The sequence below is a fragment of the Oratosquilla oratoria genome, chromosome 22 (assembly GCF_046742065.1).
Source record: "Oratosquilla oratoria isolate Oo_2021 chromosome 22, ASM4674206v1, whole genome shotgun sequence".
NCBI classification, from domain to species: domain Eukaryota; kingdom Metazoa; phylum Arthropoda; class Malacostraca; order Stomatopoda; family Squillidae; genus Oratosquilla; species Oratosquilla oratoria.
The window spans coordinates 49,787,946-49,932,124 of NC_134798.1; the positions used below are offsets into that span (position 1 = coordinate 49,787,946).

The following is a 144,179-nucleotide window of genomic DNA, read 5'->3' on the forward strand; positions in this document are numbered from 1 at the left end:
CTTCCCTTTCGGGAGAGGTGAAATGCCTCCGCATTACACTTAACATTACATAAATATAGTATCATGGCACCACGGAGGGAGAGGGGGGAAAGGGGAAGAACAGATAGAAATGACGGAAGGAAGAGAGAGATAGACAAGTTGCCGGGCTTCCTGCACGCAGGTATTTTCTACGTCATTACTGAGAGGGGTAGAGCCCATGTCGCCCAGACAAAGACGGAAAGGTATGTGTATGTGTGGGTGTGTTTTGGTTGAGGCAGAACTTAAACCTAATAACTTAAACCTATTTTTTCTTAACTCTAAGTTTTGAATATTGATGTCTTGATGTGTGCCTATGCTCGCTTTTTATTATTCATGAAAAAGGGGGGTATAATTACGTCAGAAAAAAGGGGGAGGGTTGTGATTACGTCTGCGATAAAAGGGGAGTGGGGGATACTTCCCTCGGTCGTGATTCTATTCCTACGTATATAGTGTGTATTGTGGGGTAGGTAGATTACCGCCTTGTGTTCTTCGAAGCTCAGCGGTTATCTAGCGTGTTCCACAAGTAGTGGGAGTGTGTTGTCTGCGACTTGCGACTTGCAAGGTAAGACCACCCGCTTGCGCGGGATCGGTTTTTGTGGGAGGGGAAGATTGTCTAAGAAAATGAAAAGGTAGTAGTGTATAAAAGAGGGCTATTGCCACCCGGCGATTAAGAGAGCGAGCAGGGGCTGTTGGTGGTCGTGGCTCGGGAGAAATGGACAAGGAACTCGGACGGCGGCGCCGACGGTCGGGATTAGAATCTCCAAAAGTTCAGAAAATGGTAGGAGGCGTAGTAGTAGAGGTGGAGAAACTGAAAAATCTTTAGTGGGCGGTAAACTGAAATGATAAGATGTAGTATAAGAGAAAGTTAGAAAGGAAGCGAATTTTAGTCGAAGAAAAAGTAAGTGGAGATGTTTGTGCGTAGGTCGTGGCTGTGTTCGTGAGAGGTGTGTGTATGTATCTTACGGGAAGTGAGTAGAATTCACTTCCCGCGTGTAGGAGCTCCATTTGCTTCCTTTTATATGGTCAGGTCACGGAGGAACGCGGGCCACGCGGTGGACCTCAGGCTGCACCTGGGTAGGCGACATATGGCGGTAGACCTCACGCTATAATAGCACCGATTATATCAATGCCGAAATACACATATCTATAATGATAAGTGCACATCTTGATCCTTCCTCAAGTGGGGTGAGCAGTCCAATCGAGTAGACTGTTGCTGAGCTGTTTTGGACCTTTATTTTTCATTACAGTCATCAGTGACCATTTGGGCTTACATTGTCTAGTGTTTGGGTTTAACTAGGAGCCAAGATATCGTCCCCTCCCCCTCCACCACTCACTTGCCGGGATTTGTATCATTAAAATGAAGGGTGGAGCCAATTAAATAGGAGAGAGTTTAACAATAAATATACTGTCAGTCAGTACCTCGCTCTTAGCATCGACATCTCTTGCAGGAGTCAACCCCAAGGATACTGCAAGGGTAGTTAGCTCAAAACAGAGCCTAGTCTCCCCACACTTTTGCCACTGGTGGGAGGAGGGTTTCTGCCACTTAATTCAGCTCTTAGATTATTTCCTTGTTTTGACCTTGCTAGGAATGGTTACTCAGCCAGGTGGAGGTATACTCGTAGTAGGTTATGTTTGTTAAAGGTAACTTTTGTTGCCTTTTCCTCTTGTGGAGTGAATAGAGCGGATCCTAAAAGGAGCTACTCAGACATACAGGCAGCTGCCAAACTGTACTACTACTATTACTACCCTGTCCCAGCAGTGCTCATATTTATGATGTGATTAGAGGCTTCTAGAGATTACCTACTCCAGTTTCTCATCATATGCCATTGCCATGGGACTTTTATCAGGTAAAGAGAACATAAGTTGGTGTAGAACAAGGAAAATTAAGAGGACACAGTTGCTAAAAATGCATTGTTTTATTATACTCCCAAAATTGGTAGGCTAAGTAAACAAACATCTGTAGCAATCATTTCATTCTATACGATAAATACAAAATGGACGAGATCAAAACAATTCAGACTTATTAATGTCTGAATCTCGCTTGAATCACCGTTGTGCAGCATTTTCACACAAAGGAACACTAAAAAAAACCTTGTTGCTACAACTGAATTTTGTTGTACTAAACCTCTAAATCTGTTGCATCAATAGAATTGCAGTTGTAAGTATAATTTTCACTAAAAGACAACTGACATACGGACATACATTATATATCAAGTAATGGAATTTATATTTGCAGTTAAATTCAGTAAGTGCGACAAATCTCGACAGTGACTGCCTTTAACTCAATCAACATAGTGTAACCACAAAACCCAGAAAAATAAATAATCCAATCATTAAAACAATTTAATAAACCTGTAAATAATGTAAACAATATACATGAATTCATTCATTCTTAAACATAAAACAAGAATTTCTGTTTATGAAGACCATCTAAAAACAACAAAGTAATGTTAGCACATTGGTAAAATTACACTAATTACTCACTTTCGGAGAAGAATAGGCGAAAGTAAAAAGATCCATACAGGTATATTTTGATCACAGAAGAGGATCACAGAGAGTGATCAAAATATATCTTTTTATTTTCGCCTATTCTTCTCTGAAAGTGGGTCATTAGTATAACCATCTAAAAAAATATAAAAAAATATAAATCATATACACACTCAAAATTCAGGTTCTCTATATGGCTGAATAATCTAACAATTGTTGAGGACTGATTTTCTATAAAAAAAAAAAAAAATTCAAATTTTATTTGGTCTCATAATTACAGAGACTTATGATTTGTAACTTGTGGTCCTGTGAGACCTGTGTATGGGTGTCCAGAGGAACAGTTGCTCCCCTCGTAGATATCCTGGTTGTGTTTGAAATTTTGCCAATAGTCACATAATTTTGTTAACTTTTTAAGTTGTAGAATACTTGTGTATGACTGATGAAAGTCATAACACAACTTGTGTAGATAATGGAAATGTATACCTATGTGGCCAATTTGAAGTGTAAATCTTGATATAACCTTATACCAACAACCATATTTGTATAATGTCTTTACTTTTGTCCCCCTACAAAAATTCCTGCAATGCCCCTGGACAGATGTACAGTATACACTCTCATCACCCAGCCACCCTTCTTCAAAACCCATCAACACCTTCACATCCATTTGAGGGTGCATGACACTCAGGAATGGGCCAAGATCTCTAACAACTTTGTATTTCCTTCACCTTTTCACATTAGGAAAGTTGCCAATCAGTGATAATGCCCTTCCTCCTCCTATATGTCAAAGACAAACAATCTCACACAAACATAATACAGATGCTAGTTCAAAGTTTCTTTACATAGATTTGTAGGAGCACCCAAGGACTGTGAGGCTGTTGTTTCAAGTCAGTAAAACTTAAGTCAATAATTATTATCATTATCACAATCATAGAATTACATTTCCTGATATACCAATTCAAAAATTTTGTGGGTCTCAGAACAGGTCTTATCATAATGTACAAATAAATAGTTTCCTTCTCTTAAATGGGTACCAAGAGAACCAAATCTCAATCCCTTCAACACAAAATACTTTTAATGATTTTCTTCTGGCTAATGCCTGATAACTTTATTCTGCTTCAGTGTTGTCTTCATAATGAAGTGAAGAAATTAATTTATGCAATCCAGTAAAGTCTGATACATATCTTACACTGCATGCAAAGTAGACCACTTGGAAAAAAGAAACTAACGAAGCAGAGCGCTTTCGTATATTACATCTTCAGTGCAAAAAGTACTTTTTGCACTGAAGATATAATATATGAAAGCGATCTGCTTCGTTAGTTTCTTTTTTCCAAGTGGTCTACTTTGCATAAGTGAACACATATACCCATGTTCTTATTAGCATATCTTACACTGTGCTACATGATTTTAATCCCTTCTTTACAGTAAGATATTTTCAAATTTATTCTGGCAAATGCTAGATGCTGAGAGAAGATCCCATGCACAAGGATATTCCCTCAGTTGAATAAAAATGCCACACTGGAGCTAGCATAAATAATGCATGAAAGTTACAATATACAGCAAAAGGCAACTTATGTTGACGAAGTTATATACATTTTTGTCTTCCATTAACCTTCCTATGTCCCAGGAAAGGTGTGAAAGCACATTATGGAAACATCTGTAACCTTGTCTAACCTTTTCTTGACACATCTTGCCAGTGAGACCATTAATCCCAATTTCTATCCTGTTTAAATCTTTCACCATTTTTGCATTTGACTTCATTAATACTACTGGCAACCTTACTACTTGCAGAATGGATTAATAGGATTTACATTATTTTTTAGGAGGAAATTAAATTAAATTTACAAATAATCAGCTCATGATGTACTTTCTAGAGCATATTAGATCTGTCAACCAAGGTTCCACTCAACTACACTCTCCTTTGCTCACTCTACACATTAATACAAAATCTCTTCACTAGATGATATATGGGTTAAACTATTTTCCTTCTTTAAACCCATCACCATCTTAATCTTATCATACATGGAACAAATAGTAGACTTGATTTACCGAATCTAGGCTAAATTTACATTCATTTTTTTAGCCTGCTTTAAAAATTGTCTTCTAATGACAGACAATCTTAATTTAGAAAAAAAAAAATTGTGCTTTCATGGATCAAATATAAAAACTACATCAATCATAATGAATATCTTTCACTTATTTTACAAACTTCGAGTTTATGTCAGATAATTTCTTTCCAAACTTAAGAGTAATGCATTTTAACTTTACTGAACTAATCTCAACTTATAAGCCCTTCAATTGATACCAAACACTTCTCTTGATATGTATACTTAAATTTAAACATTTCTCTTAATATTATATTATATATATACTAAAGGCACTTTCCCAGGGGGTGGATGAATCAGTGCATACACTCACAACATTGATAAAACCCATAAAACCATCCTTCCCAGCTGAACACCTTTGGTATGAAGGGTAACCCTATCCCATGTCACATTGCTAGAATTAAAAAAAAATGTAGCTATGCACAGCTCTTCCACCAGCCACAGCTGGTTTACCTTCAACTGCTTCTTTGTATGGTGACCTCCCTCCTTATCCATGTAAATATTGATCATGAACATCATGAGAAAAGTATCCCATTAACTGTATTTTTTACTTCTTTTCACATAAGGAGAACTGACAACTGGTGGCTGTTACCCTCCTCCTAGCACTCTCAGTTGGTAACAACACCCCAAAGTGGGGCTGTGGGTTTTCCACTTGGTGAAACTTGAGGCCAAGGCAACAATTATCATTACACACACACACACAATTATATTTTAGCCGGGTAGTATGCTTTCTTGTAGACAAGGTTGAAGGCTAAACAGGATTCATTCTTAATTATTCTACTGCAAGCATTTTCTATATAACATAATTTATCAACTTGCTTGCTGAGTTGTTGTTGTTGTTCCCTAGACTGTCTGTCCGAGCAGTCCCATCTCCCCAAGGAATGCTTGCTGAGTTTATGTAGGTGGTGTTCAATGGTTGCTGACACTTTGGAACTACCTAGTTTCATCTTCAAGGGCAAAATGCTGGGTTTCAGGTGCAGTATGTTTAATCTATATAGGCTGTAGTGTGATGTAATCATCACTGATTGGCTGCAGTGGGAGTGCATGGGATGAGGATAACTCTGATTGGTTAGAGCAGTGGGAGTGCATGGGATGAGGTTAACTCTGATTGGCTGGAGCAATTCCAGTGGAGCTCGCTTGTCTTCTAGTTACCAGTCACTTTATGGGATGGAAGATGGAACAAGTAAGTTTAGAAATGGTGGCAACCACTGGACACCTTCTAAATAAACTCAATCAAGACAAGATAAATTGTGTATTGTACATGGAGCAGAAACATGGAACATAAGAGGAAAAATTTTAATGTGTCTGAGATGAAATGCCTGAGAAGTATGGTAAGGGTTAGGCTGGATAGTGAGGAACAAGGAGGAGAGTGGGGGTGGAAAGGGAGTTGGGAAATAGGGTTGATGAAAGAGCATTGGGATGGTTTGGACACATGGAAAGAATGAGTGAAGAAAAATTGGTAAAAGAGGTGTGGAAGGCAGAGGTGGGGGGAGTGAACATGAGGGGGCAACCAAGGATGAGATGGATGGATGGATGGGGTGAAAGGAGGCTTTGGGAAAGAGAGGAATGCCTGTTGAGAAAGGAAGGGAGAAGACAGAATATAGTGGTGAATGGAGAATGGTTGTGTATGGATGATGCTGATGCATGGAAGGGGGTGGGTTGGGGAGAGGGAACATGTGCAAATGATATTTTGACACAGACCAAAGGGACTTTTCCTGTCTTTTCTTTTTCTGCATGAGGGGACAGAGAGGAGGGTCACATTAAATGAAGCGGTCTGGCTGTGAATGTGCTGTGTCTTGCTACATTGCTTCTGACCCAGGGTAGTGGACAAGATGCAGGGATGACCCATCATCCAGGAGGAGCCAAAAAAAAAGAGGGAGGGAGGGGTGGCGAATGGGAGTGGAGTATGTGGGGATGAAGTGAGTGGGAGTGGATGTATATCTTTGACTTTGGCTACCTCCCTTGTAAGGGAAAAAACTCATTAGTATATGTACGTGTATGTACATAGAATATTTGCATTCAAATAATTAAGATCAAATCCTATTTGGCCTCCAAAACCTTACTTGTCAACAAGAATACACACACAAACTAGGTAAATACACGCAAATGCCCTTTTCCCCCGATAAGAAGGTAATATAATTTCTAATAATGTTACAACTAAATACTGGCCCATTAGCAAGTTTTTCTGAGGGATCTTGTACATTCATTTGACTCCATACATCTACTAACAAATTAACATTTCCTGGCTAATTTAATAAATTCCATAAAACCTCAAACATCTACACATCAAATTTCATACATTTTGTATCACCCACATAACCAGGAACTAATGGTTACCTGCTTGTGGTGGTCCTGCAAAATGGACAATACAGCTGCCAATGTTCAAATCCTATCAACTCCCTCACACACACCAGAAGGTGCAACCCTGAGGGGCTGACACTCTCTCTGGACTAGAACCAGGTTATCAAATGTATTTTCTATACCTTTTTATGTATGGAGAGATGACAACCAGTAACTGCTCCCCACCTCTTAGTGCTTTCAGCCTGTGACAAATCCCACACTCCTGTTACTACTCTATATACCAAGAGGTTTTTTCTCCTTAAGGCATGCACCCTCTCCCACCCTTGTTACCCTCTTATCTTACCTCCTCATGGATGAAGGGTCATCCCTGTCTCCAGCCCACTGCCTGGGTCTGAAGCAATATAACAAGATGCAGAGACCCTCCCTCCTTGTCCACTTGCGTGGAAAAAAAGATGTGGAAAAAGACCTTTGGGCTGCATCAAAATATCATCTATACACAAATATCCTCCACTTAGCCCTATCCTCTGCCTTCTCCCTTCCTTGCCCCTTTCACCCCATCCATCCATCTTGTCCTTGGTTGTCCCCTCAAGTTCACACCATCCATCTAGTCCTTGGTCATCCCCTCAAGTTCACACCATCCATCTTGTCCTTGGTCGTCCCTTCAAGTTCACACCATCCATCTTGTCCTTGGTCGTCCCCTCAAGTTCACACCATCCATCTTGTCCTTGGTCATCCCCTCAAGTTCACACCATCCACCTCTGCTTTCCACACCTCTTTTACTTAACTTTTTTCACTCATTCTTTCCATGTGTCCAAACCATAATCTTTCATCAAATCTATCTGCCAGCTCCCTTTCCACTCCTGCTGTCCTCCTCACTGCCTCATTTCTCTCTATCCTACTAATACTACGAATGTGTTGCAACCCCCACAGTACCTTGGAATAGTCCTCTGGCCCACCCACAGATCTCTCCAAGAAGAAACTTTGGACCACTGTGTTGCATTGGTGTGGGGCTGTCACCAGTTGTCAGCTCTCCATGTGTAAAAAGGCATAAGTAGTACAGGTATTTCTCGATTTATGTGTGTTTAAAATATGCAATTTTGGAATAACACACGGTAAAAAAAGTCATTTTTTCATATTACACAGATTATTTAGAACAACACAATGTAAAAATTCAAGTAAGCAATTACAAAACTTAACTGTTCACCTTAGGCGATTTTTACATTACATGATCCCTTCAGGAACTTATCCTTCACATGAATTGAGAAATCCCTGTACAGTTAAAGCTGATAAATCTAGGGCCCAGTCCGTTGTCCATCTTGCAGGATCACCACATACAGGTACCTGTGGAACACTGCTAGCCACTTAAAGGAAACTTGATGCAACAATTACTATAATTGTCCACATAACAACTAATGACAAACTAATAAGTATTTTCACCTGAACTTATACTCTACATTACCTTTCTTTTTTTTTTTTTTTTTTTTTTAACAATTTGGAAATCTCAAGCACGTGAAGCTATAGTGACAGCTTTGGCGCCAACTAAATGCCTTCTGGGGTAAGCTCCTCAGCACCACCTTTTTAATATCTAATTTGAATTCTGTGATGCAAATACAGCATGGTGTAAAAAAAAAAAAAAGTTCAACAACACAAGTATCTGTGACTAAATTCAACATGACTGTGTGAAACCAATCAGAGTGGCACTCTATGATACTACCCTCAATGATACAACACTAGCAAATTGTTCCTCTATCCATATATCAAAAGGCTTCTCTCTTTATAAAGGAGGTAGCCAGCCAAGAAATGCAGCCACCCTCACCCATCCTACTCCCCATCAGTCATCCATTTGTTTCCCTTTTATCTTAGCTCTTGTGGATACAGGGCCTGTCCCCTACCCACTGGGATAGCAAATTGTTGGCAATGAAATACAACCAGATTGATGCAATACAAAATTAATCAACCTTTAAGGATTAAAAAAAAAAAAAAAAAAAAAAATACAAAAACCTCAATATAGCTGCCAGTGTTACAAAGCACACCATTAAATGGAAATTGAAAAAAAAAAAAAAAAAATAAATAAATAAATATATACATATTTTCACTATAAACCCATTATTGGAGAAATAATAACGGAAGTACAGGGAAACTGTATATTTCGACTACTATCTGTAGTCCTCTTCACCAGACTGCTTACAAGAATTTAAGGTACAAGTATATATGAGAAAGTGAGGGGTACATAAAAGGGGATGGGGAAAGTAGAGGGACTCAGGTTACATGCCCTTGAAATGGTTGGGTCAAGGAAGGACAGTTGGTGGTATTTTGTCTGACCACTCTTGACATTATTTTGTTGACCGCTAACTTTGTAATACAATCTGGGGGCCACTGACTTTTTGAGGTATTAAAGTTAGGATAATGTTTTATTAGAGAAGATTCTACAATTTTCCTTTGATAGCTGCAGTGTGATTTAAAAATAATTGATGCATTATCCCAATCTAATCTATGGTCTTTTTGGCTGGCATGAAGGAAAACAGTGGAGTTAACTTGTCCATATTTTATGGAGTTTTTATGTTCCTTTAATCTCGTAATCTTGTAATCTCTTTAATCTTGTAAAGACTGATGATGTCTACTGGGGCCAAACTGGCAGGGATTTGTCCATGAGATTAAAGGAACATAAAAACTCCATAAAATATGGACAAGTTAACTCCGCTGTGTTCCTTCATGCCAGCCAAAAAGACCATAGATTAGATTGGGATAATGCATCAATTATTTTTAAATCACACTATAGCTATCGAAGGAAAATTGTAGAATCTTCTCTAATAAAACATTATCCTAACTTTAATACCTCAAAAGGTCAGTGGCCCCCAGATTGTATTACGAAGTTAGCGGTCAACAAAATAATGTCAAGAGCGGTAGGACAAAATACCACCAACTGTCCTTCCTTGGCCCAACCATTTCAAGGGCATGTAACCTGAGTCCCCCCACTTTCCTCATCCCCTTTTATGAACCCCTCACTTCCTCATTATACTTGTACTGTACTTCCATTATTATTTCTCCGATAGTGGGTTTATAGTGAAAATTTACAAACGTGTTATAACATACCAATTTCACATATACATATGTATATATACATATATATATATATATATATATATATATATACATATACATGTATATACCAGTATATACATATATATATATATCATAATAATAAGCCCAAACTTTTTAACTTGAAGTTTATTACATCTATTCATATACAAAGGCAAAGCCCTTACATGCCTAAGTGCCACCCCAGGGCAAAGGTCTCAGTGACACCCACCCCCTCCCCCATACTGCTTCCCATCTCCACCATCCCTTACAACTTGTTTTAGCAATTGGCTTGCAAAATAATTTAACGGATTTTAAAAATGTTACTTAATGTTCCTATTGCAGAAAGGATAAGGGAGAAGTATTTCATATTCTGTTGATTCTAACACAAAATTCATACATTGCAGTAAAATATTCAGGGCTCCTTTGACTTTTTTTAATTATAATTATTTAGTCAACCTTGTGGGCAGCATGGACTTGAACTGCCACTCCCTAAATGTGCCGCCCCAGAGCATATGCTCCCCCCCCTCCACCCACCTTCCATGTGAGGGCCCTGTACAAAGGGCTTTTTTCCCCTTTACAAGGGAGGTAGCCAAGTCAAAAGGCAAGTACCCACTCCTACCCATTCCACTTCCATCCACCACCCTTTCTTCCCTTTCATCTTAGCTCCTCATGGATGACATTATCTCCATTAGTTTTATTACTAGTTTATTACATAGGGGATAGATTTAGCACAACCACAGTGACACGGAATAATACTGGGAGTCAGGACCTGTTTCTGTACATTCTAGTTCAATTTTACTAAGTAGAAGGCTCACCTTTCTAAAACATAATACTGTGTGTGTGTGTGTGTGTGTGTGTGTCTGTGCCTGTGTGTGTGTACATTTTTCATTCACAACTACCGGTACAACAATCCTTAAGAGGTAGCAATGAAATAACTTTTTGTACATCTAAATAAAAAATAAGATACAAATATCTTGAATCTCTTATTGTTATTCACAAAGAATATGTAATAGGATTAAATCAAGTATGCTTTATAGAAATGTTCTTATCAGTTACACAAGTAAATTTATATAATTGCTCCCTGTAACAAATCAGGCAATCCTAGAACTGACACTAAAATATAGATACACATAAATACACTAGGCCCTTCCCCCTTTCCAAGGTGGATGGCCAATATAAATATGCATAAATATTATAAAACAAATTTTTTGGTTCCAAATTTTGTTTCCACAACCAAAAATAATCAATATAGCAGATCAAGTTTTGCTACATATCAAACTTTTAATAATAAGGTCGAATAATGCTAAACAAGTATTGTGCAAAATAAAATATTCACCAAATACACTTTCAAATCAAATTCATAATATATATATATACACACACACACACATATACCATGGCAGGATTGATCACAACTGATGAACCCTTGGAAGTATCAAGGCCAATTCTTTCTTAGAGAAGAAGGAAGAGCCTTGAAGCAAGTCAGATCCACTCATTTCAGACTTTCTCAGGATCTGCAACAGAATACAGCAAGGATTAGTATTGGCAGAGACTGAAGAAATTGAATCTGGCCATACTGGAGGAAAGAAGGTTTGGTATCAATGTCAGTCACAATCAATAAAATAATAAAACTTCGATGTTCCTACTACTGTCAAAGTATGAAGAAGACCACTCTCTTTTAGTCACACAAAGATTACAAAAACTAAAATTATTAATTCTGGAGCAAAGAAGAGAAAGAGGTGATTTGATATCCATACACAGAATTATAAAAGGGATGGAAATCCTTGACAGGGCTGATCTACTTAAATGGGACAATAGAAATACAAGGAGACACAAGAAGAAACTTAAGAAGGACAGTTACAGAAGAGATCTGAAAAAGAATAGCTTTCCACATAGAGTGATAGATATATGGAATAAATTAAATGAGAAAACAGTGAGTGCTAAAACTATAAACGACTTTAAGAAAGAATTGGATGCGGAATGATACAACTGCAGGTCCCTACGAGCATAGCTCTTCTCCCGCAAAATACAACTAAGTAAATACACAATAACTGTCCATATATATATATACATATACCAAGGGCTTTTACCCCCTTACAAGTGAGGTGGCTATAGTCAAAAGGCATAATTCCACTCCCATTCACAACCCCTCCCTTTCATCTTGGCACAGCACATCCACAACAAGGCCACTTCATTTAACCAGTGACCCCCCTCTCTGTCCTCTTATGAAGAAACATTGAAGATGGGGAAATATCCCTGAATAACTGAACATACAGAGGGGAAAAATCTGATTCTGCAGCTTCTGGGGCTGAATTTATAAAAGATCCTAACCCTTAAGTCTAGACATAAATCTTCAAAAATAGTAAAGATTTTACCTAAATCCCTATGTTGGCAACCCAAATACTAGACATTCTAGACATATGCATTTGGGTCGCCGACATAGGGATTTAGGTAAAATGTCCATTTTGAAGATTTATGTCTAGACTTAAGGGTTAGGATCTTTTATAAATTCGGCCCTTGGATCTTTCATCCTAAAATGAACCCTACAAATTACCCCTTTCTCTATGGTGACACCATCTACAGCTTTTGCTCTATCTGTTGACACATAATTCTATTTGGCTAAAAGACATACATTTGTAAATACGAGGTTTTACACTTCAATAAACCTTTTTGCTGAAGTGGTCTCATCTACCAAATTCTAGCATCACTTAAACCAGACAACCTTGTTTGTTCATACAAGAACACCACCATACCAAAGGGAATAGTCATCTACAGAAAACAAAAATCTAAACAATGAACATTAACAAAAGTAGTGCAAGAATATGGCCAGTGAAAAGAAAACTGGTAAAACATGAAAAAAGGTGCAATCAAGATATGCATATGTTTTACATACATACATATGCTAGGACTAGTAACAGGCACAGTAAGTCCTTGTTATACGGTACATATGCGTACCTGAAAAACTTACCGCAAATTGAAATTACCGTATACTGAACCCATTATAACTTGTAATAATAGGATATGGCAGACGTACCTTCTCCCTGCTCTTTCCTCTTCAAAACATCTAGCGGATACCGTATCTGTGAATTTTTCTTACCGTAAATAGAATAGGGGTTAGTACATACATACATATACCAAGGCTTTTTCCCCCTTCCAAGGGAGGTAGCCAAAAAGGGAAAGGCATAAAAACACTCCCACCCATTTCATCCCTAAATACACTCCACACCCCTCCCACCCTTCCTCTCATCTGAGCACCTCCTGGATGACGGGTCATCCCTGCACCCTGCCCACCGCCCTGGGTCAGAAGCAGTGTCGCAAGACACAGTACATCCACAGCAAGGCCGCTTCATTTAATCGGCGACCCCCCCTCTCCGTCCCCCTTTGCATATAAGGAGAGGACGGGGAGAAATCCCTTCGGGCTGCGTCAAAATTTACTCACACATACTACCCCACCCCCCCGACCATTCCTCCTCATACAGTCACAACATCATCCATATACAACCATTCTCCACTCACCTCTGTCTTCCGTCCTCTCCCTTCCTTCCTCAACAGACATTCCCCTCTTCCCCAAAGCCCCCTTCACCCCATCCATCCACCTCATCCTAGGACGTCCCCTCATGTTCACTCCCTCCACATCTGCCTTCCATACCTCTTTTACTAGTCTTTCTTCACTCATTCTTAGGGGTTAGTAATTACCAAATACCATAACTGTGAATTTACTGGATAAAGAATTACCGTATAAGGAGGACTCACTGTACCTGAAAGGCAGATGTCTGAGAAAATTAATTCCATTCTGTCAATCACAACCCTGGTATGTGTATTTGTTTTTGTTTGGATTTGCTGTGGAGTATGCTAGGTTGTTTTAACTAAATAAAAAACTGCCAGTGATATTTTCTTGTTGCAAGTGGTGGGCTGTGTTTGTGTGATATGATGTGAGGGGAAGCTGGGTGTTGATGGTTATTGTATAGAAGTGTGCACCTTTAATTTTCATCTGCTGCTAAACGAGGAGGATTTTTTTTCCGAGTGTAAGTGTTCTGTTGGAGTTATTTTTGTGGAACCCATTGTTACTCTTGAGACTATTTTGTATTTGTAGCTTGTCTTTTTTTCTCTAATTGTTGAGTACTATGCTGTGGAATCAATAGTATGATTCTTAAAAAGTTATTTGTATTCAGCCCTTTTGCCCACAGCAGAAACAGTTATGATAATGCTCTTCAGTCCACACATCAAGAACATGACGATACATACATATACTATACATATACCAAGGCTTTTTCCCCCTTACAAGGGAGGTAGCCAAAAAGGAAAAGGCACAAAATCATTTCCACCCATTACATCCCTGAATACATTCCACACCCCTCCATCCTCCCTCTCATCTTAGCACCTCCTGGATGACGGGTCATTCCTGCACCTTGTCCACTGCCCTGGGTCAGAAGCAGTGCCGCAAGACACAGCACATCCACAGCAAGGCCGCTTCAATAAATCGGCAACCCCCCTTCTCCGTCCCCCCATACATAAAAGGAGAAGACAGGGAGAAATCCCTTCAGGATGCGTCAAATTTTGCTCACACATACTACCTCACCGCCCATCCTCTCGCCCATTCCACCTCATGCATCACAACATCATCCATATACAACCATTCTCCATTCGCCTGTCTTCTGTCCTCTCCCGAAATAAACCAAGCATAACAAGACCTGTAGCAATCACTGGTTTTGGTCAGAAGAAACATTAAACACAGTACACAAACAACTCGTATATGAATCAAACTTGACTACATCCCCACATGGTTCCCAATAACCAAGAAAGCAGACATCCTACAAACAACATAAAACAAAAATTTAAGAATAACAACCGATGATTTGGTTTTATGTCACAAACTCCCTTTATCATCAGGAGGCTAGGACTGCGCCCCTTACAGAGAACTGAAGTATGGAATTTAATGAGCCATACCCTTGGTCCAACTCGCTGGCAGCAGTATTTTGAACTGCCGTCACCTCAACCTCCTCCACAAGTAGCAACGATCTAACCTGCTCAGCAAGTGAGCACCCTCACAACATAACATCCACTAAAATCACTATCAGATCATCTATGCTCAGAAACCATATTCTCCACATATGACACCAATAAGAATTATATGCACACAATTCTATACAAGAGCCCTCAAATCCACTCATCCAACCCCACTCAATTTATCCCCCACATACTCCACTCCCATTCACCACCCCTCCCTCCATCCCTCTTTTCTTGGCTCCTCCTGGATGATGGGTCATCCCTGCAGCTTGTCCACTGCCCTGGGTCAGAAGTAATGTAGCAAGACAAAGCACATCCACAGCAAGGCCACTTCATTTAATCGGCAACCCCCATCTGTGTTCCCTCATACAGAAAAAGAGATGGGGAGAAATCCCTTCAGGCTGCGTCAAATATCATTCACGCATCCTCCCTCCCCCCTCCCCCCACCAACTGTTTCATGCATCACAGCATTATCCATACACAACCATTCTCCACTCACCCCTATCTTCTGTCTTCTCCTTTCCTTCCTCACGAGACATTCCCCTCTTTCCCAATGCCCCTTTTACCCCATCCATCAATCTCATCCTTGGTCACCCCCTCATGTTCACCACCTCCACCTCCGTCTTCCACTCTTCTTTTATTAATCTCTCTTCACTCGTTCTTTCCATGTGTCCAAATCATCTTAATACTCTTTTATCAATCCTATTTCCCAACTCCCTTTCCATTCCCACTCTCCTCCTCACCTTCTTGTTTCTCACTATCCTACTTAGTAAACCCTACCATACTTCTCAGGCATTTCATTTCAAACATATTTAAACTCTTCCTCCTTTATGTTCCATGTTTTTACCCCATATGATGCTGTTGGCACAATCTCCTTTTAGCATCTATTCCCAAATGTCTATTTCTCATTACACTTTTTAATCCCCCATCCTACTTCCACTCCTCCCTTTCCTGCTACATTTTTACTCAAGTATCTAAAGCTATCCACTTCCTCCAGTCTCTCTCCCTTAATATTCACTTCCAATTTGCTGCCATATTCTCCCCTTGTACATCTCATCACCTTACTTTTACCCACATTTATCTTCAACTTCCTTCTTTTGCACACCTTCCCAAACTCTGTCTCTAATTTCCTTAATCCCTCCACTGATCCTGCTATAAGCACAGTGGCATCAGCAAACAACAGCTGGCTTATCTCCCAATTTTCTCCATTTTCTTTAACAATTTCCATTTCCTGGCCCATTACCCTTCCATTTACCTCTTGCACAACCCCATCCATGTATAAATTGAAACAGCCAAGGTGACATAACACATCCCTGGCAAAGTCCCACCTTTATTTCAAACCACTCTCTCCATTTCTAATTCTAACACAGGCTCTACTACTCTTGTAAAAACTCTTGACTACTCTATGGCTTTCTTCCTATCCCATATATCTGCAATACCTTCCACAATACCTTCCTGTCTACCCTGTCATAAGCCTTTTCCAAATCCATAAAGGCCCAAAATACATCCTTACCTTTTCCTAAAGCTTTATCATATATCTGCCTTACCACAAAAATTGGATCCATGCAAACCCCACCTGTCCTAAACCCCCTACTCTTTCTCACCAATTACTCCCTCCGTTCCTCTCCAAATCCTCTCAATCAAAACCCTCCCATAAGCCTTCCCAACTACACTCAACAAACTGAGCCCTCTGAAACTACTACACTCACACTTGTCCCTTTTTCCCTTGTAAAGTGGAATTATACAGGCACTGCTCCAGTCCTCTGGCACTCTACCCTCTTTTAGACAAACATTAAACAATTTCACCAGCCAGTCCACCATCAATGTAGCTCACTTTTTTTTAGACACTGCACATGACACCCATCCAACCAAGGTGCCTTACCTGCTCTCATCATTTTACTGTTTTCATCTTATCTTTCCTTATTTCTCCTCTATTTTCCTCATTCATCACTATCATTTTCTTAGTGCTTCCCACTGCAACTACCTTTCCCTCCCTATCCTCCTTCATATTTAGTAACTCCCTAAAATATTCTGCCCATCTTCCTCTTACTGCCATCTCTTCCATTTTCATCTCTCCATCTGCACCTTTTACCTTTTATTCTCTACATAATTCTCCCCCCTTCCTCTCTTAATTTCCTTCCAAAACATTATCTTATTACTTTCCAATTTTGTAATACTCAGCCCATTTCACATCTACTCTCCTCTTTGCTTCCTTTACCTTATGCTTTATTTCTCTTCTCTTTTCTTTGTACCTCTCATATGATTTGCTTGTCCTATTTTGTAACCAATGTGTGAATGCTCATTTCTTCTCTTCTACAACCTTCTTTGCTTCATGATCCCACCACTCCCTACCCTTCCTTCTATTTCCTCCAGTCCTTGTTGTTCCACACTCCACCTTTGCACACCTTGTGACTCCCTCCTTGAAACATCTCCATTCCTCCTCCACTCTAAGTCTATTCTATCCTTCACTCCCTCCCACTCTTTCAGCTTCTTATACGCCTTTTCTTTCTCATTTAAGCAGTTTACTCTAAACACCACCCTACCTTCTGTCCTTTTTCCTTTTTTTCCATCTATCCTCCACTCTCAATTTACCTTCCACCAAAAAATGATCCATTACTCCCTCACTCTCTCTCTCCCCTTAGAACATGTACATCCTTAACTTTTCCTACTCTTCTCCTGGTTACCACTATATAGTCCATTAAAGCCCTATCTACCACCTTTCCATCCACCACCCTCTCCCATGTGTACTTATGCTTGACTTTCTTCCTAAACACTGCATTTGCTATCATCAACTCAAGACACATGACCATCATCTCTCCATTACAATTTTTTCCTGGAACCCCACACTTCCCAACCACTCCATCTATTGATTCATCTTCTTCCTAACATTGAGATCTCCCAATACCACTACAATAACATTTCTCCCTAAACCCTCTATGTACTCATTTAAATCTATCCAAAAAGCCTCCCTTTCCTCTACACTCTTCTCACTACCAGGCCCATATGCACTTACAAAAACCCACATCTCCCTTTCCCGTTTTACCTTCATGGAATAATCCTGGCCAAGGATTCAAATTGACCCGGATGCAATCGCTATACAGACGACATAAAACACCTCACTCTATTGTGACCCATTCTCATCCTACTCAGAAAACAATATAACATTTCTTCCTTTAGTGACATGTGGGCCAATCCAGAGGCTAATGCTGTTTACTTGGGAGTCACAGGTCTCATGCAAGAGAAACCAGGAGCAATAGATTGATTGATCTTTCTGCTGCCCAAAATCTATGCCTAAAACTGTTCCAACTGTTCAATTTTTTATTTACCATTCACAACATTCATAATGGGTATACAAAAATCATGTATTGGTACATACATATACCAATGGCTTTTTCCCCCTTACACAGGAGGTAGCCACAAAAAAGACAAAATCCATTCCCACTCATTCCATCCCCACATACTCCACTCCCATTCACCATCCTTCCTTCCCTTTTATATTGGCTCCTCCTGGATGATAGGTCATTCCTGCATCTCACCCACTGCCCTGGGTCAGAAGCAGTGGCACAAGACACAGCACATCCACAACAAGGCCACGTCATTTAATCAGTGAACCCCATCTCCATCACCTCATGTAAAAACAGTTGAGATGTTGATGTGAGGTACTAGGAATGCCCAAAAGCAAAAGTCCAGTATACAAAGATTTGAAGATATGGAAGAGAAAAAAGTGAGGACAAAATTTCTCTATATAAATGGCATATGCTTTGATGGTACAACAAGAAACATGAAAATATTGTACACAACCAAGTGACCGCAACACCAGTCTCACTTCAACAAACAAATGATCAATATATAAAAGTATCTAAAGGTACATATCCCTTGTGTATTTAGGGGATTTTCTATAATTACTACATGCCCATTACTACAGCCTGAAGGGATTTCTCCCCAACTTAAATGTTTCTGTATGAGGGGATGGAGAGAGGGGGTTGCCAATTAAATGAAGTGGCCTTGCTGTGAATGTGCTGCATCTTGCTAAATTGCTTCTGACCCAGGATGATGGGCAAGATGCAAGGATGACCTATCACCCAGGAGGAGCCAATATGAGAAAGAGGGAGGGAGGGGTGGTGGTGAACGGGAGCGGAATGGGTGGGTATGAATTGTGTGGGAGTGGAATTATGTCTTTTGATTTTGGCTACCTGCCTTGGAAGGGGAAAGAAGCCCTTGGTATTTGTGTGTAATGGCCAAAGTCAAAAGGCATAATTCCACTCCCATTCAACACCCCGCCATCCCCCTCTTGCTCAAAGCACCTTTTACCCCACCCATCCATCTCATTCTTGGTTGTCCGCTCATGTTCATTCCATCCACCTCTGCCTTCCACACTTCTTTTACTAATCTTTCTTCACTCATTCTTTCCATGTGTCCAAACTATCCCAATACTCTTTCACTGACCCTATCTCCCATCTTTTCCATCCCTGTTCTCCTCCTCACCTCCTTGTTTCTAATGCTATCCAATTTTATAATCCGTACATACTTCTCAGAAATTCATCTCAAACACATTTAAACTCTTCCTCTCTTATGTTCCATGTCTCTGCCCCATACAGTGCTGTCAGCACAATCACCCCTTAACCTCCTCAATATGATGATGCCTATGTAGGCGTCATGAGGTCCAAGTGGTATACGAGAATGCCAGTGTCGGTGTCTTGATTATACTTATTTTGTAGTTATAGCTGAGTGACCTCCAAATTCTGTGATCTGGTTTGATTATATTTTGTGAATTTATTATTACTTAGAATGAAAGAGAATGAGTAATACAGCAGGGACTTTATATTTTATAAAGAGTTGTGTGATGCATCATACATTAGGCATCCAATACTGTGCACGAGATTTCGACTCGTACTGAATAGGTTAATACAATCTCCTCATAGCATCCATTTCAATTCATCTAATTACTAATCAAGGTAATACTATTGTAATCACAAACCCCAAAAGCCACAAGTACCTGTGCAAAGAAATCCACACCAAGTTAGTGCTGATGTTCCCAATCAAGCCAACTGGACTTCAAACTTTATCTTTACCCTCGGTTGAAAGTTTAGAAACTTCATGATTTGCCTTCATTTCTTGCTGCTTTACTCTTGTGTAGAACATGGAGCCTGCCAGGACCACCCAGTTGCTGACCCACCACAACAACAGTTTACTCTCCATGTACCACCAGGTTGCAAGCACAGTCTGAGCACAGGCCTTGGCTGTTCCACTTATGTTATGGGTCAGTGGAGAAGTAACCTGGAAAAAGTAAAATAAAATTAAGTAAATAAATAATACATACATAAACATACTAAGGGGTTTCTCCCTCTTTCAAGGAAGGTAGCCAAAGTCAAAAGTCATAATTCCACTCCCATCCATACCATCCCATACCCACTCTCTCCCCTTAGAACATGTACATCCAAAACTCTTCCTACTCTTCTGGTTACCACTATGTAGTCCATTAAAGCCCTATCTACCACCCTTCCATCCACCACCCTCTCCCATGTGTACTTATGCTTGACTTTCTTCCTAAACACTGTGTTAGCTATCATCAACTCTCTAGACACATCACCATCAACTCTCCACTACAATTTTTTCCTGGCACTCCACACTTCCCAACCACTCCATCTATTGATTCATCTCCTACCCTAGCACTGAGATCTCCCAATACCACTACATTGACATTTCTCCCTAAACCCTCTATGCACTCATTTAAATCTATCCAAAAAGCTTCCCTTTCCTCTACACTCTTCTCACTACCAGGCCCATATGCACTTACAAAGACCCACATCTCCCTTCTTAGTTTCACCTTCATCCACATTAACCCTGAAGAAACCTCCTCTTACTCCACCACACTTTTACTTATCTCTTTACTTATTAGTATAGCCACACCTTGTCCTCTTCACTTCTGACACCCAACTACACTCTCAAACTTAAACTCAGCCCTTCCTTTCAAGTTAGTTTCATTGAATGCCAACACATACATCTTTCTTCTCACAAACATACTGCCTATCTCTTCCCTTTTACTCTCATCTGTACCACATCCACACAGATTAGAAGACTCAAACTTTTAGGTTCTGGTTGGAAAACTCCTCCCAGACTTTCTTATGCTTTTTTTTTTTTTTTTTTTTTTTTTTTTTTTTTTTTTTTGTAGGAATGGCCCCTTTAGAGCTACAGAGAGTAGGATGCCTAATCCTATCCCCATTCCCATTTTTGGAAATAAGAAAAAAAAAAAAAAAAAAAAAGTTTATATATATATATATATATATATATACATATATATATACATATACATATAATAAAATAAAAATTAAAATAAAATAAAAATCCACTTAGCAACATACATTACAGATTATTGTTTTATCATAGTTTATTCACTTCATTATACAGGATCATATTATATATATATATATATACATACATATCTATGAATATATATATATATATACACACACACACACTTCAGCGAATGGACGGCTTGGATGACGTTCTGAAGAAAACTGAAGTCTGTGGATCCCAACGCAAAGAGAAGTGCCTAGTGTTTTTACAGGGTGGGGGGGAAAATGCACCTGCAGCAGGGGGAAAGAAGGGAAAGGGGAAAAGGGGAGGGATTACTGAGGGAAATGGAAGGAAATGAGGAGGGAGTAGACTTGGCCCAGCCAGACAAGCGAAAGGTAAACAAAAGACTGAGTGAGGATGAAATGTCTAATAAAAATGTAAAGATTAGAAGTATAGAGAGGAGCAATACAGTAGAAAGTGACGAGAATATGTTCCAGGGATTTAAAGAGGGTGGGGGGACACAACCCCCCCCCCCCCGACTGATAAGACTAGAGGAGAGAGTTGATAAGGTGATCGAGGACTTGGAACGTAAGTTAGGTAATGTTGACTCCATTTTCCAGAGAATTGAAAGGTTGGAACAACTAGAGAAGGCTAACAGAAACTTAACTGAAGAAATAGAGGACCTAAAAAGACAGTTAGGAAATGTAAAGGAGGAGAATGAGAAATTGAAGAAGAATAGTAATGAAAACAGAGAGAAAATAGCTAAAGCTAAAAATTGGAGAACAACCCAAGAAGGGAATAAGGTTTCATTCACTGACATAGTCAAACAGCAATTGAAAGAACATAATGAAGACTCAGTTATTAAAGTGATGAGACAGAAGGAGAATATAGTAAGAGAATTAGCTGACAAAAAGAAATGTATAATTATATTAGGAATGGAAGAGAAACATAACCCAGATAGAACCGCAAGAATCAAGGATTTAAATGAAAGAGTAAGCAGTTTATTAAAATTAGTCCAGGAAGATGAACCAGAAATTATAAAGGAAATTGAGGAAAAATTCAGACTCGGAAAATATAGTACAGATAAGACCAGACCAATTAAGATTAAATTCAGGTCACAAACAACGGCAGAGAAAATTCTATCCAAAACAGGGAAACTAGCAACAAATGATCAATATAAAAAGGTATGGATAAAAAGAGAAATGAATAAGGAGGAAAGAGAGGCAGAAAAGCAGAAAAGACTTGAAGCTAAGGCAAAAAACGAGGAAAGAACGGAGTCAGAGAAAGAGAGATTCTATTGGAGAGTAGTGAACATGAAAATAAAGCAGTTCGACATACTAAAGAAAAACATAAGGGAAACAGAGAACACAATGGAAGTGGCAGAAAACTAAGAGCGTCTTACACAAATATAGATGGATTGATAACAGGATTGAATGAACTGAATGATTATTTGAAAGAAAAAGAACTGGACATAATGGGAATTGTAGAAAACAAAATTAAAAGGCCCACTACCACCCAACAGTGTAAGGACATGATGCATACAATTATTGGATTAGAAACAGAGAGAAAAAACAAGGGGGTGGAGTTATGTTCCTGACTAAGAAGGATATAAACGTGAAAGGTGTCATATATGGAAAGAATACAGTAGAGATGATTATGATAGAAGTGGAAGACAGAGATAAGAAGAGCAGAAAATTTGTGATCAATTATGTGCCTCCGAAAACAGCCTCATGGGAGGAGAGTGAACATAAAAGTATGTTAGAGGACACAAAGATAGCATTAACTAAAATAATGGAAGACGGAGGAAGAATAGTTATGATGGGCGACTTTAATTGCAAAGAAATCTGCTGGGAAGAAATGACAGTAAAGAGTGGTGATGACTCATGGGGAAATGCTCTACTTGAGATGATTACTGACCATTCAATGACACAATGGATACAAGAGAACACTAGGTATAGAAATGAAGAAGAACCATAGAGGCTAGACTTAATAATTACATCTGAACCTAGAATAGTGGAAAAGATTGAATATAAAACACCAATAGGTAAAAGTGACCACATATTGATTGAACTGGAACTTAATGAAGAAAAATATATCAAAAGAAATGAACAATATAGAAAAGGAAGAATGATGTATGAAAAAACAAACTTTGATAAAATAAGAGAATTCTTTCAACAAGAAAACTGGGAAGAAATATACAAAGAAGAAACATCAGTGGAAGAGAAATGGAATATTTTGACAAAAATTTACAAAAAAGGAGTGGAAAAGTATGTCCCAAGACAAAAACAAGAAAAAGAATATGTAAAATGCTGGTACAACAAAAGTTGTAGGGAGTTAAAAGACAAAAGAGACAAAGCCTGGACCAGATGGAAAAAAGACAGAAGACCTGAAAAATGGAAAATATATACCAGTTATAGAAATGAATATGTACAAAAGTGCAGAGAGGAAAAAAGAAAATATGAAAAAGATGTTATAGAAAAGTGTAAAGATCAACCAAAACTATTCTACAGATTTGTAAACAATAAACTGAAAAACAAACAAGACTTGGAGAAATTAAGACAAGGAGGAGTTGAATACACTGAGGAAATGGAAATGGCAGAAATTATGAACAAACATTTTAAATCAGTGATTACAAGGGAAAATATACAACCTGAAGAGATTGAGTGGAAAGAAAAAGTCCCCCCTATGGAAGAAATAGAAGTAACAAAGAATGAAATATTGACACACTTGAGTAATTTTGATGTCAGAAAATCGCATGGGCCAGATGAAATAGCAAACTGGATTCTGAAAGAATGCAGGAATGAACTGGCAGACAAAATACATAGCATAATAAGCAGTTCCTTGAAAGAAGGAAAAGTTCCAGAAGATTGGAAAAAAGCAAATATAGTACCTATATATAAAGGAGGAAATAAAGAAGAACCTACCAACTATAGACCAGTCTCTCTAACAAGTACAATAGCAAAAATTTGTGAAAGAATTATCAAAAGTAGATGGGTAAAATACTTGGAAAAAAACAACGTACTAAATCCAAGGCAATTTGGATTCAGACAAGGACGATCATGCGTCACCAATTTAATATGTTTCTATTCAAGGCTAATAGATATAATACAAGAAAGAGATGGATGGGCCGATTGTGCATTTCTAGACCTAAAAAAAGCTTTTGACAAAGTACCACATAAGAAGTTGCTTAAGAAATTAGAATATGAAGGAGGAATACAAGGTAAATTGCTAAATTGGATGGAAGACTTTTTGCAAGAAAGAAAAATGAGAGTAGTGATAAGAAACCAGCACTCAAAATGGAATGAAGTAATAAGCGGTGTCCCGCAGGGAACAGTTCTGGCCCCAATAATGTTTGCTATATATATCAATGATATGGATGAAGGAATTGAAAGCTATATGAGCTTCTTTGCAGATGATGCAAAACTACTGAAAAGAGTGAAAACTTAAGAAGATTGTGAATCACTACAGAGAGATCTAAATAAAGTACAAGAATGGAGTAGGAAGTGGGAGATGGAGTTCAATACAAAAAAGTGTAGTATAATGGAATTTGGAAAAAGCAAAAACAGAATAACAGGATCATATAATTTGGGAGAAGAAGGAATAAAAAAAGTAGAAAATGAGAAGGACCTGGGAGTCATTGTTATGAATAATATGTCACCTGAAAAACATATAAATAAGATTTTTGGAGAAACTTATAATTTAATAAGAACAATCAAAGTGGCATTTACATACCTGGATGAAGAAATGGTGAGGAAAATCCTAATCACCCTGATAAGACCAAGATTGGAATATGCAGCAACGATAGGGTCACCAAGTACAAAAAAATGTATAAAAAAACTTGAAAGAATACAAAGAGCAATTACAAAATTGGCACCAATACTCTCAAAACTATCATATGAAGAGAGACTACAAAAACTTAAACTACAGACACTAGAGCAAAGAAGAGAGAGAGGAGATTTGATAGCTATTTACAGAATCATGAAAGGCATAGAAATTACTGATAGAGAGAATCTGATAAAATGGGATGACAGAAATACAAGAGGACACGGAAAGAAAATAAAAAAAGACAGCTATAGAAGAGATTTGAAAAAGAACAGCTTTCCTCACAGAGTAATAGACAGTTGGAACAAGTTAGATGAGAAAGTGGTGTGTGCAAAAACAATACATGAATTTAAAAATAGTTTAGATAAAATGAGAAATGAAGACGGGACCCCACGAGCATAGCTCCCCTTCCCGTAAAATACAACTAGGTAAATACAACTAGGTAAATACACACAACACCCTGTAGAGTGAACTGAATTACCTGGAAAAGATATAAAAAAAAAAAATAAAAAAAAATGCTATCACAGTTAAAAAGGTTAACTCCTTCAGTCACATGGGTACCCTTTACTTAAAAGGATCCCCTGGTACTAATTAGTACCAAATCCTGTATGTTACAGATTTTACACCATTAATCAATACAAACAAACAAGTACATCAATAAATATATATTAGTATGACAGCACTTGGTTCAAACACTAACCAATACATAAAAAACTAACCTGGATCTGTAACCCTGTTACATAGCCAATAGCAAAGCCAAAAATGCCTCCAACAACCATCAAAATCCAGAAGTGAACTCCACCCTCAGTAATCATTCTGTACACTGCTGGTGCTTCCCCAAATATAAGTATCAGGGGCAGGAAAAGAACGAATCCAATTACATTGTTGTAATATGCCAGTCTATACACAGATCCATCCACAACAGGTAGTACCTGGTAGAAGAGAAAAATATACAACATATATTACATGGAGCAAAGATAAAAGGGACAATGAATGGGTGTTTGATGGGTGAAGAGCAGATGTATTCGTTGACTAAGCCAATTCCCTTATAAGAGAAAAAGGTCTTTAAGTATATGTATGCATGTATATATATATATATATATATATATATATATATGTATATATATATATATATATATATATATATATATATATATTATATATATATATGTATATTACATAGCTGCCTTGATGCTTTGTGGGAGGAGGAGAAGAAGAAAAAGAAGGAAGAAAAAATCAAAGAAAAAACGAGAGGAAATGGAAAAAAAAAAAAAAAAAAGTGGGTGGGGGTGTTGCTAGTCCTATCACTATATCCCTATTCAGTCACCTTTTATAATGTGTATATACATTCATACCAAAGAGCCTTCTACCCCTAATAAAGGATGTGGTCAAATTAAAGTATACTCCTACCCTTCAACAATCAAATCCCATTCATTAACCACTCTGGTACGAAGATGCCTACGTAGGTGTCATGAGGTGTGAGTGGGTACATGAGGATGCTGGTGTCAGTGTCTTGATTATATATATATATATATATGTACATATATATATATATATATATATACACACTATAGTTGTACATGAGTTACCCCCAGATTCTGTGAACTAGTTTGATCATGTTTTCTGTGTTTATTATCATTCAGTAAAAGAGAACAAGTATTACAGCAGTGACCTGTTTTATAATGCATGTAATGTGATGAATCGTACATATGGCAGCCAATGCTGCATGCGACAATTTGACTTGTACTGAAGTTGTTAACCCTCCACCTTAGCACTTCATAAATGAAAGGGCATCCCTTTCACCTGCCACATTGCTCAGGTCAAATGCAATACAGTGGTAGCTACAGTTGATTCAACCCCTGTTGCTACCACCTTCTCACCCACTCAAAAATTTACAAAGCAGACAGGAAGAGCTTCCCTTCAGGTTACGTCATTCCTTCACCCATTACCAACCTCCCTCCCAATATAAAAAACACCCATCAATTACTGTAACCTAATGCTATCCAACTTGCATCCTGTAAGGTTAGCAGATTCTTTTACCTTTTTCGTATAGATTGCATTGAGTGAAACAAAGGCTGAAGCTGCGAGTCCAAAACATACTCCAATAATTGATAGGGATCCTGAAATTAAAAGGAAAATACAAAAGTAGAGTTCCTTTTTTTCATAACCATACAACAACTGTAATGTCATAGCCTACAAATAGCCACAACCTAAAAATCAGAGCTAAATTTAGAAGCCTTTGTACATCTGTTATTATGGCCATCCAATAAGTCTTACATACATAAATATAGCAAAGGCTTTTCCCTTTACACGGGAGGTAGTAAAAAAAAAAAGGCATAGAAACCACTCCCACCCATTCCATCCTCTACATGCTCCACTCCCCTCTACCCTCCCTCTTATCTTGGCACCTCCTGGATTGCAAAATAAGTCTTGATCACAATTAAGTAGCATAAGAGACCATACATACATGTACCAAGGGCTTTTTCCCCCTTACATGGCAGGTAGCCAAAGTCAAATGGCGTAATTCCACTTGCACCCATTTCATCCCTACTCATTCCACCCCCATTCACTACCCCTCCCTTACTCTCATCTTGGCTCCTCCTGGATGACGGGTCATCCCTGCATCTTGCCCATTGCCCTGGGGTCTGAAGCAGTGCATAAGAGACAATACATACCTGCAATACCAGGTTCCCTCACAAAATAATAAAAAATTATAATGCCAGGCTACTTCACAAAACAATAATAACTTATACATTGAGCTTCAATGGCTGGAAACCCATAGCCCCTCAGTAGTTGGTGACAGTCTTTGGGACCTCCCATAGATCTCTCCAGAGAGACTGTTGTTTGTGTTGTACTCGTATGTGCAAGGCTCTTTCTATGTCACCAACTTATAGTAGTAAGAGGAGGGAACTAGTCACCATTTGTTAGCTCACTCCTTGTGAAAAGATGGAGGAAATACAGATAAAAATTGATAGAGAGAAATCTTGGGTTTGGCCTGGAGACCAAGTGTCAGCCTCTTGGGGCTGCACTTCCAGAGGAAAGTAAAGGTGTTGACAGAATCTAAAGATGTGACAATGATATGATTCTGACACCCAGCCTGCAATACCACCACTTACAGGTACCCATTGTTTATCTACTTCACATAGTCATATATATCCTCCACATTGCATAGCCCTAGCAACATACAGGCATAAACTAACAAACACAACATATCCAAGTGGAGGATCTCTGCCTAGGAAACCAGAAAGCAATTAGCTTCTACTGTTGCTATTACTACTCCAAGAAATCCTCAATATAAACTTAATTATAATCAATTCTGGATTTAATGCAGGTCATATTCCTTCTGAACTAGCCACTTGTATAACAAACTTAGTTTGATATATAAATCAGAAGTTCACAATGTTTTGGTCACAGTATTTATAAAACTTACTGTGACCAATTTCACTTTGTAACATGTTTAGTACAGTAAGAATAGCTTGTAGTAAATTATACTTTATTCTTATTTACACATGTATCAGTTATATTTTAATCTATATACCAAGAGCTTTTTTCCTCCAAGTCAAAGGCACATACCTACTTTCATCCATTCCATTCCCATCCACCATCACTTCCCCCCCTCTCATTTTAGCTCCTCATGGATGACAGGTCATCCATGTATCCCACCCACTGCTCTGGGTCAGAAGCAATGTAACAAGACATAGTACAATCACAGCATGGCCGCTTCACTATCAGCAACCTCCCCCTTATGCAGAAAAAAGAAGATAGGGAGAAATCCCTTCAGGCTGCATCAAAATATTCACACACAAGCACTCCCTATCCCACCATCCCCCTCCCTTCCCTTTCTTGCACAACAGTATCTTCTATACATAGTCACTCTCCACTCACCCCTATCTCCTACTTTCTCCCTTCCTTGCTCAATGCTCCTTCCACCCCAACTATCCATTTCATCCTCGGTTGTCCCCTCAAGTTCACTCCCTCCACCTCTACCTTCCATACCTCTTTTAATAATCTTTCTTCACTCATTCTTGCCATGTGTCTAAACCATCCTGGCAATCTTTCATCAGCCCTATCTGCCATCTCCTTTTCCACTCCTCTCCTCCTCATTTCTCTCACTATCTAACCTAGTAACCCCTACCATACTTCTCAGACATTTCATCTCAATCACATTTAAAATTTCCCTCCCTGCATCTCTTAAATTCCAAGTTTCTGCCCCATACAATGTCATGAGCACAATCACCCCTTCATACGATCTTCTCTTTGCATCCATTCTCAGCTGCCTATTTCTCACAACACCTTTTAATCCTCCCAGGCATTTATTTGATTCTCTCAATCTACAATTCACCTTCACCACCACTCCTCCCTTTCCTGCCACATACGACCACAAATACCTAAAGCTATCCACTTCCTCCAGCATCTCTCCTTTTAGACATCCAACTTGCTGCCATCCTCTCCCCTTGTACATCTCATCACTTTGCTTTTACCCACATTTACCTTCAACTTTCTCCTATCACATACCTTCCCAAACTCCATCACTAACTCCCTTAATCCCTCCTCTGACCCTGCCACAAGTGCAGTGTCATCAGCAAACAACAACTGGCTCACCTCCCACTTTTCTCCATTTTCTTTAACCATCTCCAGTCCCCTGCCCATTACCCTTGCATTTACCTCCCACACCACCCCATCCATATACATATTGAACAACCATGGTGACATGACACATCCCTGACACAGTCCCACTTTTACCTCAAACCACTCACTCTCTCCATTTCCCATTCTAACACAGGCTCTACTACTTTCATAAAAACTCTTGACTGCCCTTAACAGCTTTCCTCCAATACCATACATCTTCAAAACCTCCCTCAATGCCTTCCTGTCTAACCTGCCATAAGTTTTTACCAGTCATGTTTTAATCAGGGCTACGGAGTCGGAGTCGGAGGGAGTCGGAGGTTTTAGCTGGAGTCGGAGTCGGAGTCGGATTTTTTTATCCGACTCCGACTCCTTAAGTCCAATAATGTTATTATTATTATTTTTTTTAACATGGTTTCCCTGTTTGGTTTTACCAGTTGTACAATTTAACAGTTTTTGTATGGTTTTGCTTTTATTTTTGGAGGCAATAGTGAGTGTGTGCAGTGTATATGTACACTAAGTGGTCTCTCCAGATGGAAACAAAATACAATATCAATAATAAAAATAAAAAAAAATACATAATACTGACAAGCTATCGTTGTCAGTCTGGGTAAAAGTGTTTGTGGTCATGTATTTGTAGTTGTTTCCTGTAAGGAGAGTGAAAAAATATATATATATATAATATATATATATATATATAATATATATATATATAATATATATATACATATACATATATATATATATATATATATATATATAATATTGTACTATACTGCAATGCTTTTACTTCAACATAAATAAACATCAATTCGTGCTGCCACCATGTGACGGCATTGTGTGCTACTAGTACTAACTAATGTAAACAAACAGCTGCAGATTCTGCCTGAAGCAGTGTCTCCCAGTGAATTTACTTTTCCTTCATTTTCGGTAGTTTTATCGCATTTTCCTTTAATAGAAATATGCTAGATTATGATAAAGCTACTTCAGAATATGAAAATCATACATTTATCAAAGAAATTTAGTGGTTTGAAATATACGAAAAAGAAACAGGCTACTGATCATGGTTACTAGTGAATACAATAGGCCTACAAGTGAAGCAATGAAAAATAGAAATCAGAGTAAAGAAAATCACGAACCATTTTAATCTAATTCAAAACTGATTATGCTATAAAGACAATTGCAAATTAGGCCTAAGTGTACCAGATATTTATGCTTTAACTCATAACCATAATTCTATCTATCTATATACAAAAGGCTTTTTCCCCCTTATCAGGGAGGTAGCCAAGTCAAAAGGCATAAACACACTCCCACCCATCATATCCACTACGTATGCACTATGCACGTACGTCTTCATGTATGTAAAAGTCAACGGAAGTGCCCTGAGATAAACTTTGACCAGTCTCAGAGGCCAGATAGGAATGACATTAGAGCATATGTCACAGCATTTGATGATGACTGAAAAGGGGAGGAACAACAGCAGATATGAACAGTGTGCACAGGGGAAGGTTGTCTCTCTCTTTCCTGAACTGATTCCTGGTTTTTATGATAACATGGTGAAATTAATTCTGCAGTAAGTACTAAGTAGGGCATCCTCCATTAACCTTTCCTCATCATGATTTGTCACATTTTTTTCCTAATATTGTGATAGAAGGTTTATGAGATTGGACAAATGAAATAACAGATGATTTTTTTTTTAGGGGGGAGGGGAGGGGCACAAAGGAAAAAGAAAATATCTAGCTTGAAGTGGCAACTCTGCCATGACAGATCTGAAAGTGCTAATAAGCTGGTAGATGATCATGAGCATAAATAATACCATTATATATTTAATATATATATGTTTATACGAATATACGTGCTTGTGTGCATATACATATATAAAGCTGGTTGAGTGTATGTGTGAGCATATTTATCATACAAGTGAATGTTTCACGTAAAAAATAATATACATGAAAAATATAAAATGCTTGCTGAATAGGTGTGGGAGGCTGGTATATGGATCTGCAGAATAGATTTCCACATAGGGGTCAAGGAGTTAAGGAGTCGGAGTCGGAGTTGGAGGAATCAAAGGAGTCGGAGTCGGAGGAATCAAAGGAGTTGGAGTCGGAGGAATCAAAGGAGTTGGAGTCGGAGTCGGACCTTATACCATCCGACTCCGCAGCCCTAGTTTTAATAATCTCAAACTTCTGGATACAATATCAGACTTTTCCCTCAATATTAATACACTCATTACTACTACTACTACTGATACTATTGCTACTACTATTATTACTACTACTACCAGATGAAGCTGTGAATAATATAAAAAAAATTGTTTTGGGTTTCAGTGACTGGAAACCCACAGCCCTGTCATGGATGGTTAGTCCCTGGACTGTCCTTTTGATCTCTCTGGGATCAAATATTAAACTGTTGTTTGTGTTGCATTAATGTGTGACTGTTTCTACATCACCAGCTTATAGTAGTGCGATGAGGAGGGGGAGAAATTGCTAGCTCTCAGCTCCCCCTATGTCACCGTTTCCCAACCCTGGGGTCGTGACCCTAAGTGGGGTTGCCAAGCGTTTTTCCTGGGGTTTCCAAGACGTCTTGTATGCTATTTTTTGTTGTTGAAAAATTATATGAATTCAATACCCCATCTGGGGTATTGGGTGCATGTTATTGTGGCAACGTAGCATGCAGTTGATATTTTAGGGTCTATATGGGGTACCCCTATGGAGAAATGATGACACTTTTACACTACGACTATCCCTTCGTTATGCTGTCCACCAACCCTTTGTTATTGTCCAGTACCATTTCTCTGAATATTCATTTTTTTTTTTTTTTTTTTTTTTTTTGTCTACCCTGTGGTGGGGGAAAAGAATGCTGCCACCACATTTTTCCACTTGAGTCTTAAGAGGCGACAAAAAACGGGACGGGGGATGGGATTAGAAGTCCTGCTACCTGTAGCCCCAAAAGGGTCATTCCTAAAGAAAGTAAAGGCATAAGAGTGTCTGGGAGTTTTCCAACCAGTAGCCTAAGGTTTGGGTCTTTTAATGCATGTGGATGTGGTGCAGATGAAAGCAAAAGGGAAGAAATAGGCAGTATGTTTGTGAGAAGAAAGATGGATGTGCTGGCTTTGAGTGAAACTAAAATGAAAGGGAGGGGCAAGTGTGAGTTTGGGAGTGTAGTTGGGAGGTTCTCAGGAGTGAAAAGAGGACAAAGTAGAGAAGGGGTGGCTATCCTAGTAAGTGAAGAGATAGGTAAGCGTGTGGTGGAGTGGAAGGAAGTTTCTTCAAGGTTGATGTGGATGAAGGTGAAGCTGGGAAGGGAGATGTGGGCTTTTGCAAGTGTGTATGGGCCTGGTAGTGAGAAGAGCATACAGGAAAGGGAGGCAATTTGGGTAGATTTAAATGAGTGCATAGAGGGATTAGGGAGAAATGTTAATGGACTTGTATTGGGAGACTTTAATGCTAGGGTAGGAAACGAACCAATAAATGGAGTGATTGGGAAGAATGGTGTTCCAGGTAAAAATTGTAGTGGAGAATTGATGGTGGAGATGTGTCTTGAATGAGAGTTGATGATAGCAAATACAGTGTTTAGGAAGAAAGTCAAGCATAAGTACACATGGGAGAGGGTGGTGGATGGAAGGGTGGCAGATAGAGCGTTAATGAACTATATAGTGGTGACCAGGAGTATGGTAGGAAGAGTTAAGGATGTACATGTTCTAAGGGGAGAGAGTAGGGGAATATCAGATCATTTTCTGGAAGATAAATTGAGAGTGGAGAATAGGTGGAGAAAGAGGAAAAGGGCAGAAGGTAGGGAGGTACTTACACTGAACTGCTTAAATGAGAAACAAAAGGAGAAGGAGTATAAGAAGAAGCTGAGAGAGTGGGAGGGAGTGAAGGATTGAGTAGAATTAGGAGTGGATGAGTACTGGGGATGGTTCAAGGAGGGAGTCATGAGGTGTGCTAAGATGGTGTGTGGAACAAGGAGGGTGGGAGGAAATAGAAAGAAGGGTAGTGAGTGGTGGGATGAGGAAGCAAAGAAGGGTGTAGAAGAGAAGATGCAGGCTTTCATAGATTGGCTACAAATTAGGACGAGGAAATCATATGAGAGGTACAAAGTAAAGAGAAGGGAAGAGGAGAGCAGATGTGAAATGGGGTAAGAGTATGACAGAAAATTTTGAAATTAATAAAAAGATGTTTTGGAAAGAAATTAAAAGAGGAAGAGGAGGTGAATCAAGTAGAGAAGAAAAAGTAAAAGGGGCATCAGGAGAGATGAAAATGGAAGAGAAGGCAGTGAGAGGAAGGTGGGCAGAGTATTCTAGGGAGTTGCTAAATGTGAAGGAGGATAGGGAGGGAAAGGTAGTTGCAGTGGGAAGCGCTATGAAAATGAATGATGAGTGAGGAAAATGGAGGAGAAATAGGGAAAGATGAAGTGAAAGCAGCTGTTAAGATGATGAGAGCAGGTAAGGCACCTGGGTTGGATGGATGCCATGCAGAATGTCTGAAGAAAGGAGGTACAGTGATGGTGGACTGGCTGGTGACGTTACTCAATGTTTGTTTGAGACAGAGTAGAGTGCCGGAGGACTGGAGGAGTGCCTGTATAGTTCCGCTTTACAAGGGAAAGGGGGACAAGTGTGAGTGTAGTAGTTTCAGAGGGATCAGCTTGTTGAGTGTAGTTGGGAAGGCTTATGGGATGGTCTTGATTGAGAGGATTAGGAGAGGAACAGAGGGAGTAATTGGTGAGGAACAGTGTGGTTTTAGGACAGGTAGGGGTTGTGTAGATCAGATTTTTGTGGTAATACAGATATGTGAGAAAGCTTTAGGAGAAAGGTAAGGATATTTTTTGGGCTTTTATGGATTTGGGAAAGGCTTACAACAAGGTAGACAGGAAGGTGCTGTGGGAGGTACTGCAGATATATGGGATAGGAGGAAAGCCGTTAAGAGCAGTCAAGAGTTTTTACGACAGCAGTAAAACTTGTGTTATGATTAGAAATGGAGAGTGAATGGTTCGAGGTAAAGGTGGGACTTCGTCAGAGATGTGTTATGTCGCCCTGGCTGTTCAATCTATACATGGATGGGGTGGTGTGAGAGGTGAATTCAAGGGTAGGGAATCAGGGGTTGGAGATGGTTAAAGAAAATGGAGAAAAATGGAAAATAAGCCAGTTGTTGTTTGCTGACAACACTGTGCTTGTAGCAGGATCAGAGTAGGGATTGAGGAAGTTAGTAGCAGAGTTCGAGAATGTGTGTGAAAGAAGAAAGTTGAAGATAAATGTGGGTAAAAGTAAGGTGATGAGATGTACAAGGGTAGAGTGACAGCAGGCTGGAAGTGAGCATTAAGGGAGAGACTGGAGAAAGTGGATAGTTTTAGTACTTGGGTACAAATGTGGCAGGAAAGGGAGGAGTGAGGGTGGAGGTGGAATGTAGACTGAGAGAAGCAAGTAAATGCCTTGGTGGATTAAAAAGTGTAATGAGAAATAGACATCTGGGAATGGATGCTAAGAGGAGGTTATATGAAGGAGTGATTGTACCAACAGCACTGTATGGGGGCACAAACCTGAAACATAAGAGAGGAAAAGAGAAGGAGTTTGAATGTGTTTGAGATGAAATGTCTGAAAAGTATGAGAGGGGTTACTAGGCTAGAGTGAGAAATGAGGAGGTGAGGAGGAGAACAGGAGTGGAAAGGGAGCTGGGAAATAGGGTTGATAAAAGAGTATTAGGATGGTTTGGACACATGGAAAGAATGAATGAAGAAAGATTAGTAAAAGAGGTGTGGAAGGCAGAGGTGGAAGGAGTGAACATGAGGGGTCGTTCTAGGATGAGATGAGATGGATGGGGTAAAAGGGGCATTACAAAAGAGAGGAATGTCTGTTGAGGAAGGATGGGAGAGGACAGAAGATAGGGGTGAATGGAGAAGGGTTGTGTATGGATGATGCTGTGATGCATGAGGGGGAGTGGGTGGGGGATGGGGGATGAGGAAGTATGCATGAAAAATAATTTGACGCAGCCCGAAGGGATTTCTCCCAGTCTTCTCCTCTTCTGCATGAGGGGATGGAGAGGGGGGGTGTCACCAAATTAATGAAGCTGCCTTGCTGCGGATGTGCTATGTCTTGCGACACTGCTTCTGCCCCTGGGCAGTGGACAGGATGCAGGGATGACCTGTCATCCAGGAGGTGCCAAGATGAGAGGGAGGGAGGAGGGTGGAGGGGAGTGGAATATGTAGGGAATGGAATGGGTGGGAGTGGTTTCTATGCATTTTTCTTTTTGGCTACCCTCCATGTAAGGGGGGAAAAAGCCTTTGGTAGATGTATGTAATACAATAACCTTGATGACGTTAAGTTTGTCTTTTATAACCTTACATTACCTTTCTTACATATATATCTATTATACTTGTCCCCTAATTTTTACAATAAACAACTAGTCATATACGTTAACACGTATACAAATAGATTAGTGGGGTTGCGGTCATATTATGGGGATCATACTGGGGTCGCCTGAAAAAAAGGTTGGGAAACACTACCCTATGTGAAAAGGTGATGGAAATATAAAGTTATTAGAGCCCTCAGGCCCAGTCCAAAAACCAAGTGTCAGCCCACTGGGGCTACACCTCCAGATGGAGATGAGGAGGCTGACAGGTTCTGAAGATGGGCAGTAGGGAAATGATTCTCTCTGATGTCTGTCTTGCATGACCACCACTTGTAAGTACCTGTTACTGGTCCCAGGTATACATGTACATGTACTGAAGGTCTCCCGTTTATAAGGGAAGGTGGCTGTCCTTTCTATCTCAGTACTTCAGGTATCAAGGATTACCCTGTCCCCTGGCACATTATTTGAGCAAGTTATGAACCCAAGACAACCAAAGAACAATTCTTCTAAATAATGTAAGTTAGCCTTTTGAGTGTATGAAGAATTTTCCTTGGGAGAAAAAATTGTCTGACAACAATCAGAATAAATATACAAGTTAGACTAAGCACTCACACACTTGTCAGGATATACCCAACCTTTCAAGTGCATAAAATACTTTTTCTGGCTAAATAAAAATAATCTGGCAACAACTAAAACAAGAACACAAATCAAGCTACACACTTCAAGGGTTAAAATTTTCCTATTCAGTCCCTTCATCATTTTTTTCAGATAGATATGTCTCCAAAATTTCACACCAATGTAACTCATCGATATCAAACCCTTTATGAAAACCTTTAAAAGAAAAAACTCACCTGCAGCACCTTCTTGATCTACACCAAGCAAGAAGCCTCCAACAATCACACCACAGCATAATATTGCCCTCAAAGTTGTTTTCTGACCTAGTAATCAAAAATGTATCATATGCTGCATTAGTATCTTTTCAGCTACACAATCATGAATTATATAATCACTATATTTCATCAATCACTTTCTATAATTATGGTTTCCAAATTGAGGGGCACATCCCTCATTTCAAGGGAACATACAGTACACAATTACCTGGGGGTGAAGGTGTTTAAGATATATTATGATGTAACATATGGAAAGAATGAGTGAATAAGGATTAGTAAAAGAGGTGCGGAAGGCAGAGGTGGAAGGAGTGAATATGAGGGGGCGTCCTAGGATGAGATGGATAGATGGGGTGAAAGGGGCATTACAAAAGAGAGGAATGTCTGTTGCGGAAGGATGGGAGAGGACAGAAGATAGGGGTGAATGGAGAAAGGTTGTGTATGGATGATGCTGTGATGCATGAGGGGGAGTGGGGGGGGGATGGGGGTGAGGAAGTATGTATGAAAAAAATTAGACGCAGCCCGAAGGGATTTCTCCCCGTCTTCTCCTTTTCTGCATGAGGGGATGGAGAAGGGGGGTCGCTGAATTTATGAAGCAGCCTTGCTGTGGATGTGCTGTCTTGTGACACTGCTTCTGACCCAGGGCAGTGGACAGGATACAGGGATGACCCCTCATCCAGGAGGTGCCAAGATGAGAGGGAGGGAGGAGGGAGGAGGGGAGTGGAATATGTAGGGAATGGAATGGGTGGGAGTGGTTCCTATGCCTTTTTCTTTTTGGCTACCCCCCGTGTAAGGGGGGGAAAAAGCCTTTGGTATATGTATCATATATCCTTGCTGTGGATATGCTGTGTTTTACGGCACTTCTTCTGACCCAGGCCATTGGGCAAGATGCAGGGATGACCCATCATCCAGGAGGAGCCAAGACAGGAGGGAGGGAGGGGATGGATGGGAGTGGAATATGTGGGGATGGAATGGGTGGGAGTGGTTTTTATGCCTTTGTTTTTTGGCCACCTTCCTTGCAAGGGGGGAAAAGTCTTTGGTATATGTATGTACTTTTCTCTTTCCAGAATTGAGACTATTCTTCACTCAAAAATGAATAACGATCACTTCTACTATCCCTCTATTCTGTGACACTCCTTAAATTTGCCCAGTACCACCTCTATGAGTCCACCATTTTAGTACAATTGTGTCTCCAAAGATAGATGTGCTTTTTACCTATCTACATATCACGGGATTTTTCTCCCTAGGTAGCCAACTCAAAGGCATGTACCCTCTCCCACCCATTCCACTCGCCTCCTCCCTCTCATCTTAGCTCCTCATGGATGACAGGTCATCCCCATATCCCACCCACTGCCCTGGGTCAGAAGTGATGTAGCTAGGCACGGGCTCTTTATGGTCAACAAAATAACATCTGGGGTATTGGCTGCATGTTGTTATGGCAAAGTAGCATGCAGTTGATACTTTAGGGTCTATATGGGGCGCCCCTATGGACCAGAGCCACACATCATTTTGTCTGTGATAGAGGAGGACTCTGCTAACAGAGAAATGATGAAACTTTTATTATATTGCTACTGTCTCTCTGTTATGCTGTCCCCCAACCCTTTGTTGCTGTCCTGTACCATTTCTCTGAATTTCATTTCCTTGTTTTGCCTACCATATGGTGGGGGGAAAAGAATGCTGCCACCAAGTATTCCCACTTGGCTCATAAGAGGCAAGAAAAACAGAATGGGGATTGGGACCAGGCATCCTTCTCCCTGTAGCCCCACAGGGGACATTCATAAAAAAAGTAAAGGCACAAGAGGGTCTAGGAGTTTTCCAACCACCACCCTAAGGTTTGGGTCTTTTAATGTGCATGGATGTGGTACAGATGAGAGTAAAAGGGAAGAGATTGGTAGTATGTTTGTAAGAAGAAAGATGGATGTGTTGACTTTGAGTAAAACTAAGCTGAGAGGGAAAGGTGAGTGAGAGTTTGGGAGTGTAGTTGGGAGGTTATCAGGAGTGAAGAGAGAGTGAGGGAGAGATGGGGTGGCTATACTAGTAAGTGAAGAGATTGGTAAACGTGTAGTGGAGTGGAAGGTTTCTTCAAGGGTAATGTGGATGAAGGTGAAACTGGGAAAGGAGAAGAGGGTTTTTGTAAGTGCATATGGGCCTGGTAGTGAGAAGGGTGTAGAAGAATGGGAGGCTTTTTGGATAGATTTTAACGAGTGCATAGAGGGATTAGGGAGGAACGTCAATGTAGTAGTACTGGAAGACCTTAATGCTAGGGTAGGAAATTAACCAATTGACGGAATGGTTGGGAAATATGGAGTTCATAAGTACAAATGGGAGAGGGTGGTGGGTGGAAGGGTGGTAGAGTGTTAATGGACTATGTAGTGGTAGATAGGAGTATAATAGGAAGAGTTAAGGATGTACATTTACCTAGTTGTACTTTATGGGATGGGAGCTATTTTAATAGGTCACCTCTATCGAGAACTTCCATCCCTTTCATAATTCTGGAAATGGTCAACAAATTGCCACTTTCCCTTCTATGCTCCAACGTTGACAACTGTAATTTCTTCAATCTTTGTTCATATGTCAAGTTTGATAGTGTGGGTGCCATTTTTGTCGCTGCTCTTTGGATTCTTTCTAATTTTCTTGTTTTTCTTAGTGCTAGGTGCCCACATTGATATAGCATATTCTAATTTCAGTCTTATCAATGTGATAATTATTTTCTTAACCATCTCCTCATCCATGTAGTCAAAGGCCACTTTCATTGCTCTTAATAAGTTGTAGGTCTCTCCAAATAACTTTACTCCTAGGTCCCTCTCCGAGTTTACTTTTTTGACTACAGTACTTTGTTTCCAATCGTATACTTTCCCGAAACTCTATTTTTGTCTCTTCCAAATTCCATTATGCTACATTTCTTGATGTTGAAGTTCATTTCATATTTCCGGCTCCATTCCCATACTTTATCCAGGTCACCTTGTAGCGATCTGCCATCTTCTTCTGTTTTCACTCTCTTGAGTAATTTGGCATTGTCAGCAAAAATGTACATGTAACAATTTACTCCTTCATCCATATCATTTATGTATATGGCAAACATTAAGGGAGCCAAAACAGAGCCTTGTGGGATGCCACTTTTTACATCTTCCCATTTCGAATTTTTGTCTCTAAGTACCACTCTCATTTTTCTCCCAGTTAAGAAATCCTTCACCCAATCCAATAGTTTGCCTTGAATTCCTCCTATTTTTTCAATTTTACTTGTTAATTTTTTGTGTGGTACCTTATCAAATGCTTTCTGCAAGTCCAAGAAGGCACAGTCTGCCCATCCATCTCTTTCTTGTATTATCTCAATTAGTCTAGAGTAAAAACAGATTAGATTTGTGGTGCACGATCTTCCACTTCTAAAACCAAATTGTTTGGGATTTATTATTTTGTTTTCTTCCAAGTGTTTGGTTTTATTTAATTTGGTTTTATTTTGTTTTCTTCCAAGTGTTTGGTTTTCTTCCAAGTGTTTGGATAATCTTTTCGCATATTTTTGCTACTGTAATTGTGAGGGACACCATTCTAAAATTTGTAGGATCTTCTCTATTTCCTCCTTTATGTGCTGGTACTATGTTTGCATCTTTCCAATCTTGCGGCACCTTTCCCTCTTTTAGTGACAAGTCTATTATCTTGTGTAGTTTATCTGACAGTTCATCTATATACTTTTTCAGTATCCAATTTGCAATTCCATCTGGCCTGTGCAACTTTCTGACATCTATGGCTTTTTATTTGGTCTCTTATTTCACTTTGTGTTATTTTCATTTCCTTCATCATGGGTGAACTTTCTAGTTGTCCATCCTCCCAGGGTTGTGAGCTTTCAATTGTAAAAAACAGACTTGAAATGCCTGATCATAACTTCTGCCATCTCTGTGTCATCTACGTATTCTTTGTCTCCTTTGTGCAATTTTATTATATCATGTTTATCCTTTAATTTGTCATTTATATATCTGTGCTAAGGGGAGAGAGTGGGGGAATATCAGATCAATTTTTGGTGGAAGGTAAGTTGAGTGGAGGATAGATGGAGAAAGAGGAAAAGGACAAAAATTAGGGAGGTGCTTAGAGTGAACTCTTTAAATTAAAAAGAAAAGGAGAAGAAGTACAAGAAGCTGAGAGAGGAGTGGGAGGGAGTGAAGGATTGAGTAGAGCAAGGAGTGGAGGAGGAATGGGGATGGTTCAAGGAGGGAGTCACAAAGTGTGCAAAGATGGTGTGTGGAACAAGAAGGATGGGAGGAAATAGAAGGAAGGGTAGTGAATGGTGGGATGAGGAAACAAAGAAGGTTGTAGAAGAGAAGAAGCGAGCTTTCACAGATTGGTTACAAAATAGGGTGAGGGAGTCATATGAGATGTACAAAGTAAAGAAAAGGGAAGTAAAGCATAAGATAAAGGAGGCAAAGAGGAGAGCAGATGTGAAATGGGGTATGAGTATGACAGAAAATTTTGAAAGTAATAAAAAGATGTTTTGGAAAGAAATTAAGAGAGGAAGAGGAGGCGAATCAAGTAGAGAAGAAAAGGTAAAAGATGCAGATGGAGAGATGATAATGGAAGAGAAGGCAGTAAGAGGAAGATGAGCAGAGTATTTTAGGGAGTTACTAAATTGGTTACAAAATAGGACGAGGGAGTCATATGAGACGTACAAAGAAAAGAAAAGAGAAGTAAAGAAAAAGGTAAAGGAGGCAAAGAGGAGAGCAGATGTAAAATGGGGTAAGAGTATGACAGAAAATGTTGAAAGTAATAAAAAGATGTTTTGGAAAGAAATTAAGGGAGGAAGAGGAGGCGAATCAAGTAGAGAAGAAAAGGTAAAAGGTGCAGATGGAGAGATGATAATGGAGGAGAAGGCAGTAAGGGGAAGATGGGCAGAATATTTTAGGGAGTTGCTAAATGTGAAGGAGGATAGGGAGGGAAAGATAGCTGCAGTGGGAAATGCGAAGAAAATGAGAGTGATGAGTAAGGAAAATGGAGGAGAAATAAGGAAGGATGAAGTGAAGGCAGCAGTTAAGATGATGAAAGCAGGTAAGGCACCTGGTCTGGATGGATGCCATGCAGAATGTCTTAAAAAAGGAGGTACAGTGATGGTGCACTGGTTGGTGAGGTTATTTAATGTTTGCTGGAGAGAAGGTAGAGTGCCAGAGGACTGGAGGAGTGCTTGTATAGTTCCACTTTACAAGGGAAAGGGGGAGAAGTGTGAATGTAGTAGTTTCAGAGGGATTAGCTTGTTAACCCCTTCCATACGGTGCCGCACACGTAGGCGGCATGAGGAGCAATTGAATATGCAACGATGCCATATCGACGTCTTGATTATATTTATTGTAGTCGCCCCTATTTTTTAAATTCTCTCTTAATCTGCCCTGAGTCGCATTCTCTATGGTTTTCAAAATTCACGGGTGAAAGAGAGAACGATAAATATAAGCGGTGACTATATTTTATGATGCGAGTATTATTACGACACGTTGTACGGCTGGCATTGGCTGCTGCCCGCGAGATTTTGAACCGTACTGAAGAGGTTAAGTGTAGTTGGGAAGGCTTATGGGAGGATCTTGATTGAGAGGATTAGGAGAGGAACAGAGGGAGTAATTGGTGAGGAACAGTGTGGATTTAGGACAGGTAGAGGTTGTGTAGATCAGATTTTTGTGGTAAGACAGATATGTGAGAAAGCTATAGGAAAGGGGAAGGATGGTTTTTGGGCCTTTATGGATCTGGAAAAGGCTTACGACAGGGTAGACAGAAAGGCACTGTGGGAGGTTATGCGGATATACGGGATAGGAGGAAAGCTTCTGGGAGCTGTCAAGAGTTTTTATGAGAGTAGTAGAGGTTGTGTCAGGATTAGAAATGGAGTGTGTGAGTGGTTTGAGGTAAAGGTGGGACTTCGTCAAGGATCCGTTATGTCACCCTGGCTGTTCAACTTATACATGGATGGGGTAGTGCGAGAGGTAAATGCAAGGGTAGTGGGTCAGTGATTGGAGATGGTTAAAGAAAATGGAGAAAAGTGGGAGGTGAGCCAGCTGTTGTTTGCGGACAACACTGCGCTTGTGGCAGGATCGGAGGAGGGATTGAGGAAGTTGGTGACAGAGTTTGGGAGAGTGTGTGATGGAAGAAAGCTGAAGATAAATGTGGGTAAAAGTAAGGTGATGAGATGTACAAGGGGTGAAAGTGGCAGTAATCTGGAAGTGAGCATTAAGGGAGAGCAACTGGAGGAAGTGGATAGTTTTGGATACTTGGATGCAAATGTGGCAGGAAAAGGTGGAGAAAAGGTGGAGGTAGAATGTAGATTGAGAGAAGCGAGTAAATGCCTTGGTGGAATAAAAAGTGTAATGAGGAATAGAAATTTGGGAATGGATGCTAAGAGGAGACTGTATGAAGGAGTAATTGTGCCAACAGTACTGTATGGAGCAGAAACATGGAGCAGAAACATGGAACATAAGAGAGGAAGAGAGAAGGAGCTTGAATGTGTTTGAGATGAAGTGTCTGAGAAATATGATGGGGGTTACTAGGCTAGACAAAGTGAGAAATGAGGTGAGGAGGAGAACAGGGGTGGAAAGGGAGTTGGGAGATAGGGTTGATGAAAGAGTATTAGGATGGTTTGGACACATGGAAAGAATGAGTGAAGAAAGACTAGTAAAGGAGGTATGGAAGGCAGATGTGGAGGGAGTGAACATGAGGGGACGTCCTAGGATGAGATGGATGGATAGGGTGAAGGGGGGAAGGACGGGAGAGGACAGAAGAGAGGGGTGAATGGAGAATGGTTGTATATGGAAGATGTTGTGATGCATGAGGTGGAATGGGCGTGGGGATGGGGGGTGAGGTAGTGTGTGTGAGCAAAATTTTGACACAGCCCGAAGGGATTTCTCCCCGTCCTCTCCTTTATATGGGGGGACGGAGAGGGGGGGGTCGCCGATTTAATGAAGTGGCCTTGCTGTGGATGTGCTGTGTCTTGCGACACTGCTTCTGACCCAGGGCAGTGGACAGGGTGCAGGGATGACCCGTCATCTAGGAGGTGCTAAGATGGGAAGGAGGGTGGAGGGGTGTGGAGTGTTTTCAGGGATGGAATGGGTGGGAGTGATTTTATGCCTTTTCCTTTTTGGCTACCTCCCTAGTAAGGGGGAAAAAGCCTTGGTATATGTATGTATGATGTACTAAATGTGAAGGAGGATAGGGAGGGTAAGACAGTTGCAGTGAGAAGTGCTAAGAAAATGACAGCGATGAGTGAGGAAAATGGAGGAGAAATAAGGAAGGATGAGGTGAAGGCAGTTGTTAAGATGATGAGAGCAGGTAAGGCACCTGGTCTGGATGGATGCCATTCATGTCTAAAAAAAAAAGGAGATACAGTGATGGTGGACTGGCTGGTGAGGTTATTTAATGTTTGTTGGAGAGAGGGTAGAGTGCCAGTGGACTGGAGGAGTGCCTGTATAGTTCCACTTTACAAGGGAAAAGGAGACAAGTGTGAGTGTAGTAGTTTCAGAGGGATTAGCTTGTTAAGTGTAGTTGGGAAGGCTTATAGGAGGATCTTGATTGAGAGGATTAGGAGAGGAACAGAGGGAGTAATTGGTGAGGAACAGTGTGGATTTAGGACAGGTAGAGGTTGCGTAGATCGGATTTTTGTGGTAAGATATGTGAGAAAGCTATAGGAAAAGGATGTTTTTTTGGCTTTTATGGATCTGGAAAAGGCTTATGACAGGATAGACAGGAAGGCACTGTGGGAGGTTATGCAGATATACAGGATAGGAGGAAAGCTTTTAGGAGCTGTCAAGAGTTTTTATGAGAGTAGTAGAGCATGTGTCAGGATTGGAAATGGAGAGTGAGTGGTTTGAGGTAAAGGTGGGACTTCATCAGGGATGTGTTATGTCGCCCTGGCTGTTCAACTCATACATAGATGGTGTGGTGTGAGAGGTAAATGCAAGGATGGTGGGCCAGGGATTGGAGATGTTTAAAGAAAATGGAGAAAATTGGGAGGTGAGTTAGCTGTTGTTTGCGGACGACACTGCGTTTGTAGCAGGATCAGAGGAGGGATTGAGGAAGTTGATGACAGAGTTTGGGAGAGTGTGTGAAAGAAGAAAGATGAAGATAAATGTGGGTAAAAGTAAGGTGATGAGATGAACAAGGGGTGAAAGTGGCAGCAGACTAGAAGTGAGCATTAAGGGAGAGTGACTGGAGGAAGTGGATAGTTTTAGATATTTGGGTGTGAATGTGGTAGGAAAGGGAGGAGTGGAGGTAGAATGTTGATTGAGAGAAGCGACTAAATACCTTGGTGGATCAAAAAGTGTAATGAGGAATAGATATTTGGGAATGGATGCTAAGAGGAGATTGTATAAAGGAAGGTGTTGTGCCAACAGCACTGTATGGGGCAGAAACATGGAGCATAAGAGAGGAAGAGAGGAGTTTAAATGTGTTTGAGATGAGGTGTCTGAGAAGTATGATGGGGGTTACTAACCAGGATAGAGTGAGGAATGAGGTGGAGAACAGGGGTGGTAAGGGAGTTGGGAGATAAGGTGGATGAAAGAGTATTAGGATGGTTTGGACACATGGAAAGAATGAGTGAAGAAAGACTAGTAAAAGAGGTATGGAAGGCAGATGTGGAGGGAGTGAACATGAGGGGGTGACCTAGGATGAGATGGATGAGATGGATGGATGGGATGAAAGGGGCTTTGGGGAAGAGGGGAATGTCTGTTGAGGAAGGACGGGAGAGGACAGACAACGGGTGAATGGAGAATGGTTGTATATGGATGATGTTGTGATGCATAAGGTGGAATGGGTGGGAGGATGGGGGGGGGTTTGGTAGTATGTGTGAGAAAAATTTCACGCAGCCCAAAGGGATTTCTCCCTGTCTTCTCCTTTTCTGCATGAGGGGATGGAGAGGGGGGGGTTGCCGATTTAATGAAGTGGCCTTGCTGTGGATGTGCTGTGTCTTGCAACACTGCTTCTGACCCAGGGCAGTGGAGAAGATACAGGGATGACCTGTCATCCAGGAGGTGCCAAGATAAGAGGGAGGGGTAGTGGGTGGAGGGGAGTGGAGTCCATTAGGGATGAAATGGGTGGGAATGGTTTTTATACCTTTTTCTTTTTGGCTACCTCCCTTGTAAGGGGGAAAAAGCCTTTGATATATGTATGTATGTATGTATGTAATTGATTTTTTCATAATCACATGGGCTTTGAAATGTTTATTAACTTTCTCTTGATGCAAATACAGTTAATGAACTTGTTTATTTTATGGGGGTGTTGGGGAGAAGGAACGATAAGCAAATACATTTTAATAATAACGCACATTGATGTAAAGTTTGGAATCCACTGTTCAAGATCAAAGATGTATCTTACCAAAAGAACATTGAGATCCTTACCAAGAATGAGATATGTGAAGATGACATTAAACACCGTGGTGAGACTTCTTCCAACATAATAGAATGCTACACCAACATACTTGAGGCACAGGTTGTTCATCGTGATCATGCTAACAAACATACAGGTAAGAGGCAGTACCTGCAAAATTACATAATTCTAATTAATTAATCTGCAGTCTGAGGATTCCTTTCTAAGGAACCCTGAATTGTCTACAAAAGCCACTAACCACACCCACAAATCTCTTGAGCAAGATCAAATGCCCTGTCCAGGAACAGCGTACCAGTGGAGGTGCACTTTATAGCTTACAGCATTTTAATTAAATATGTACAAGCTTTTACAAAATAATACCGTAAGCACATCAGCAGTCATATAGTTTTAATCAAAAGCGTACATACATATACATACATACATACAAACTTCAGACCAGTATCCCTTACAAAAATATGTGAAGAAGTCATCAGAAACAAATTAACCAAACACTTGGATGAAAATAAAATAGTAAACCCTAAACAATTTGGCTTTAGAAGTGGAAGATCGTGTACCACAAACTTACTCTGATTTTACTCGAGATTAATTGAGATAATACAAGAAAGAGATGGCTGGGCAGATTGCGCCTTCTTGGACTTGCAGAAGGCATTTGACAAAGTACCACATAAAAAAACAATAAGAAAAATTGAAATAATAGGAGGCATACAAGGTAAGTGCTGGAATGGATGAAGGATTTCTTAATTGGGAGAAAAATGAGAGTGGTACTTAGAGACAATAATTTGAACTGGGAAGATGTGAAGAGTGGCATCCTGCAAGGCTCTGTATTGGCTCTTTTATGTTTGCCATATATAGAAATGCTATGGATGAGGGAGTGAATTGTTACATGAACTTCTTTGCTGACGATGCCAAATTACTCAAGAGAGTAAGAACAGAAGAAGATTGCAGATTGCTACAAGAAGACCTGGACAAAATATGGGAATGGAGTCAGAGATGTGAGATGAACTTCAACATTAAGAAATGTAGCATAATGGAATTTAGAAAAAGCAAAAATAGGATATCAGGTCAATATAAAATTGGAAACAAGGAAGTCAAAAAAGTTTATTCAGAAAGGGACCTGGGAGTGATCATTTCAAGTGACTTGACACCTGATAAACATGTCAATAAATTATTTGGAGAGACTTTTAACTTATTAAGATCAATGAAAGTGGCCTCTGACTACATGGATGAAGAAATGGTAAACAAAATAGTGGTTACACTAATAAGACCTAAACTAGAGTATGCTGCAACACTATGGGCACCTAGCACAAAAAAGAACATAAGAAAATTAGAAAGAATCCAAAGAGCAGTGACAAATATGGCACCTACACTATCAAATTTGACATACAAAGATTGGAGAAATTACATCTATCAACACTGGAACAGAGAAGAGAAAGAGGTGATTTGTTGACCATTTACAGAATTATGAAAGAGATGGAAATTCTCGATAGAGACGACTTATTAAAATGGGACAGAAGAGAAACAAGAGGACACAAAAAGAAGCTAAAGAAGGACAGTTACAGAAGAGACCTGAAAAAGCATAGCTTCCCACATAAAGTGATTGATGTCTGGAACAAACTAAATAGAGAAACAGTGAGTGCAAAAACTATACACGATTTTAAGAACAAACTGGATGCGGAGAGATACGAAAATGGATCACTACAAGCATACTCTCATCTTGTAAAATACAACCAGGTAAATACATACTGTACATACATACACATACACTAAATGCCCTTTCCCCAAAGTCTAATTAGTCGTCACACTCTACAATTAAATAAAATACATAGCCAAATATGAACAAAATGTAAACTAACCTGCTTGACCATGGTAGAATCAACTGCTCCCACTTGTGGACAACTGATATACTGGGGAAAAAATCTTGAAAGCCTGGATATGATTAAGCAGCACAAAACTGTTATGGCACACTGGAAAGCAGTGACAAATAAGGGAGCATCTTTATCCCCTGAAGAAGAGCCTCCTAAAAGATATTTATTTACAAAGACCATAGATATGGAAATAATCCTGTTGGGAAGATAAAGAGAGAAATTAGAGACAAATTAATTTATCTTTATGAAATTACATTTTAACATGGTTAATTATCCTTTAAAGACAATTTACTTTTCTAGTGTCTATCTACACAACAATTATACATACATACATACATACATATACCAAGGCTTTTTCCCCCTTACAAGGGGGGTAGCCAAAAAGAAAAAGGCATAAAATCATTCCCAACTATTCCATCCCTGAAAACACTCCACACCCCTCCACCCTCCCTCTTATCTTAGCACCTCCTGAATGACGGGTCATCCCTGCACCTTGTCCACTGCCCTGGGTCAGAAGCAGTGTCGTAAGACACAGCACATCCACAGCAAGGCCGCTTCATTAAATCGGCGACCCCCCCTCTCCGTCCCCCCAAACTTTATTTCAACCCAGGTCTATCATGGCAATTTTAATTTACCTGGTAGACACGCTTTGATAGTACATCACTTCAACCAATGCATTCCATGTTTATATGCCCAGTGAGAATGATAATATTCTTTTCATATTCATAATTAGTTTCCCCCCATTGTCTCTCTCCAAAATTTGAACAGGGAAATGATTCTTTATAATGTCCATCCCACTGGTTCACCACATACAGATCCCTATTGTATATCTCCTCTGATTTATTCCACACATTACAAAATCTCTCATCCTGTTTTCTTCCTGTACTGTCATTTCCTTCCTAGCAAAGGAAGTCACACAAGAGCCAAAATACAGTGTAAGGGTAAGTATCACCTTTCATCATCTATCCTTCTGCATAACCTAACTTGTAAAGTTCATACTTAAAACATGAACTTTAGCAAAAATCTTGACCTCTGAGTTCATATCAACATAGAAAATAACCACCCTGATTCCATGCAGATGACACAGAGATGTTGGCAATGATAAAAGGAAATATACCATTTTGTATGGACAAAATGGATTACTTAAGGGAATCTATCTATATACTGCTTTCCCTCCCTTTTTTGGGAGGTAGCACATTCAAAGACTAGTACCCACTAGCCTTGTTTTCCTTTCATCTTAGCTCCTCATGGATGGAGAGTCATCTCTGTCTCATCCCCACTGCTCAGGTCAGATGCAATGAAGCAAGACACAGTACGAGTATACAGTACATATGACAAGCTACTTGTACAACACCTTCAATACCAAGGGGAGTGCCAGAAAGATGAATAAAATAGCCTGATGGTGGCAAGAATATATAGAAACATATTACCTGGTATGGAAAGGGATGACTAATACAGGCTATGATCCCTTCACTACCACAAGGAGTTGCCACAGAAATTAATAAAGATATACATGTTGTCAGTTCTCTTCATGTGGAAAAGGGAAGAAGAGATAGTATGAGTTGACAGAGAGAGATTGTGAGCCCAGTCCAAAGACTCTGTGCTAGTCCTTCAGGGGTTGCATTGCCAAGTGATGGTATTGAACAAAATACAAAGGAATACAGAGGAAATGCAAACAGCAACAGACCTACGAGTATTGGTCTTTGGGGAAATGATTTTCTCTAATATAATTCTTGCAAATCCACCACTTGTAGGTACTGTACAAGTATAAGCCACATGGTGCACCTGACCATGTAGCATACATTAGATAAGGAACATGCTGAGATCTGACACACACACCTACTTGGTCAGTGTGACAGCATGATCTGACTCAATGTAATTAGGGATAATTATACACCACAGAGGCTTGCCCATGGATATATGTACAGTATATATAGCTTCTAGCCACATGTAAAAAGTTCATTTCCAACCCATCCAAATACTGGACAAGAACTCACTAATCCTTTTTCCTTCTATCCACAGCCCCAACCCCCCCAACTACAGTACTCTTTGTTAGCACCTTTCAAATATGTTAACATGAATAAATTGATACATTGAGTAAAGGATTCTATGGATGAAAGTTTCTAAATAAATATGATCATACAATCCTGACAGCCATACTTACCAATACAGGGAAACCACTGCAGTAATTTTGACATATTTAGCCACAAGGGATTTCTCAGCTTTTGGATCCTCCATTTTTGCTTGATATACAACTGAAAAAAATGAAAAAATAAGAAAATAAAAATAAATAAAGATGAAAATATAAATATATGTGTGTATTACTTAATAGAAAATGCTAAAAGCTATTTATCAACTGTATTTGATGTCTTCAATCATTCAATCCAGTGCCCCAGGTCTCTCTTTGTGAAGACCCATGGTAACAGGTAATTGGCAACAGCCACTGGACTGGCCCATAAATCACTCGAGGAAAAAAAATACTGGGTATGGCTTGGATGGGCAATGTAAAATAATGTGTTCTGAGTCCTCTGTATTATGATTGCATCTGGGGTAGTTTGTTTCTGTAGGCAGATCTATTCTGTGCTGATACTGGCCCATAAATCACTCAAGGAAAAAAAATACTGGGTATGGCTTGGATAGGGGCAATGTAAAATAAGGTGTTCAGAGTCCTCTGTATTATGATTGCATCTGGGGCAGTTTGTTTCTGTAGGCAGATCTATTCTGTGCTGGTACTACCTTAATGCTGAATGGTGACCTAAATGCAAGCATACTAGTGTGGTTCTAGTTTTCCCTAGGAGGGGTTTATCTTTGAGGATGATGTCTAAAGTATCTTCCCAGAGATCTATGAAAGGTTCTGAGGACTGTTGCCAGCTATTGTGAGGCTGCAAGTTTTTCCTACTTAAATGAAACTTGAGGCAACAACTGATTGATTGATAGGCTGTTTTTGGTTAATATGTATTGTTTACCAGATAAGAAGACTGTCACTCATTTCCTGTCAGAGCTGTGTGTCTGCCTCTATGATCTTTTTAGACAGTGTCTAGGAACTTTGTCAAGTGCCTTATTCAAGTCTATTGCTTCATGACCATTCTTCTGCTTTCTTGTTAAATCCCTTATGCAAGTGTGTGATGTTTGTCAACAATGTGCTGATAGAATCATTATGTGAGTATGTGTGTTTATGTGTTGGTATGTGTGTTTGTGAATTATGAAGGCCATGGTTAAATCCAAAAAGCTTTATTGGCAAAATTACAGGTTATTCATACAACTCTATTGGTGATGTGTGACTGAGCCTATCAGGAGTGGCATAAGGCAGCTGGCTGCAATCACTTACCGACCTGCTAGGTGAGGTTGACACGATTCCTGATCTGACCTCGTGCTGCCACCAGCAAGCTCGCGGACTTTGCCCCGCAACTAATTACCTTACCTCATGTAGACAGCAGGAACCTCAGAATTGAGCCAGTATATGAGTCAGAAGATAGACTGAGGCAGTCAATGGTATTTTTGGAAGGTATGTGAAAGGAAAAACCTGAGAGTAAATGTGGGCAAAAGTAATGTGATGAGATGTACAAGAAGAGATACTGGAGTTCAGTTGGAAGGGAATTTAAAGAGCAAGAGGCTGAAGGAAGTAAAAGCTTTAAATATTTGGGGTCACAAGTAGCAGGGAATGGCGGAATGGGGATGGAAGTGAATTAAAGTGTATGGGAAACAGATGTCTTGCAGAGAATGAAAAAGGTCACAAAAACAGGTACCTGGGAAAGAACTCAAAGAGAAGACTGTATCAAGGAATGACTACGTCCTCAGTACAGTATAGAATAGACTTGGTATTTGAAGGAGGTAGGAAAGTAGAACTCAAACACATTTGAGATAAAGTATTTAAAAAGTATGGTGAGGATTACAAGGATGGATAGCAAGAAATGTAGAAAGAGAGCCGGCATATAGAGTATGAATTTCTTTGCAGACGACACAAAAATACTACAGAAAGTAAAAACGGAGGAGGATTGCAACTCATTAAAACAAGACTTGGACAAGATCTGGAAATGGACTCAAAAATGGGAAGTGAAATTCAATATCAAGAAATGTAGTATTTGGAAAAGTAGAATTTGGAAAAGTAAAAACAGAATATCAAGAGATTATAAAATTGGTGAAGAAGAGGTCAAAAAAGTAAACTCGGAAAAAGACCTTGGAGTGATGATCCGCAAAGACACGACACCAGACAAACATATTAATAAAATAGTCAGAGAAATCTACAATTTACTGAGGTCAATAAAAGTGGCTTTTGTCTATTTGGACAAGGAAATTATAAAAAAAAATTAACTACACTAATAAGGCCAAAACTCGAGTACACAGCAACACTATGGACACCCAGTACCAAAAAGAATATAAAGAAGTTAGAAAAAATACAAAGAGCAACAACAAAACTGGCAACAACTCTTTCCAAAATGACATATGAACAAAGACTGTCCAAATTAGAATTACCAGCTCTGGAACAAAGAAGGGAAAGAGGAGACCTACTATCTATAGAATTATGAAAGGAATGGAAATCTTAGATAAGAATGATTTATTGAAATGGGACAATGGAAAAACAAGAGGACAAGAAAAGAAACTCAAAAAAGATAATTACAGAAGAGATCTGAAAAAAATAGAGCTTTCCACACAGAGTGATAGATACTTGGAACAAATAAGACAAAGAAACAGTGTGTACAAACACTATTCAAGATTTTAAGAAAAAAACTTGATGCTGAAAGATACAAAGATGGGTGGGTCACCACGAGCATAGCTCCCTTCCCGTATAATACAATTAGGTAAATACAGAATATCAAGATGGTTTGGGCATATGGAAAAAATGAATGAAAAAAAGACCAGTAAAAAAGAATATGAACAGCAGAAATGGATGAAAGGAACTTGTGGGGAAGACCAAGAATGAGGTGGACGGATTGGAGTGAAAGGGGCAGTGGGTGCAAGATGAATGTCTGCCAAGCAAAGAAGAGAGGGCAAAAGATAAGAGTGAATGGATAGTGGTTATAAATAGATGAAGAAATGACATGGCCTGAGAGGATGTTCTTGTTTACTCTGTATATTTCTCTAAAAGATGAAGGGGAGGTCACAATATAATGAAGCAGTGTGTGTGTGTGTGTGGGGGGGGTAAATCAACTCCAGCTTTTAGGCTATGGAAGTTCTGCATATTGCTGCATTGAGTGTGATGGAGGACAGGGATGACCCTTTATCCACAAGACACCAAGACGGTGGGAACAACTATAGTCAGCGCAAGGAGAAATGACCGATAAGGCGGGGCTAGGAGATTTCCCGGTGTTGCCACACATGGGCATCCATGGCGAGAACGTGCGTGTGGATGCAATGATTTCTGAATGCAGTGTGAGGGGGGCGGGGCCAGAGATTAGATGTAGCGGCAACGTCGCTCTCTCTTTTCCATATGCCATGTCTAGACTCGAAGAAACGAAACCTTTGTATAGAAAACATTGCTTTGATTTTTACCTCAGTGGTGGTGACAAAAATTATAATATAATCATATGTGGCAACATTATAAAATTATAAAATAGAATTATAAAATAAAATAAAATTATAAAATAATTAGATGTGGCACCACAGGGGAACTCCCAGTGCTCCGCCCTAACGGCCAGTTCTCAGTGCAACGGGTATAGTGGGTTTCTTAACAAGTATGGGATAAGTACTTATCTATAAACCAAAAGCTTCAGTTCTATTCCAGTATCACACAAACACATTTTCACTTTTCTTTTTTGCATCAGAAAGACCTATTTTTTCTATGGAACTGTTACATTAGGTTAAGTTAGGTTTGGATGTATTGGCCAACACAAGTTTCATGTTAAATATCCGTGCTTGAGAGAGTCTGGAATTTTACCAATACTTCTTTCTCCTTATAAGGTAGGTAGTCAGCCAAGGCAAGCACCCACCCCCACACACCTGACACCCATCCGTTATCTATTTGTTTCTCTTTCATCTTAGCTCCTCAGGAATGAAAGGTCATCCCTGTCTCATGCCCACTGCCTGGGTCAGATGCAATGCAGCAAGACACAGGATATGTATAGGGTAGTAAAATGGTATGTGTGTGTGTCATATATATATATATATATATATATATATATATATATATATATATATGTATATATATATAATATATATATAATACACACACACACATATATATATATATATATTCATAATATATATACATATATATGCATATATACATATTATATTACACACACACACATATATATATATATATATATATATATATATATATATATATTATATATATATATGGCTGTTTGTCCACCCAGTGAAGCTAGAGCCACAGAGGTTGTACCTCCCTGTACATTTATGGATGGAGCCTTCTCTCAAATATGGACAAGTCGTTCGAGATAATTACACCCAAATCTTTTTCGGATCTCTCCTTCTTTACCTTCTTGGTTCCAATTTTATATTGTCCTGATATTTTGTTTTTGCTTTTTCCAAACTCCATTATGCTGCACTTCTTAATATTGAAGTCCACCTCCCATTTCTGACTCCAGTTCCATACTTTATTCAGGTCTTCCTGCAGTGATTCGCAATCCTCTTAAGTTTTTACTTTCTTTAACAGTTTGGCATCGTCAGCAAAGAAGCTCATGTAACACTTCATATCCTCATCCATGTCATTCACATAAATAGCAAACATTATTGGAGCTAGTACAGATCCTTGCAGTACTCCACTAATCACCTCTTTCCAATCTGAATATTTTTCTCTGAGCACTACTCTCATCTTTCTACCAATCAGGAAGTCCTCCATCCATTTTAGAAGGTTCCCTTGTATCCCTCCTATATGTTCAAGTTTCTTTATTAATTTTTGGTGTGGTACTTTGTCAAAAGCTTTTTGTAAGTCCAGGAAGGCACAGTCAGCCCATCCATTCCTTTCTTGCACTATGTCTATTAATCCTGAGGAGAAACATATTAAGTTTGTGGTACATGATCTTCCTTGTCTGAGCCCAAATTGTCTTGGGTTTATTATATTGTTGTCTTCCAGGTGTTTTACCCATCTATTATTGATGATTTTCTCACATATTTTGGCTATAGTACTTGTTAGACAGGCCTCTAGTTAGTTGGTTCATCTTTGTTACCTCCTTTATATATTGGTACAATGTTAGCATTTTTCCAGTCTTTTGGTATTTTTCCTTCTTTGAGTGAGCAATTTATTATGTTATGTATTTTGTCCATTAGTTCTTCTTTGCATTCTTTTAGAATCCAATTTGCAATTCCATCCGGGCCATGCGATTTCCTGACATCAAGGTTTGATAGGTGTTTTAATATTTCTTTTTGTGCTATTGTTATTGCTCATGGGGGGAGATCGCCTTTCATTACCTTCATTCCAATATTGCGTTTTCTCTCTAGTGAAGACAGAATTAAAGTGATTTTTTCATGATTTCGGCCATTTCTAAATCTTCTGTGTATTCTATCTTTCCTTGGCATAGTTTCACAATTTCTTACTGGTTTTTAAGTTTACCATTCATGTATCGATAGAATAGTTTGGGTTGCTCTTTGCATTTATCTATAATATCCTTTTCATGGTTCCTTTTTTCCTCTCCTGTCACTTTAACATACTCATTTCTATAGTTTATATAGACTTGCCATTTTCCAGGGTTTTTTTTATCTTTTCTCCACCTTTTCCAAGCTCTGTCCCTTCTGTCTTTTGCCTCACTGCATCTTTTGTTGAACCAGCATTTAATGTACACTCTCGCTTCTGTCTTGGTACGTGCTTATTTACCCCTTCATTGTACTTATCCATCAAGATATTCCATTTCTCTTCCATGTAAATTTTTTCCCAGTTTGTATTCTGGAAGAATTTCTTTAGTTTTGCAAAGTCCGTTTTATTATACATTAATCTTCCTTTCCTATGCTTTTCATTTCTCTCCATGTATATTTCTTCCTTTAGTTCAGTTTCAATGAGTATATGGTCACTCTTTCCAATTGGTGTCTTGTATTGGATTTTATCCATAATTTCAGGTTATGTTGTAAAAATTAAATCTAGTTTTGACGGCTCTTCATTGTTTCTGTATCTGGTGTTTTCACTGACCCACTGAGTCATTGTGTATTCCATGGTCATATCTAGTAGTACATTACCCCACAAGTCGTCTCCTCCTTGCACTGTCATATTTTCCCAACAAATTTCTTTGCAATTGAAGTCCCCTATAATTGCCAGATTACCCCCGCCCATTAGTATCTCGTTTAATGATTGCCTTGTATCCTCTAACATTTTCATATGCTTGTTCTCTTTCCAAGCATTCGTTTTTGGAGGCACATAAGTCACCGCAAACTTTCTGCTTTTCATGTTCGTCCTCTCCTTATATGCAAAGGGGGACGGAGAGGGGGGGGTCGCCGATTAAATGAAGCGGCCTTGCTGTGGATGTACTGTGTCTTGCGACACTGCTTCTGACCCAGGGCGGTGGGCGGGGTGCAGGGATGACCCGTCATCCAGGAGGTGCTCAGATGAGAGGAAGGGTGGGAGGGGTGTGGAGTGTATTTGGGGATGAAATGGGTGGGAGTGTTTTTATGCCTTTCCCTTTTTGGCTACCTCCCTTGGAAGGGGGAAAAAGCCTTGGTATATGTATGTATGTATGTATGTTCGTCTTCGATTTCTATCATGATCAGTTCTACATTACATTTGCCCTCTGCTATTTTTGTCACATTCAAGCTTTTCTTGGCCAAGAACATGATTCCTCCTCCCTGTTTTTAACCCAGTAATTATATAGTCCATTTCCAACATTGATGGATGGTATTTCGCCCCTTAGTTTAGTCTACACAATTCCCATTATGTCTGGCTTTTCTTCTAGCAGGTAATCATTAAGTTCATTCAGTCCTGAAATTAATCCGACAATGTTGGTATAGGCCACTTTCAATTTTCTTCTCTCTCCATTTTTTTCTGTCTTTGGTTTGCCCATTTTGGTGTACCATTTCCTAAGTCTCATGTTGATTACTCTCCAATGGAATTCCTTGCTTTCTGTCTCTGTTCTTTTCACATTTTTTTCCTTTGCTTCATCTCTTAATGTCTTTTCTTTTTCTAATTCCTCAGTACTCATTTCCCTTTTTATCCATATCTTATTATATTTTTCACTCCTTGCCAAGTTACCTACTTTTTCAAATATGTCTTCTACTGCCATATACACACATATATATACGTATATATATATACATATGCATACATATATGGCATATTGAAGGGGGGTGTTTGGCAATTATAGCCACCCACAAGGCTGACAAAATCATAAAAGTTCAAAGAAGCCCTGAATAATTTACCATAATCAATGAATTAAGCATTAGAACCAACAAAATAGAACATATTTTCCCTTACTTTTACTGGAATAGAGATATTTAAATACAAATTTTAAAATCAGTTCAATTATTTTGCAAGCCAATAACCAAGGGCAATGAGAGTTGGTGGAGGTGGGAAGGGGTGATGGGACATCATAGATCTTTGCCCCGGGGCAGCAGTTATGCATTATAAGGGCTCTCCTAATAAGGGACCTCAATCCAATCATCAATGGAAATAAGCCCCTTAAGCTTCGGTGGGAAGGGGTGATGGGACGTAACAGATCTTTGTCCCAGGGCGGCAGTTAAGTGTTATAAGGGCTCTCCTAATATAAGGGACCTCAATCCAATCATCAATGGAAATAAACCCCTTAGGCTTAGGCTTAGGCCTTACTAGGCTTTGCTGAGTTAACTCTAGTTTATTCTATTCTTGGTGACTCAAGTCTATATTATTTACATTTATCATTTCATCTGTATTGATATTGGCTTGAATTGCTTTTGAAATGATTCTATACCGAAAGAAACCAAATCAAATTAAAACGGACATTTTTATCTGGATATTCACGATTCTCTAAATTCCCCAGTAAAAATCGTAAATGATGAAGGCATTAAACACCCTCAGTCTTAAACATGAAGCATTAAACATATGTCTATAATCTCCTGTTTACTACACTATTCAAAATTACCGGGTATTTTTCATCAATTGAAGTCCTGCCACAAGAGATACAATTATCTTCCCTGGAAATACCTTTCCGATAGTTTATTACTAATTTTCAATACCACATAAACGTTAGATCTCATCAAAGGCGTACACATATTAATAGAAACATGTTTTTAAAACGTATATTCACTACTTCATTGCCCTTGTGCCGAAATCTACACTTCACCAAACTTACGATCTCTACGTTCCTGTCATTTATTTGTTGTGGGTATCCCAGCAGCTGTTTATAGCTTGTCCGAACAAGTTGATACAAATAAAACAAGAAAATACAAAATATTTAATTGTATGTACTATTTTACTTAATTTTTTAATAAATATAAATGTATAAAATACAAATGAAAATGTTGTAGATTCTGAAATAAGTTAGTTTTAATTAATTGGCAATTCTTCAAGCGAATCGAACTAAGCCATAGTTGACATTCAAACAAAAGGAACAACCCATTCATTTCCACGTCAAACCTTTTTGGTTTTGTTCTGACACAAGATTATCTTATTTAGCTGGGGGGCTAGGCCTCGTTCTAACGGGGCTAAGGTTATTTTAGATAACCTCTTTTCGATAAATCGCAATGAAAATATCCCACGAACACTACACAATATCGCTGTCCCTATGCCAACAATACGCGTGTCGCCATCTGTATGGTGGTATTCTTTACACCTCATCCAATATCGACAGTAAACATACAATCCAAAGTTGAAAGAAGATGAAATGACGTAGACTAAGTTATCTTATTAAACACCCAATAAGTACTCAACGAAGGCGTTAACGTCTTGTTATCAGCGAAACTTCCTTAGCAATGACGATGTACTGTACACTACATATTTTGTTCTGTACTAGACAATACTATTTAGTCAATACCAGCAATTCGTTTTGAAGGGGTGAATTAGCAAGTAACGTAGCGGCTAATACACACCGTCTGTCTGCGCCGTAAGCACACAGCCGTGCGTGATGTTAACTGTTCAGTCTGCGCAAGTGTGCTCCAACCTGTTGCTCGACGCCACGTAATATGATTGTTACTCCGAGTGGGAGCCCACAGCCCCACAGCGACGGACAACGATCCTCGGGCCATACCTATTATAGATCTCTTGAGGAAGAAATGTACATTGTGTTAATGTTTACGTAAATGTAAACACATTTAGTTAACCATATAGCATAGTGTTGGACTGTTTCTATTTTACAGGATACCCCTAGTCTCTTGGCCAAGTTGGCCGAACGGAGCTGAACGATGTATTAAAAATAAATAGAAAGTAATCATAATTAATTGAGAAGATGAAATATATGTCTCCTGTATAGCGTCTGGTGTACTATGGGGGTTAATCATAAAAATAGCCTTTATACCTATAAAATTCAGCACGAATTTATAAGGGTTGGCAATTTGGTACAAAACCCTCCTTTTAAATAAATATAACAATTAGATAAATAAGTAATTGAATAATAGGCAAATAAACAAATAAAAGAATAAACAGATCAACAAAACCGATCAATAGAATAACAAAAAGAAATATAAATAGATAAGTTAATTTAAAAAAATAAACGCTTCTCACAAAAATTTTACCGTTAGTCAAAACACGGCAAAATTAGCTGTCTAATTTCCATTCACATTTTTATTTTATTGTAACCATTATTTCATAATAAATGATGACACACTTACAGAATATTTACTATCAACAGTTGACGAACTGACTAGGATAATTTAATGAAAAATTAGCTCAGACAACTTTGTGATATATTGAAAATACATGAATAAATAAATTAAAATATTGAATGAATGAATAAATAATTAAACAGATGAATACGTAAATAAATCAATAAACACATTATAAATTAATAAATAATAGATAAATGATCAAACAAATTAATAGATTAATAAATGGATAAATAAATACAATGGAATTTCCGAATCCATACACAAACTAGCTGCCGTTGGTAGCAGAAATAATACAACTTAGCAGCACGACCCAGGTACAAACGGGAACGGCAATCCGAACACACCAGGCATATGTGGCCGTTTCTGTCACAGCACAGCTCCTCCTGACGTAAGGCTTTGGGAAGTCGAGAAGGAGGGAATAACAAGCTGAAATGTTTATAACACAGACCACCTGTTCTTCACCTGTGAACATCTGCACAAAACCTAACTCGCTTCCACCGCCCGTTCTACGACGGTTAGTTGAAACATGGAATAATAGTTTACGTATTCATTTATTTATTTATTCTGCACATCTCTCCCTCTCTTCCTTCTGTGGGGTATTATATCTACCTTTTGATTAAATCTTCATCTTCTGGTTTATTTGGTTTTTCCTTTTATCTGAATAAGATAGACTGACGGCAGAATGAAGTTCATGATGTCATAGGGTTAATCGAGATTAATAAAATCGCTTGGCGTCAGACATATTTAAAGTAATATTATAAAGCAATAGGGCATTGAGTCGAGAGGCTTTATTATTCTGAGTGTGACGTTCAAAGATTTTGTTTTGGTGAACGCCCGGTTTTCTAGAGTGACTCCCATTTCGCCAAATTATTGTTTACCAACTTATATTTTGCCAAATTGCATTTTACCAAATTGTCTTTTGCCAAAGTGTATTTTACCAGATTGTTTTTAACTAAATTATGTTTTGCCAAGTTACATTTCGACAAACTCCTCAATTATTCATCCAAATTGGTTTTAACTAGGATACGTTAGTTTAGGTTTCACATCCATGACCATGATCACATTGTGTTGGCGACGACTCACTTGCTTTTCTTTGGCATTTAATTTTATCTATTCATTCGTGTGTTCAGCGGAGTGTTTGAACTTTTCTGGACACATAAAAATATTGTTGTATCATTGATTTCATTTATTCGTTTAATCATTGTTATTTTTTGTCGGGATCTCACATCACTGCGCCATCGTGACCGTGCGACTCGTTACACTTACACTATGAGAGTTTGGCAAAACGATTTGGAGAAATACAGGTTATCTAAATATGGACGATTTCTCTTGAGGACCTCCATCGAGACAGAGACATATTCTATAACCTTTATTTTACCTTGCCCCAAACGATTTTCATCAGCCGAGACGTCGATGTCTCCTTAGCGTTGGGGATCAGTAGTAAATAAAAATCCTAAAAAAAGAATTACATAATCGAATTCTGCCATCCTGTACAAAAAAAAAAAAAAAAAAAGAAGAAGAGGTATGTGCTGTGTGGCCCAACGGGAAAAAAAGAACACTTGCGTCGTCCTGTTATCGGTCACAACATATGTTGATAGCACCAAGGAAGATATTACAGCGGGGTGGGTGTGGGGACTGGGATTAAGGGGCAGTAGAGGGTTGGAACATGTGGCATTTGTGCAAGCTTGATCTGTCCTAGAAAGAGGATTTCTTGATATATTATATATATATAATATATATATACAGTATATATACATGAATAGATTACTAGTTGCAGCGACTTCATGTTTTTAAACCCCGTCCATTACCCTCTTGACATGTAGAGTATTAAAATTGCAAAATGATACCAGGCGCGGATACAAGGGGTGGGGGTAGGGAGCAGCCCCCCCTCCCCACAATGCCCCGAGTTTGAAGAACAATGGTAATGGTCCATTACCATTGTTCACTCATCTCGAGTTTGATTCTCCTTGGATAAACACTTTTTAGTGCGAATTTATTATTTGAATTATATTTGTGAATTATCTATGATTTTTCATACAATTACGAACAAAACAGAGTTATGTTTCTGGACCAATCTCCAAGCCAACAACATTATTCTTGGGGTTAAAATATCGGCGTGTTTCAAGTATCGGTTATCGGTTCGCCCCCCCCCCCCTCCATAACATTCCTGGATCCGCGCCTGATTGATGCGAACTGTAGGAAAGACAGGGGAGGGGGAAGTGTCGGCGTCATTTGCAGCCCAAACACCTGTTTTCACCACGACCCCCAACGCAAGCATGTAGCATTCCTCTTCCAGTCCTTTTACACATGTTCTTAAGGTTATATGATAGGGTTGATGATCAAGCTTTGAGTATTGCCCACCCATGTGGGGTACTGAATGCATGTTTTATGTCAGTATTTTAGGGAATTAGTGGCATTCCCACAGACCAAGTCACTTGACATTCTTTCATGATTGGAAATCAATGTCCACTAAATATATATATATATATATATATATATATATAAATATATATATATATATATACATATATATATATATATATATATACATATATGTATATGTATATATATATATATATATATATATATATATATATATATATATAGAGATAGATAGATAGATAGATAGATAAATAAATAGATAGATAGATAAAAACGAATAGATAAATAAATAAAAATGCTCATCACTTCTAACTTCAATTCCTCCATTTTGCTACTTGCCTTAAAGGTCAACTACTGAGAAGGTTTTCAAAGAGGAGGTGAATATTTGCTAGATGTATGGCTTAGTCACTTTTTGATAAAATAATGCAAAAATAAATCCTAATTATTACGCAATGTGATAAAAAGGCCTATCAAAATATCGGTAGCAGACGAACTTTCCTTCGTCGATCTTCGGCTGTTCTCGTAAGGCTGTGACGTCAACTTCGCTGTTTACATCCTGATGCATCCATATACGTGCACTATAAAATGCCGTGTTGCGCTCTCACCTTGACCAGTGATCTGTCATATTTCGTGTGTTAGTAAAGTTTTATTTTCAAGTATTTAGTTCGAAAATGGTCTATTGTGTCGCCGCCTCAAATTGCAACAGTAATTCGACAAAACATTCTGCTGCGGAAGGACATAATTTTCATTCTTTTCCGAAAGATTCTGTTGACAAAAAGGACAAGATCATTCGGTGCAGACGGCACGAGTCATGGAAACCTGGATTGAAAGCGAAACTGTTCGAAACATTTCGTAAAAAAGTACACTCGGGATGAGTGTACTGTTTATTGTACTTTGTATTGCCGTGTCAATAGGAATTAGCATAAATCCCATTCTAAAAGAAGATGCAACGCCGACAATTTTTGTCATCGACAAGACCCCAGGTTCGGCAAGCAAACGCCGTCGAAGAAGCATTGCTATTGAAAAAAAAGATAATGCTTGGAGGCAGGTGTATCAGTCTGTACAATGTGTATATGTAGGCCTGTGTTATCTACGCTGTCACTGACAATCGTTAACAAGCATGGTTAGGGGTACACTCACGACATAGGCTACTAGTGTGACAGGCATGACCATGATGACAGGAGCTTTCATGATAGGTCTATGATTACGTCTTGTCAATAGGAGTCAACCAAATTGAATCTGTTTTTACAAAGGATTACAAAGGCGGAGCATGCCGACAGGAGACCTTTTGGTTCATATCTAGGTCGGATGCGAAAAAAATAATAATAAATGAATAAATAGAATTATGATAATGTAAATAACAAATGAAATACATAAATAAATGCATAGGTATAGTTAAATAATAAACAAACAGGTAAATAGTAAATAATAATAAATTGACATATAACTAATGATAAATGAGAATCAAACAGACAAATGATAACAAAACAAAAACAAATAATATAAAATAAATTATAATCATTACAGCATCTTGCTCAGGTGTTTATCTAAATGATTTTTAAAGCTTCGAACTGAACTACATTGTACTACCTGTGCAGGAAGTTTATTCCATTCATTAACTACACGGTTGGCGAAGTTGTTTCTACCTACTTCCAAATTGAATATATTTCTGGACAATTTGAGACCATTGTTTCTTGTCTGATTCTCATTCAATGTGAAAATTTTGTCACTTTTGATATTGTCAATTCCCTTTAGAATTTTAAAGACCTGTATCATGTCACCTCTGAGTCTACACTTTTTTTAGGGAAAACAGATTCATATGTTTTAGTCAATTTTCGTATGATTTATTTTTGATATTTGGAATCAGTTTTGTGGCTCGCCGTTGTACTTTTTCCAGTCTGTCAATGTCTTTAATGAGATTCGGTGACCATACGGAAACAGCATATTCCAAATGTGGACGAACTAACGATTTATATAGCTTGTTAATGAGTGATGGACTTTTGAAGTCAAAAGATCACGGAATCAGTCCTAGAGTCTTATTTGCTTTATCAGAGGCTGAAATACACTGCTTGGATGATTTGAAATCGTTACTGATAATTACGCCGAGATCTTTTTCACTATTCACTTTTGTTAACCAATTTCCCAAATAACTTGTAATCATACTTACTGTTATTTTTACCTATGTGCATTACCTTGCATTTACTTGTGTTAAATTTCATTAGCCACTTTTCAGACCAATGCTGTAATTGATCTTGATATTTTTGAATATCTAATTGGTTTAAGTGATCATTTGCCATTCCGCACAGTTTTGTATCATCAGCAAATTTGGAAACAGTAGATTTTAGTCCATGGTCTATATCATTTATATATACTATGAATAGAAGTGGCCCAAGAACGGAACCCTGAGGAACTCCATTTGTAAAAAATTTCCATCTAGAAGTTTTTCCATTTAAAACAACTCTCTGTTTTCGACCATTCAACCAATTACTAGTCCAACCTAATAGGCTACCACTTATTCCGTGTAAAGCTAATTTAGTAAGTAGTCTTTCGTGTGGGACGGTATCAAAAGCTTTTGCAAAGTCTAGATATATTAAATCTATATTGTTTCTTTTGTCATAATTCGAGATAACTGTGTTGTAGAATTCGAGTAAGTTAGTCACGCAAGAACGTTTCCGTCTGAAACCATGCTGGCTATCATTTATCAAACGGTTACTTTCTAAATGATGTTCGATAGCATCTCTGATGATAGTTTCCATTATTTTTCCTACGATTGAAGTCAAACTTATAGGCCTATAGTTATTTGGCTTCTTTTTGTCACCTTTTTTGAATATGGGAGTAACGTTAGCTAGCTTCCATTCTCTTGGGACATCTCCGGATATGATGGATTTCTTGAAAATAATTTCTATTGGAACAACAATCTCATTTTTCATTTCCTTTAAGATTCTTGGATGCCAACCGTCAGGCCCTAGTGTTTTATTAACTTTTAGTTTATCTATACACCTTTTAATTTTTTCTTTTGTTATATCTACCGTAGTGAGTAAGTTTACCCTAGACTTTTCACAGGTTTCAGTTTGGAGTTCACTTTGAGGTGTTTCGTTTACGAATACCGAGCTAAAATAGTTGTTTAAGATATTACACATTCCTTCATTTGAATATTCAAGTTGACCATCAGCAGATAATAGTGGACCAATGTGATTTCTAACAACCTTTTTATCTCTAATGTAACTATAGAATTCTTTGGGATTCTCTTTGGATTTATCAGCGATGTTCATTTCGTATTGTCGTTTTCTTTTTCTTATTGTCTTTTTTAAATCTCTCTGTATTGATACATAACTTTCATAGTCATTAGATGCACCCGAGCACTTATATTTCTTATAAGCCTGTCTCTTTTTAGCAATACTTTTTTCAGTTTCTTTGTCGAGCCACTTTGGGCGAGCCTGATTTGGGGGACGTCTGTCCTTAAAAGGAATGTAAGTATGAATCATCTTAGTGAGCGTATTTTGAAATATTTCCCACATCTGATCTACAGGTCTTTCGTTTAATTTTACCTCCTAGTCTGTAAGCTGAAGCTCCTGACGTAGTCCTATGAACTGAGCTTTACTGAAATCGGGTATTTTAGAAACACAAGTATCTATTCTAAAAAAAATTAGGAGTTTGAATCTAACTAAGTTGTGATCGCTATTTGCAACAGATTCACCGACTTCTACATCAGTTACCATGCTTTCGCGGCTAGTGATCAATAGATCGAGTAAGTTTCCATATCTTGTGGGCTCTTTTACATGCTGAATTAAGTAATTGTCACCAAGAAAATCAATCAAGCGACTACCTATATGGCCATGTTCAAGGGTCATCCAATCAATGTCAGTAAAATTGAAATCACCCATTATCAATAAATCCCGGTTGCAGAAACTAGACAGTTCTTGAAATAACAGTTTGTCGTCTGCTAATGATAATGTCTTTGGCCTATATATTACACCTATATTCATTTTTTGTCCATTTGTTTGGGTTAACTCAACCCACAAACTATCATATGCATCCTGTTTCACTTTCTCTAAAACACAAACATGAACATTGTTTTTAACGTACAACAGAATACCCCCACCTTTCTTGTGGTTTCTATCCTGATGAAAGTGTTTAAATCCCGCAATATTAAATTCTGGTGGGGGGGGAACTCTGTACCATTTAACCATGTCTCAGTTATTCCTATCATATCAAGATTTTCGCTTTTGACATACGCCTGTATTTCTTGAAATTTGTTCCTAATACTACGAGCATTAAAGTACATGGTTTTAAGAAACTCGTGATTATTTCTTTTTGACACATTTTGAGTTTCAATATCATGTCTTACATTATCATTTTGTTTTTTATTTATACCTTGCTCTATATTATCATTTGGTCCTTCATTGACATTCAATGCCTCATTAACATTTCTCCCATCAAAATTAACATTTCCCCCATCACGGACATCTGGTCGATCACGGTCATCCGATCTCTTTTGTACATTTTGTCCCCCTACGTCACCGTGATTCACGCCGGCCTCCCGTCGTTCATTGACATTATGTCCGGCATCCCTTCCTAAAATTATATTTTGTCCTCCAGTGACATTATATCCTACCGTGATATTTTTTCCTCCACTATAATTACATCCCATCGTGATATTTTGTCTTCCACTGTCATTACATCCCATCATGATATTTTGGCCTTCATTGACATTCTGTCCGGTATCCCTTCCTAAAATTATATTTTGTCCTCCACTGACATTATATCCTACCGTGATATTTTCTCCTCCATTATCATTACATCCTATCGTGATATTTTGTCCTCCACTATCGTTACTTCCCATCGTGATCTTTTGTCCTCCACTGTCATTACATCCCATCGCGACATTTTGTCCTTTGACATTACATCCTAATGTAACATTTCGTCCTCTACCGACATTATATCCTAAAATTATATTTTGTCCTATACTGGCACATTGTTCTACATTAATGCTATACTCTACACTGTTTTCCCAAGTACATTCTATTTCCCCTTCCCTTTGGGCTTCTACCCTAAAAAAGGAGCTAATTCATTACAAACTCCCACAATGAGGTTTGTAAGAACATCTTTGCCTCTGCGGGTAAGGTGGATCCCATCAGAAGCGTAAAGGTCATGGCGCCTAGAAAAGAGATACCAAGGATCAAGAAAGTGGTATCCCAATTGTGTGCACAACTGCGATATCCTATCATTGATCCCTATGGCTCTACTGTTCCAACACGAGCCTGCGTAGATCCTCGGGAGGATCCCACAGACTACGTGACGGCTCCCACGTTCCTTCATCTCCTGAAGGAGGACCTTGTAATTCCGAACAAGTTCCTCTGATCTCACCCTACCTACATCGTTACTTCCCGTATAAACAATCGTAACCGTGTTCTTCCGTCCTTGCTCCCTGATGGACTGGGTACAATCGGCGATCCCACGGCCCGGTTGACATACAAGCTTGCAACGTCGCTTAGTCTTCCGCTGCAGGATGTCGTCATAGCCTCGCACCATGGAGTCCCCCACCACCAAGAACTCCTGGTTTTCAGCCACTTCATCCTCCAGTAGAGCAAAACGATTGGCTAGAGCCAGCGGTTGCTCCACAGGGCACACGTCTACCGAACGCGGGCTCGACAAACGGGACCCCACGGAGCGCCACTCGCTCACGGCAGTGACAGTAGGGGAAGAAGTGGAACGCTCTTTGGGTTGTGGGGAGGGTTCACTCTTCTCACAGAGCGCACTCCTGGGAAGACGAATTTCCTCCTCACACATCCTGAGACGGACCTCTAGGTTCACGCAACCTTCACAAACCATTTCGCTCCTCCTTTAGCAATAAAAATGGCAAAGAGAGAGAGAGAGAGAGTGTAAGAGGCCGGTAGTGTACGAATGGAAATGAGCTAGGGCATTAGAATAATTCAGACTCGACGCCTGCTCGAGGGCGATGTTATGTCTAGGTGAGGGCGACGTTTTGTCTATGTAAACACACCGACGGTGGTGACTGTTTTTATAATCGCTTATGTAATCACAACATTGTAAGCGCAGGTTACCTTCGTTTGACTAATGCTGAGATAAACAATATCGCTAGTGGCATTGTGATAGCTTTCCGGATTGGTGCAAGGTGGAGAAGGAGAAAAAAACTATTGGTGCATGAATTTAAAGTCACGCCCATAAGGAGTGACAGTTACTTGAGAAGTCACCGAAGATTGGTTTAGAAAAATTAGTGACGTCAGACGAAGGTAGCTCAGCGTACGATACGGGATCTCGGGGGAGAAGGGAGAGATAAGAGAGAGAGAAGATATAGGGAGAAGATATAGAGAGGGTGTGGAGAGAGGATCAGGAGACGATGTAGAGACGAGAGAAGTAGAGACGAGAGAAGTAGAGACGAGAGAAAAGAGATCCCGAGTGTAAGCTGAAGGTGAAATTACAGTGAAAGAAGAAAGAAAATTCACCACCCTTTTATTAACCCAAAGGACGAGAGGAATAGGCATGGGGCCTAGAAAATAGTGAGACTACAGGAAAAAGAAGGCATTGGGCCTACTACTTAAGAGGAACTTGAATATTAGTGAACCTCACGTAACGAGAGGCAAGGGGCCTCGAGACGAGTGATATTACAAGTCAAATTTAAGTGACTGTGGTGACTTGGGGGGGGGGGGTGAAAGTGGTGCTCAGCGGTGGAACGAACTGGGTGTTAAACACCTCCGAAGAGAAGTGGCGCCTGAAGTCTACGGGAACAAGACAACCAAAATCAAGAGTGTATTACGACTACGAGAGAAATCTACAACTTCAAGTAACTGCTACGTTGGGAACAAGCATTCTTCAAGATTCTTCAAGGAGATCATCATCTACAAGGCGGTCTTCAAGGCAGAGTGTGTGATGGAGGAGGAACAACGTCGTTGAGGAATGACAAGACCGTAGAAGGACGTCAAACCAGACATTGACATCACGAAGCGACATCGCAAGCAGCCAGGCTAAAGCAAGGTATTAGTAATAAGTATGAGTACCCCTCAGAATTCTAACGTGTTGAGACACGAAATTCACACATCAAATACAAATATTCCAAAATTCACAGGAGAGTCTAACACATATGGTGTAAACAAGTTCTTAAACCTCATTGACACTCTTATAGTTAGTAAAAACATAACAAATGAGAATCGTAAGATTGAGATTCTCAAGGAGAATATAGATCCAGAGCATGGAAGGGCGAGGTTTGTCATTAACTTCCAGCAAATGGAATCAATTAATCAATATGATGATTATAAGAAAGCGTTTCTCAAGCATTTCATGTCCAAATGTGATCAGGATCCTATTAGATCATTGGTAAAAATGATTAAGGAAGTTAGGACAAGTGAAACTGACACAGAGTACTTAGCTAGATTAGATAGATGGTCAAAAGACATGAATTCTATCTTGAAAGATTCAGACTGGATAGAAAGATCTAGTGAGAAGATGAAAATCTCACAGGTAATCAAATTGATCACATTTAGCTTATTGGCAAAGAATTCTGATGACTTAACAGCAGAAAGGCTGTACAAAGATTTAAAATCAAATATCTGTTTAGGAGAAGTAGATTATCTTCTTCAAGGATACAGTGAGACCAGAACAATAAACCCATATGTAATGCCTATAAATCAACATAGCCAATATAGGAACTCTAGAGAGTTTAAGAAAACAGAAGTAGGACATAGGCGGCATACTAGAAGTCCATCTAGGGATAGGGATACCAGAATCCTTTGTTTTAATTGTAATGCATGGGGACACAAGGCACAAGAATGTTTTTATGGGATTATTTGCAGAAATTGCAAATACGAAGGTCACAATGAGTATCAATGTAGGAACCCTCCATTCTGTATTTACCATAATAAAATCGGACACAGAACTCATGAGTGCCGAAATTTTCGGGTACCCCCAGGGCTAAGAGGAAAACCCCCAGACACAGAATAAACCATTTCAGACCTCCCCATATATATACCGATAGGCGGTATTGTGTTAAATATGGGAATGCAAGGGAGATGAAAGAAACTGACAAACTGATAATTACTGTTGGTAAAACTTCTGTAGGACCTCTCATTGCGGGTAAAGTGTTCAATAAGCCTATTCAAATTTTTATTGATACAGGGTCTGTAGTTAATGTAATTACTAGTAAAGTTTTAAACCAGTTGAACCCAGGAGTGAAAATGTTGGAACCAATCCGTTACACATTGCAAGGTGTAACTGGAAATCAGTTAAAAACATTAGGCAAGATTGAGCTAGAAGTTGCCTTGTATACAAATGAACAATTGTACATCCCAGTGATAGTGGTAGAAGAGTCTGTTTTTCCAGGAGATTTATTGATAGGATTTGCAACTATGAGAAAAGAAAACATGGTAATTTGTCCTGCTGACTTAGGAATTTTAGTGAAGTCACAGTTAATCCCATTCTTAAATCAACCAGACTTAAGACCAGTGACAGGAATCAATGAATCCTTAGATAACATTTCTATCCTAGATAGCGAGGCCGAGCGGTCCAACCCTACAGAAAGTAAAACAATTTGTGAACCCAACTCAGAAGTTCAGGAAATCCCAGAGATTACTAAATTATCAACCACAGATGCCTTGAGAATTGCAGAGTGCGGATTAACAAGGTCGACATTGTTACATCCCATGTCAATTAATAAGGTTGAAGTGTGTTTGAAAGGAATCAATGTAGACTCTGAAGTAATTACAGTCCCAGAATCAGTTAAACTTAAAGGATTGAAGTGGGACTCAGGGATTTATAAGACAAATAAGAACAGAGTAGAAGTATTAGTAATTAATACTATGAATAAAGAGATAGTTTTAAAGAAAGGTACACAAATAGGATGTATTCAGGTGTGTACTAAACCTATTAAGATTTTAAATGAGAATAGTGAGGAGATAGAATTACCAACTTCATCAATTTGCTCAGTACAAGAAGGCATAGACTTAAGAAATAGGTATAAAGAATTATTACAATCAACTGATTGCCCTGAGTTGGATGAAGCTTTATTTGCTTTGCTTATGAAACATAAAAAAGCAATTGCTTTGCCGGGGGACGCCTTAGGCAAAACAACTGTTTTACAACATCACATTAAGTTAAAACCTGGAACACAACCTATCTACATACCAGCCTACAGAGTTCCTCACTCTAAATTAGCTGTAGTAGATAAACTCATCACTGAAATGTTATCACAGGATATTATTGAACATAGTAAAAGTGAGTGGAATTTTCCGTTGATCCTAGTACCAAAGTCTGATGGGACTATGCGACCAGTTATTGATTACAGGGAACTGAATAAGCACACCATTCGTGACAGGTTACCATTACCCATTATCGGTGACATTTTGAGAAGTTTGGGAACTGAGAATAGATATTTTAGTACTATAGATATCAAATCAGCTTTTTGGCAAATAGAATTGCATGAAGATTCAAGAGAGTTCACAGCATTTTCTACTACAACAGGACATTATGAGTTCAAGAGAATGCCATTTGGGTTATGTAATAGTCCATTAACTTACATGAGATTAATGAATACTATTCTAGATGGATTGTTAGGAAACACTGCCAGTGTATTTCTAGATGACATTTTAATAGTTTCTCAGACTGCAGTGGAGCACTTTAAGAAATTAGATTTGATATTCTCAAGACTAGGAGAAGCTGGGTTAAAAGTAAAACTTGAAAAATGTAAGTTCTTGCAAGACAGTGTCATTTACTTAGGACATAAGATAGACAGACACGGACTGAGTACAGTAAATTCAAAGGTGGACGCTGTCAAGAATTTTCCAGTTCCGACCAATGTAGACAAGGTTAGGAGCTTTTTGGGATTAACAGGATATTATAGAAAATTCATTCAAAGTTATGCTGACATTGCTAATCCACTAAGTTCTTTGTTGAGAAAGGACTCAAAGTTCATATGGGGACCTGCGCAACAGCAAGCTTTTGACAAGTTGAAAGATAAACTCACAAGTTCACCTATTTTAATTTTTCCCGACTATGAAAAAGAATTTATTCTTTGTACTGATGCGTCTGACATAGGGTTAGGAGGCATACTAATGCAAGAGAGAAATGGAACTTTAAAACCCATAGCTTACACATCCAGACTTTGTAATAGTGCGGAGAGAAACTATTCTATAACTGAAAGAGAAACTTTAGCAGTAATTTATTCTTTAGAAAGTTTTAGGGATATGATACTAGGGTATCCCATCAGAGTTTGGACTGATCACACAGCTATTCAGAACTTATTTAAGCATAAGAATCTTAGAGGCAGACTTGCTAGATGGTTTGCGATACTTCAGTGCTATGATGTTCAATTTAATTATATTCCGGGTAGAAGGAATGTAGCAGATCCACTTTCTAGAAACATTAGTCAACCAATGACTGGGACTGGGTTGATTAATTTTGTTTGTAGTATAGAAGAGTTAGTAACTTTAGATGAAGAAATGCTAATAAGAGAACAGGGAGATGATGAGACATGTGATTCAATAATCAAGCATTTGATGAACCCAAGAGGAGATCCTCCAAAGCTACCAAAGGGGTATAAGATAGAGGAATTTCATTTGATTAATGGAATTTTGTATAGGAAAACATTTGTAAATGGGAAAGATATTTCTAGAGGTCAAGTAAATCAGTTGGTTATACCACAAACTCTGGTAAATGAGATATTGAAGTTACTTCATGATAGTGATTGTAGTTCACATCCTGGAAAGGATAAAACTTATAGACAGGCACAACTTAAGTACTTTTGGCTAGGTATGAAGAAAACTATATATGATTATATAGAAAAATGTGTAAAATGTGTAAAGGTGAAAGGAAATACACCAAAACCTGCTCCTATACTCACCTATCCCATTCCACAGAAACCTTGGGAAAGAGTTCACATGGATACTTTGGAATTACCACTAACCGAGAACGGCTTTAAATACCTATTTGTTGCTATTGATTATTTTTCAAGATTTTGTATATTACAACCCATAATCAATAAGAAAGCTGAAACTATTGCTTCCGTAATCTATGATCAGATAATCTGTAATTTTACTACACCTAACATCCTAGTTTCAGATAATGGGACTGAATTTAATAACAAAATCTTGGAAAATCTATGTAATGTGTTCCACATCAAGAAAGTCAATATACTCGTTAACCATCCCCAAAGTAATGGAGTAGTAGAAAGGTTAAACAAAAAGATAATTATATGTCTTAGAACCCTAATAAGTCCTCATAGTGTAACTTGGGATACTTGGATTCCTTGTGTTAAGTGTACTCTGAACAATCAAATTAATGTAGCAACTGGGGATACACCTCATTTTATAATTTTTGGGGAGGACAAAACTCTGCCATATGAAATGTTGACTGCAGAGCAAAAACCCATATATAATATGGATGATTATATATCCAATAGGATAAATACTCTTCAAAGTATTCACCAAAGAGTTAGGAAACATATGCAGGTGTATTCACAAGAGATGAGGGAACAACAACACAAAATAGCTCGTAAACTAGAATTGAAAATTGGGGAATTAGTAATGGTCAAAGCAACCTCACCCAATAATAAACTTTCACTAAGGTACACTGGTCCATATAGGGTAATTGATTCTGCAGGTGGAAACAAGTTTAAACTTAAACATTTAGAATCAAGAGAAGAATTGGTAGGACATTTAGATGACATAAGGAAAATTAGCTTGCAGATCTATGAAGATGATTATAGTAATACTTTGTGCATAAATATTAATAACCCTGGAGAATATGGAGAATATTATAATGATATTTTTCAAGAGTTGAACATTAATCTTGATGTATTTTACAGATAGTATTGACCATTTATATGTATTTGGGATGGGAGACCTAAACAACTGGAACTTGGTGTCAAGCAGATACATGGAAACCTAAAACCTAGGATCTGCTGTGGTCAGACTTGGAACCTTAAGGACTTAAGGACCTCTCATCTGAGTACACACATGAGTATTGTGACCATTTTAAAGTAATAAGACTGTCTTTGAAAATGAAGTGTGTTGGAAATAATATTGAACAAGAAGAGACACTCAAACTCTAGATTAGTGTGTTTTGTAAATTAATTGCTATTATCTTTGAAAAGATGATAAACCATTCAAATTTGAAAGTTAGTGCTCATAGTGAATTTTCTAATCAATTATATCCTTTCTGTAGACAATCTAAGAGAAAGCATGATCTCTTTTGTGTTCCGAGAGGCTTCACATGAACTCTCTGGTTAGGAATATGTCTGTTATGAACAATTGTCATTACCAACGAATTTTGGTAGACCAGATCCCTCATTGTAACATACAAGGATCTCATTACCTGTTTTTCCCTAACAAGACAAAGGTATCAATAAATTGTCCCGGGTTGAGTCCTAAATTGGATTTGGTTGAAGGTCTTGTCTCTATTCAAGATAACTGCGAATTGCATGCAGACACTATTTCCACCATTTCTAATACCCTTAATACAATGCATTTAACCGAGGACACCTACATTTCAACCTTCAACTTCACATTGCCTGAAAACTCCCCTCCCTTGAAAATTAAGAGAAGACCATTGTCAAGATCTCCCTCAAATGATTTACCTATGCTACCACTCCTTATCATACCCTTACTTTCAGTGTTAGTGGCAGCACTGATTGCCTTTGTTGTATTCCGGAGATTGGCTCTGTCAAAGCAAATCAACCATGTAACCGCTTAATTCAATACCTTATATATATATATTGAGATGCATGTTATTCACATTTATAGGTATTATGTTTATGTATTATTCCCAATTTATTGCATGAATGATGTATTTTGGAGGGTAGATTAACAATTACGCAATGGTAGATTAGCTTATTCTAGAAATATATTAGCAAGCCCTGTAAGAGGGAAATAAGAAATTGGTCGGGACGACCAAGGGTAGCTGCCGAGCCCTGTAAGAGGCCGGTAGTGTACGAATGGAAATGAGCTAGGGCATTAGAATAATTCAGACTCGACGCCTGCTCGAGGGCGATGTTATGTCTAGGTGAGGGCGACGTTTTGTCTATGTAAACACACCGACGGTGGTGACTGTTTTTATAATCGCTTATGTAATCACAACATTGTAAGCGCAGGTTACCTTCGTTTGACTAATGCTGAGATAAACAATATCGCTAGTGGCATTGTGATAGCTTTCCGGATTGGTGCAAGGTGGAGAAGGAGAAAAAAACTATTGGTGCATGAATTCAAAGTCACGCCCATAAGGAGTGACAGTTACTTGAGAAGTCACCGAAGATTGGTTTAGAAAAATTAGTGACGTCAGACGAAGGTAGCTCAGCGTACGATACGGGATCTCGGGAGAGAAGAGATAGAGAAGAGATAGAGAAGAGATAGAGAAGATATAGAGAGGGTGGGGAGAGAGGATCAGAAGACGATGTAGAGAGAGAGGATCAGGAGACGATGTAGAGACGAGAGAAAAGAGATCCCGAGTGTAAGCTGAAGGTGAAATTACAGTGAAAGAAGAAAGAAAATTCACCACCCTTTTATTAACCCAAAGGACGAGAGGAATAGGCATGGGGCCTAGAAAATAGTGAGACTACAGGAAAAAGAAGGCATTGGGCCTACTACTTAAGAGGAACTTGAATATTAGTGAACCTCACGTAACGAGAGGCAAGGGGCCTCGAGACGAGTGATATTACAAGTCAAATTTAAGTGACTGTGGTGACTTGGGGGTGGTGAAAGAGAGAGAAAAGCGGTCTCTAATAAACTAAATAAGCGAAGCTTACTCTGCTTACCTTATACTATTTCTCCTACCTTTGGAGTACAGTAACAAAAAACTGTTTTGAATTTAAATAGAACTTTATCTTATATCTGTAATCTTTAACTTATCTTTATCTTATATCTGTAACTGTATAGCGCTATACGTATACAATTACAAAAACACAACACAATCACTTAACACTATTCGGAGATATAAATTTCACAGGTATTCGCTAGCTGGTGTCTGTGCAGAAAAACGAGCTCTCTAGCTGAGGTCACGAGCAGACTGAGCTGAGGTCACGAGCAGACTGAGCTGAGGTCACGAGCAGACTGAGCTGAGGTCACGAGCAGACTGAGCTGAGGTCACGAGCAGACTGAGCTGAGGTCACGAGCAGACTGAAGCTGAGGTCACGAGCAGACTGAGCTGAGGTCACGAGCAGACTGAAGCTGAGGTCACGAGCAGACTGAGTTGAGGTCACGAGCAGACTGAGCTGAGGTCACGAGCAGACTGAAGCTGAGGTCACGAGCAGACTGAGCTGAGGTCACGAGCAGAGTGAGCTGAGGTCACGAGAGTCAAACAAGTGGAATCCCCCCCCCACCACCCCATGAGGCGTTAAGCCTAATTATCCTGTACTAGGAGTGAGGAATTCGTAATGATATAGACCTAATTATTTATTTCAGTTGTTACAAAATGTCTATGATGAATATTCACCTTCTGCAAGTACCACTACCAGCGAAATTGAGATGGAATGTTTAAGAGACTATGGTGACAGTGTCAGGCATATGATTGAAGATTTCTCTTCCCCCCACAGTAACCACCACCTATAGCCACCTAATTTCATAGACATATCTGCGAATATCTTTTGCTAGCCTTCTTCTCCCCTTCAGTCAAACGATTTCCCTATTCTCTTTGCTACATAGGCCTGTTTTATTGTAACTTATTACAGATAAATACAATTTGTAATTCATGAATCCTTGAAACTTTTGCATGTAAATATGAAGCTTGGCATTTATATCAGATAATTTTATTTTACTCGATGCGAAGTCACTTTCGTATCGCTGTCCATGTCCAAGAAATAGTGGTGGGTAGGTACCGGTAAAGTTACCGGTAAAGTTACCGGTAACAAGTTTAACGATACTTTACCGGTAAAAATTCTGGTACCGGTTCCGTTAACCGATAAGCTATACCATAATACTCAGAGAGCGGTAAGCGAGTCTCGGCTTGGTCGTACTGACGGGACCTGTGTCCCGCTAAATTACCGGTAAATTTTTACCATAAGCGAGTATATACCACTAAGGTCTCGGTAAATGTTTACTATTAAGCGTTGCCGGTAAAATATTTACCGTTAAGACTGTCCCGCGCCATGTTAACTAGTTCCCATTTAAAACCGTTTTTTCGGCACTTTCTTTAATTTCTCCAAAAAATTAATGTTATTTCTGTAATCAGCATACGAAACTATATTAATTGTGAAAGTTTCATCGAAAAATTCCGCGTGTCGCCAAACGGAAAAGACCCACCCACCCACCCACCCACACACACACACACACACACACACACATATATATATATATATATATATATATATATATATATATATATATATATATATATATACTTTAAATTTTGCCTATAGCACCGGTAGGCATGTGGGGTAGGTTGGTGCTTCCCTCGCCCGTTCGTGATGCAGGCAGGATTTTTATAGTGACGACGTTACAAAACTTGAGCTGTGACTTAACACCATAGTAGGATGAAGTTTCTTTAAAGATTAAGTAATAAAGGCGACTCGAACTTGGGCCGTCACTACTGCCTCACGAGTAGTGCTGGGCAAATACCGCTAATCTCAGTACCGGAATTACCGGTAAACAGCAATGCCGTTACCGGAATTACCGGTATTTTACCGGTAAAAGACTCGTGAGGTAGTAGTCGCCTTTATGACTTAAATCTTTAAACAAATTTCATCCTACTATGGTGTGTAGTCACAACCCCATTGCATATTCTGTATATTGAAATAAAGTAAAAATTTCGATAGCCAGTTCTATTTTGTTTACGATATTGTGTTTATGGAGATATCTGGCAACTCCTCCCACCAATCGGAAGCAAGCTATGATTCTCAACAGTAAACACATGATTTTGAATTTTATAGATATCAGTGCGTTATCAAAGTTAGAGGTAGAAGCATGCCGCCTATCTACAGTATCCAGCCTCCCAGTTTAACTGTCTCTCCTGAAAAATCAATGTTTTTGTCCTTTAATAAGCTATATGTCTGGTTCTATTTTACATATTATTTTGATTGTTATGTCATTGTAAAGGGAAAAAGTCATACTTTAATTGGTGCTACTTTAGTATGCTATCTACCGCGCAAGTGAGTGAAAGGAGGGTGTCTGAGGGTGGGTGTGGTGTATAAACTTTTGTCCGCCTCTGCATGCATGGGTCTATGTTTGGAGGGTGTATGTGGGAGTGGGAGTTTTGTTAATACACACACATACACATATAAAGCTTTGACTAAATTGTAATAAATGTTTTCTTAAAAACTAACCTAAACTGACTAATTTGTAATAGATGTTTTCCTAAAAACTGCTTTTAATGTTCCCTTGTTTTAATACTTATTTCATACAAATTAGCCCAGCACGTGATCCAAAGACCAAGGTGAATACTCAAGGATATATTAGATTTCATTGTTAGCATATTTTTTATTTATTTCCTCAATTATCTTTTCATACAAATTAGTTCATATTCTTATTTAGAAACAGAAGCATATTGGCATTTTCATCACTAGCATATATATATATATATATATATATATATATATATACAGTATATATATATATATGTATATATATATATATATACATACATATATGAGTCTTCATTTGGCGACACGCGGAATTTTTCGATTAAAATTTAACAATTAATATCATTTCGAATACTGAACACATAAATAACATTAATTCTATTTATAAATTGACAAAAATGAAAAAAAAAAAAAAAAAAACTGTTTTAATGGTAAAATAATTACCGAGACCTTAGCGGTACATACTTGCTTAATGGTAAAAGTTTAACCAGTAAAATTAGCGTTAAATTGGGCCGGCAGTATTGTAACACAGTACCATCAAGTCGAAACGTGCTTACCGCTCTCTGAGTGTTATGGTATAGCTTATCGGTTAACGGAGCCTTAACGGTAGCAGAATTTTTGCTGGTAAGCTACCGTCAAGGTTGTTACCGATAAAACCCGTAACTATCGGTAGCTGCCCACCACTACCGTCAGTACCGTCACTCAGTACCACCAAGCCGAGACGTGCTTACCGCTCTCCGAGTGTTATGGTATAGCTTATCGGTTAACGGAGCCTAACGGTAGCAGAATTTTTGCCGGTAAGCTACCGTTAAGGTTGTTACCGATAAAACCGGTAACTTTACCGGTAGCTGCCCACCACTACTCACGAGTCTTTTACCGGTAAAGTATCGGTAATCCCGGTAACGGCATTGCTTTTTACCGGTAAATCCGGTACAGAAATTAGCGGTAATTGCCCAGAACTACCAAGAATATAAACAACAAACCATACGTCATCAGTTGCCTTTGCGGCGGAAAATGTAACTATGACATTGAAAAGTTTGTCAGCTATAAGGCACTTTTAAGATCATGCTATTTGGATAAAATAAAGACTATAAAATGCTAGAAACGTGCATTTTAGTGTTTTAACTCCCTCCAAGTTATATTTTCATATATGGAATAACAAAAAATAAAGAAATCCAAAACCTTCTCAGTTAACCTTATCTTTCCTTCCGTGACTCCATTTCTTCAGTGTCCTTGACGATAATAGTACTGGTTATTGTTGACAAAATAATTTATGGAGTGTATTACTTTAGGGTCTATATGGGACGCCCCTACGGACCAGAGTCACACATCATTTTGTCTGTGATGAAGGAGCACTCTGCTCACAGAGAAATGATGAAACTTTTAGTATACTGCTACTGTCCTTCCGTTATTCTGTCCCCAACCCCTTGTTGCTGTCCTATACCATTTCTCTGAATTTCATTTTATTGTTTCGCCTACTCTGTGGTGGTGGTGGTGGGGGGGGGGGAGGATGCTGCCACCAAGAATTCCCACTTGGATCGTAAGAGGTGAGAAAAACGGGACGGGTGTTGGGACCAGGCATCCTTCTCCCTGTAGCCCCACAGGGAACATTCCTAAAAAAAGTAAAAGCATAAGAGGGTCTAGGAGTTTTCCAACCAGCACCCTAAGGTTCGGGTCTTTTAATGTGCGTGGATGTGGTACAGATGAGAGTAAATGGGAAGAGATAGGTAGTATGTTTGTGAGAGGAAAGATGGATGTGTTGGAGTTGAGTGAAACTAAGATGCGAGGGAAGGGCGAGTGTGAGTTTGGGAGTGTAGTTGGGAGGTTCCCAGGAGTGAAGAGAGGGTGAGTGAGAGAAGGGGTGGCTATACTAGTAAGTGAAGAGATAGGTAAACATTTAGTGGAGAGGAAGGAGGTTTCTTCAAGGCTAATGTGGATGAAGGTGAAACTGGGAAAGGAGATGAGGGTTTTTGTAAGTGCATATGGGCCTGGTAGTGACAGTGGCTTTTTGGATAAACTTAAATGAGTGCACAGAGGGATTAGGGAGAAACGTCAATGTAGTAGTATTGGGTGACCTTAATGCTAGGGTAGGAAATGAACCAATTGACGGAGTGGTTGGGAAATGTGGAGTTCCAGGAAAGAATCGTAGTGGAGAGTTGATGGTGGAGATATGTCTAGAAAGAGAGTTGATGATAGCAAATACAGTGTTTCGGAAGAAAGCCAAGCATAAGTACACATGGGAGAGGGTGGTGGATAGAGCGTTAATGGACTATGTAGTGGTAGATAGGAGTCTAATAGGAAGAGTTAAGGATGTACATGTTCTAAGGGGAGAGAGTGGAGGAATATCAGATCATTTTTTGGTGGAAGGTAAGTTGAGAGTGGAGGATAGATGGAGAAAGAGGAAAAGGACAAAAGGTAGGGAGGTGCTTAGAGTGAACTCTTTAAATGAAAAGGAGAAGGAGTACAAGAAGAAGCTGAGAGAGGAGTGGGAGGGAGTGAAGGATAGAGTAGAGCTAGGAGTGGATGAGGAAGGGGGATGGTTCAAGGAGGGAGTCATAAAGTGTGCAAAGATAGTGTGTGGAACAAGGGGTGGAAATAGAAGGAAGGGTAGTGAGTGGTGGGATGAGGAAACAAAGAAGGTTGTAGAAGAGAAGCGAGCTTTCACAGATTGGTTACAAAATAAGACGAGGGAGTCATATGAGAGGTACAAAGAAAAGAGAAGAGAAGTAAAGCACAAGGTAAAGGAGGCAAAGAGGAGAGCAGATGTGAAATGGGGTAAGAGTATGACAGAAAATTTTGAAAGTAATAAAAAGATGTTTTGGAAAGAAATTAAGAGAGGAAGAGGAGGCGAATCAAGTAGAGAAGAAAAGGTAAAATGTGCAGATGGAGAGATGATAATGGAAGAAATGGCAGTAAGAAGAAGATGGGGAGAGAATTTTTGGGAGTTGCTAAATGTGAAGGAGGATAGGGAGGGAAATATAGTTGCAGTGGGAAGTGCTAAGAAAATGACTGTGATGAATAAGGAAAATGGAGGAGAAATAAGGAAAGATGAAACGAAGGCAGTTGTTAAGACGATGAAAGCAGGTAAGGCACCTGGTCTGGATGGATGCCATGCAAATGTCTAAAAAAGGATGTACAGTGATGGTGAACTGGCTGGTGAGGTTATTTAATGTTTGTTGGAGAGAGGGTAGAGTGGCGGAGGACTGGAGGAGTGCCAGTATAGTTCCACTCAACAAGGGAAAAGGGGATAAGTGCGAGTGTAGTAGTTTCAGAGGGATTAGCTTGTTAAGTGTAGTTGGGAAGGCTTATGGGAGGATCTTGATTGAGAGGATTAGGAGAGGAACAGAGGGAGTAATTGGTGAGGAACAGTGTGGATTTAGGACGGGTAGAGGTTGCGTAGATCAGGTATTTGTGGTAAGACCGCAAGACAGATATGTGAGAAAGCTATAGGAAAAGGTAAGGATGTCTTTTGGGCTTTTATGGATCTGGAAAAGGTTTATGACAGGGTGGCCAGGAAGGGACTGTGGGAGGTATTGCAGATATACGGGATAGGAGGAAAGCTTTTAGGAGCTGTTATGAGTTTTTATGAGAGTAGTAGAGCATGTGTCAGGATTAGAAATGGAGAGAGTGAGTTGTTTCAGGTAAAGGTGGGACTTTGTCAGGGATGTGTTATGTCACCCTGGCTGTTCAACTTATACATGGATGGGGTGGTGTGAGAGGTAAATACAAGGGTAGTGGGTCAGGGAATGGAGATGTTTAAAGAAAATGGAAAAAAGTGGGAGGTGAGTCAGCTGTTGTTTGCTGACGACACTCCACTTGTAGCAGGATGAGATGAGGGATTGAGGAAGTTGGTGAGAGAGTTTGGGAGAGTGTGTGAAAGAAGAAAGTTGAAGATAAATGTGGGTAGAAGGTGATGAGATGTACAAGGGGTGAAAGTGGCAACAGTCTGGAAGTGAGCATTAAGGGAGAGAGACTGGAGGAAGTGGATAGTTTTAGATACTTGGGTGTGAATGTGGCAGGAAAGGGAGGAGTGGAGGTGGAGGTAGAATGTAGATTGAAAGAGGCGAGTAAATGCCTTAGTGGATTAAAAAGTGTAATGAGAAATAGACATTTGGGAAAGGATCCTAAGAGGAGATTGTATGAAGGAGTGACTGTGCCAACAGCACTGTATGGGGCAGAAACATGGAACATGAGAGGAAGAGAGGAGTTTGAATGTGTTTGAGATGATGTGTCTGAGAAGTATGATGGGGGTTACTAACCTGGATAGAGTGAGAAATGAGGAGGTGAGGAGGAGAACAGGGGTGGTAAGGGAGTTGGGAAACAGGGTTGATGAAAGAGTATTAGGATGGTTTGGACACATGGAAAGAATGATGAAAGACTAGTAAAAGAGGTATGAAAAGCAGATGTGGAGGGAGTGAACATGAGGGGGTGACCTAGGAAAAGACTGATGGATGGGGTGAAAAGGGTTTTGGGGAAGAGAGGAATGTCTGTTGAAGAATGAAGGGAGAGGACAGAAGATGGGTGAATGGAAAATGGTTGTATATGGATGATGTTGTGATGTATGAGATGGAATGGATGGGGGGATGGGGGGTGAGGTAGTATATATGAGAAAAATTTGATGCAACCAGAAGGGATTTCTCCCTGTCTTCTCCTTTTCTGCATGAGGGGATGGAGAGGAGGGTCGCCAGTTTAATGAAGCAGCCTTGCTGTGGATGTGCTGTGTCTTGAGTTGCTGCTTCTGACCCAGGGCAGTAGACAAGATGCAGGGATGACCCATCATCCAAGAGGTGCCAAGATAAGAGGGAGGGTAGAGGGTGGAGGGGAGTGGAGTGTATTGGGGATGGAATGGGTGGGAATGGTTTTTATGCCTTTGTTTTTTGGCTACCTCCCTTGTAAGGGGAAAAAAGCCTTTGGTATATGTATTACAGGTATATGGAGTGGGAGAAGTCTACTAAAGGCAGCAATATATATATATATATATATATATATATACATATATATATATATACATATATATATCACTTAGACAAAATGTAGTAGCACATTTGTAAATAATAATCATGAAGAACCCACGGTCGGAATAAAAGGAAACTTAGAAGATAGTATAATTTCTATATTTCGGCAAATAGCTATAGCCCTCTTCAGGAAAGTACAGATTACAAGAACTTGCAAAGACATAAGTACAACTGAGATGTGAGTAGAAGGGGAACACGCAGAGCTAAAACCAGAGAATCCGTCGCGCAGCATGGAGTCAGGGGTGAGGGGATGTGTAGGTGGAGGTGTGAGGTCAGAAGGGAAGCGGGCTGGGAGCGGGGTCAGGAGGGTGATAATTCTTAACCAAATGGCTCACAGCTAGCCATGAGATTATATCTGGGGTCCATTGACCTTTGGAGATGTTCAAGTTTGGTTATTCTTCGATAAAGGCTGATTCAACAATTTTTCTTCTAAAACTACTGTTAGACTTAAACAAAATTTTAGCATTGTCCCAGTCAAGACTGTGATTTTTTGTACTAATGTGTTGGAACACAGCGGAATTTTCCTGGGCATACCTAATGGATCTTCTGTGCTCCATTAACCTGGTGTTAAGATCCCTTCCAGTCTGACTGAGGTACACTAAAGTTTCCTTTTATTCTGACTGTGTTCTTCATGATTAACACACACACACATATATATATATATATATATCAGCATTTTATACTTGGGGGCAACATTGCAATGAAGAGATGACCCCATGGATGTAGTAAAAGTAAATATTAATGATGGGCAGTAGAAAAGAGTGGTAGATAAGTAGAACACAGAACTATATATACCAAAACGCCTCTTCCCCCATATATTGGGAGTTGAGTCAAAACATACTCCTGATCTACACCCATCTCAAAACCCATTCATTGTCCCTCTTTCTTTGCACCTCATGAATGAAGGGTTATGTCTTTCCCTGCCACACTGCTTTGGTCTGAGGTAATGCATCAAGGGTAAGCACTTCCATAGCAAGACCCAACAACCAGAGGTAGGTTACTCCCAGTAATGTGCACAGACATTGCAAGGGGCAGGTGCTTTGGGCTAGAAATTGGGCACTTCACTCTTTTGTATTATTCGTATTTGGCAACTATCCGGTAGGGTGCAACACCATTTTCCACATTATAATTTCTCCCCCTCTTCTCCTTTTATGCATGGGGGGACGGAGAGGGGGGGTCGCCGATTTAATGAAGTGGCTTTGCTGTGGATGTGCTGTGTCTTGCAACACTGCTTCTGACCCAGGGCAGTGGACAAGATGCAGGGATGACCCGTCATCCGGGAGGTGCTAAGATGAGAGGGAGGGTAGAAGGGTGTGGAGTGTATTCAGGGATGGAATGGGTGGGAATTATTTTATGCCTTTTCCTTTTTGGCTACCTCCCTTGTTAAGGGGAAAAAGTCTTGGTATATGTATGTAATTTCTGAATGGTAAGAAAATGGAAAAAGCCTGTGAGAAATAATTTTTCATTCATTTTTATATATTTTTGTGAAGGGCACTTTTGGGGCACAGGGAAAAGGGGCAGGTGCACGGGCACTCCCAGCACCCCACCCCCCTCTGCATGGGCCTGGTTACTCCTACTTCATTAAATAGCAATTTTTCCCTCATCCACTTCAGAAATTTGAATAGCACTTAAGAACATGCCCATTTCACTTCCCTCCAACACCCTTTCCTCCTCTCCCATCTCAGCTCCTCATGGATGATGGGTCATCCCTACATCCACCAACTACCCTGGGTCAAATGCAATGCAGCAAGACACAGTAATTCCACAGCAAGGCTGCTTCACTTAATACTTCATCTCAGACATGTTCACGATCTCCTTTTCTGTCTCCTAAAAATTCCATATATGTCCCTTACCAACTGTGTTCATTCCTAAATATCTTCTCAAAAATCAAAATGAAATAATAGAAGTTAGTGATCTGGTCCATAGGGGTGTCACTTAAATCACTAAAATGCGTAGTACATAAAAATCATGCATACAATACCCAATACAGTGAAAAGAGATAAGAGCATATCAACTTGAATCTGGAACAAAATCTGCAAATGCATCTTCATAGCATAGAAGTTACACAGGTATAAAGAAAAAACACTTTAGAAAGATGCATTTACTTTGAGCTACAATTCATATAGTGGGCATACATCTCATCAACCTGTTTCTGTATTACATTGAGTCTTTCTTTCCATGTAGCATATAACTCCTCATTTAAGGTGACAGATTTGCGTTCAAATTTTGCCTTTTCTTGGTCAAATATCTCAGTATATTCACTGTGCTTTTCTTTACTAACAATCTCAATTATATCATCATCTTTTATCTTTTTGGTCTCTAACTGTCCTTGAAATCCATCACGCATATATTCAAGCCCTTCTCGTATTTTACCTAAAAGTTTCATTTGCAAAAGGTCCTGATTTCTGTATTCTTCTTCTCCATCTTCAAGTGGTTTGATTATGGTATCTTTCGGAAGACAACTGAGGAGTGCGTGTACCAACAAAATAGCTTGACTGTCATCTCTAACATGAAAGAAAAATATTATGTTACAACAATAATAGTAACTAAATCATATTGTTAATTCTACCATTTGTAGAAAACATCACAACAATGAACTGAAATAATTTATACAAAAAAAATCCTGAAATTACCTTGCATAAATCCTTAAATTAATCTCATGGGCTCCTTGCTGGTCAATAATCATCGCTACATGTTGCAAAGGATGGTCACCATTTGAACTGTTACAATACATGTCAGTTACACCAGAAACCTACAAAGGAGGATTGATACAATTAGTTAAAAATTGATAGGGTGAACTTGAGAGGAGGACCAAGAATGAGATGGATGGACATTGGGCACTGAATGCAAAAGGAACATTTGTTGAGCAAGGAAGAAAGAATGTAAAGACAGAAATGAATGGAGAGTGATTGTAAATGGATAAAGAAATGACTTGGACCAAAGAGAGGTTCTTGTCTGTTCCATAATTATTTTGAATGGATGAGGTGGGGAGTTGCCATGTAATAAAACAGGGGATGATACACCAGCTCAAGCTCTTGGGCCATGCTGTGGAGTCACTATGTCTTGCTGCATTGCCTTTGAGCTTAGCAGTGTGGCAGGTAGGGAAAAAGGATGACATTCATCCACAAAGTGCTAAGATAGGAGATGCAATGAATGGGTTTTGGATGGGTGTATGCTCTGACTCAGCCACCTTTACTTGTAAGGGAGAAAAGAGGGCTTTTATGTACTTATGTTATGTAACAGCTAAAAGATTTAGCTGTGCCTATCACAAAATATTACAATTACCAATAGCTTTTTTCCCGTTCTTAGGGGAGGGGGTGATCTATCAGTGTCTTGAATGTACAGAGGAAAAATACAAAAAGTAATCTTGAATCTGTTATTCTGCCCCATTAATTACCTTTTAAGAGATTGATTGGAAAACAGTGGTAGCAATCTTATCTCCTGCTACATGAGCATGATAGGAGAGATAGCCTAAGAGTGGTAATGGAGAGATTGGGACAGTAGTAATAAGGAAGAGTAGTTGGCTCAAGATCTTTCTCTATTAACTTTAACTGTGTGTAACTGTGCACTGTGTGTAACTGTACTTGCCAACTTGGTGAAGTGGCCTTGCTAAGGATGTACTATGTCTTGTGACACTGCTTCTGACCCAGGGCAGTGGGTGAGATACAGGGATGACCCATCATCCAGTAGGAGCCAAGATAAGAGGGAGTGAAGGGGGTGGATGGGAGTGGAGTATATGGGGATGGAATGGGTGGGAGTGGTTTTTATGCCTTTTTTTGGCTACCTCCCTTGTAAGGGGGGAAAAAGCCTTTGGTATAGATATGTATGTAACTGTACACTTTTTCACATATAGGGAATAGACAAACGGCAACTGCTTTCCTCTACCTCACTTTCAGCTGGTGCCACAGATACAGTTCCACACTGATGCAACACAAACAACATTCCAAAGTTTCTTCCTAATGAGATCTGTGAGAGGTTCTGAGAACTATTGCCAGCCAGTGTGGGGTTGCAGGCTTTCCACTTTAGTGAAAATTGTGGCAAACAACTGATTAATTTATTAGTTTATATTTGTCTTCAAACAAAAAAGGATGTTGTGTGACTCATCTTTTGGGATGCAACTAAAGTACCTAAACTTTTTACTGTATATAACTATGCAATTAATCTATCTATATACTATGGGCTTCTCCTTCCTTTATAAACTAGGTAGCCAAGTCAATTATTCCCCAATGTAAATGTTGTACTACTACAATGTCACTAATCTTTGACACACTGCATGCTTCATGATCTTACCTTCACAAGTGAGAGTGGTCTCAAAATAAATTTCACAAAATTGCTTAGAGGCGATACTAGAGAGTTCACTTTCACTGCATATACTCTGCTAGCTGCTATGATGGCTACTGTGCTGAAGGATACACCTGGAATAAAAAAAGGAAAGAATCTATATACATACATATACCAAGGCTTTTTCCCCCTTACAAGGGAGGTAGCCAAAAAGGAAAAGGCATAAAATCATTCCCACCCATTCCATCCCTGAATACACTCCACTCCCCTCCATCCTCCCTCCTATCTTAGCACCTCCTGGATGATGGGTCATCCCTGCACCTTGTCCACTGCCCTGGGTCAGAAGCAGTGTCGCAAAGGAAGAACTAATTGAAACACTGAAGGATGGAGGAAATACAGTAATTATGGGTGACTTTAATTCAAAAGAAATATGCTGGGAAGATATGACAGTGAAAGGGGGAGAGAAACACTGGGGCAATGTACTCCTTGACTTGACCATTGAATACACAATGACCCAGTGGATTAGAGAAAATACTAGATATAGAGGAAATGAAGAACCCTCAATATTGGACTTAATACTTACAACAGAACCTGAGATAATCGATAATATTATTTACAAAACTCTGATAGGAAAAAGTGACCATGTACTAATAGAAATGGAATTGAAAGAACAACCAGACCAAAGCAAAAATGTTAAACATAGAATAGGAAGACCTATGTATAACAAAACAAACTTTGAGAAACTTAAAACATTCTTTCGCAATGCAAACTGGGAAAAATTCCAAAACGAAGATACAGGGATAGAAGAAAAATGGAACATACTAAAAGAAATTTATAATGAAGGAGTGGACAAATTTGTACCACAACAAAAAATGGAAAAGGCATACATAAAGAACTGGTACAACAAAAGATGTAGTGAACCAAAGGAAAAAAGGGACAAAGCTTGGAAAAAATGGAAAAGATATAAGAAACAAAGCAAATGGCAAACATACATCAAACTAAGAAACGAATATGTAAAAATACGCAGAGATGAAAAGAGAAATTATGAAAAAAAGATAATAGACAAATGTAAAGAAGAACCCAAACTATTTTACAAATATGTAAATGGAAAACTGAAAAACAAACAAGAAATAGAAAAACTGCACCAAGATAAAAAGGAATTTACAGAAGAACTGGAAATGGCTGAAATAATGAACAACCACTTCAGATCAGTATTCACAATGGAAAACTCGCCTAACAGTGAAGTTAGAGAGAGAGAATTATCCCCAGCAATGAAAGAAATAAACGTAACACAAAAAGAAATCAGTGATCAAATTAAAACCCTGGATGTCAGAAAATCACATGGCCCAGACGGAATAGCAAACTGGATACTGAAAGAATGCATGGAAGAATTAACTGACAAAATATATGATATAATTAAATCTAATAAATTAAAGAAGGAAAAGTACCATTGGACTGGAAAAAAACAAACATTGTACCAATTTATAAGGGAGGTGATAAGGAAGATCCATCTAACTACAGACCAGTCTCACTAACAAGCAGAATAGCAAAAATTTGTGAAAGAGTGATCAAAAACAGATGGGTTAAGTACCTGGAAGAAAAATCTATACTGAACCCAAATCAATTTGGATTTAGACAAGGGAGATCCTGTACAACAAATCTGATTTGCTTTTACTCAAGATTAGTAGACATAATAGAAGAAAGAGATGGATGGGCAGACTGTGCTTTTCTGGACCTGCAAAAGGCATTCGATAAGGTACCTCATAGGAAACTAATAAATAAGATAGAGTCAAAAGGTGGCATCAGAGGAAAATTATTGGAATGGATGAAAGACTTTCTGATTGGGAGGAAAATGAGAGTTGTAATTAGAGAAAAATTCTCCAACTGGGAAGAAGTAAAAAGCGGGGTCCCGCAAGGATCAGTACTGGCCCCGATCATGTTCGCTGTATACATTAATGACATGAATGAAGGCGTGGAGTGCTATATAATTTTTTTTGCAGATGATGCAAAATTACTTAAGAAGGTAAAAACGGAAGAGGACTGCAACTCATTGCAACAAGATCTGGACACAATATGGAATTGGACTCAAAAGTGGGAAGTAAAATTCAATATTAAGAAATGCAGCACAATGGAATTTGGAAAGAGTAAAAATAGAATATCAAAAGATTACAGAATTGGGGAAGAAAAAATAAATAAAACAAACTATGAAAAAGATCTTGGAGTGATGATTGGAAAGGATATGAAACCAGATAAGCATATAAACTAGATGTTCGGAGAAACCTACAACTTATTGAGAGCAATCAAAGTGGCCTTTACCTATATGGACGAAGAAATGATAAGGAAAATACTTACTACACTAATAAGACCAAAACTTGAGTACGCAGCATCACTTTGGACACCCAGTACCAAAAAGAATATCAAGAAACTAGAAAGATTACAAAGAGCGACAACAAAACTAGCACCGACACTCGCCAAACTAACATATGAGCAAAGACTATCCAAATTGAACCTACCAACTCTGGAACAAAGAAGAGAAAGAGGAGATTTGCTAACTATCTACAGAATAATGAAAGGAATGGAAGTTTTAGACAGGAATGACCTATTAATGTGGGACAACGGTAAAACAAGAGGACACGGAAAAAAATTGAAAAAGGATAGTTATAGAAAAAACTTGAAAAGGAACAGTTTCCCACACAGAGCGATAAATACATGGAACAAATTAGACAACAAAACAGTATGTGCTAACACTATACAAGATTTTAAGATAAAACTTGATGCGGAGAGATACAAAGATGGGTCACCACGAGCATAGCTCCCCTCCCATATATTACAACTAGGTAAATACAACTAGGTAAATGCAAGACACAGCACATCCATAGCAAGGCTGCTTCATTAAATTGGCGACCCCCCTCTCCGTCCCCTCATGCATAAAAGGAGAAGACAGGGAGAAATCCCTTTGGGCTGTGTCAAATTTTGCTCACACATACTACCTCACCCCCCATCCACCCGCCCATTCCACCTCATGCATCACAACATCATCCATATACAACCATTCTCCATTCACCCCTCTCTTCCGTCTTCTCCCGTCCTTCCTCAACAGACATTCCCCTCTTCCCCAAAGCCCCCTTCACCCCATCCATCCACCTCATCCTAGGACGTCCCTTCATGTTCACTCGCTCCACATCTGCCTTCCATACCTCTTTTACTAGTCTTTCTTCACTCATTCTTTTCATGTGTCCAAACCATCCTAATACTCTTTCATCAACCCTATCTCCCAACTCCCTTTCCTACCCTGTTCTCCTCCTCACCTCCTCATTTCTTCTGTGTATATATATATATATATATATATATATATATATATATATACCAGGATCTTTTTCCCCCTTATAAGGGAGGTAGCCACATACCTATTCCCATCCATTTCACTCCCCTCCACCACCCTTTCCACCCCTCCCATCTCAGCTCCTCATGGATGACGGGTCATTCCTGCATCCACCAACTGCCCTGGGTCAAATGCAATGCAGCAAGACACAGTACATCCAAAGCAAAGCTGCTTCACTTAATTGGTAACCCCCCCTCTGTCCCCTCATGCAGAAAAGGAGAAGACTGGGAGAAATTCCCTCAGGCTGTGTCAAAATACAATTCACACATAAGCACCCCTATTCCCCCATCCCTACCTTCCTCGCATAACAGTATCATCGATACAGATCCTCTACTCATCCCTATCTCATGCCTTCTCCCTTCCTTACTCAACAGACATTCCCCTCTTTCTCAGTGCCACCTTCATCCCAACAATCTCATCCTCAGTCATCCCCTCAAGTTCACCCCTTCCACCTCTGCCTTCCATATCTCTTTTACTAATCTTTCACCACTCATTCTTTCCATGTGTCCAAACCATCCCAATAATCTTTCATCAGCCCTATCTGCCATCTCCTTTTCCACTCCCACTCTCCTCCTCATTTCTCACTCTATCAAATATAGTAACCCCTGCCATACTTCTCAGAAATTTCATCTCAAACACATTTAAACTTTTCCTCTCACCCTCTCTTAAATTAAACATGTCTCTAACTTCTTACTCATCACCCATTCTAAAACTTATCATCTTATTTTGGCCCACATTTACTTCCAGCTTTCTCCTTTCACACCTCCTCTTAAATTCCATCATCTCGGTTTGTCCACCGATAGGTTTGTATCACCATACCCAGGCTAAACGGGTGACTGCTGGATGCCCCTCAATGTGAATACAAAAGTACGTCTAAAATCTTCACAGTGAAAAGTCTTCGTACCTCCTTGATTTGAAATTTGATCTGAAGTAACCCGGAGACTTTGCATATCCGTGGCCAACATTTCAATGGGAGGAATGAGAGTCTGCTCTTGGAGCTTTGTGGGAGGTTTCTCCGTAAGTTGTTGATCACATGAAGCCCTTTTCCTCACCTTACTAAGGGCTTTTTTGTGGTACAGTACCAATCCTGAGCAGGACACAGCAGGGCCATCGCTGAATGTAGGAATATCACACACACCTTTGATAAGTAGAGAAAGAGTAAAATTTATACTTTGGAGGTGAATCACAAAGAGGGTAAAGATATGGTCCATGAGAAAAGACAGTGTTATAACATAGCCATGACAGCCTTGAAAAAAATAATAAATAAAAACATATATATATATATATATATATATATATATATATATATATATATATATATATATATATATATATATATATATATAATAAAATGATAATAAGATGATTAAATAAATAAAAACTAAATAGATAAATAAATAAATAGAATAAAATCATCTATATATATATATATATAGACCAAGGGCTTTTCTCCCTTTACCAGAGAGGTAGCCGAACTCAAAAGGCATACCCACTCCCACCCATTCCATTCCCATCCATCACCCTTTCCTCCCTCTCATCTTAGCTCCTCATGGATGATAAGTCATCCCTGTATCCTGCCCACTGCCCAGAGAGAGAGAGAGAGAGAAATAGTATTTTATACAGCTAGCATTTTAACCCCTTCCATACGGTGCCGCACACGTAGGCGTCATGGACTTAGATCTCGGTGGCAGCAACCAATGCCAGCCGTACGACGTGTCGTAATAATACTCGCATCATAAAATATAGTCACCGCTTATATCGATCGTTCTCTCTTCACCTGTGAATTTTGATAACCATAGAAAATGCAATAACAAAAGAATTAGAAAGAATGTCATTATGGAGGGGCGACTACAATAAATATAATTAAGACGCCGATATGGCAGCCTCGCGAATACACTCGCTCCCCATGACGCCTACGTGTGCGGCACCGTATGGAAGGGGTTAAATATGGAGGACACAATTATAATTTATTGGTTCTAACCCAGGGCAGTGGGTTGGATGCAGGGATGACCCATCATCCAGGAGGAGCCAAGAAAAGAGGGAGGAAGGGAGGGTTGGTGAATGAGGGTGGAGTATATGGGGATGAAATGGGTGAGGGTGGCTTTATGCCTTTCACTTTGGCTACCTTCCTTGTAAGGGGGAAATAGCTGTTGGTCTATGTATTTATGTATGAGAGAGAGAGAGAGAGAGAGAGAGAGAGAGAGAGAGAGAGAGAGAGAGAGAGAGAGAGAGAGAGAGAGAGAGAGAGAGAGAGAAAGAGAGAGAGAGAGAAAAAGGCCTTACGTTTACTATGACATCTAGAAACATTCTTGTGAGTCAAGATTAATTTGTCCAAGTGACCCTGTTTTTTTCATCTCATGCAGGGATGACCTGTCATCCAGGAGGTGCCAAGATAAGAGGGAGGGTAGAGGGTGGAGGGGAGTGGAGTGTATTAGGGATGGAATGAGTGGGAATGGTTTTTATGCCTTTTTCTTTTTGGCTACCTCCCTTGTAAGGGGGAAAAAGCCTTTGGTATATGTATGTATTCATAATTTCCATTTTATTATCTTCTTGTAATTCTTTCTTGATCTAATCAGCCCCCATCCAGGTGAGTTACCATCTATCCTTTTGCAAAGACACATTCCTCAGCTTTTGCAGGATATGAGAGAAACTCATTCCTAAGTTATTATTTTTCATATTGAAGATAAATTCAAATGAAGACCTATGGTTTTTGAAAATGTAATTATGTAATAATTCTAAATCTAATCATCATCATAGCTTATCCTGCCAGACAGTGAGCCATTCATGTGTTCTTTAGTTAGTATTGACTAAGTCGGTGTTCACTAGATCTCGTGACAGTAGATCTAACAAGGACCACTGACTTACCAAAAACAAAAACTTGCTTTATTGAAGACTTATATTTCTTTAAAATCTAATTATGTAATAATTCTAAACCTAATCATCATTATAGGTTATCATGCCAGATAGTGAGCCAATCAAGTGTTCTTTGGTTAATATTGACCAGTTAGTGTTCACTAGATTATGTGACAGTAAATCTAACAAGGACTATTGTCTTACCAAACACAAAAGCTCGCTTCTTTGGAATCAGCACATTTGGTTTTAACTGTTCAACACTAATCTTCCACTGGGTACTACTTGCAGGACCTGGAGTTAAGGAGTCAGATTTCTTCTTCTGAATGGTTTTCAAAACTAGAGTGTGGTAATTGAGTGTATGGCAGCCCTTTATCACATGCAGAGCCAAATCTAGGTCATGTATGCTGAAGCTGTTGATGTAAACATAAAGTTGTAAGAATGAAATTGAAACAATTATTCTCTTTACTACAATATAACTTTTGCATATTTTGTTCTGGTCAACCCTAGATTTCCTATGAAATGGAAAAATTGAAACTAAAGTTATTATTGCTTGTGTGATGGTTCTTCCAAACAGAACAATTTCTATTCAACATTAGACCACTTCTTCACTCCCTGCAACCCTTTTTACTCTATCGACTTCAATACATATTTGAGTACCCAAGAGCTAGAAAAAAATAAAAAAAGAAAGAAAGAAATAAAAAAATAAAAAAAATAAAATAAAAAAATAAATCCCCACACTAACTAGTACAGGAACAAAAATGTACCAACAGTAAAAGTCAAGTGTTTGGGGGAGCGGAATATATGATAACTGCATTCTCTTTAATAAGTAACTTATTTTCCAAAAATCAATTTTTTTCCCTTAAGAAAAATATATTTCTATCCTTCCTACGGATTTTTTTTCCAAATCTTCCTGTAAATAGAATGATGTTATTTCAGTGCATGAGAAAATTGCCCGAGTCTTACCTGTTACTATCATTTAAGATTTCAACAGCAATAACCCATTTGTTATGAACTAATCTCTGTCTTGTTGAAAATATTTTCAAGACTGGCTCTTTAAGAGTCTGAAGGCTTGAATCCTTGCAACCTACCCCAACAGCTGGCATAAGACTCTGAAACAACAAACAAAATAAAAATATACATACATATACCAAGGCTTTTACCCCCTTACAAGGGAGGTAGCCAAAAAACAAAGGCATAAAATCCATTCCCACCCATTCCATCCCCAATACACTCCACTCCCCTCCACCCTCTACCCTCCCTCCTATCTTGGCACCTCCTGGATGATGGGTCATCCCTGCATCTTGTCCACTGCCCTGTTCATCACATCACAGAGAATGTCTCCTTCTTTCCTTCTTTACAAATTTGATCAGTCTCCTAAAAACATGACCCAAAACATGAATAAAGGGTAATATATGGGTGTGGGCTGGGTGAAGGGTGTGTGCATGCTTTGCCATCCCCCACCCTCCATCTTTTATTCTAGCTCACTATTTCCCAACCCTGGGGTTGTCAAGCATTTTTCCTGGGGTCACCAAGACATCTTGTATGCTAATTTTGTTGTTGTTGTTGTAAAATGATATGAATTCAATACAATAACCATGATGATGTTAACTTTGTCTTTCATAACCTTACATTACCTTTCTTATACATATATTTACTATACTTGTCAACAACAATTCATATGCATATTAACACATATACAAATAGATTAGGGGGGTCACAGTCATATCATGAGGATCATGACAAAAATTGCAGAGGGCAAAGGTAATGCTGAATTGATCATGATAAAAGTCGAAGGCAAGAATATGAAAAGTAGAAAGTTTGTGGTGACTTATGTGCCTCCAAAAACAAGCGCTTGGAAAGAAATTGAACATAAAAAAATGCTAGATGACACAAGAAAATCACTCAATGAGATACTAATGGGTAAGGGTAATCTGGTAGTTATGGGGGACTTCAATTGCAAAGAAATTTGTTGGGACAGCATGACAGTGCAAGGAGGAGATGACTCGTGGGGCAATGTACTGCTAGATATGACCATGGAGTACACAATGACCCAATGGGTCCATGAAAACACAAGGTACAGAAATAATGAAGAGCCATCGAAACTAGATCTAATATTTACAACAGAGCCTGAAATAGTGCATAAAGTCCAGTATGAGACACCAATTGGAAAGAGTGACCATGTACTCATCGAAACTATACTAAAGGAAGAAATAGACATAGAGAGGAACGAAAAGCATAGGAAAGGAAGACTGAGGTACAACAAAACAGACTTTACAAAACTAAAGACATTCTTCCGGAATGCAAACTGGGAAATATTTTACAGGGAAGAAACAGCAGTGGAAGAGAAATGGAATATATTGATGGAAAACTACAATGAAGGGGTAAACAGGCATGTACCAAGACAAAAGCGAGAGAGAGAGTACATTAAATGTTGGTTCAACAAAAGATGCAGTGAGGCAAAAGACAGAAGGGACAAAGCTTGGAAAAAGTGGAGAAAAGACAAAAAACAAAGCAAATGGCAAATTTATGTTAACTATAGAAATGAGTATGTTAATGTGAGAAGAGAGGAGAAAAGGAACCATGAGAAGGATATTATAGACAAATGCAAAGAGCAACCCAAACTATTCTATCGGTATGTGAATGGTAAACTTAAAAACAAACAGGAATTGGTGAAACTATGCCAAGGAAACATAGAATACACAGAAGATTTAGAGATGGCCGAAGTCATGAACAATCACTTTAAATCTGTTTTCACCAGAGAGAAAATACCGAATTGTGACATAGACAAAAACAAGAAATCTCCCCTCATGAATGAGTTTACAGCATCACTAAAGGAAATATCAGAACATTTATCAAGGCTGGATGTCAGAAAATCACATGGCCCGGACGGTATTGCAAATTGGATTCTAAAGGAGTGCAAAGAAGAACTAACAGACAAAATACACATCTTAATAAACAGCTCACTCAAAGAAGGAAAGATACCCGAGGACTGGAAAAACGCTAACATTGTACCAATACACAAAGGAGGAAACAAAGAAGAACCCACCAACTATAGGCCACTATCACTAACAAGCACCATTGCCAAAATTTGTGAGAAAATAATCAAGAATAGATGGGTAAAACATCTGGAAGACAATGACATATTAAACCCAAGACAATTCGGATTCAGACAAGGAAGATCATGCTCCACAAACTTAATATGCTTTTACTCAAGACTAATAGACATAGTGCAAGAAAGAAATGGATGGGCTGATTGTGCATTCCTAGACTTGCAAAAAGCCTTTGACAAAGTACCACACAGAAAACTACTAAAAAAACTGGAACACATAGGAGGAATACAGGGAAACCTACTAAAATGGATAGAGGACTTTCTGACTGGTAGAAAGATGAGAGTAGTGCTCAGAGAAAAATATTCAGACTGGAAAGAGGTGATCAGTGGAGTACCGCAAGGATCTGTGCTGGCACCAATAATGTTTGCTATCTATATGAATGACATGGATGAGGACGTGAACTGCTACATGAGCTTCTTTGCCGATGACGCCAAACTGCTAAGGAAAATAGAAACTGATGAGGACTGTGAAGCACTGCAAGAAGACCTAAATAGGGTATGGAACTGGAGTCAGAAATGGGAAGTGGACTTTAATACGAAGAAGTGTAGCATAATGGAGTTTGGAAAAAGCAAAAACAGAATATCAGGAAAATATACAATTGGAACCAAAGAAGTAAAGAAAGTAGGATCCGAAAAAGATTTGGGAGTAATTATCACGAACGACTTGTCCTATGATATACAGATTAACAAAATTGTCGGGGAGACTTACAACTTGCTAAGATCAATAAAAGTGGCGTTTACATACTTGGACGAAGACATGATGAAAAAAATATTGGTTACATTGATAAGGCCTAGATTAGAGTATGCAGCGACATTGTGGTCCCCCAGTACCAAAAAGAATATAAAGAAAATAGAAAGAATCCAAAGAGCAGCTACAAAAATGGCACCTGCACTTGCAAACCTATCATACGAAGAGAGATTGGCTAAACTGGAGTTACCGACACTGGAGCAAAGAAGAGAGAGAGGTGACCTATTGACCATCTACAGAATCATGAAAGGCACAGAGGTACTCGATAGTGAGAACTTACTTAACTGGGACAAAAGAAACACAAGAGGACATGGAAAGAAAATAAAAAAACATAGCTATAGAAGAGAACTGAAGAAAAACAGTTTTCCTCATAGAGTTTTGGACACTTGGAACAAACTGGACAATGAAATAGTATGCGCAAAAACCATTCATGAGTTTAAAAACAAACTAGACACTGCAAGATACAAAGGCGGGACAACACGAGCATAGCTCCCCTTCCCGCAAAATACAACTAGGTAAATACAACTAGGTAAATACTGGGGTCGCCTGAGAAAAAGATTGAGAAACACTGTTCTAGCCCCTTGTGCAGTATGGGCCTTCCCTGGCCCCTGCCTACTGCTAAATATTTGTTCTTATGTGAAGAATCATACATACATACATACATACACCAAAGGCTTTTTCCCCCTTACATGGGGGGGGGGGGTAGCCAAAAGGAAAAAGGCATAGACACCACTCCCACCCATTCCATTTCCAGTGAAGAATCAGAAAAATCATAAACATTTATAAAGACCTTAGGCCCAGTTAAGAGACTTTCAGGTCTAACCCTATAGGTAAAGGTGAGTGTTGATGGGTGCTGAAGATAGGTGGCAGGAAGATAATTAAGGGCCGTATTTTTAAACCCTTTCGCCATCTCTGGCGATTACTTTCAACCATTAGAAAGAAGAATTCTATTAACTTTGTTAATTATAGTTATGAAAAATATTGGTAGGTTTTGTAGATAAGGTGATAAGCCAAATACACTAAACTAGAACATCAGGTAAACCTCTATCTTCTAATGGTAAATAGCATTTGCCAGACCTGGTGGAAGGTTTAAAAGTATGGCCATTAATGTCTATCCTACTAGGCTACCCTATGCACATACCCATCACTGATCCCACCAACAAAAGACTCCAGACACCTCAGAAATACAAATCTCTTCCTACGCAGACGACATAACAATCACATGCACACATCGTAACACAGACAAAGCTGCAGAAATAATCCAGCCATACCTTGACACACTCAACACATGGTTCATCACAAACAGACTCAAAATAGCTCCAACCAAATCTACAGCAACACTTCTCACCAACTGGACAAAAGAACACAAATACATACCTCATCTCTACATCAACAACACTAATACCACACACAAACACACCGAAAATTCTTGGTGTAACATACGATACATCCATGTCTTTCAAACAACACATCATAAACATAAAAAACAAATGCACACCCAGACTTAACGCACTTAAGTCAATCACTGGAACAACATTTGGACAAAACAAAGAAACTAATATAACAATATACAAACAATGCATACGCTCAGTGTTGAATTATGCGAGTCCTGCATGGGCTCCTAATCTCAGTGAGACACACCACAACACCCTTCAAATCATACAAAACAAAGCCCTAAAAACAATTACAGGCTGCACAAATACAACATCTACAGACCATTTACACCATGAAACAAAAGTCCTCAAAGTCAAGGACCACCTCGACATGAGAGGCACACAAACACTTGCCGCAGCCACCACAAACACATTACACCCGCTACACTACATAGCAGAACACCCACACACACCAAGAAACATTAAAACAACACCCAAAGACCTTTATCACGCACAGATACTCTCTTCTCTTCCTCCACAACCACCAAATACCAGCCTCCGGAAACATATTCATAATCATATCACTCACTGCTCCATTAACACACTGAAAGACAACACACTGCTGCATGCCAGACCCCCTGATATCCACCCTTCTGAATCCTCTCTCCCATGAAAGGACAGAGTCCACTTGGCCAGACTGCGGTGCGGTCACCACCCAGCACTTCTAAGCTACCAGAAGAGGCTGGATGACCGTGTTGTGAACAGCTGCCCAGGATGTAACACTTCACCCCATACCATACAACACATAATGGAAGACTGCATTATACACAATCATGCACGCAAACAACACAACATACACTCTATAAAGGATTTGTGGGAAAACCCAGTTTCGGCTATGGCATTCCTTGGGGAGACGGGACTGCTCGGACAGACAGTCTAGGGAACGACAACAACAACAACAAGTGAACTTCCCATTACTTACATACATACATATACCAAAGGCTTTTTTTCCCCTTACAAGGGGGATAGCCAAAAGACAAAGGCATAGAAACCACTCCCACCCATTCCATCGCTTACATACTCCACTCCCCTCTACCCTCCCTCTTATCTTGATACCTCCTGGATGATGGGTCATCCCTGCATCTTGTCCACTGACCTGGTTCAGAAATAGTGTCAAAAGACACAGCACATCCACAGCAAGGCTGCTTCATTAATTCGGTGAGCCCCCCCCCTCAACCCCCTCACGCAGAAAAGGAGAAGATGGGGAGAAATCCCTTCGGGCTGCTTCAGTTTATTTCTCATACATACTCCCTCACACCCCATCCCCTACCCATTCACCCTCATGCATCACAGTATCATCCATACACAACCATTCTCCATTCACCCCTATCTTCTGTCCTCTCCCATCCTTCCTTAATAGACATTCCCCTCTTTCCCAATGCCACTTTTACCCCATCCATCCATCTCATCCTATTTTGCCCCCTCATGTTCACTCCTTCCACCTCTTTTACTAATCTTTCTTCACTCATTCTTTCCATGTGTCCAAACTATCCTAATATTCTTTCATCAACCCTATCTCCCTCCTCACCTCCTCATTTTTCACTCTATCTAGCCTAGTAACCCCTATCATACTTCTCAGGCATTTCATCTCACATTGAAACTCCTTTTCTCTTCCTCTCTTAATCTTTATGTTTCTGCCTAATACAGTGCTGCTGGCATAATCACTCCTTCATATTAAAGAACAAACTTGATGCTGAAAGATACAAAGATGGGTCACCACGAGCATAGCTCCTTTCGCATATAATACAACTAAGTAAATATAATCTCCTCTTAGCATCCATTCCCAAATGTTTATTTCTCATTACCCTTTTTAATTCACCACAGCATTTACTTGTTTCTCTCAATCTACATTCTACCCCCACCTCCATTCCTCCCTTTCCTGCCACATTCGCACCCAAGTATCTAAAACTATCCACTTCCTCCAGTCTTTCTCCCTTAATACTCACTTCCAGTCTGCTGCCACTCTCTTCCCTTGTACATCTCATCACCTTACTTTTACCCACATTTATCTTCAACTTCCTTCTTTAGCACACCTTCTCAAACTCTGTCACTAACTTCCTCAATCCCTCCTCTGATCCTGCTACAAGTGCAGTGTCATCAGCAAACAATAACTGGCTTATCTCCCACTTTTCTCCATTTTCTTTAACCATCTCCAATCCCTGACCCACTACCCTTGCATTCACCTCTCGCACTGCTCCATCCATGCATAAATTGAACAGCCAGGGCAACATAACACATCCCTGACGAAGTCCCACCTTTACCTAAAACCACTTACTCTCTCCATTTCTAATCCTAACACAAGCTCTACTACTCTCTTAAAAACTCTTGACTGCTCTTAACAGCTTTCCTCCTATCCCATATATCTGCAAAACCTCCCACAGTACTTTCCTGTCTACCCTGTCATAAGCCTTTTCCAGATCCATAAAAGCCCAAATTACATCCTTACCTTTTCCTATAGCTTTCTCACATATCTGTCTTACCACAAAAATCTGATCTACATATTATTTGCACTGAAAAAATATAAACATCCTTACATTGTCTAGTTGACATTCCACACCTTGCAGGGATAATCTCATGGATGCAATTTTGCTGACAATGTAAGCTTCCTTTTTCCTTCTTTCTTCTTTCAGGTTTTGAAGATGATGTAGCCCATTCTACAATAAAACACAAAACACTGTATTTTGAATATAAGTTTTTCATATACAAATACAAATATAGTTCTTGAACAAGTGAGACACTCCTCAACTTATGAAAATTCTATGATTGATGTCTGTTGAACTACAGGAACTAAAAGATAGGTTATTCAAAGAGTGATTCAGTTGTTGTAGTAGTAGTAGTAGTAGTAGTAGTAGTTAGAATTAATAGTGGTAGTAGTGGTATGGATGCATATTGTGTCAGTGGGGTAAAACATTATATCAATAGTGTATATGGCCAGTATATGTTAACCTACAGGGTAAATACAGTGAGTCCTCCTTACACGGTAATTATTTATCCGGTAAATTCACAGTAACGGTATTTGGTAATTACTACCCTTGATTCTATTTACATTCACATACGGTATCTGCTCATGTTTTGGAGGTAAAATTAGATATTTTGCAGAGGAAAGAGCAGGGAGAAGGTACGTCTGCCATAAATCGAAACTTGGGTTCGGTATACGGTAATTTAAATTTGCGGTAAGTTTTTCAGGAACGCATGTGTACCATGTAACGAGGACTCACTGTAGTCATAAAGATGATAAACAAATGTTAAAAATCATGTTTAAAACTATATAGGGCAAACCTCGATATTACAGAACTATGTTTTATTGAACAAGTTAAAAAAAAAATCCAGGAATATTCACATTTTTTTTTTTAACAAACTGAAAAAAAGACAATATTCATGTTTTCCACCTACTCATGGAAACAAACCACCCAAACAGACTCCTACCCAGAGTGTCCACTACCTTCTCTATCATGCTGCCAGTCTATTTTCAGTTTTCAAACTGTGTTGACATTCTGTTGCACTGATTTCCAGGATTTAATATTTTGTTGTTTTTTCATCACTAACTAGGGCTCCTATTCAATGACAAGAACCACCAACACAGGTCTTGAGATTTGTATGCTGGAACTGGTGAGTGAACTAAAGAGGTTATTCCTGTAGGGGAGTTGTGAAGAGCATTCAGCTACTCCACGATGAAGACAGGATGTACAGGAGTCGGGATAGTGAGCTTTGATACTGGCTGAATCAAGATTCATTAGGCCTGGGATTGTGAACCTTGTTGCTGGATGAACAAAGATTTGTTGGGCACAAATGTCAGGAGCTAATGTTTGCTGCAGTCTCAGTAGACTGAGTACTTAGGAGGCAGATGGTGAAATTCTTTTAGATGTCAGGGAAACACTAGGAGATTAGTTAGTGTTTGTCAAAATGATGAGTAGTAATCTATGTAGTATTCAGATGACAACTGTGGCATTTCCTCAGCTATGCTTGGAACTCTTCTTCTCTTCTGTTTCTCTTCACTGTGTCAGTTCCCTTATCTATATCATTGTGAATGAGTCAATCATTTCTATACTTACCATAATGTCTGAAATGACCATGCCTGAATTCAATAACTAGCAAGACGCATATTTGGATCCTGGTGATGTTGACGAGTGACTAATGGATATGATTACACCTAAGATAACTGTATAACAATCTATTTTGCGGCAACACCGAAGATGAGGATTACAATGGCTTTCTCAGTGAGGAATACAACAGTGATCGAGAATAGACTTTAGGCTTTGTGCTTATTGGTAAACCTTTTTATGTTGATGTTGTTGGCTGATAAACTGATCTCAGTGGATATTTTAAGTCCTTCTGGCATGGAAACTAAATCAATACTGTCCTTGCACCTTGTACAAAGATGTGTCTCTTATATGGATTTATTAGATACATTGGGAGGATGCAACTCTTACACTGGTGCGCCTGATACGCTGAATTTTTCTTTTTAATCATTTTTATGTATATATTGGTCATAATTCATTTACAAGTATTGCGATTATATGGAAAATCCAATCTTACAGAATGGCTAAAGTCCCATGGGTTCCGTAAAATCGAGGTTCATCCTGTACAGTAAAAGCTAAAAAAATCTGGACTATCATTCTCCATTTTCTCTTATGTTTAACTGAACATTTTCCTTTCTTTATTGTTTTTCCTTTTTTTCCTTACCTTTGAACTTAATGCTGGCCATGGATGTTAGGATTATCAACAAATCTGAAAGACTGTTATCTGGATTTTTGAGCTTCTACTGTACTACTCCCTTGTTAAGGGGAAAGAGTCTTTGGTATATGAATGTATTACTTTTCCCACCCCTGTGCCATACAACTTTGACAAATGGCACTGTGATAATACATACATACATACATACATATACCAATGTTTTTTTCCCACTTACAAGAGAGGTAGCCAAAAACAAAGGCAAAAAATCCACTCCCACCCATTCCATCCCCACATACTCCACTTCCATTCACTCCCCTCCCTCTCTATCTTGGCTCCTCTTGGATGATGGGTCATCCCTCCATTTCACCCACTGTCCTAGGTCAGAAGCAATGTAGCAAGACACAGAACATCCACAGCAAGGCTGGTTCATTTAATCGGCAACCCCCCCCCCCCTCTGTCCCCTCATCCAGAAAGAGATAATGGCTAAGGATAAATCTCTCCATAAATGTGTATTTCATTGTTGTTGGGCTATCATACCACATGTATCAGTCTAGATTATGGTCATTACAATACACTTTCATTATTTCATTGTTATAATGTAATTAAGTTGTTTCAGAAGTAAACATTTGTATCAGTGCTTACCAAGGGAATGGATTTTAATATGTTCTGTACATTTTTTTTTTTTCATGGTTTGCTATTGTGTGCTTCAATTCAAAACCCATCTTATATGGGTGAAAAGCCCTTTGGTATGTATGTATATACAAATCTTAATTTTAGTCTGTTCTTTACCTGTAGCTGCTTGGTGAGTGCAGCTGTGGCGTGTTGCTGGCCTAAATGCTCCTCTATTTCCATTGTTTGGTGCAGCAACTTAGGCACTTCCTCTTGACCTTAGATAAAGTATCAAAAAAATAATAATGAAAATAATAATAACGATAAATTAAAATGAATAATAAATAAAACAAATATACAATTCATTGGAATTTGGGTTCAAGGGGCTAGACACACTCAAACAAAGTGACAACCCTGTAGCTGACAATGCTAAGAAGGGAGACATAATACCAATGTGCATGTACAGAGTCAGAGTCAAAGCACACACATTCAACAAACATAAAAGCAGATCAGAACTTGGGGCCATGGAAGATGATAGGATGATGATTGGGAAGTCATAAGGGGAAGAACAACAACAATATAAAAAAAAAAAAAAAACTTCATGAGATTGAGAGATCACTGACAATTTGGAAGTGAAGGTGGTATCTGTTGAAAGCAAATGAAGGTTCATGAGAGTGGAGAGAAGTTGGAGGTGAGTCCATTGTTGTTTGCTGATGACACTACACTTGTGGCTGGGTCAGAAGAGGGCCTAAGGTGACAAAGAGTTTAGGAAGGTACGTAATAAGAGGAAGATGAAATTAAATGTGGGTAAAAGTAAGGTCATGTGATCTGCAAGGGGAGAAGGAGGCAGTGAATTGGAGGTAGGTCTTAAAGGAGAGAGGCTAGAGGAAGTGGGTAGTTTTAAGTATTTAGGGTATATGTAGCAGATAATGTAGGAGTCACGGTGGAGGTTAACTACAGTGTGAGGGAAGCAACTAAATGTCTTGGGGTAATGAAAACTGTTATGAAATATCTAAGGATGGAGGCAAAGAGAAGACTACATGAAGGAATGATTGTGCCTACAATACTAGAGGAGAGACTTGGAATGTAAAGAAGGCAGAAATAAGAAATTTAAATGTGATTCATCATGGTCTTGGATCATGTGCTGGACTCGTAATCAACAGCTATTTTCCTCCCGAAAGAGAGCTCAGAGTTCATATATGACCAATCTATGGGTAAAGCTGTGACCTTACACACACCCACATCCCCAACTCCCCACCCACAAGAGTTGGAGTAACAACTCTCAGCGCAGTGATACCGAAATTATTTCAATCATGGGCGGAATTCAAACCCAGACCGCCGTAGTGGCAGGCAGGAACTCTGTGCCACGAGTGTTTGTGATGGAGTGTTTGAAAAGTATGGTGCAGGTTACAAGGATGGATACAGTGAGAAATAAGGAGGTGAAGTAGAGAGTATGGGTATAAAGGGAGCTGTTGGATAGGGTTGATTACAGATTACTGGGATGGTTTGTGCAAATGGAAAGAATGAGTAAAGAAGGATTAGCAAGAAAAAGTGTGGAGGGCACTGTGGATAGAATAATGGCAATATGGCTTGAAGCAATCAGTTATGATATTTCCTTTCATCAATATCTTTTATTGAAGATGGGCAAAGTCAAATCATGGATGCCATGGGATTAGGACTCCTACTTCCAAGGTGAGGGACCCCCAGTTATAATAAATGTTGCTCAATAAAGATGGTAAAGGCTATGAAAGTCTTGATTCAGCTTAATGTTGCAAACTACCCCTATCAGGAGGCTAGGATGGTGCCCCTAATAGAGGACTTTGTTGTATAGAATTTAATGAACCATGTCCTTGGTCCAACTCGCTGGAGGCAAGGTTTGAACTGCTGTCACCTCAATCTATGTTGCAATTAGCAACGCTCTAACCCACTTTGCCAGCAGGCATCCATGGAAGACTTACTATGAAGAAAACATAAGGGATACATTATCAAGCAGACTTCTATCTATCTACCAAGGGCTTTTCCCCCCTTACAAGGGAGATAGTCAAATCAAAAGGCAAGTATCCACTACCACCCATTTCACTTCCATCCACCACCCTTTCCTCCATCTCATCTTAGCTCATGTAAATAACCAAGCACTTACCAATGATAAAAAAGTCAAGATTAGAAGGGAAAAGGATAGAAAGTTCAAAATACGTAATATAAAAACACAATGCTATATGGTCTTATACCAAACATTCTTATGATTAAAAACATGATCAAATAACAACAAATGTGAATATCAATAATTGACTGATGATTCAGTTTAACATCATTAACTTGGGTTGGCCAGTGAGCATCCAATAACTGAATTAGTTCAGGTATATAGCATTAAATCAAATTTACTTTTTATCTTTTCCTTCATTTCCCTCACTGCAATGCGTATTACTGGAGTTACCAATAGTAATATCTCATGAATAATTGAATTACTAATATTTGATGCATCAAACTAACTCGCAACTATGAAACACTTCCTTAACCTCTTCAATACAAGTTGAATTCTCATACACAGCATTGGCTGCCTGATGTACGATGATGCATCACAATATTCGCATTATAAAATATAAAGTTACAGCTGTATTACTCATTCTCTTTCACCATGAATGTTAATAACCACAGAAAATATGATTAAGTCTGTTCACAGAATATAGAGGTCACTCAGCTGTAACTACAAGATAAATATAATGAAGATGCTGATGCTGGCATTCTCATATATGCACTCACACCTCATGACACCAATGTCAATGTCATTGCATGGAAGGGATTAAATAGTACCACTTTACATAGCCACAAGCATTTACCATTATTATACTTTACAGTAATTTTGACTGGGCCTTCAATGTTGCTGTCATCATAGAGGATATCTTTTACGTCATTCCATTCCTGAAGAACCTGGAAGTAAACAAAATTCAAAATAACTTATATCATGCTGACTTGAATATAATTTTGTTAGTAGCTCAGATAGAGATGGATGGAGTGAGCTTGAGAGGAAGGCTGAGAATGGAATGGATTGATGAATAGGTTAAAGAAAGCCTTGGGTATAAGGAGAATGCCTGTCCAGTAGGGAAGGAAGAGGGCAAGAGATTGGTTCAAGTGAAGAGTGGTTATGAATGGATGCTAAAGTGATACAGCCCAAAGGAATTTCTTCTTTCTTTTCTGTAAATTCTGAAGTGGATGAAAGGGGAGGGTTTCTATATAATGAAGAGGTGGGGGTAAACCTGTTTTAGCTGTTAGGTTTTGCTGAGGAGGTGTTTTGTTCTACTACGTTGTTTTTGACCCAAGCAATGGGTGAGACAGGGATGACCCTTCATCTACAAGGAACTAAGATAAAAAGGACAACAAATGGGTGGTGGATGGCTGTGGTATGGGTGAAGAGTGGATGTATGCCTTGGCTGGACCACCCTTCTTATCATGGGGAAAGGCCCTTTTGGTATATGTAAGTCAGGTACATGGCATTAAGTTAAATTTACTCTTTATCACTACATGCACACTACTGGGGTTACCAATGGTAATACCTCATTCTGGAGTATTGGCTGCATAGCTTTATGCAGTCTTTATTTAGGGCCTTTTGTGATGTCCCCGAGAACTAGAATCTTTTTGTTAGGAGACAAACCTCCACACAATGAAGAATGCTGTCATTTTTCAACACTTACTATTTTTCATCTCTGATGTTCTTAAATCTCTGAGACTGACAACAGGTACAGTACCTGAATGATGTGGTCCTACAAGAAGGGTATTACTGTGCAGACAGTCATCTCCCTGCTGCCTATCCTCAAATCCCCTTAACTTCCTCTTATTTATGTGAAAGTGCAGACACTATCTTCAGACTGGCACAAGATCCTTTCTTTAACAATTTCATTTGTATTTCCTTCATCTTTGAACACAAGGAGAGCTGACAACCATTGACTGCTCTTCTCTTATTTTCAGTTGGTAACTGGAAACAGTCCCATACTAATACTATTTAGACATCTGTCCAAGGTTTCTTCCCAGAGAGATCTACTGGAGGGCCTAAGGATGAGGGTTTCCAGTTAAGGTGACAACTGATTGATTCTTAAACTTTCCTGTACCATTTTTAAGCCATCACATCTTCTTTTCTTGTACTCCTGTAGTAAAGGGACTAAGAATGCTGCCTCCATGCTCTCATGTCATAAAAGGGGACTAAATAGGGCATAGAGAGGGGACTGAAGATTCCCTTTTCTGTATTTTTCTCATACAAAAAGTCAAGGTTTGCTTTGACTATGTCACTAGATGGCTGAGTGGGTTGGGGCGTTGTTACTTGCGGTGAAGGTTGAGGGGATGGCGGTTCGGATCCTGCCACTGGCGAAGTTGAACCAAGGGCATGGTTTATTAATTTTCCATGCTATAAAATCCTCTGTAAGGGGCACTGTCCTAGCATTCCAATGGGAGGAGTTTGTGACGTTAAACCATATCATTCTCCTTACATAGGGAAAAGGCCATGGGTATTTACATATGTATACATGCATATACCAAAGGCTTTTTTTCCCCTTATAAGGGAAATAGCCATAAAACATAGGCATAAAAAACACTCCAACCCATTCCATCCCCAATATACTCCCCTCCCATCCACCCCCTTCCCTCCCTCTTATCTTGGCACCACCTGGATGAGGAGTTATCCCTGCATCTCACCTACTGCTCTGGGTCAGAAGCAGTGTCACAAGACACAGCACATCCACTGCAAGGCCGCTTCATTAAATCGGCGACCCCGCCCCCCCTTTCCATCTGCTCATGCAGAAAAGGAGATGGGGAGAAATCCCTTTGGGCTGTGTAAATTAATTTTTCACACATATGTACACACCAATGATAATTCACTGCAACATTACAATGGCAGAGGACAGATAAGCTTAAATGTGTATAAGGAAGTGTCTATTTTTATTTTTCTACACACAATCTTTAAGGAGTGTTGGTATGTTCTGCCAACATAATTAATCGATCTGTTGCTCCTGGTCTCTCATACAGAAGACCTGTGGGCTTCAGGTAACTGGCAACAACCTCCAGGCAGGTACACAAATCACCCATGGAAGAAAAAGTGTGCTCTTGTCCATGGATTGTTAGTGTGGGGCACTGTAGTATGAGGCATTTTGTGTCCTCTGTGTGGTGGTTGCATATGGGGCAGCCTAAATCAATTACAAACCCCTGGACATATCATTGTACACCACCCAAATCATACACTTAAGACACAAATATGAAATTTCAGGCCAACTCAGTAGCTGTAGCCACTTACTTCATGGCTGTGGGCCTCCAGTAGGATCCCATACAGGGTACTGACTTCATAAGTTTATGTGGTCAATATTTTAGAGTCCAGAATCAGGCAGCACTTTTATAATTGAGGATTAATTTCCAATCAAAAAGGAATGCTGATCACTTTTAATTTATACTATTTTTCTATTCTATTACCCTTCCTAAATCTCTCTTTTACCACCACTGTGAACTCCACCTCTTCAGTGCAATATTGTCCACCAAGATAGAAGAATTGATTATTTCCAACAAAATACTAAAACCCCTACACGAGAGAACCAAGACAACAGATTGATTAATTAAATGATTTTGTCCTGGCTGATGAGTTAATTCTAATTCAACTAGAAAACAAGGTTGAATAATAAGCTATTATGGAGACCTAACAATGACAATGACAAGTGAATGGCTGTGTATATAACAACATAAATACCTTAAAATCTGGATGAGACAGAAGACAAGCCTCTCCAGTTGAACTAAGAAGAGCAATAAAGACTTCTTCTTGTATGAAATCCTGGTTAATGAACACCTGCAAACAGAATACAAACAACTTGAAGATAACTTGAATCTTGAACATCAAAATAATTCATATCCATTATGTAGTACAGTGACACTGAGAGAGAGAGATAGAGTTTTTAATACTTCAATACAAATATACTTGAGGATACGACTTTTCTAATTAAGGAGTGAATATTCATTAATTAAAAAAATTACTAATTTGTTTTCCATACCTTTACTATATTCTTTATAGGAAGAACTGTTGATTTTATAATGGCACCATTCTTTAATTCAATCAAATAATTCTTTTCAGTTGCAATTATCTGATGATGGTCAAAGTGGTCTATAAAATCCAAATATTAAGTTAAATGCCTAATACTCAGCAAGTTCCAATATTTTTTAATTTGCATTATATCAAAATTGTTATCTATGTACAACAGTGTTATCATGAGTGAAAAGAACATCTTAAGAAAAATTAATAAATAAAATAAAATAAAGCCTATAAGCCACCATTATGAAAATGAAAAATTATATCAATACAAAATTAGAGTTCAGTATAAGAAGTGTCTTGTCTTTTTTGAAAATTTCTAATTTATATAAAAACCAGTATATGCTAAAAGAACTCCAGTATCCAAGTGGCAGAATAAGTATATTGGTTGACTTTTTTAAGCTGGAGTTAAGAAGATGGAAAAGAGGTTAGAGCAAAGTCCTAAAGAAATGACTCGGACAGAAAAAGGGATAACACTTGCTGTTCTGTCTTTTCTAAAGCTCATAATTTTGTGACAAAATAAGTGCTATATGGATCAAGAAGAACACGTAACCAGGGATGTCGTACCCTCTCCATGCAGGCGCTGAAGTGAAGTTGTGGGCAGAAGAAAGGAAGCCCCTGCTGTTACTGAGGAGGCAAGCTCCTCTGGGATATCCTCTGGCATGTGCATAGTTCTCTTCTCTTGCTCTCTTAAATCTACGGGACTCCCTGTATTTGGGAAGAATCAGAGGAACAAATATAACATGATGATTATGATGTAATGATAATGAATAGATGATGATGATGCCTTCGGATAATCACGGGGTATTGTTGGAATGATTTCATATCAAACCAGAGACTATATTGTGACATTTAGTCTAGGCCAGTTACCAGCATAATTCGTGAATGTCAACTCCGACTATATGGGCATGTGGCGTTTTCCCCTGATGTTGATCCTACTCACAGGGTTGTCTCCACATGAGACAACCCTTGATGGAAGAGATGAAGGGGATGTCCACAGAATTTGTGGCTGGCACAAGTTGATCAAACCTGTTGAAAGCTGTTTGGTGTGGGAGCAAAGGGTGGCTGCATGGGAGCTTGCCTGGAAAAGACTGTGGGGACTGGTGCTGGCATGTAATTCACCATGGTCTTGGATCATGTGTTGGACTTGTGATCAACAGCTACTATCGTCCCAGATGAGAGGAACATGCTCCCTGGTGAAGCAACATGCTCCTTGGTATATACCCCCAATTGATGATGACAAATCATCATAGAAGTAATGTAAACAAATAATACAGAACTATCAATAGCTTCAGTTAATGTGATAATAAGATAAATCTTCTTTAAATTATTTCGGTATACAACTGTACTTCCTAACAAAAATACATATATATTACAAGTCAAATCCAACCTATTCAACTGTAATAATCTATACTAAATAAATTGTTGTTCTCTGTAAAGTTCAGTATACCATACTGTGACAAGTAGGCCTATACTACAGTTGTGAATTAACCATATTTTGACAGACTAGAAAAAAAGTATGGTATTTTTTTAGTTTCGACCATGGGTCCAATATATAGCAAAAGTACCCAAGTATGATCCAATTGACCAACCCCAACCTAACTTTCTTTGATTCTTTCTTTATGGGATCAGGACTTGAATCAATCTTGTAAGAGTGCTTGCTCCACCCCCTAGACCACTGCACTACGGAGCAGCAGTTTAACAGGACTTTACCAAACCTAACCTCAGGACCCTCCATGGGTGTTGTGGTCCCCGCCCCCCCTAATCATAAACACACAACCTTGGAAAGGGCTAATAGAGGAGTATATCCCTGGACCCCACTTTCTAGCCGTGCTGTAGGACCCCATCTAATTACTCTGTGCCTGGACACACACACACACCTTAGAGATGAATGGATAGCCTGTAGTGACCTAATCTCTTTGGGGCAAAACAATTAGAGAACGTCAACGTACAAAAGGGTTTTTTCCATTATCCAGATTCCCCCAATATAGATTTCAGTTTTGGTAAAATAAAAATAAAATATCGCCACAGCAGTGTATATAAATATAATCATAATGCGCCGTCCTTTCAGAGGCCAATACATTCGCCATGCAAGAGCGACATTCTTTGGCCTCTCTTATATGCCTAACGTGGCGCTTTGACATTTAAAAATCAAATAAAATCATATATAGCCCAACCTAAATGAGACACTAATCTAAAAGGGTGCCAAGTTTCAAAAGGTCACATCCCATTAAATGATCAATCTACCGAGAGGATAGTGCTGCCGCGTTTCTTATTTACCGCCAAACTTCTATCCAGGCCCCTTGGTTCCAGCGACATATACAGTATATACATATATTTTTCTCAATGGTTATTGCATTTAATTTCGAAGTCATGTTTTCCTCATTGTTCTTACTGTTGGAGTTTTGCTGCCACCCTCCTTCAAGGATATATGTAAGATTTTCAGACGGTCCTGATCATCTTCGACTCCATCTCGAGGTTACGATACGCTAACTATTGATGATAGTTTCAACTTTCAAAGTTTATGTTACATGTCACAATTTAAAATTTACAGCATATTTTAGCATATATCTAAAATGTTTGACGTTCAAGACGTAACAAATGTTTTGTTTCTAAAACTAGACATGATAATTCTAAACTTATTTGAAATGAGCAGGGGAGGGGAGGATGGATTCGCTATTCCGCTTTTGTCGTAGACGTCTTCTTTACATGATCCCGAAATTGTGGGATTGACTTACTTGTGGTCAACGTTATCGTCTTTGGTTATCGTTACACTCTTTCGTCTGCTAGTTGATTAGCGCGGGAAAACTAGGCGATATTAAAATCTACATTTCACGCTTGCGTGCAGAATTTTTTTAATAACTGGAAATGTGATTAATATTACTTGTTTAGAGGAAAAAAATGAATGTTGGCTAAATATTTGTTCATCGTACAAATTAACAAACACATTTCTATTTCTGGTTCTATTGTGGTGTCACATGTAATCTGCAAAGTGTGAACCCAGTTATGCGACATTATCGTGAATGGACGTATTACTCCGCTCCGTAAAAACCTGAAGTCTGGTTTCTTTTGATTAAAATTCAGTTGCTAGCAGAGTATTTGTATATTTTCAAACACTTATATTTGTGGCGTAGTGGTAGACTTCCTGGCTGCCATTAAAGCGGTCCGGGTTCGAATCCCGCCCAGGGCTGAAATAATATCAGTATCGCTGCGCTGCGAGTCGTTACTCCAACTCTCATGGGCTAGGAATTGGGTGTGTGTATGCGTGTAAGGTCACAGTACCCATTGATCGGTCACATATGAGCTTGTAGTGACGTGATGCATCCTACGACCCGTCATACACTAATCAAAGAAATCTCCCAAGTTCCTGTAGTTGGCAAGCGTAGTTCGCAAGGGTGTCCCTGCCAGCCAGCGGTCAGCCAATCAGGAACTTGGAAAGCTCCTCACGTTCCCGCCAGCCTCCTTTAAAAGGTCGGCGTTTCGCCGAGATGGGCAGAACAGTGGCGCATTAAGACCAACGCGTCGAAATGCAAAGCTGTATACTTCTGCTGCAAGCGAACCAACAGAACAATCACAAACACTCCTCTTAAAATAAACAACACAAACATTCCAGTGAAGGACCACACCTGTGTGCTGGGTAGCACACTTGATAGTGGCCTTACCTGGACTCCACACTTCCGCAAGCAGGGGGCGAAGGCTAGGGCTGTGCTGGGAAAGCTAAGACGCTTCAAAACTGCAACACTGACCACCAAACGTCGATTGTACCTAGCCCTCGTCAGACCGATTCTGTGCCAGTCCCCGGAACTAAGCCAGCTGACATGTCCCACTAATAACTACAAGCATCAGAAGGTTCAGAATGCCGCTGTAAAGTTCATCACGGGTTCACGATGGAGCGACTTCAGAACCACTGAGTCTCTACACCGAATTTCCAACATCCGTCCACTCAACCAACACAAACACAAACTTCACTCAAGACACCTAGAAAAACTGCACGACAAACACAAACACCTGATAGAACACATTACACCTAGACCACACCGTACAGACTATCTGTCAGCTGCGCCCGTCCCACGTTCGGTGTACACGATAAAACGTGTATAACCGTACCTATTAATAATTCACCCCTTTCACCAGCTTTGACTGGTGATAGCAATAATGATGAAATAATAATAGTAATAATAATATTGCATGTAGCCCAATAATTGACAGGCTGCATGCATACACAACTCAAACCCAACCTGGGGAAAAACAGGAGAGATCATGCCTTACCTGGGGCTAATCAGGAACGCGCACTACACGCAGGAAATGAACTCTACTCACTTCCCGTAAGTTACACACACACACCTCTCACGAACATAGCCACGACCCAGGCACAAACATCTATACTTACTTTTTCTTCGACTAAAATTCACTTCCTTTCTAACTTTCTCTTCTACTACGTCTTCTCATTTCAGTTTACCTCCCACTAAAGATTTTTCTGTTTTCCACCTTTCTCTACTACTACGCCTCCTACCATTTTCTAAACTTTCGTTGGTGATCCTAATCCTACTTCCGGCGTCGGCGCCCCCGTCCAAGCTCCTAGTCCATTTCTCCCGAGCCACGACCACAAACTGCCCCAAATCGCTCGCTAATTCGCCCGGTGGCAATAGCCCTCTTTTATACGCTACTATATTTTCATTTTCTTACAGACATTCTTCCCCTCCCACAAAAACCGATCCCGCGCAAGCGGGTGATCTTTCCTATGAATTCAGAATTCACAACAGTACCGACCAGACCGACCAGCGCACGAACTACATCTCGTCCAGTCTTCTAGCTGTCCCATCGAGTCTCGCCGTCATCATCTGCTACCGCCTCGCTGACGTTAGGCTCAGTATAGTGAACTCGGCGACATCACCCCGTCACAATTATACACCCGTATGACCGCCCTCAACACCCGGGCAAAGGTGTCTTTGCCCAAGGAACTCCTCCGCTCCATTCACCTCTCCAAGATGCCGGACGCCCTCCACTTACACCTGGAAGCTCTAGCCGGCGATAAGGACGACGAACAATACTGCGAAATAGCAGATAGATTGTTCCAACGTCATATCTCGGTACAAGTCCGGTCAGCCAGCAGCTTCCACCCCAGTGACAAACCAGTGCATAGTGTTCAGTGCAGTGACGACCCAGGTGTTAGTGACAATAGTGCTGTGAGTGAAAACATTCCCGTGTCATATAGTGCCAGTGACCAAAGTGTGCAGCAGCTACGACAGGAAGTCGCCGACATGAAGACTTTGCTCAACCAGCTTTTAGTCGAGAAGGGAAGTCATCAATCACCACGTAGCCCCGCTCCACGACAGGATACTACCTCCTGCTGGTACCATACCCGCTTCGGAGCCAAGGCACACAACCATGCAGCTGGTCGCAAGGAAACGCCAAACGCGGGGGTCGGTAACCACCCCTACCCCCGCTAACCATACCCACACCCTCCTCTCAGTGCATGATCGCCATTCTGGCCTATCCTTCCTGGCAGACACAGGTTAAGCCGTCAGCATCATACCCCCGACGGAAGAACCCAACCACGGTACACGTTGGCCATCCTACGACCTGCTTGCAGCCAACGGCACGCCTATCGCAACGTACGGCAGCCACCACAGCGTCCTGGAACTCCACGATGTCAAGTTCCCTTGGACATTCGTCATAGCAGCGGTACAGCGACCCATTCTTGGCTACGACTTCCTCCAGCACTACAATATGGTAGTTAGCGCCAAGGATAACTGCTTGTACCACGGCACAACAAGCATACTAGGAACCACCACTAACGCAACTTCCCACCAGATATCGTCACTCCAGCCCGATGGCGATTATGCATGTATCCTGCAGGAGTTTCCTCAGCTAACATCGCCAGAGAAGACCAACACCACCACCACCCCTCACAACATCATGCACCACATCCAGACATCTGGACCGCCAGTATACAGCAAGCCTCGACGACTTTCCCCAGAAAAGTTGGCCGCTGCCAAACAGGAGTTCCAAGAACTCCTAGACCAGGACATCATCCAACCATCGGAGAGTGCTTGGGCATCACCACTCCACATGGTTCCCAAGCCACCCCCACCGCCCAACCAATGGCGGGCTTGCGGTGAATACCGTCAACTTAACCGCATCACGAAGCCCGACCGCTACCCCATCCCTCACGCTCAGGACTTCCACTTCAAGCTTCACGGGAAACAGGTCTTCTCTAAGATCGACCTGGTCAGGGCGTTTCATCAAATCCCTGTAGCGCCGGAAGACGTCCAGAAGACAGCCATAGCCATTCCGTTCGGCCTCTTCGAATGGAAGATGATGGCCTTTGGCCTCCGGAATGCCGCCCAGACGTTCCAGAGGTTCATAGACCATGCCCTGAGAGACTTCGACTTCATCACCGTTTACATGGACGACAGCCTCGTAGCCTCCAATACTCACGACCAGCACCGCCAACACCTCCGCCTCCTCCAAGATTATGGCCTCCGGGTACACCCGTCCAAGTGTCTCCTCGGAGTTTCATCTCTCGACTTCCTCGGACACCGTATCTCAACGGCAGGCCTGTATCCTCTCCCTCAAAAAATCGACACCATAAAAGACTTCCCACAGCCAACATCCATCAAAATGCTCCGACGATTCCTACGAATAGTCAATTGTTACCATAGGTTCGTCCCCGACGCAGCTGCAAAACGCTCCCTTGAACGACCTCACCAAGAACCATTCCATGCGGTCGGTCAAACCTGTGAAGTGGTCTTCCGAAGCGACCCAAGCATTCGGGCAAGTCAAGGCGGCAATCGCTGAGGGCGCCCGCTTGTCCTACCCGGTAGCTCACGCTCCCACATTCCTTACCACCGATGCCTCCTCCTCAGCAATTGGCGCCGTCCTCCAACAGAAGATCAACGGCCAGCTCCAGCCTATCGCCTTTTTCTCCAAACGTCTGGACCCTCCTCAAATTCGCTACAGCGCCTTTGACAAGGAACTGCTAGCCATAGTCTCGGCCGTCAAGCACTTCCTTTACTTCCTTCAAGGCCGGCCTTTCGTCATCCTTACAGGCCACAAGCCACTCGCCCATGCCCTAGACAGGGTCTCCGACCATCACTCCCCAAGAGTCTCCCGGCAGCTGTCATTCCTCTCCCAATTTGATACTCGAATTGAGTATATCAAGGGAGAGGATAACCAGGTGGCCGACCCCTTGTCTAGAATCACCTCCAGCATCCTCCCTGACCACAACATAGACTACTCACGCATCGCCGCATCTCAGAATAACGACAGTGAACTCCGCCTCCTACGTATGCACGACACCTCATCCTTACAGCTAAGACAGCTTCCTAACAACCCCGTACCATTGTGGTGTGACGTCTCCACAGGCAAACCCCGCCCGTACATCCCCGCCTGCCACCGTAAGGACGTCTTCTCCTCCTTCCATGACCACAGTCATCCGGGCATCCGCGCGACACAACGCCTCATCACGGATCGAGTCGTCTGGCCTGGCATCAACAAGGATGTCAGACAATGTACCCGGACCTGCCTCCCCTGCCAGACGGCCAAGGTTACGCGCCATGTCCACGCACCACTCCAGCGTTTTCCTACACCCACGGCACGTTTCCAGTCAGTCCATGTGGACATTGTGGGCCCCCTTCCGCCTTCTCGTGGCATGCGTTACCTCCTTACGTGTATCGACAGGTACACCAGGTGGCCAGAAGTGATCCCCCTTCCGGATATATCCGCCGAGACGACCGACCGTGCTTTCCTCTCCGGTTGGGTATCCAGATTCGGCGCACCTCACATCATTGTCACCGATAGGGGCCCTCAGTTCGAATCTGACCTAAGGTCCAGCTTCCTCAGGTTCCTTGGCACCAAACGCAACCGGACTACCGCTTACCACCCCCAAGCCAATGGACTCGTGGAACGGTTCCACCGCCAACTGAAGGAGTTGCTTAAGGCACAACCTTCATGCGACTGGATCGACGCCCTTCCCCTGGTGCTTCTCACGATCCGCGTCACACCAAAGGTCGACAACATTTCCCCATCTCAGCTACTTTACGCTGAGAACTTTCGCCTCCCTGGGGAAATTGCCACGCCTGCCGTCGGCGATCCTGACCGTCACGCCCTCCTCCAACTTATCAAGGAGACATTCGCCAACACCCGTCCAACCACCCCTCGCCCACCACCTCAACCGGAGCACCTTCCCCCGGCCCTGTCTACAAGTGACTACGTCTTCCTCAGGCGAGACTCCAAACGATATCCTCTTCAACGCCCGTACGATGGCCCCTTCCGAGTCCTCACCAGATCAACAAAACTCTTCGTGATCAACCGAGATGCCAAACCGGATCGCGTCTCCATCGACAGGCTCAAGCCGGCCCACCTCCCCACCACTCCCCCTACCAAAACTCCAGAGCCACTACAATACCTCTTACAACATGGTCCTAACCCCATCCTCACCACCGAACCAAGTCATTCCCCACCCCCCGAAAAACTCTCCCCTCCTGCCCCTAACTCCCCACCACCACAGCACCTGCAGCAGCCCCCCCAAACTCACACAGATCACGCGTACGCGACGGCGAACCCTTATCCTTCTCCTATCCCACAACCACACCCTTCTACAACTGTTCCCGGCACCCCCCAAGATCCTCCCCACCCCACGCCCCCGTTCTACCATGCAACGCAACAATTCTCACCCAACCTTATGTCTCCACAGCTCCATACTCAACCGACCTCCCATCGCCAGGCCTCCGACCTCGACAACACCACCCTGCACTCGAACCCCCTCCATCAAGGCCCTCCTCGCCAGACATGCCCCTGACGGCATGACCACTCGTTCGGGGCGATTGATCCGAAGGCCAAATAGGTTCAAATACGTCGCGCGCGTCGCTCCCTATCCTCCTCGACGCCCGCTTTTGAAGAGCGGGGGAGTGGTGTAGTGACGTGATGCATCCTACGACCCGTCACACACTAATCAAAGATATCTTCAAAGTTCCTGTAGTTGGCAAGCGTAGTTCGCAAGGGTGTCCCTGCCAGCCAGCGGTCAGCCAATCAGGAACTTGGAAAGCTCCTCACGTTCCTGCCAGCCTCCTTTAAAAGGTTAGCGTTTCGCCGAGATGGGAAGAACAGTACCGACCAGCGCACAAACTACATCTCGTCCAGTCTTCTAGCTGTTCCATTGAGCCTCGCCGTCATCATCTGCTACCGCCTCACTGATGTTAGGCTCCACGTCCAGCTACAACCATAAGCTCCACTAAGCTGTGGCCTTAGTCCGAGCTTCACCTATATGTCTCATGTGACACTTCTAGTGTCGCACCTTGTGGCTAATTACCAAAAGAAAGAGATTAGATATTTTGTGTTAGATTTTCATTTGTCCTGCTGTTGTTCCGAACTAAACTACTACAAGCTCTACTCTCTTCTGGGAGGGAAATAACTGTCGATCTCGAGCCTAATACGTGAGCCAAGACTTTGGTGAATCACACACATAAGAATGATCCTTACCATCTACAATTTAGTCCCTAAACTGCCATGGGGCAATTAGCAGTTTGCTGGTTAAGTTTGTGCAATTTTCTCCTTGTTTGGGTAAGGAGTACGGGGAACAAGTGATATGGAAATGACATATAGGTCTCATGAAAGGAAGATAAAGAATAAAACAGAATATGTGGTATGGTCTTTATATATATTCCAAATTTATTGGAATCTTTTCTTCTTATAAAATCATGAAACATCAACAAAGAAATCAATCAAATGATCTCATAAAATTCTTCTATATTAAAATTACAAGATAACAATAAATACATAAAGTATTCACTATAAATTTGATTTGGTATCTTCCTCTAGAATCTTTGTCAGGGTACTCCATGCCTTCTCAACTTGCTGTTGAGTATATTCTGGTTCCCACTGGGTACAAAAGACAATATCCGCTTTTGACACAAGTTCTTTGTTGGTCATCTGGCTGTCAATTCGTTGTTCTGCTTGAATTTGGGTTTTGTTGTCCCTCTCCATTATCCGCTTGATGGCTTCTGTCCTGTTAATGATGCAGACCCAAATCTGTTGACAAATAAGTCATTCATATTTTAAATTTCTTGATTCCCATTCTAATACAATCACTATACTATGCAGAAGGTATCTGCAACAGATTATTCACATATGTATATAACAATGGCCTTTCCCCCTTGTAAAGAAGGTAGTTCAGTCCCCTAATTGCCCCATTTAGATGCCTTTTACAACATGCACAGGAACACAATGGTGGCATTCTTATTCACAATCACAGGAGCATTGGGAAAATAAGAGATAGTATCCTAGGAGCTGTACATACATAATCCAAAAAGCCAAGCCAAGTCGCATCTATCCAACACCCAATTGTTGTCCCTTTTATATTAGTTTCTTACAGATCAAGGGTCATCCTAGTCTCCTATCCTGTGTTTGGGTCAGAAGTAATGCAGCATGACAGGACCACAGTAGGATCAGACAGCTCAAGCTCGTTTACCCCAACTGCTTGAGCTGATGGCATAATCAGAAGTGTGCTGGCCTCACATGCACTCAAGTGGGCCTATTTATCTATATACCAAGGGCTTTTCCCCCCTTACCTGGGAGGTAGCCACGTCAAAAGGCATATACACAGTTCCATCCACCACCCTTTCCTCCCTCTCACCTTAGCTCCTCATGAATGATGGGTCATCCCTGTATCTCGCCCACTGCCACACCCACAGCAAGGCTACTTTACTTAATTGGCAACCCCCTTTTCTGTCACCTCATGCAGAAAAAGAAATCCCTTCGGGCTACTTCAAAATATCATTCACACATAACCACTCCCTAACCCTCCCCCGCTTCCTTGCATCACAGTATCATTTATACACACTGGGCCCTACACAATCAATATTATTATGCAATATTCCATATTGGGCAATATTATTGATGGTGTAAGGATATGTGATTACTGGGACAGGAGATAGTGATCTCTGGAACCCTTTGGTCACAACCCAAATGGGATATAGTGTTGGGAAAGTGGTCAATAATATTGCACAATATAGTGCAATAATATTGACCATATAGGACCCACTTTAGTTGTGAGTTTGAATGCCACACTTCTCTATGATTCCCAGCAGCGACTGTAACCTGCCCCAATAGTCAAAGCACATAGGGCAAAGGTGACAGCTTCAGCTGCAGCTATGTACCTCCTGGCATAGGGTCCACACCACCACCAACATTATGTGGAAGCCCTCCCAGACATTCACTAAAGAGTTTGCTAGAATTGGGTAAACACACAAACACAGTATTTAACTTTTCATCTGTTACTCTGCAAGGTGGGTAGCCATATATACATTTGTTCAAACTTTGGGATTTTAGACCATACACCACTGCTGTCACACATTAAATCTCCAAGAGCACTTTAACCACCATCCCTCTAGGTCAGTGGTTCTTAACCTGTGGGGAATTCCCCACTGGTGGGGAATGGTGGAGTTGCCAAGTAGGGAATGACCGGTTGGACAGAAGAACCACGGTCTATTTTTTTTTTTCATCAATGTGTTTTTGTTTCTTTTTGTTTGTTTCTGGTGTCTTCTTGTTGTCACATTTCGTGAATTTGTTTCCACCCACAAATAATCGATAGTGCTTCAAAATTTAATACATTACATCCAAATGTTGACTTACTTTACAAATCACAACCATTTACAGACTGTTTTAATAACAAAAACAACCAATATATGAGGTATTGTAAGTCATGTTTGGGTAAAAGTGACAACACTGTATATTTATGTACTAAACACTGCATGGGTTAAAATTGAATTTGTCAAAGACCGATGCTGTGGTGGGAAATGGAGAGCTGGCTCACTAAAAAGTGGGGAATTGGAGAAAAAAGGTTAAGAACCCCTGGTCTAGGTTCTAGCCTCCAGGTAATGATGCTCTAGCATGTTCTGCCACCACACTCCCTTGTTTATCTTCTATCTATATACCAAGGGTTTCTCCCCCCTTATAAGGGAGGTAGCCAAGTCAAGCTACACATCCATTCCTATCCACCACCCTTGCTTCCCTCACATCTTAGCTTCTCATTGATGAAGGGTTACCCCCTGTCTCCTGGCCACTGCCTAGGTCAGAAGAAATGCAGCAAGACACAGCAAGGCCACTTCACCTGAGCAGTGATCCCCCTTCTCTGTCTCCCTCATGCATAAAATTGAGAAGACAGGGAGAAACATTGCTTCTTAACTTATTGATTCTTATCTTAAGTACAATTACAAAGCCTACTGACCTGATGGCAAAACTGGTCCCAGTTGGCTCTCAGCAATATGGCAGCATCTAAGATAACAATCTTTTTCCCTTGTTCATGCAATCTTGACACTTCTTCTTTGGCAAGTTTGCTTATTTCAGGCCACACAATCTCATTCAGTTTGTTTAACATTTCCTTGTTGGTAAAAACTTTCTGGCCTAAAACAGTTCTATTGATCTCTCCATCTTTGCCAACAACATCTTCCCCAAATTCTGTGATTATTTTCTTGTAGCAATTTGTGCCTTTCTGGTAAGCTATGTGTCCTAGTCTATCACAGTCAACAGTGCCTGCACCAAGGTTTGTAAAGCGTTTTGCTACACTTGACTTCCCTGATGCTGATCCCCCAGTCAGTCCAATAATCACTGGAAAGGATGATGGCTTCTGTGGAATTTTATCTCTCAAATAACTCCCTAATAATCTCATACGACCTGAACTTGAGCTGACCTTGAGTTCTTCTGCATCTGACTCCCTGCTGAAATCATCTACAATACTTATGACATGTACATCTAATGCCTTAAGAGATCTTTCTACCCTGTAATTGTTTATGAGAGTTGCACCTTTAATGGTTTCTTCACTTACAACAATAAGCTCCATATCTGGGTCATGTTTGGTGGGTCCCATTGGGTCAGGTATGGGCACAACCTCATATACAAGGGAAGAATCAATATCGTGTAAGAATTCCTTTGTAGCACTTATACGTTTTTCAACGGGCTCAATCAACGCATCAAGAGTTTTATTTTTCAAAAGATTTTCCTCAGTAACCCCAACAACAAGACGCTTCCTACACCTAAGAACAGCCTCCGAGAGTAAAATCTTGTGACCCACATGTAATCTGTCAAATGTTCCTCCTAAAACCACGTGGTCATAAACTTTAGTCTCCTCTTTTCCTTCACAATCACTAGATTCTCCTTCCTCCCCTAATTCCAACTGCAAAAATACTCTATCTGTGGAAGATAAGATGGTCTTATATCTCTTCTCAAGTTCATTTAAAAGTGAATCTGAAACCTCGTTATCAAAGAGAACAAGATCCACTTTCTGACTGAAGTTAATAGGAAAATCATGGTAATCCTTTAGTCCTGCCATTAGAAGTCGTATATCAAGATCACGGTTGGAAGACTGACTATTGCCGTACACTGCTGATATAAGTTTGCTGTAATTTGTTGCACCAAGAGCAGCATAACTTGGTCTTAATTTTGATACTGGGTCTAGATGTACATACAGTGTCTTTGAAACATGCTGTGCTGCTGAACTTAACACCTGAAAAAAAAGTGAATGAGGGGAATTAAAGAAAGAAAAAAGGTTTAATTATTAAATTTTGGCCTTTCATCCATAAGGGGCTAATAGATGTCTAAAAAGGAAACAAATGGATGTGGGAAGGATGGAGAGTAGGTGTATGCTCTTGCTGGCTACCCTTCTTATAAGGGGGTAGAAGCCTTTTGGCACATAGATAGAATGAATTTATTTAGATTTTTCTCACCCACAGAGTCAGAGCAAAAATGAGGATATCATGGTCATTCCCAAGCAAGGGAGATAGAGGCCTTTGTATATCTAACTAGATACTATCTATCTATATACCAATAAGCTTCTTCATCCTTATAAGGGAGGTAGCCAGCCATAGTAACCCACCCCAACTCCTCCCACTCCCATCTGTCACCCATTTCCTTTTATCTCAGCTCCTTGTAGATGAAGGGTCATCCCTGCCCCTAACTAGATACAGAGGCAGCAATTGGCATGGATGAAAATTGGAACTGTGATATCCGCAAGACATATCCTAATAAAGTAAGGGTATAGACCAGTAAGGAAAACGCAAACTACTGAAATGAAAATAAATCAAATAATGAAGCTTCTTTTGAACTACCTCTGAGTAATTGAAGCAGATTATATAATATGCAGCAATATGCTTTCAAATAATTTTAAAATAATTTTTGGTGTAAAATGCATTTTCATTTCGGTATAGATATTACCAAGAGGACCTCCACCCAGGGTGCCAAACAGGTCAGATCCATCACTAATTATATAAATTACCAAAGAATTCAACTATCAGTCATGTAAAGAACTGAGAAAATTTAAATTATTATATACGACATTAATAATAACTGATGCCTTCCGTTTCACTGACAGGAACCCTGTGGCTCCAGAATGGTCAGCAATGACTCTAGCAGAGCTGGACACATTTCTAGGTGTGTTCCTCAGTGCATATGCTTTAGTAGTTTGGCCATGGGTCACTGAAGAACACACCTAGGAACGCACCCAGCTCTAGACTCTAGGACCCTTCCACACACCTCTCCAGGGAGAAATGTTATTTTATGTGTTACTTTTTCTTTTCTACAAGTATTCACATACCACAAAGGGAGATACTCTACTTTCTTCTGGAGCATCTATGCAAGACCCTTCTTCCATTATCATTATATGTATGTGTGGAAAGGCTCATCGCCCTGCTGATAGAGGTTACTACTGGAGGGCACGGCAGGGTGATAACATGGAGCTTAAATAACCTAAGAATGAAGGAGACTGCAAGAGACAACAAGGCCTATGCTAGGCAGCTCCATGTCCATTACCACCCATCATCCCCATCCATAATGTTGTCTAACCTTTTCTTAAAATAACTGATAGTTTCAGTGCTCCCTACATGGTCACTAAGTCTATTTCAATCATTGACCACTCTACTGGTAAACCAGTTCTTGCCTATTTCCTTTTTAAACCTAAATTTGTCCAAGTTAAATCCATTACTGCAAGTTCTGTCCTAATATGATGACTTTGTTTGTACCACCCTTGTCAAAGGCTTTGATCCACTTGAACACCTCTATTAGATTATCCTGGACTCTGTGTCTTGATGGGTCTAGAAAAGATGCTGCCCCTTCCATTTCTTTCACCTGATGACTGATTTGAATCATCCAAATAGCAAATATGTTAAGTATACAAAATGACTATAAATTCAAAACAAACTTCAAACTTACTTTAGGCAAACTTGAAATAATTTTCTTCACTGGTTGTGTTAATATCAGTAATCCAGTCATTGCTGTCATCTGCAACACATGAAATAAAATAAGATAAATATTTAATAAAATTTTCATGCAACAAAATACAAGCTTAACACAAATGGTCAAATGAAACTAGTGGCCATTAACTCCTTCTATATGGTGATGCCTATATAGGCATCATGATGCTGGTGTTGGCATCTTGATTATATTTTGTAGGTGTAGCTGAGTGACCTCCATATTCTATGAACTGGCCTGATCATATTTTCTGTTGTTATTAACCTCTTTAATATGAGTCAAGTTCTTGCAGGCAGCATTAGCTGCCTGGTGTACAATGATTCAATGATGCATGACAATACTCGTATCATAAAATATAAAGTTACAGGTGTATTACTAGTTCTTTTTCACTCTGAATGTTAATAACCACAGAAAATATGATCAGGCCAGTTCACAAAATATGGGGGTCAGTCAGCTACTACTACAAAATAAATATAATCAAGACGCCGACACTGGCATCCTCATGTTCCCACTTGCTCCTCATGACGCCTACATAGGCATCATTGTATTGAAGAGGTTAATATTTAGAGTGAAAGAGAATCAGTAATACAGCTGCAACTTTATATTTTATAATGTGAGTTAACAGTATGCACCACTAATGATGTACATTTCGATATGGAACCAATGATGAGCAAGATGGAAGTCATAGAGACTTATCTCCTCATTCCCAGTCTTCAAACCTGCCAACACTTGCCTCCATCTAGAATTGCAGTCCCATGGAGCTAACATTCAATCTCTGAGCTGGGTCTAAGAACTCCATACATAATAAATACAATTCCTCCACCATTTCACACAAGGAGAGCTGGAAACCAGCAACAACTACCTTCCTCCTACTACTAATCCAATGATAGAGAAATGTCTCACATAATACAATACAGACAAAAGTTGTTTCTTCTCAGAGAGATCTATGGGAGGACCCAGTGACTGTTCCCACCACTGTGGGACTATAGGTTTCCAGTATGTGAAACTTGAGGTAACAATTATCATTACATTTCATGGTCATTATCATAATATTTATCATAATCACTATTATTATTATCATTAAACACAGTACACACTGGACCAGGAAAGTAAGAAGACACAAACTATTAACCACTAAAGCAGCCCTGGCCAGCAGGCACCATGGTAAGAAAAAAATATTAAGAACAGCAGGACCAGAAAATATATATTCAACTACAGAGTGAATAACAGAAAACTTGAATTTTGAGACAATGAATGACACAAGAGCTTTAGAGAAGGAAGATCATTCCGATATCTAACCCCAAGATATAGAAAGATGCACATAGACTGGCTCAATGAGCAACTAATTTCCTCATAGCTTTGCTTGTGCTTTGCTACTGAAATATGACATGCAGACAGCACAATAAGAAAAGGCTGCAGGGATTGTGTATAATCTTGAACAGCAGCACTAACATATCTACTGTTCAATGGTGCTCAAGATCAAATGATAAGGCTGCAGTTCAAAACTTTATTAAGCAGCATCACATAATGAGGATACTGAGTTACAGAATGGTGAGCAATATTCAAGAATTGGGAGGGTGAAACCACTGAATCAAGTAATGGAGACGCCCACCTTAGAAAAAATACAGAAGTCTTACACAAGATGGCTAGTCATTACAAGGCCTACAAAGCCATCTAACATACGTAAGCTTTGAAGATACACTTAATAATTGTAAACTCTACACTGAGGATTCTCATGAGGTTGCACTCCATAATGGCTATCCTGTCTAGTCAGTACTGGAAACAGTAGTGTGGTATTATGAATACAGCTAATCATGTTATAATTTCCTCAAATTTAAATAAAATCATCCACAGTGGAAGCTCTGTACCATGGAGGACCTAAGCAGTTTGAAAAGAGTGATTTTCTATTCACTTGATATTCATTCTTATAAAATATGAAAATGCATAGATAAATTAAGAAACATTATTTGTTCAGGATGATACAGGAATTCTAAAGAACAGGTCCACAAACATGATTTTCTCCTCCATCCCTCTGGTGCAAAACAGATACATTTACTTTGCAACAAAAATATTATAGAGAAATCCCTTATAAATTCATTCAGATGGATTCAGAAAAACACATCTAATTTGGAAAATTATTATGTCTTGAAGGTTGTGTCACTTTTCCAAAGCCTCATTTCAGTTTTCACACACACGAAAAAAAAAAAAAAAAAAAAGGGTGCCTGATTTTAATGTTGCAGATTGTGGACTTACCTACATCATACTCCATCAGCTGATTATACTTAATCCCCTTTTCCAACTTCTCAACAATCTCTTAACTTCTTTACATCAACACATTCTCTTGCACTTTTTGGGGGATGCAATGACAAATGAAAAAAAGCAAAGCAGTTCAAGAAAACTGGTTAGATAATTTGAATAAGTGGACAAAACTATAAGACATGCTTTTATGTATGTCACATGGGCAATTCAAACTGTATCTGCCCCTGCCCCCAGCTATTCTTTATGTTTTCATAATTTTTTGTGTCTTGTTTTATTTTCCCTAATCTGACTTACTTAACCACTTCAGTACGATGACGCTTACTTAGGTGTCATGCGGCGTGAATGGGTACATGAGGATGCTGCCGCCGGCATCTTGATTATATTTTTTGTAGTCATACATGAGTTACCCCTGGATTCTGTGAACTGGTTTGTTCACTTTTTCTGTGTTTAATATTACTCAGTGTAAAAGAGAATGAGTAATACAGCAGTGACTTTATATTCTATAATGCAAGTAGCGTGATGAATCATGCATATGGCAGCCGATGCTGTGCACAAGAATTTGACTCATACTGAAGTGGTTAAGCATTCTGAACTACACCAACCTGGTCATCAAAATAAACAATGATGACAGAGATGATGGAGAGTGTTGTATATTGCAATATTGTGTTGAGAAGAAATTTCATAGAACAAATACCTTTCACAAAGAAGTGAAAATTTGAACTTGCAAACTTCACAAAATTCACCAAGGTTGGGTTAGGTTAGGTTGACTAAGGTAATTTTAGTATTATTTGCAAAGCAGAAGTCTACCACATGCCTTGTTATCTTTTTCTATTCTAGACCAACTCATCTCCTCAATTACACCAACTTTTCTTCTATGAAGATCTACCCTTAAAACTAGAAATTATGGTAAAATTTCTGTGGAAGTCCAACACCCTGTCTCTAATCAAGGATGTGTGAATTCCTAGACAACATCTCAGATGAGCCTCAAATTCCACATGGCCCAACCTCACAAGGAGCAGCAACAAACTAAATTGCAAACTAGTTCCAATACAATACTCGAGAGTGATTTATGTGATGCAAGAGAGAGGATGGGTGGACTGTGTGTACCTGGACCTAGAGAAGGCGTTTGATAAATTACCTCACAGTTGACTTATGTGGATACTGGAGTATGATGGAGGATTGAGAGGCAAACTACTAGAATGGATTAGACTTTTTGAAGGAAAGATACATGAGGAAAGTAGTAAAGGACAAAATGTCAAGCTGGAGAGCAGTAATGAGTGGAGTTCCCCAGGGTTCAGTGCTTGTACCAATAATATTTCGTCTATGTTAATGACAAGATGGAAGGAACAACAAGCTATGCCAACATGTTTGCAAATAATGCAAAAATCATAAGAAGAGTGAAAAATGAGAAGAATGGTAGAATGTTGCAAGAAGATCTAGATCAGTGGTTCCCAAACTATTTTACCTGATGCCCCCTTTTTGCTTCCAGTAGACCCGCATGCCCCCACTCCCTCTTTTGTTCATGTGAAATGATTCTTGCATTTATTTCTTAGCATTGTTCAGGAAAACAGATTTCTGTTTGTATTAAATTTTAATAATGAAAGCCACTCAAACAAATAATAGTACATTCCAGAGACATTTTTCTAAGTAACTAAAAACGAAACATTTGGTTCAAAGGGAGCGAAAAAAAAGTTTGAACATTAGCAAATTGTGGTTGGTATCGGTGACGTGTCCAAAATGTGTAAGAAGAACTAGCTTAATAGAAAACAGGTTATAGTGACTGCTATAATTATACTTTGCATGTATGTAATGGTAGATATTTGTTCTTTGAATGATTTTATTATTCTAATTAAACAAATATTTTTGAGCAGATGACTTCACGCCCCCCTTGTATCCTCCTCACGCCTCCCTAGGGGGGGGGCATGCCCCCTAGTTTGGGAACCACTGATCTAGATATTATTTTTGCATGGAGCCAAGAATGGGAAATGAAGTTCATTACAAAAAATACAAAGTACTGGAAATGGGCAATAGTGGCAAAATGCCATTCTTAAACCATTCTTTGGGAAATGCACACTTTACAAAAGCAAAAGAGAATGACTTGGGAGTGTTGATAAAAGACAACCTGTCACCTGACAGACATATCAGCAGGATTGTGGGAGACATATGGACTACTGCAGAAAATTAAAGTGGAATATGCATCAGTAGTATGGTCCCCACACAGAGTGAAGGATATAAGCAAGATTGAGAGAATACAAAGGGCAGCAACCAAACTGGTCCCCAGTCTGGCATATAAATCATATGAGGAAAGACTAAATGTAATGGGTCTACTAACTTTGAATGATTGAAGAAAAAGAGGTGCCATAATTATAGTGTTCAGATAACCAAGGTTATGACAAAAGAAATAATTTAATATATCTAGACTTTGCAAAAGCTTTTGATACCATCCCACACGAAAGACTACTTACTAAATTAGCTTCACACAGAATAAGTGGTAGCCTATTAAGTTGGACTAGTAATTAGTTAATTGATCAAAAACAGAGAGTTGTTTTAAATGGAAAAACTTCTACGTGGAAAAATGTTACAAGTGGAGTTCCTCAGCATTCCGTTCTTGGGCCACTTCTATTCATAGTATATTTAAATGATATAGACCATGGACTAAAATCTACTGTTTCCAAATTTGCTGATGATACAAAAATGTGCGGAATGGCAAATGATCACTTAAATCAGTTAGATATTCAAGAAGATTTAGATAAATTACAGCAATGGTCTGAAAAGTGGCTAATGAAATTTAACACAAGTAAATGCAAGGTAATGCACATAGGTAAAAATAACAGTAAGTACGATTACAAGTTATTTGGAAATTCGTTAACAAAAGTGGATAGTGAAAAAGATTTTGGCATAATTATCAGTAATGATCTCAAATCATCCAAGCAGTGTATTTCAGCCTCTGAGAAAGCAAATAAGATTCTAGGACTGATTGCGCGATCTTTTGACTTCAAAAGTCCATCACTCATTAACAAGCTATATAAATTGTTAGTTCGTCCACATTTGGAATATGCTGTTTCTGTATGGTCACCGAATCTCATTAAAGACATTGACAGATTGGAAAAAGTACAACGGCCAGCCACAAAACTGATTCCAAATATCAAAAATAAATCATACGACAATCGACTAAAACATATGAATCTGTTTTCCCTAAAAAAGCACAGACTCAAAGGTGACTTGATACAAGTCTTTAAAATTCTAAAGGGAATTGACAACATCAAAAGTGACAAAATTTTCACACTGAATGAGAATCAGACAAGAAACAATGGTTTCAAACTGTCCGGAAATAGATTAAATTTGAAAGTGGGTAGAAACAACTTCGCCAACCGTGTAGTTAATGAATGGAATAAACTTCCTGCACAGGTAATGCAATGTAGTTCAGTTCGAAGCTTTAAGAATCATTTAGATAAACACCTAAGCAAGATGCTGTAATGATTATAATTCATTTCATATTATTTGTTTTTGTTTTGTTATCATTTGTCTGTTTGATTCTCATTTATAATTAGTTATATGTCAATTTATTATTATTTATTATTTACATATTTGTTTGTTGTTAGACTGCACTTATGTGTTTATTTACGTAGTTTATTTGATACTTACATTATTATAGTTTTTATTTATTTATTTATCTATTATTATTAGGATTTTTTCCGCATCCGTCCTAGATATGGACCAAAAGGTCTCCTATTGGCATGCTCTGCCTTTGTAATCCTTTGATTGCATTGATAGAAGATATCTTCTGATTAAAGATGGGGGGGGTTTTAAGAGGTCATGAATGCAAATTAAGAAAGACCACATGTTAAAGGATGTGAAGAAATACAGTTTTCCATATAGATGTATAAATATGTGGAATAGCTTAGGTGATATAGCCCAAGCTCAAACAATACGAGTCCAAATCTAAACATGATAATTGGAAATCAGAGATATAGATCAAGTTGGAACTGTACATGAATTTGAGGTAAATACATGAGGCTTGGGCAGAGATGTGGGAGTCGTGTGTCCCCACAGTGGTCACAGTGTTAACACCAAAATCTACAGGACAAGACATGACAATTGTTTTATAGGGAGAGTCATGTGAATTTGATATTGGTTTCAACCACAAATCACTTGTTTTTTATTTTTTAGCTCACAAGTTCTGCAGAGGTATCCCTTCCCTATAATCAATGTTCTATGGTGTGATTCACGTGAATCTGATACTGATTTATATCAATATTGCAAATAAAATATTTTTTATTTTCCTTTTCCCAGGATTGGCGCAAAAAATTTAAGTTACGTTACAGAACAAGTGATTAGTTTCTAAAATAATATGCAACACTAGTTTCCCTCTTCTTCCCACTATAATTATTTATATGGTTGACCAAGGGGAGCACATATATATTATGTACATTGCCTTATGGAGTTGAACAAATTCGTGTCGCAAAAACCACACATTTGTGGAAGACAGTCATTTAAAAAATGTTGGTATACTTCATAAGTTGATCTAGAATAGATAAAAAAAAATATGTTAAGATGGACTTCTGTGGGAGTAGCACCTATTAATTTTTATACCATTAAAGAACATTAAAAAATTGAAAGTAATGTAATACTGCACATTCTCTACACACGAAATAGTTTAACAGCCACTACAATTACAATACATTAATTCATCAAACTTCTATTAATATTTGTCAAGAAATTGTATCCAATGTCATTAATTCAGTTTTCCTAAATCTACCTGGCAAGCACTCAAACTTGTCAAATAACCCTACCTAGATTATATTAGAGGAAAACGACGTTATGATACCTATCATCCTATGCCACTTATTAGAAAACGTTGATGAATAAACTTGCCTCTCTTATATATCTCTTTTCTCAGGTTCAAGTAGATTGTTATCAAACTCCGTTAATCTTGCTATGTTTGAAAGACAGAGTATATGCTGCAATATGCAAACACTGTGTAGGTCTTTATTGTTATCAATCTTCGGCTCCGATTCCTGTGTAGAATCCAACGTTAGTTTCTTAGTATTGTCCAGATAATTTACACGCAGATAGGACAACATACAATGAGAATAAGAGTGTATCGGTATTTTACAATGATAAATGTAATTTCTAAGTAATAATTAAGAAATGGAAGACGTAGGACAGCTGTTGTTCCCCCGATGCTGTCTCATTGTTTGTTTACAGTAGGCGTATATTTTGTACAAGTTTCCGAATAATCATATAATTGTAAAATGATAACTGTTGCATGATAGATACGCATTCTTTCTTTTTAATTTAAAGAACTTGAACATATGTGTGCGTGTATATAAATAAATAAATACATATACATACATATATATATATATATATATATATATATATATATATATATATATATATATATATATATATATATATATATATATATATATATATATATATATATATATGTATGAATACACACATACGTAAAACACTGAATGGATCCCAGTACCAAAGGCTTTTTCCTCCTTACACGGGAGGCAGCAAAACACAAAAATCCACTCCCACCCATTTCATCCCCACATCCACCCCCTCCCTCCTGTCTTGGCTACTCCTGGATCACGGGTCATCCCTGCATCTCGCCCACTGCCCTGGATCAGAAGCGGTGTCGCAAGACACGGCACATCCACAGCAAGGCCGCTTCATTAAAACGGCGAACACCCCTACTTCTTCGTCCTTTCATACAGAAATGGAGAAGACGGGGAGAAATCCCTTCGGGCTGTGTCAATTTATTTTTCACACTTACTCCCTTTCATGCATCACAGCATCATCCATACACAACCATTCTCCATCCACCCCTGTCTTCTGTCCTCTCCCGTCCTTCCTCAACAGACATTCCCCTCTTTCCCAATGCCTTTTTACCCCATCCATCCATCTCATCCTTGGTCAGCCCCTCATGTTCATTCCTTCTACCTTTGTCTTCCATACCTCTTTTACTAATCTTTCTACACTTATTTTTTGCATGTGCCCAAACCATCCCAATACTCTTTCATCAACCCTATCTCCCAACTCCTTTTCCACCCCCGTTCTCCTCCTCGTTTCTCACTCTATCCAGCATAGTAACCCCTATCACCAGAGCTGGGCGCGTTCCTCGGTGCGTTCCGCTTTAGTCTGGCCGCGGTTAGTGTTCCCAAACTATTAAACTATACCGGCACCTATATTGCTTTAATAGTTTGGGAGCGCTAACCGCGGCCAAACTAAAGCGGAACGTGCCCAGCTCTGCTTATCATACTTCTCAGGCACCTCATCTCAAACACACTCAAACTCCTCTCTTCCTCTCTTATGTTCCATGTTCCTGCCCCGTATAGTGCTGTCGGCACAATCACTCCTTTATACAATCTCCTTTTAGCACCCATTCCCAAATGTCTACTTGTCGTTACACTTTTTAATCCACCAAGACATTTACTTGCTTCTCTCAATCTACATTCTACCTCCACCTCCACTCCTCCCTTTCCCGCCACATTCGCACCCAAGTATCTAAAACTACCCACTTCCAGTCTCTCCCCCTTACTACTCACTTCTAGTCTCCTGTCACTTTCTCCCCTTGGACATCTCATCACCTTACATTTACACACATTTATCTTCAACTTCCTTCTTTCGCATACCTTCCCAAACTCTGTCACCAACTTCCTCAATTCCTCCTCTCATCCTGCTACAAGCGCAGTGTCGTCCGCAAAAAAAAAAAACAGCTGGCTTATCTCTTCATTTTCTTTAACCATCTCCAATCCCCGACCAATTACCCTTGCATTTATCTCGCGCACCACCCCATCCATGTATAAATTAAACAGCCAGGGTGACATAACACATCCCTGACGAAGTCCCACCTTTACCTCAAACCACTCTCTCCATTTCTGATTCTGACACAAGCTCTACTACTCTCGTAAAAACTCTTGACTGCTCTTAACAGCTTTCCTCCTATCCCATATATCTACAATACCCCCCACAGTGCCTTCCTGTCTACCCTGTCATAAGCCTTTCCAGATCCATAAAGGCCAAAAAACATCCTTACCTTTTTCTAAAGGTTTCTCACATATATCTCTTACCACATAAATCTGATCCACGCAACCCCTACCTGTCCTAAACCCACACTACTCCTCACCAAGTACTCCCTCTGTTCCTCTCATAATCCTCTCTATCAAGACCCTCCCATAAGCCTTCCCAACTACACTTAACAAACTAAAACTGATCCCTCTGAAACTACTACACTCACACTTGTCCCCCTTTCCCCTGTAAAGTGGAACTATACAGGCACTTCTCCAGTCCTCTGGCACTCTACCCTCTCTTAAACAAACATTAGATAACTTCACCAGCCAGTCCACCATCACTGTACCTCCTTTTTTTTCCAGACATTCTGCATGACACCCATCCAACCCAGGTACCTTTGCTGATCTTATCAACTTAACAACTGCCTTCACCTCATCTTTCCTTATTTCTCCTCCATTTCCTCACTCATCACTGTCATTTTCTTAGCGCTTCCCACTGCAGCTACCTTTCCCTTACTATCCTTCTTCACATTTAGCAACTCACTAAAATAATCTGCCCATCTTCCTCTACTGCCGTCATCTTCCATTATCATCTCTCCACCTGCACCTTTTACTTTTTCTTCTTTACTTGATTCGTCTCTCTTAATTTCTTTCCAAAACATCTTTTTCTTACTTTCAAAATTTTCTGGTGTATATATATATATATATATATATATATATATATATATATATATATATAGAGAGAGAGAGAGAGAGAGAGAGAGAGCTGGGCGCGTTCCTCGAATTTGGGTAGTGCGTTAGCATTCCTGAGTTATTTCGGTCGCTGTTAGTGCGTTCCTAGAATAGCGTTCTTATCATTATTATTATTATTTTCGTTCGGTGCGTTCTTGTGTTAGCGCTCCCAAACTATTAAAGTGTCCCCCCCAAAAAGTAGGGGCGGTGCGTTCCTCTTACTTGCGTTCCTTTGAAAAATTGCGTTCCTGCTTCTTGCGTTCCTACAAAGGCGATGCGTACGTACGTAAGAACGCAGGAACGCACTAAAGGAAAGCACTTGCCCACCTCTTTATATATAACACTCCTACTCACCTCACACTGAGTATTCTTCTTTCCTTTGCGCTTCGTTGAAGGCTTCTCTCTCTCTCACTCGCTCCATTCTAATCCCAAATGTACGTCAGCACTAACTTCAGTAATCATCATCAATTGGAGTCATGCACCAGTGAGCGCATTGCTTTAGTCACTCTTCCCACTCCAAACAACTCTCAAGTTACTCCAACCTTAAATCTTGTGAGAGTCCCCTTTGTTCCCTGCATCGAGTAGATGAATAGTAGAAATAGTACTAGGAGGTCAAAACTAAGAATGTAATGATAAGACCAACTGTATTACATGGGTGTGAAACCTGGACAATTACTAAAGAAATAAAGAGTAGAATAGAAGTGTTTGAAAATGGAATACTGGGGAAGATATTGGGAGTTGTGTGTAATGAAGAGGAAGGGCAGTGGAAATGAAGACACAACTTAGAAATCCGAGAAATAACTGGGCAATGCATGACTGATTCAAGATATTAAACGATCAAGGGGACTTTGGGCCGGACACTGTGCACTGGATGGGGAATGACAGATTGTTCAGAAAAATGATGAACATCAGAGTGGATGGAGTTCGCCCTGTTTGGGGACTTCGCTGCAGTTGGACTGGCAATATCGACCAGAGATGCAGAACTGGCGGGAGGCAGCTGAAGATAGACACAGTTGGAGAGGCCACTGGAGTAGGGATAAGTAAATATTGTGTTGGAAATACACGCAATAGAATTATTAAAATTAATCATCTTTTAGCCTTCAACCTCGCTTGTCCACAAGAAAATATGTTCACGTTCGAATCGCATTTCCTGAACAGAACCTAAGCGAGAAGTCTGACCTACAAAAAAAAAAAAATAAAAAAAAAAATCTAAAAGAATCGCAAAAATTACGCTTGTTGTGCAGGATGGTTATTTGAGGACATTCCATGGCAGAACGAGATCTTACGAATAAGACAGGAAGGACTACATCGGGTACGAGAGCTATGCCATCGAAACAATTCCTGACAATGCAGGGTTGAATCAGCCACGAGCCAATGGTCTGCATTCTATGCAGTTGGGCTTGTTTGTGTCCCTTTTCTCTTTATCACCCATGTCAAATGAACGTGTACATGGTAAGACGTATATATTTTTACAAAAGGCTGTGAGGTAATATATCCATTAGACTTGAATGCAGGCGACATAACTAGTTGACCGAAAATAGTGGTATTCGAATTGCGCGCGGTTTCGGAAACGCCACCTGGACAGACTAAGCAAGTACTAAATTAAGTCTAGATACTAGTTATAAGATATGCTATTGAAATGAACAAAATTTATATTCATATTTCATATCCACATAGCGGCAATCACCTCCTTCTGGATTTTCCTTGGCTGAGCCCGAGTAGTAATAGAGAGCTCAGAACCGGGAGGAGGTAATGTTTATCACCTGTGCTCTCAGTTTTAGGGAAGTTATCCCGAGATTGGGAAATAGGGGTAAGTGTCGGGTGGGGGTGTGGGGATTCTGAGCACATATACACAGATGAGAAAGTGGTGTGTGCAAAAACAATACATGAATTAAAAAATAGTTTAGATAAAATGAGACATGAAGACGGGACTCCACGAGCATAGCTCCCCTTCCCGTAAAATACAACTAGGTAAATACATACACACACACACACAATGTATATGTGTATATATATATATATATATATATATATATATATATATATATATATACATATATATATATATATATACATATATATATATATATATATATATATATATATATATATTCTACACACACACACACACACACACACACACACATATATATATATATATATATATATATATATATATATATACATCATATATGTGTGTATACACGCACACACACACGCACACATACACACGCACACACACACTGAATATATATATATATATATATATACATATATATATATATATATATATATATATATGTGTGTGTATATGTTCCGCGCTATCGATCGATTTGCGCTATCGATCGATCGCGCTGCGCCATCGATGGATCCATCGTTTGCGCAGCAATCGGTCGATCGCGCTGTGCATTCAATGGATGTTCCTATCCCAATCACCATACTAGTTCCAAACCAATAATTTCCATGAAGAAGTGGTCATTGTACAATTTTAAACTATTATTTTATTCAATTTCTACATCATTATATTAGTTCCAAGTCAACAAATACCATGAAGACGTGGTCCTTTGTCCAATTTTACAAATTCAAATATCATTGTGATTTAGTTAGCATGGGCTCTTCATCCATAATACATACAGAAACTATTCTTTGTACTTGACATGTTTGATCGTAACGCATCAGCTTTTATTGCACAACGAAACTGGAAATGAAACGCATCTCTTACATTGTCCACACTCTTTTTTCCACACTCCTACTGCCCGTCGTCTGTTTGTCGCCATCCCTCTGGGTTATTTTAAACTAAACGTCAAATGAACATAATATGGTCCGCCGTTGTTCTGTCCTCGTTTCCTGTATCGCTGATGATTCACTCAGCATGACACGAATTATTGAAGAGGATATGATATAGTGTGGAACTGGTCAGTTGAAATCGCTGATGATTTAGATTTAGTGGTACTAATTACTGAAGAGGATGTGATATAGTGAGGAGTTAGTGAGTTCTAATCGCTGATGATTATTCAGCAAGAGACTGACACGTACTAATTACTGAAGAGGATGTGATATAATGAGGTGTTGGCCAGTTCAATTCAGTGATGATTTAATCAGCAGAAGAGGAAAATTCTGTACAAAATAAAGCAGATGAATTTTCGAATGCCAAACTTAAAATGCTCTGGCTTGTTCTTTCATTTTTTTTTTGTTAGTTTGTTGTAGTTAAATAAATGGCCTTTTTCCAAATCCGGCAATTTAAATATAAAATTATATATGTGAGACTGTTATGTCCAACTAGAAACTTTTGTATGTATTTTAGAAATAACTTGGTTACCACAACAGTTAGTTTATTGAAAATCAAAAAGAAATAACAAGGAATAATCGCTAAAATCATAATTCTTAAGAATGCTGAATATTCAAAGTAAAACGATCTAAACTAAAATGTCATCCGTGCACAAGAGGGCCACTGCGATCGCTGGTGCCTAGTGAGATGGGTTAATTTTATCAAAAGAGGCCGTCAATTACTAAAATATCGAAAAGAAATATTCACTGATTAATTTAATTAACGAATTTCATTGGTTCGGGTTGGTGACGATTCGCCGCCGACGTTTCGCCATTTGGGTCGTTTGTCCTATGGGTGTAGGACAAATGCTTACAAAACAAATGCTCATCGGACAAATGCTCACAGCCTTAATTCAAAAGTGGACAAATGCTCACACCTATTATTGATTAAAGGGTTAAGACAGAAACTATCTCACAAAATCTCACAAAAGCCATCTCACACCTTATTCTTGATTAAAGAAAACTCAGAAACTATGGCAAATATTTGTAATTTATTTATTCCATATATATTTCTTACGCTGCACGGACAAAACCCCAGTGCTCCAAACGGACAAAAACCCATTATCATAAAACCCCAGCAGATTTAGATTGACACAAATTTGGTACTATATGGAAAAATATATGGCATTTTTCAACTGAGTCTAATACCAGTAAAAAGTAACTTAGCAGCGTCTCTTCTTGTTAGTTTGGGGTGGACTCACACCCACCATGGTGACGCTTAATTTTTTTTTTTTTTTTTTTTTTTTTTTTTTTTTGCTCATCCACAAATATGTTTAACATTACTGGGGTCTTAAAATTCCTGCCCTGCTGGGGTTAAGTATCCAAACTGAGGCAGGTGTTAATTAGCTCAACAAATGACAGCTGAGGCACTGATCACCTGACAGTCAACATGATATGGCAAAACTGGTTAAAAAGAATACGCGTACAGCAAAACGTAGCCATGAAATCAAGGTTGCCAGACAAGCAAGATCCAACTCAAAGGGCTTCTTTCATCTGTAATGAACCAGTTTTGCCATATCATTATATTTTGATCTAAGGTGTGTCTCCCAGTTTTTTATTCTTACGTTAAATTCTCTTTTCATTCCGATATCAAGTTTCAGCCTATCCGCCATCCATTTGGGAGCATTACTATTCTTTCGTATCGACTTCGGGGGAATAAATTTATTTTCTGCATTTAGAATTGATTTAATAAAGCGGCCTTGCTGTGGATGTGCTGTGTCTGGGGACACTGCTTCTGACCCAGGGCAGTGGACAAGGTGCAGGGATGACCCGTCATCAAGGGGGTGCTAAAATGAGAGGGAGGGTGGAGGGGTGTGGAGTGTATTCAGGGATGGAATAGGTGGGAATGATTTTATGCCTTTTTCTTTTTGGCTACCTCCCTTGTAAGGGGGGGAAAAGCCTTGGTATATGTATGTATGTATGTAGAATTGAATCCGTTAGGTTACTATACATTTCGTCCAAATCGCTAACCTGGCTGTTGATCCCGTGCCCATAAGTGACCTGGCCCAAGGTACGCATACCCTCCGTGACCCGACCACTGACTGCGCTATTGAAGTCCAGTGTGAAGTTTATAACTACGCAGCCAAATACTTGCCATGTAATGTAAGTGAAAACAAAAACGGTACCAAAGTACCTTATTGCTATCATAACAGTGCTAGCAATATCTTGTTATTATGAACATCATATATACTGTACACAAACACACACACACACACACACACACACACACACACACACACACACACACATATATATGTATATATACATATGCGTGTGAAAGAGAGAGAGAGACATGTATTTCATTAAGTGTTGGCTTTCTTCCGTTGCTGGCCGCCGCCACCTCGTCCGAGATTCTCGCTCCGTTGCTGGGCCGAAGCCACCGCTTCCGCCGGGGCTCTGGCCCAGTTGGGCGCGACGAGGGACATTGCTTCGGCCAGTGGCACTAGACCCACACCAAGGACCTGGGGGAAACCCAATCCAGAGTAGGATACCTATGGCGCCGAAGAATGTCGAGAACTTCCTCGAGCCGCCGATCAGGGAAGATCGGCGGGAAGTCGCGGGCTGAAGAGGGGCACTCCTACCGGCACAAACGCAAGTGTTCGGGGTGCTCGCCCGCTCTCGACAGCGCCATCGTCAAGACAGTCTTCCAGGAACCTGGAGGGCCCCCAGGAACCACCGGACCTGTTCAGCGACGGGGGCCGAAGAGACAGAGCAAGCACTTCGGTCGGCGGCACGAGCGCAAGTGCTCGGAAGAGTGCCCGCCGGCCTCGGATGCTCTGCAACGAACTTCGAGGGGATCTCGGGGTCCCTCGCGACGACATAGGCCGGAGGAGAAGGACTCCCTGGCCGGAGGTGCTGGACTACGTGTTCGGTTCGAGGCAACACCTCTCCGAGTGTCCAACGAGTCCGTGAGTGAATGTGTGCGAATGAGCGAGCGAATGTGTGTGTGAATGTGCGAATGCAAGATCTAAGAATATAAGGTCTAACCACTTCCGACCGAATTTCGAGGGAGTTGGCGCAGCGAGCCCGTGAACGTCACTTGGCTGGTCAAAGTGGGGTTAGCGGGTCCTATAGCTGTCAGTTGAAGTTGGTCCGTCGTTCGAAAATGACGTCGCCTTCGCTCGCACCGCTCCACTCAATTATTTATATTCTGACAAATATTATATAAAATATATATATATATAATATATATAAAATATTATAGTTCCTGTCTATATATATGAATATATAATATATATGATATATAATATATATATAATATATAAAATATTATAGTTCCTGTCTTCCTTGGCGTTTCACAGTTTTCTTCAATGTATCACAAAGAGAAAATGGACGCATCTAAATGACGTCAGAAGCTGCGCAGAACTACTCCAGCGATTAGACCTGTTTACTTAGACCTTGGTGCGAATGCGTGAGTGAATGAGTGTGTATGTGTGTGGTCGAGTGGGCGAACACGTGAGTGAATGAGCATGGGTGTGTGAGTGTATGTACACGGTCCTCCCCTCAGCTGAATAAAGTCGTTTGGTGCATCAGTCAGTCTTGTCAAACTTCATCATGAAGTGTCTGAGCGAATAGTGATGGACGGCTATTGCCCTCGCGGAAGAGAGCTCAGAGCTCATATATGACCGATCTATGGGTAATGCTGTGATCTTACACACACACACACCCAACTCCCCACCCACGGGAGTTGGAGTAACGACTCACAGCGCTGCGATACTGAAATTATTTCAGCCCTGGTGGGATTCGAACCCGGACCGCCGTAGTGGCGGCCGCGAACTGCGCCATCGAGTCGTGTGTGCGCGCGTGCGCATGTGTAAGAATATGGAGTTGCCAGGCGTGTCTGTGTAAATCTATGTGTTCTATAGATTTTTTTTTTTTTTTTGCAAGTTAGCCCCAGAAGGCTTTATTCACAGGATAACAAAACGCTGCAATGAAGAGGACAAGACTCCCTTTACCAACTCCTTCACTATTCGCTGAGACACTTCATGATAAAATTTGCCAAGACTGACTGATGCACCAAACGACTTTATTCAGCTGAGGGGAGGACCGTGTACATACACTCACACACCCATACTCATTCACTCACGTGTTCGCACACTCGACCACACACATACACACTCATTCACTCACGCATTCGCACGCTCATTCGCACATTCACACACACATTCGCTCGCTCATTCGCACACATTCACTCACGGACTCGTTGGACACTCGGAGAGGTGTTGCCTCGAACCGAGCACGTAGTCCAGCACCTCCGGCCAGGGAGTCCTTCTCCTCCGGCCTATGTCGTCGCGAGGGACCCCGAGATCCCCTCGAAGTTCGTTGCAGAGCATCCGAGGCCGGCGGGCACTCTTCCGAGCACTCGCGCTCGTGCCGCCGACCGAAGTGCTTGCTCTGTCTCTTCGGCCCCCGTCGCTGAACAGGTCCGGTGGTTCCTGGGGGCCCTCCAGGTTCCTGGAAGGCTGTCTTGACGATGGCGCTGTCGAGAGCGGGCGAGCACCCCGAACACTTGCGTTTGTAACGGTAGGAGTGCCCCTCTTCAGCCCGCGACTTCCCGCCGATCTTCCCTGATCGGCGGCTCGAGGGAGTTCTCGACATTCTTCGGCGCCATAGGTATCCTACTCTGGATTGGGTTTCCCCCAGGTCCTTGGTGTGGGTCTAGTGCCACTGGCCGAAGCAATGTCCCTCGTCGCGCCCAACTGGGCCAGAGCCCCGTCGGAAGCGGTGGCTTCGGCCCAGCAACGGAGCGAGAATCTCGGACGAGGTGGCGGCGGCCAACAATGGACGAAAGCCAACACTAAAAGAAATATATGTCTCTCTCTCTCTCTCTCTCTCTCTCTCTCTCTCTTTTACACACACACACACACACACACACACACACACACACACACACACACACACACACACACACACACACACACACACACACACACACACACACACACACACACACACACACACACACACACACACACACACACACACACACACACATACACACACACACTCGGTGGTACAGTTGGTAGAGCGCTGAAACGGGGAGCAGAAGTGCTCCTAGTACCCAGTTCGAATCCTGCGCAGGGCCGAAATTATTTAGGTATCTATGTGCCTAGGGTCGTACTCTGACTCTCGTGGGCGGGGAGTTGGGTGTGGGTGTCTGTGCGTGTAAGGTCATAGCATTACCCATAGATCGGTCATACAAGCTCTGAGCTCTCTTCCAGGAGGGAAATAGCTATCGATCACGAGTCCAACACGTGATCCAAAGACCAAGTGAATACACACACACACACACACACACACACACATATGTATATGTGTGTGTATGTATACAGTATATATGATGTTCTTAATAACAAAATATTGCTAGCACTGTTATTATAGCACTGAGTTA

General features: G+C 39.8%; 3 protein-coding genes across 7 annotated transcripts; all 3 read right to left on the reverse strand.

The window, feature by feature from the left end:
- Positions 1–10,034: 10,034 nt before the first annotated feature.
- Positions 10,035–59,263, reverse strand: LOC143037569 (GDP-fucose transporter 1-like). 5 transcript variants are annotated; one of them, XR_012967481.1, is made up of 9 exons: positions 59,127–59,263; positions 50,344–50,434; positions 48,168–48,375; positions 46,326–46,464; positions 36,937–37,023; positions 27,156–27,235; positions 25,835–26,047; positions 19,993–20,273; positions 10,035–11,503 (listed from the first exon to the last, which is right to left on the reverse strand). XR_012967481.1 is itself a non-coding variant. In XM_076205998.1 (9 exons), the coding sequence occupies exons 2-9, from the start codon at positions 50,415–50,417 to the stop codon at positions 11,487–11,489; spliced, it is 1,023 nt and encodes a 340-aa protein (XP_076062113.1). In that variant the 5' UTR covers positions 50,418–50,434; positions 58,391–58,443; the 3' UTR covers positions 10,035–11,486. The 5 variants fall into 5 exon arrangements, 1 of the variants encoding a protein (XP_076062113.1); XR_012967482.1 differs by having other exon boundaries at positions 59,072–59,180; XR_012967480.1 differs by lacking the exon at positions 59,127–59,263 and adding an exon at positions 58,391–58,443.
- Positions 59,264–85,635: 26,372 nt separating this feature from the next.
- Positions 85,636–112,897, reverse strand: LOC143037578 (uncharacterized). The gene is made up of 13 exons (XM_076206008.1): positions 112,877–112,897; positions 111,267–111,407; positions 110,665–110,774; positions 110,367–110,462; positions 107,482–107,572; positions 104,825–104,922; positions 101,896–102,015; positions 95,035–95,180; positions 94,276–94,481; positions 92,123–92,356; positions 87,846–87,970; positions 86,189–86,307; positions 85,636–86,059 (listed from the first exon to the last, which is right to left on the reverse strand). Exons 2-13 carry the CDS (start codon positions 111,367–111,369, stop codon positions 85,657–85,659), a joined length of 1,851 nt encoding a protein of 616 aa, XP_076062123.1. The 5' UTR covers positions 111,370–111,407; positions 112,877–112,897; the 3' UTR covers positions 85,636–85,656.
- Positions 112,898–120,347: 7,450 nt separating this feature from the next.
- Ppat-Dpck (Bifunctional Phosphopantetheine adenylyltransferase - Dephospho-CoA kinase) lies at positions 120,348–133,433 on the reverse strand. Its single transcript, XM_076206002.1, has 4 exons — positions 133,077–133,433; positions 125,904–125,972; positions 122,929–124,203; positions 120,348–120,731 (listed from the first exon to the last, which is right to left on the reverse strand). The coding sequence occupies exons 2-4, from the start codon at positions 125,970–125,972 to the stop codon at positions 120,492–120,494; spliced, it is 1,584 nt and encodes a 527-aa protein (XP_076062117.1). The 5' UTR covers positions 133,077–133,433; the 3' UTR covers positions 120,348–120,491.
- Between the last annotated feature and the right edge of the window lie 10,746 nt (positions 133,434–144,179).

Coding starts and splice junctions, on each gene's coding strand:
- LOC143037569 (XM_076205998.1), bottom strand. CDS start 50,417: ATGGAGGATCCAAAAGCTGAGAAATCCCTTGTGGCTAAATATGTCAAA. Junction 27,236..36,936: donor AGATCAAGAAGGTGCTGCAG/GTGAGTTTTTTC, acceptor TTTTAATTTCAG/GATCCCTATCAATTATTGGA. Junction 20,274..25,834: donor TAACAGGGTTACAGATCCAG/GTTAGTTTTTTA, acceptor TACTTTTTCCAG/GTTACTTCTCCACTGACCCA.
- LOC143037578 (XM_076206008.1), bottom strand. CDS start 111,369: ATGCACATGCCAGAGGATATCCCAGAGGAGCTTGCCTCCTCAGTAACA. Junction 94,482..95,034: donor ATCTTAAATGATAGTAACAG/GTAAGACTCGGG, acceptor TTACATCAACAG/CTTCAGCATACATGACCTAG. Junction 87,971..92,122: donor TCAAATTTCAAATCAAGGAG/GTACGAAGACTT, acceptor TTTTTATTCCAG/GTGTATCCTTCAGCACAGTA.
- Ppat-Dpck (XM_076206002.1), bottom strand. CDS start 125,972: ATGACAGCAATGACTGGATTACTGATATTAACACAACCAGTGAAGAAA. Junction 124,204..125,903: donor TTATTTCAAGTTTGCCTAAA/GTAAGTTTGAAG, acceptor CTTTTTTTTCAG/GTGTTAAGTTCAGCAGCACA. Junction 120,732..122,928: donor GGGACCAGTTTTGCCATCAG/GTCAGTAGGCTT, acceptor ATTTGTCAACAG/ATTTGGGTCTGCATCATTAA.